This window comes from Muntiacus reevesi, chromosome 2, assembly GCF_963930625.1.
Source record: "Muntiacus reevesi chromosome 2, mMunRee1.1, whole genome shotgun sequence".
NCBI lineage: Eukaryota > Metazoa > Chordata > Mammalia > Artiodactyla > Cervidae > Muntiacus > Muntiacus reevesi.
Window position 1 is genome coordinate 47,063,293 of NC_089250.1, and position 144,179 is coordinate 47,207,471.

Here is a 144,179-nt window from a genome sequence, read left to right on the forward strand (position 1 = left end):
CACTTCATAGAATCACATCGTACCAGGAGTGACTGGGATATTAGGCTCACCCAAACCAAACTCGTTGTCTGTGTCCACTGATTATTATCTATGCCTTCTCTCCCTCCAGTATTCTTTTTATTTATTAATCAACTGGGTTTCCATCCCCCCAACCAGCAAAGTTAGCAACTGTAGGTCAAGCTTGCTTCTCTGCTCCACCACTCTACAAATGCACTTGTTTACTTACTGTTTACCACAATTAGTTGAGAATATATTCAGTTGAAAGTTGTAGAAAACCTACATGATAGGGACTTAAACACATTTGTTTATTTTTTCTCACAGAACAGAAAGCCCAGAATTAGGCAGCTGTTGGTGTACCTTCAGCTGTCTCATAATGGCATGCACTCCCTCTGTTTTTAGGCTCCACCATTTTTAGGGTATCCTTTCATCCTGAGACTTGTTTCCTTCAGGTTTCAAGAGGGCTGCTGTACCTCCAGGCATCATATCCACATTCAATACAGGAAGAATGGGAATGGTAAAGCCAGCTGCATATCCCTTTTATCAGGATAGAGAAAGCTTTCCTAGAAATCTCCACAGTATACTTTTCTTTAGGCTTCATTGGCCAGAACTGGTCACATGGCCATTCCTAACTGCAAAGGCTACTGGGAAGTGTGGAATAGGATAGTTAGATTGGTACAGACCAATAAAGATTCATTCTTGGGGCTGGACACATTCATTCAGCCAAATTCAAGTTCTGTCTCAAGAGAGAAAGGAAAATGGTGTTGGCAGGTAAATAATAGTGTTGGTCACAGTTGCAAAGTCTGCTGATTTTAGTTCTGAGATAACTCACACATCTATCTCTCTCCACTGGTTTAGCTCTAGTCCTGTGTCTTTTAACTCTGGCATCGGAAATGACTCTCCCAACTTCAGTGTGGCCCTCCTTATCCATCCCCATCAGCTGCCAGACTTATATTTCTAAAATGAAATCTGATTATGGCCTCTCATGTATAAGAACATTCACTGGCTCTCTCTGCTAGTGGCTGCTCTGTCAAGCTTGGCCTAATTTCCAACCTTCTCCTCACCTGGCAAACTCTTACTTATCCTTCAAAGCCAAGTGCAATGTCCCATGCTCTGGGAAATCCTTTGCTCCTCATCTATCAAAACTAATTTTTCTCTCATTTTTGTTATCACATGTCTTTTTTATATATCAAAAATAGTACCTGTTATACAGCATTACAAAACTGCTCAGAGTCCTGTCTATTGCTAGATTATAAACTCTGTTCAGGAGATTCCTCTTCATAGCTGACATAGTGTGTAGCTTGTAGCAGGTGTTTATGGCAGAAGGAGCTACTTTGTCTCCCAACAACTATTCTTACTGTTATTAAAAAAAACCCTATTTAAAAAAATATTTATTTCTTTATTTGGTTGCACCGGGTCTTAGTTATGGTACACATGGCCTTTTTAGTTGCACATGCGAACTCTTAGTTGTGGCAGGTGGAATCTAGTTTCCTGACCAGGGATCATACCCTGGCTTCCTGTATTGGGAATGCAAACTCTTAACCACTGGACCATTAGGGAAGTCCCAGAATGCTGATTATGAATTGAGTTCATGGTTACTTTGAATAAAGACCAAATATCTCAATCTCCCTTGTAGCTAATTGAAGCTGTGTGACATAATGCCTGAAGCTAAAGCAGCCACCAAAGAGATGACACCAAAGTCACACCATGAGATGGCAGAGTAAAAGGTTAAAAGGATGTAGGTCCCTGACATGGTACATACATAATGCCTTTTTGGTCTAGGCTTGCCTTGAGAGTTTTAGGTGGAAGAGGAAAAACTTCTTGCTTGTTTATGAGTCACTATTATTTTGGGTTTTCTGTCACTTATAGCTTAACAATTCTAACTGAAATATGTAAAAATTGTGTGTGTGTGTGTGTGTGTGTGTGTGTGTGTGTGTGATTTAACTACATTGGCTGAATTATGATTAACTGAACCCTAGCAAGGCTTGAAAACTCTCGGCCCAGTGGCTGCATCACATTCTCAGATACATGGGACACATATTCATGTATCTTAAAGATATGTGCATACTAGACAGGACAAGCTTCACGAAGCCCTATGGTTTCACATGACTGGCCGTGACCATGCGCACTGTCTGCCCCTGAATGCACTTGCATTTACAGCCCCTTATCCTAGAGTATGGTTTCCCATTGACTCAGTGGTAAAGAATCCGTCTGCCAATATAGGAGACACAGTTCGATCCTTGAATTAGGAAGATCCCCTGGAGAAGGAAATGACAACCCGCCCCAGTATTCTTGCCTGGGAAATCCCACAAACAGAGGAGCCTGGTGGGCTACAGTCCATGGGGTGGCAAAGTCAGACATGACCTAGTGACTAAACAACAACAACAACATCCTAGAGTGGACTCTGCTGGGTTATAAACAACTGATCAGTCAACAGCTTCTTGCAGAGTGTTTGACTGCCCATTTGTTCTCCTGATGTTTACTGGTTTCAAATAACCATCTATAAATGGAGGCAAAGGTTAGAATAAAAACATTTCACTCAGCCTCTGAAAATGCACTCAGTCCCTGAGGAAGGGTCACCTCTCCCTGGTGGAATTGGCATCAATCATTTACAAGCAATGGCAGGAGCTGGGCCAGCCCTGTGTGGGGGTGGGAGTGGGAGTGGGTAGGGTTGTCTCTGGTCACCGTTGGGTGTTTGCTCTATTGGGAAGAAGACAGAATTCTCTTCCCTTCCTAAACTCCGCCTCTGTCCCATTTGCAGTCAAATGTCATATTGAACAAGTAGGTCAGCAGTTAGGTCTAAGTTTTTTTAGAAGAAATTTTCATCATTTTGTTGTTGGATGTAATTGGGAGGAAAAAATGTCTACAGTATTTTGTAGGTCTGACCTAATATGTTCTGGAAAAAATCACCTCAGGGGTATATTATTACGTATAAAGACAGTCTAGGGTTCTCTGCTCACAAGGACTGGCCGTTCACATGGGAATATCAAGAGCTGTACTAAAGTCAGAGGTCTGGGTTCACATCCTCGCTTTCCACATTTTAGCTGGGTGACCTTGATTAGTTGCTTAAACTCTCCATACACAGTTATGGTGAGTGCTGGAGTCTGCTCAGCCCTGTCAGAGAGCCAGGTGTTTGAATCTCTTCCCAACTCTGATGTCATCTTGGGTCATGTTGGCTGTGGTAGGCATCTTTAAACCATGGAAACTGGCAAATTGGGGCTCCCTCCTGCCCATGGAGTTATTAAAAATTTACCAGGACTCCCTGTACTGTTCCAAATCTGTGTAATGGGGCTGATAATACCTATCACACCCAGAGGATGAATGGAATGACCTGTGGGAAGCACAAGTGATAGCCCCTAATGCCTGTTAGTTTCCTAATTCTTTTAGTCATGGATCATAGCAATGTTACTGTTGAGACTGCTCTTTGGGGAAGCAGAAGCTGACTTCACTGGCTCTAAGATGGCTGAGCCATTTAACCTCTCAGTGTGCCTTTGGCCCCTAGGGTATATTTGACTGCCTTGGCAGCTTGTCATCCTATCCTGAAATTTGAGTTATATAACAATAGGGCCTGGAGAAGGAAATGGCAACCCACTCCAGTACTCTTGCCTAGAAAATTCCATGGATGGAGGAGCCTGGTGGGCAACAGTCCATGGGGTTGCAAAGAGTCGGACAAGACTGAGTGACTTCACTTTCACTTTCAACAACAGGGCCTGACACAGATAATGAGGCTGTGTTGGCAGAGTGATGACAGAGTTTTGAGAGAAAGGCAAATGTATGGTAGAAAGGCTTGGAGTGTTACACTGGAGTGGGGGATGCACCTTGACCTGACTGAGGAGGTGGGGGAATGGAGAATAATCACTGAAACCTGGGATATAAGTGGCTACAAGAAACCACACAGTCCTATACCCTTGCCTTTCAACTGAGGAGACACATGCTCTTAGATTAAGACTTAATCTTCCTCTACTGTTGTTTTTCCAATTTCCTTTTTGACCAGGCTGATGCTTTTAGCTTTTGATTATGGTGAAAAAAATGACCAAATTCAGACTCTGTAGGCCAATTTTCTAAATGGGATCAGAAGAGCAAGTGGGAAAATATCTTAAAATAGAATATAAACTGGTGTTGCCACTGTGGAAAATAGTATGGAGGTTCCTAAAAAAATGATAAATAGTATAAATAGAATTACCAGATGATCAAGCAATTCCACTTCTGGGTATTTATCTGAAGGAAATGAAAGCCACCAACTTGAAGAGGTATCTGTACCTTCATGTTCACTGCAGCATCATTCACAATAGCTAAGACATGGAAACAATTCAAGTGTCCACTGACAGATGAATGGACAAAAATAATGTAGTATATCTACACAGTGGAATATTAGTCATAAAAGAAGGAAATGTTGCTACTTGTAACAACATGACTGGACCTGGATGGTTTAATGGCAAGTGAAGTAAGTCAGACAGAAAAAGATACTAATAAATGTAAAGTGTATAATCACACTTAAATGTGGAATCTAGAAAAACTAGACCCCTAGAAACAGAACAAATTGGTGGTTTCCAGAGGTGGGGAGTGAAGGATGGAAGAAATGGGTGAAGATGGTGGGAAAAAAAGGAAAAAAAAAATAAGAAAATGTCTTAAAAGAGGAAGCATTATGTTCCATTCTGTGGCCCAGGTGATTATCTGGGGGATCTGTTCTCACAGTGGATGACAGGAGTACAAAAGGGCAGTCAAACTGTACAAGCACATGAGGGCCTCTGCTCACATCAATCACTAACATCCGATTGACCAAAGGAAGTCATATGGCCAAGTCCACACAAGGGGGCAAGAGGTATGCACTACCAACACCTGGAGGGGGGCAAGTATCCAAATTATTACACAAACTTCTTTGAAAATAAATACATAAATATTTTATAACTGAAAGTATGTTCTCATTAAAAATAATAATGTTGGAACTTCCCTCAGGGTCCAGGGTTTAAGTCTCTGCATTCCCAATGCAGGGGCTGAGGGTTTGATCCCTGGTCAGGGAACTAAGATCCCATATGCCACACAGCATGACCAGAAAATAAAGATTTAAAAATATAAAAAAATAATGTTTTATCTTTGAATTGCATTTTATAGTTTTTTTCATTAATATTTATTTATTTGCCTGCACCAGGTCTTAGTTGTGGCATGTAGGATCTTTAGTTGATGCATGTGGGATCTAGTTCCCTGACCAGGGATTGAACCCTGGCCTTCTGAGTTGGGAATACAGAATCTTAGACACTGGACCACCAGGGAAATCTCTGTGTTTTATAGCTTTTGAAACATCTTTGCAGTCATTCTGTCATATATTCTTTCCAGTAACCCAGTGATACGGTGGGGAAAGCAGCACCCCCATTTTTAAAGATGTGAAAATTCTGGCTACATTATTTTCCTAGAACTGCCATAAGATTTTACCATAGGCCCGGTGGCTTCAAATAGAAATTTGTTCTTTTGCAGTTCTGGAATCTAAATGTCTAAAATTAAGATGTCAGCTGGACTGTGATCTCTCTGAAGGGTCTTGGGAATAATGTGTTCTTGCTTTTGTGGTTGCCAGCAGTCCTTGACTTGCAGTGGCATGTGTGCGTGCGTGATAAGTTGCTTCAGTCATGTCCAACTTTCTGTGACCCTACGGACTGCCAGGCTCCTCTATCCATGGGATTCTCCAGGGAAGAATATTGGAGTGGGTTGCCATTCCCAACCCAGGGATCAAACCTGCATCTCTTATGTCTCCTACATTGGCAAGTGGCTTCTTTACCACTAGCACCACCTGAGAAGTTCTGGCTTGCAGTTACACCTCTCTAATCTCTGCCTCAGTCATCACAGGGCCTTCTTTCTCCCCGTCTCTGCCTGGCTCTTCTCTTCTTATAAAGCGCCCAGTCATACTGGATTTAGGGGCCACCCTAATTTAGAACACCTCATCCTAACCTGATTACATCTTCAAAGACCTTATTTCCAATTAAGGTTACATTCACTGGTTCTGGGTAAACATGGAGTTTTGGGGGAAAACTAGTCAACCCATACCCTGGCAATCAGGTTTTATGGCATTTGTGTCCATAATTCCTCAGTGTTTGATGTCCTCCCCGCCAAATCCATGCCATGTGTCTTAGGCCAGAGCTTCTCAGACTTTGCTGTGTACACATATCACTTGAAGGTCTTGTTAAAATTGCGGAGGTCAGGGTGGGCCTCGGAGCTGGGACCAGGATGAGATAAGGAGGCCCTGGTGGTGAGTACCTCCTTAAATGTGCCCTGGGTGACTTGCTTGCTTCACCCTGTTCCCAGCCCTGTGGATTTGGTATCTCTAACCAATGCTGTGGATCCAACAACACACTTTCACCAGTACTCTTGCCTGGAGAATCCCCATGGACAGGGGAGTCTGGCAGGCTACAGTACATGGGGTTGCACAGTTGGACACAACTGAAGTGACTTAGCACTTATGAATGCAAGCTGCAGTGTCTGTGGGTTTAATGCTCGGTATCTGACCCTCAATAGCAAAGAGCGTGCTTTTCCATCTTGAAGCTGAGTGTGTGGGCTAAGTCCTAGAAAAGAAACACTGATTCTGCTGTGTTTTTAATGCTGGTTATGTGGACTGACCTGGCTGCTAATATTGATTTTTGGGGAACTCTGCAGGTATCTAGAGCCCCTTTGTAAGCCCCTCATCAGACCTCCATCCCTAAGCCTCACCTGTTCCTGGAGGATCTCACTATTTCAGCACTGGCTTCCCCACTCTCCACTATGTTGCCTGAGAGAGCGTCCTTGTTCTCTCCCAATAGTCACAGTGGGCACAAGTCAGGGCTTCCTTTATAAGGCAGATGCCCAAACCAGCCACTCCACCACCAACCTCTATGTGTGGGGCCCCTGCCCCCAGGCTCTGTTGCATTCCCCATCCCCTCTTTTCTCAAGGACATACAATTCTTTCCCCCTTCCGGAACCTCATTTGCCATCCTTGCTTCGCTGTTAAGGGCCCTATTTGGGGCCAACAAGGACACAGGCTTGGGGCTTTGGACCCTGCTCTCCCCTGAGGCCCTGGGTCCCCTCACAAAGGGCTCTCCCCCTCCCCTGGCACATTCCTGCCTCTGGGGATCTTAGAGAGCAGCCAGAGGCTTGCCTCCCAACTTTTCATGGGAGGAGAGAGAAACAACATTCTGCTGGGTCCTGGACAGCACTGTCATTTGAGGTCCCCTGTAAAGGAGGGACTGTGGGATTTTCCCTCTGTAACGACTGGAGAAACTGAGGCCGGCAAGGTCACACAGCGGTGAGTCAGAAGGGAGGAAATTCATTTAGTTGAAAATCTCTTTTGACAGTTGTTAGTGAGGAGCATGAGCAAATCTGAAGAGAAACATCACATTCCCATTCTGTTTACATGTGTTCAGAAGGGCTGCTCTGAGGGAACTGGGTCTTCATGCAACACGGATGTCTGGGCAAATATGGGGAGGCCCCTGGAGGCTCTCTCTAAATCTTCTGACCTAGTGACATGTGAAGTGGCTTCTGGGAGCTCTGGGCTCCAGGGTGGCTTATTGGAATCTGACCTTTCACTCAGAAAATTTCCGCTCTGAAGAAATCTGAGAATCCATCACCCCAAGGCCAGCAGGAGTTCAGGGCAGTGCAGGCATTTGTAAGGAGGGAGAACCCACAGGCTGGTTTTGCTTTCTTTGCTGGGGCTCAATATTTCCCCTTGGCTTCAGGGAGGAACCCGCTATTGAGAAAGGGGATGGGGAAACTTGAATACAAGGAGGGGCCACGTGCGGACTGTCAGCTTTTCTAGGATTTTCAGGGTCCAATGGCTCTTGGAGGAAAGGGGCATGAAGAGGCAAAAGGGGGTGAAAAAGAAGAGAAGGCAGCTCTCTCCCACCCCTACCATCTAGAGATTTTGGGGTGATAGGGATGAGGAGGAAGCAGGAAACCACATGCTGTGTGGTAAAATAATGAAAATCATATATATGTCATTATCTCACATGATCTATCTTCTGTGATTTAAAAACCATGTGTTTGTGTGGGAAAATAATGAAGAATGTATTTTATGTATATTTCATTATTTCACATGATTTTGCTGCCTCTTCTCTTCCTCCTGTTACCCTGGAATCTCTCAGGGAGGTTGGAGTGGTGGAAAGGAGCCTCCTTTTCTGTTTCACTCTTTGCTGAATGTACTGAAGTGAAAAAAAAAAAGTGAAAAAAAAAAAAAAGTGAAATAAAAAAAGTTGTTTAAAAATTTTAAGCAACTTCAGAATGTCTTGCTTCTAATGCCTGCAACTCAAAGATGAGTTTTCAAATGACAGACTCAGCTGCTTACTTTTTTGAACCTTGGGACTGAAAATGAAACTTTCTCAGAATCAAAATACATGTCAGGCAACTCACTTCTCTGACTCCCAGACTTTTCTGATACCCCTGCAACTCCCCAACTCCTCAGAGGCAACTGATCCTCTAGCTTCCCTGGCCCTCCCCCACCAGTGTGTGAAACAGGGACACTGAACTCAGGAGAGGCCTGCATTGGGGCTGGGGCTGGGGTAGGCATTTCAGTGCTGAGCAGGTTTTGGGGGGTTTGCTGGGCTAAGCTCAATGGTCTCTGCAGTTAAGACCTGTCTCTCAATCTTGTTCCATTGCTTACTCTTGGTGTGACCTTGGGCAAGTTACTTTATCTTCTGAGCCTGGTTTGTCCTTTGTGAAATGAGAAGGCAAGTCGTTCCTGCCCCTTATGGGTTGATGTGAGAATTGCACAAAGGGTGTACCTGAAAGCATACTCAATATCTTGTAATACCTATAATGGAGAAGAATCTGTACCTGAAACTGGTACAGTATTGTAAATCAACTGCAGTTAAGAAAAAAGAACTGCATGAAAGGATGTCTACAAACTCCACATCCCTAATCCTTATGGATCATCTAAATGAAAGATGTGCCCTTGACTACTGCTGCTAAGTCACTTCAGTCGTGTCCGACTCTGTGCGACCCCATAGACGGCAGCCCACCAGGCTCCCCCGTCCCTGGGATTCTCCAGGCAAGAATACTGGAGTGGGTTGCCATTTCCTTCTCCAATGCATGAAAGTGAAAAATGAAAGTGAAGTGGCTCAGTCGTGTCTGACTCTTAGCGACCCCATGAACTGCAGGCTCCTCCGTCCATGGGATTTTCCAGGAAAGAGTACTGGAGTGGGGTGCCATTGCCTTCTCCGGTGCCCTTGACATTTGATCATAAATCAGAGGCCTCTGATGCCTCTGGTTATTTTTGCTCTATGGTACTTTTTCCAAAAGGTAGACCTGGATAAAAAAAGCTCACTATATGTCAGAAAATCTGGTGATGATCAACTGGTTTCAAAAAAGAAGCTGAAAGCAATGATTAAGTAACATTTTTAAGTCAATCTCACTGCAGAGAATATGCTCACATCTTGGAATTGTGAGCAAAAGCATATGTTAAACCTGAAAGTTGCACTTCTCTTTCAAAGTGGAGAAAATATTCACCTTTTTATAGTCAATAGACTGGAGATGACACAACTAGACCATATTCAAATCTGTAGAAAACTTTTAAAAAAATGCAGATTTCCCCATATGCCACAGATAAGAAAGCAAACAAGGTTGAAAGCCACACATTAATTTCAAATTTCATCATAGGAAGTCAGATGACCTTTGCACCCAATGTAAAAAAATCCATAAGTTGCTCTTTAGAATAGCAGTGTTTATGATTTTCTTATCACACTTGCTTTTCCCTCTGGGATGTTGCTGTGTAGTCATGGAAGAAATGCTCCCTTAAAAGTCTGGTTAAAACCAGTCAACTCTTTTGAGTGTTTACGTGGAAATATCAGACAACTAGGAAAAGCTGAGGAAGAAAGTTGAACCAAAGGTCTAGGTTTGGTAAATTAGACAGAGCTGTATTTGACAGTAGACAGGTAAACTGTGACATCAAGGAGTACTGTTTTAATGTAGGGCCCAACTAGGTTCTAAAATAATGGGGGCCCAGGACTACAGAGAAATGACCACCAAGTTCAACACAGTTCACTTGGCACTGGTTTCTGTATAGAATGTTTCAAACTCAGTTCTTAATGACATGGACCAGATTAGTCAAGTGCTTGAGGCACAACTAATCTTTAAGATAGGCTTCAGAAGTTCAGGTATTGCCTGAAGATTCTTCAATAACATTCACTTCTAAGGTGAGGTTGAAAGAGGAACTTTCAGTGACAACTTCTGCCTCAGGGCCGAAGGGTCCCCAAATTCTCAAATAGCTCTGTTGGAAAATAAAGCAACAGTGGATGTCTTCGGGCATCTGAGGTCCAGCCAGGCCCCCTGAGGTTTGCATCCTAAAAGAACTTCAAAGTGGAAAGGAAGTCTCGCCCTTAACCTTGCAACCCATATCCTTTGTGTGACAGAAGAATATTTATAAAAACATAGTAAAATACATCTCATATTTCCTTCTATCCCCAGTACTGCTTTTTACTTTGTTAAAACTCACTCATCCCAACAGTGACAAACCAAAACAGAAAACGACAATTGAGGAAGCTGTTAATTGGCCCATGTTCATGTCTCATGGCAGAGATGACAAAGCAAAAAGCAGAGGAAAAAAAAAGTTTGTTATTAGCTTTTGATTTGCAAAAGTCAAAAGCCTTTAGGGGAAAGGCCATGAGTCATGTTGTTGTTCAGTTGCTAAGTCATATCTGACCCTTTGTGACCTCATGGACTGCAGCATGCTAGGCTCTTCTGTCCTCCAGTCTCCCAGAATTTGCTCAAATTCATGTTCATTGAGTTGGTGATGCTGTCTAGTCATCTCCTGGAGTAGGAAATGGCAACCTGCTCCAGTATTTTTCCTTGGAAAATTCCATGAATGGAGGAGCCTGGTGGGTCACAGTCCATGGGGTCACAAAGAGTCGGACACAACTGAGCAACTGAGCACACACGGTCATGTAAACAGACACAAATCTAGGAGAACACTGTTGAGTGATAACGGCAAGGCTTCCCTACCCCACCCACCCACCAGCCAAAGGCCCAGTAGACAGAAGTCTCTAGGGATGCCAAGAGCTCTTAAATTTGGTGGGCTTTGGGGATGGACCGTCCTCTTCTCTCCCTGACTTGTTGCAATGGAAACTTTGCTGGAAGCCTCGATGCATGAGGTGGTTTTATGAAGACAGAACTGGACCCATCTTTTTGAGCTCCAGAGTAGAAGCTTTGGAGACATGAAGCAGTTTTGAGGCGTTAGGATTCCCAGAATCCATGTGTTACCGTGTCTTTAGAAGAACTTAAAGGTGGCTGGAATGGAATGGGACTTGCGGGGGTGGGGGTGGGGTGGACTTGTGGGGTGGGGGCGGTAACCTGTGTCCAAGACAAGATGGGTCAATGATCACCTTGGCAGATGTCACTCTGGACTCATGACACCAAGGGCCACTACTCTGACACCTTGTCACCAATTGGTACCAGGTAACCCCACCTTCTCCCAGACCTATAGCCTAGACCTTGATTCCCAGTACATAAGTATATTCAGGGCTCCCTCTACCATTTTCACAAGATGGCAGTTAAAAGCACTTCTGTTAAGGAAAGACCTATTTCTTTTCATATGTGAGTTTGGGGAGTAAGATTTTTGCTTACTACATGTGCTACATGGCTTTCCTCTGACTTAACAGCAAAGCAGGTAAACACACGGGCAGCTTCCAACCCGTAGGCGAAGGCTCTTCAAGTCCCAGAACTGTAGCTACAGGCAGGGCCTTAGAGCAATGCCAAGCATGGTGCTCTCTCCCACCCCCCATTTTCAGTTAACTGAGGCTCCTTCCACCACAGGTGGCAGAGGGAAGAGTTGGGGAGGGATGAGTTAGGCAAGGTGTCTGAAATAAGGAGAGGGTCTGAGTGTCCATGGGAATATATGCTGTCAGCCTGGAGTGTACACATATTTCGGGCCATGGACCCAGTTCTGGGGAGGCTGCCCTGTGTAGGCCCAGCAGGCCTGCTTTGCTCACTCCTGGCCACCAGTCAACTTGTGGAACAGGTCCTCGTCGAGCGTTTCATTCTGGTCCTTGGAGCGGGTGGACAGGAAAATGTAGCCTCCGATGTACTCATGCACGATTTTGCAATCCGCACTTAGGCAGGTGAATGCAATGGAGACGTTCTGGTCAAACTCGATAGCCACCTGGAAGGGGAAGGCACAGGTACGCTTAAAACGGACAAGGATGGATCGAAAAGAAGCCGCTTGGCTGGAGATGGTCCAGAGCTGAGGACTGCTGAGGTGCTGACAGTTTTCCCTAAACCCCACAAAACCCCACTGCTTGCATCAAAGCGTACAGAAAATCATCTCTGCTCTCCGTGCGCCCTCTTGTGGTGTCAGCTTTGCCACACACCTGGCAAAACACTACGACCTAATGCAAAGATATTTCCTGTCTGTCTCTCTTCAGATGAAAGAACTGTCTAAACACTCTGTGTGTGGAGGGACAGGATGCTTTGCAGAGTTCTGAGCGGAGAAGAAAAGGCTCATGTGAATTTTTCTATGGCCACACCCCTCAGTCTTCCCAGCTGGAAGTCATAAACTCTACACTAGAAGAAATTGAAGCTTCATAGGTTCTCTACCTTGGCTGCTGAGGACCTTTAAGAATTGATGATCTACATAGAAACATTCTAATCCAGGATGCTTCATTTCTCCCAATTTCTTCTCTCCATCATCCATCCAACAGTGGGCAAGTACGGGCACATGTGTTACATAGATGTGACTTACAATTTCACTTCCAAAGGTCCCTTTCAGAAGATGGCCTTTCAATGAATTTTAACACAAAGTGTGCAAAATGTGTTAGCTTACTAACTGTACTTTTGTCATACATTGGCTACTCTTTAATATCTAGAGACTAGATATTATACAATTGGGACATATTGTCCAGTATTTACAAAGAATATACAGTAAAGCTAAAATGCATGTAACTTATACAACAATGGATATGTTGAAATGTTCTTGTACACAAAGCAAAACATCTTTGCGAAGTTCATTCTCTATTTGCAACATCTAAGCCTTTTAGATGTCTTGAGGTGACAACATATGATAAAAAGTAGAGTTAGTGAATTAATCAATTTGTAAATATTTTTGTTATAATTGATAAAAAAAGTAGCATCTTGGACATGGACTTATTAATCCATCTTTGAGAAATGTATGTCAGGACTTGTTCATTAGGTTGGCAGCAGAGGGGCAGGAGGAAGTATCAATGGAGGGATATATTTGGATGTGTTCATACTTATATTTTGCTTCATGTCTCATTTTTAATGGATTATTAAGGGAATGTAGTATTTTAATCATGACTCTGCCAACATATTTATCAAGAGGTCTGTTGCCATTTTTTACTTTTATGAAATTTTTGTCCCAAGAAAAGCAGGACTACATTTTTTCCTTCTAGATTGAGTTGGTGTAGTGTATTCTTGGTTATCAAATACTCATATAGCTTTGGGACTTTGAAATGGTAAATATTCATGTTGTGTGAAAAAGCATGATATGTAACTGTATGATCTTAATTATACAAAAATAGATGTTTAGATTTATAGATACACAAATGAAACCTAGAAGGACACATCAAATGGTAAACTGCTTGTGATTATGGATGACTTTGTATTTTGCCTCTTGTGTTTTTTGGTTTCCTATTACGCACATGATAACTTTTAAGAAATGTTATTCTAAAAACCTTAAAAAAAAGTCACTGACCTCGGCAATTCCCAGAGTTGGATTTTTTTCCCCAAATGGTGTTACTGAGGTATAACTGATATATAATAAGCAAACCTATTTAAGGTGTACAGTTGGGTTATTTTTTTTAATTGTAGTTGATTTACAATGCCATGCTAATTTCTGCTGTACACCAAAGTGATTCAGATATATATATATATATATACAGGGTTGGCCAAACTGTTCATTCATTCTGTAACATCTTCTGGAAAAACCCAAATGAATTTTTTGGCCAACCAAATATATATATGTATGTACACACACACACACACACACACACACACACACACACACACACACATATATATATATATATATATATTTACAATAGCCTTTGCTATTATGGTTTATCATGGGATAGTGAATATAGTTCTTTGTGCTATACAGCACACCTTGTTTATCCATTCTATATACAAAAGCTTACATCTGCTAAACCCAACCTCCCACTCCATCCCTCCCTCAACTGTCTCCCCTGTGGCAAACATCAGTCTGTTCTCTATGTCTGTGAGCCTGTTTCTGTTTTGTAAATAGGTTCATTTGTATCATATTTTAGATTCTGTATCATATGGTATAGCCATATAAGTGATATCATATGGTATTTATCTTCCTCTTTTTGATTTGTTTCTCTTGGTATGAGAATCTGTAGGTGCATCCATGTTGCTGCAAATGGCATTATTCTGTTTTTTCTCACAGCTGAGTAGTATCCCATTGTATCTATGTACCGCATCTTCTCTATCCATTCATCTGTTGTTGGACATTTAGGTTGTTTCCATATCTTGGCTATTGTGAATAGTGCTGTTTTAAACATAGAGGTCCACATATCTTTTTGAATTAGAGCTCTGTCTGGACATATGCCCAGGCGTGGGATTTCTGGATCATATGGTAATTTTGATTTCAGTTTTCTGAGGAACCTCCATACTGTTTTCCAGAGTGGCTGCACCAACTTACACCAACAGTGTAGGAAGTTTCCCTTTTCTCCACACCCTCTCCAGCATTTAGTGTTTGCTGATTTTTCTGACTGGTGTGAGGTGGTACCTCATTGTAGTTTTGATTTCCATTTCCCAGATGGGAATTTATGTGGCCTTGAGGATATAGCAAGGCTTTCAAGCCACTCCTTAGAGGCCATCTAATCTCAGACCTTCATTCTACAGAGTTAAGACTGTCAACAGCTGTAGTGAGAGGAATCCATGGTTCTTAAAAAAATGTGAGTTATTTAACCTCCCTCTACATTGACAGCTTTCTACTGGAAAAATGGGAATGCCAAAGGAATGAGGAAAAGATCCTCTATCATCATCAGAAGAATGTTTTAAATCATCAGGACACTCAGGTGTCTCTGATTCAGTCCAGCACAGCCTGCGATGTAGTTGTGGCCCGGTTCCTAGGGCAGAGATGATAGGGGCTGATGGCTCCTGAAGTCAGAGGCTGAATTTCCCCGTCACCCCTGTGTCCCATGCTGGCTTCTTTGGTACTTTTCCCCTTTGGGACTAGAATGATCTCCATGTGGGCAGTTAAGCCTGGGAGTCCTCAACCAGTTATACCTCTTGGTAGTCAGTCAGATGAGGCCTGTTTTGGATTTATTCTGTATGATACATACATCTCAGGTGGCTTCTGCTAAGTAATTATCAACCTAAATCTTATATAATCATACATGAGTTGAAGGAGATTAAACTACTCCACAATTTTAGAGTCTGTCTGTATGGAGACCAAGCCAACTTATGTTAATTCAAAAGCATTTGGCCTATACTTGTTAGGGATCTGCCTAGAACTGCATGTAATTATTTTAGCAGAGAATTACCACATACTTGTGGTTTCTAAATTCTAGGTATAAGAATACCTTCTGAAAATCAGAATAAGCTGCAGTTCTGAGGGAACACAGGTTTAATAGGTTCAACACTGAATATATCCAGACTTTCACTTTACCTGCCGGATTTCCCAGTTTACATTCCACTGTTTCATATTTGTAAATCTCCATGTTGTAATTGGGATCCCAGTGGTAGCATCGATTCTAATCAACCTATTATATGAAATTCCCAGAATGTCATCTTTTTTGCTTCCTTTAAATCTGAAAAAATTTAATTAAAAGATGTAACTGCTTCCTGTGACATGATGTTTATTCACACACACAACTTCTTAAAAATAATACCAACATTTCTAAATCATTTCTGAAGAGTAGACAATGAGGGATTAACTTTCTGCAAAGGGCATTATTATTGTGATAGAGAGAATACGAAGGCTGGAGAGAATTAGGATGTCCTGCTGACATTATTTAAACGAAATTGCCATCAGAGGAAAGCAAAATAAGAGGTAGTCAAGTCAATTAGTTCAAATTAGTACCAACTGTGTATGCCAGGCACCCTTCTAGGCACTGCTTAGGCACAGTGACCTAAGCAGACAGACAGAATATTCCTAACCTCATTGAGCTTATATTCTAGTTGGGGGAGAGGGTCATGAATAAGTGAAATACATATGTCAGATAAGATCATGAAGGAGAAAAAAGCACAGAAGTGAGACAGGGAATAATGGCAAGGAGGTTGTTACAATTTTAAATAGAGTGTCAGGGAGATCTTAGAGAGAAGGAAGATTTGATTGAAAGAACTGGTGTCTGTGAGGGTGTGAGTTATGTGGATACCTGGACAAAAAGTATCTTAGGCGGAGGGCACAGTGCAAAGGCCTGACCAGCCCCCTCAGGCTCAAATTCCTGCCAGGAGGCCAGGGCAGCATGAATGAGGGGAGAGGAAGTGAAATTCCAGAGTTAAGGTCCTGCAGGGCCGCTGTAAGGATCTGGCCTTTACCCTGAGTGTGACAGAATGCCTTTAGATGGCGTGAGAAGAGGCCTGACAGGATTTGACTTAAAAGGATCACACTGCTAAATTGAAAACTTAGGGGACAAACAGGAGAAGCAGAGAGATCAGGTAGGCACTCTGAACAGAGGTATGGAAGATTGTTCTGAACAGCCAAAAGTGATGGCCATTTGTGAACAGACAGTATTCTAAAATTAAAAAAAGAGAGAGAGAATTTTATATTCTAGACCAAATGAGAATAAACTGGATTCCAAGGAAGCCACTTAGAATTGAACAGAAAGTAAGAGGCAGGTGAGCATTATAATCACCTGACAAGGTAGTAGGTGAGGCCGAATTCAGGTAGAGACTGCCATGCCTGGATGAACCGCAGCTTGGCTTCGACCAGGGGCATCTGGGCCACGTTCTGGTGGGCTTCCAGAATGCAGGCTGCCAGCTAAGCAGAAGCGGGAGACGTCAAATTCCCTTTAGCAGACACTGACTCTCTACAGCAAGCATCCTGTTGGCTTCAGGTCTCCAGTGAGAAGAGCGAACGCAAGACACAACTGCAGCTTCACAAAGCCAATTCCTTTCCATTCATTCACTCATTCATTCACTCTCTCTCTTTTTCTATAATACATACAAATCACTGGGGAGAAGCAGGATGATCAGGTAATATGTAGGCTTGCTTTATTTCTGGGGTCTGTGGAGTCTCCATGGACAATGGTTCTACTCGAATCAGTTTACTATGTAACTTTCAACCCACTCTTATTTAATTTGTGGGGACTAAATCATTCCTTTAAAATTTTTATTCTGGGAATATTGCCATGTGCAGTTAGCAGTGCAGTCATTGTTATCGAAATTAACAATAATTTGGGACTTCCCTGTTGGCCCAGTGATTAAGAATCTACCCTCCAATGCAGGGAACATGGGTTCAATATCTGGTCAAGGAACTTAGATCTCACATGCCGCAGAGCAACTAAATCTGTATGCCACAGTGACTGAGCCTGCATGCGCTAGAACCTGTGTATTGCAATTAGAGAGAAGCCTACACGCCACAATGAAGACCCCTCATGCTGCAATTAAGACCCAATGCAGTCAAATAAGTAAATATTTAAAAAATTAACAATAATTTCTTAATATTATCTGACACCCAGTTCATAGTTAAATTTCCCCATTAGCTGATTTTTCATGATGATGATCTCAATCAATTTAATTCCCTATTCTATTTCAGAAAATACAGAATGTACTGCAAATAATCACCCCAGCCAGATTAGCAGTACCTGTTTAGACTTGTGCTTTTTTGCACACCGAGGTGACACAAAACATTCCGGGTTCAAGTCCATGTTTTCGAGACCAGAAGCCACCTGAGATGCTGAGTTCCGGTTTTTCATCTTCAGAAAAGAAAGGATGTTGAGGACCTCTGGCTGGTAGGAGCTGTCTGCCATGGTTTTGCCCTTTGATGCCAAGATGCAGGCAGCCATCCACTGGGCATACTGACTCTCCTGCAAGAAATACCAGAGGGCTGAGAAGCAAGTTCAAGTATAAAGCTGCCATGGTGGGAACAGAGCAGGATTTGGACTATCATTCTAGATGATGTGGGGTGGCATGCATTTGAACTGGTGTTAATCACCTAATTTAACATCATATGAGAGCTTTTGAGTCCTGTGTTGAGTTTCTAGATACCAAGGGGCTAAGGAACAGGAATGTTGACTTTGAGAAATTCTGTGTGGAGAACTTTGCATTTAAAGATGAACCAAGGACACAAAGGAGCTTCTCGGAGCACAGACAGGTGAAAACTCAAACTACTGGGGAGTGTCCTTGATGTATATTCTCATTTTCGTATCAAGTCTTATCTCTATGACAGAAGACAGGAAAAATCATTAACTGACTTCTCATATTATTTCTCCCCTGGCCTGTCCTTAGCAAAGCTTCTAATCCTATGATAGGAATCAGGTCCACTGGTGGATGTGAACCAGCTAGTTGTGGCTTCTACTGTTCTTTAATGTCTGTGCTCATTTGCTACCTCAGGGAGCAAAGGGGGAGTGGTCCCAGAAGCCAAGGGGATGTGGGTAAAGAGGGAAATTAACTCTTCAGGGCAACAGTAGGTGTGGTTCACTGAATCACTGGCCTCAGTCATCACCCTCCTTGCATCCACATCTCTAGCCGTGTAATTTTACAGTCCCTCCCATCAGAGCCAGAGTGTAATTTCCCATCTTTTGACTTTCGGCCTGGCCATGGATGTGCTTTAATCAACGGAGTGTGGGTGGAAATGACAGAGTACCTACCAACTGACTCCAAGCCTAAGCGTTAGGAGGTCTCACACATTCCCAGTTTCCTTCTGGCACTTCTGCCATCACTATGAGAAGAGCCTCCCCAGGCAGCCTGGGGCCCAAAGTAAAGCCCATGAGCTCAGTCAGTGGTAAAGAGCCAGCTGAGTCAGGTGGATGGCTTGGAGCAGATCTGTCCAGCTGCCCACAGCCTGAATCATCCTATCCCTAGTCATCTGGCAGAATGCTTATTGGTATGTGTCATTATGATTTTTGTGATTGTTATAAAGCAGGAGCTGACTGATGAGTGCTCTGATTTGAGAAAACAACTGAGATGGTTTGTCTTGAGGCTTAATAAAAGTGAAGTGATTTTACTTACATGGTCACATCTCAGATACACTTCATTCATACCATCAGCAACTGGGATTAGTAATTTGATTCCAAATTTTCTTCCTGCTACATTTACATCTGGCACAACTTCACAACCTGAATGATAGAAGGCAGGGAAAGAACTGAGTTCTGAGAAATCTCTTAGACAAATATCACATGTGCATCTAAAAACAAAGAATTTGAACATAAACTCCTCAGATTTGACTCTCTTCTGAAAAACTGAAGAGCAGGCTGATAACATTAATTAAAGCAGGAGTCCCCAACCTCTGGGATCTAATACCTGATGAGCTGAGGTGGAGAGATGATGTAACAATAATAGGAATAAAGTGCACAATAAATGTAGTGTGCTTGAATCATCCCAAAACCATCTCCCCCCACCCCCAATCTGTGGAAAAACTGTCTTCCATAAAACTAGTCCCTGGTGCCAAAAAGGTTAGGGATGGCTGAATTAAATGATTACTAGGTAAGTTATGAACTTAGCATGGATAAATAAAAATATTTTATTTTATGGATTTCTTAAATACATCATCGATTGACTTCCTTTTCAGGTTAATTTGGCTAACTTATATGATCAGTTATTGAACATAAACTTTGAAAGAATTAAAGGAGAGGGAATTCTCTGACTGTCACAATGATAAGGGAATTGAGTGCACTAGTTAATTAAATTTTTAGTTAATGAGTTACCAGTACACTCACAGCCACTTTCAGAAATAAAGCCCAAACGTGACATTGAATTAAACATAATTGTTTTGGAATTCAGAAAGCTTTACAGGATCCAACAATGTCTCATGTATTATATTTATGACAACAATTACATCACATCAGAGACTTGGACACACTGGGAAAGAAGGGATGGCATAATAAATGATTGTTTTTTCATTGATTTGCATTCCAGGTTCATACTTGACGGGGAGGAGGAGCTTCAGGCAGGTGGCCATTGACAGCCCATGACAGACAGAGGTTTCTCTGGAGTGAACATGCTTCACTGGGTGAACATGCTTTCACCCTTTTGATGGGCCATGTCAAGCCATACTGAGATACTGAACCCTCTTACCTCTAAGGTTTAATTTTTCAACTGGTTCTCCTTGTTCAAGCTCCTTATTCTTAAAGTAGGCTATAGATGTGTCTTTAAAGACAAACCAATATTGTTTGAAAGCTTTTAATATTAGCTTTTTGGGCCTGCAAATTAAAGTACAGTAAACATTTGAAAAACCATCCAGAAATGTAGGACACATTGCAAATTCAAGCTAATCAAGATGCTCTAGAGATCCTTTCAGACAACATTCTCTTTATTTTTTAATAATATTTAAATTGCTAACTCATTTCTAACAATGGAAAATGGGGGTTTTGATATGAGATGTAGAAGTTAACACAAAATCTCAGGAGCTAGACCACTCAGTGCTACACTTTAGCTCTGCTGTATACATGTGTGACCCTAGGAAAGACTGTGTCTCTTTGGGCCATGAGTACTACTTTTGTGCGATGGGAGAGTATCAGCCTTGAATTCACAGGGCTTTTGTGAGGGTAGAAAGAGGTAATTTCTGTAAAGTGCCTGGAAAACTGAAGTGCTCAACAAATTATTATTATTACTACTGTGATGATGTGAGAAACATCCATGAATATGGCGACATCTAAAATTTCAATTTATTTCTTGATTCTGAAAAAGCTGTCCATATGGACAACACAAGCTTCAAGTTACAGACATAAAAATCAGACATAAAAGTAAGCAACCTTTTCTGTATTTTCCTCTTGACCCTAAGAGAAACCAATCAGAAAATTCCCAGTAAGCCACGGAAATCACCAAAATCTATAGCCAATCCATGTAGACCCCACTGTTATCAAAAAATATTTTGAGGGACGATTTCTAACCATGGTATCTGTTTAGGCCAGAAAACTGTACTCTGGGCTAGATAAGGTTGGCAGTTCCAAAGGAAGACCTCAGCTGATTCGTTCAAACTAGGAAATGAGAGAGCAAGCTGGGGAGCAGGGAAGAGGGTACAGCTAGACAGAGGAAAGGTAGTAGGTTTTATATGTGGTTCAGTGGGACAATTCCAGCTTTGGGGGTGGATCAGGGTATCTTGTGTCAGAGAGGTGGGTTTCTGCATTCAAGCATGGGAGGAAGACAAGAAGCTTGGGGTTAGCTACACTCACATATGCTTCTAGGCAAGTCTTTTAACATGTTGGTACTAATATTTGGTCAGCTAAAAATGTACTATCCTTAACACAAGGATAAGGGAAATGTTAATTAAAAAAACCAGCATATTACAGGAGATTGTTACATAACAATTATATAATAAAACTGAAAAACATTATATGTAGTTAATATTTCCAGGATTTAAAAAACCACTACTTAAAAAATAGTTTTATCATGTTGAGAGTTGTAAGGTAATTTTAAGGGACATATTTAAAAGGTACCTGACTAAGAATCAGATTTTCCAAAGTTAACAATGTTTTCAAAATAAAATCTAAGGACACAGCCTACAAACAAAATATAGTGAAGTCTCGGTTTAGTCTCAGGTATCCAAATATTTCTAGTCAGAATTAAGAATGAAACTCTGTTTCTCCATTTTAATTGGACTTGAAGAGTATCAAAAGATTTTAAACTCTTTCTACTATCTTCCAGGTTGGTTCATCCTCAACTGCTTTCACACATCCCCAAACTCTTATTCCATGTTCCAGAGACTGAGGAAAGTCAGGGAAAGAAGAGTGGAGAAGGTATCAGAATGGGGAATGATGTAGGCAAGAATGAGACAGTCCCTTGTACACTGGAAACTATATGACACTGTTGAAAGAAACTGGAGAAGACACAGATAAATGGGAAGATACTCCAAGTTCACGGACTGGAAGAATTAACATAATTAAAATGTTCATATTACCTAAAGCAATTTGCAGATTCAATGCAATCCCTATCAAAATCCCAAGAATGTTTTTCACAGATATAGAGCAAAAATTTCTAAAGTCTATATGGAACCACAAAAGACTCTGAATAGCCAAAGTAATCCTGATGGGGGTGGGGGGACAAAGCTGGAGGTATCACACTCCCTGATTTTAAACTATATCACAAAGCCACAGTAGTCAAAACAGCATGGTATAGGCAGAAAAACCCATGCACATATGGACAATTAATTTGGATAAAGGAGCAAAAGCACATACAATGGGGAAAGGATAGTCTCTTCAATAAATGGTGTTGGAAAAACTGGACTGTTACAGGCAAAAAAATGAAACGAGATCACTATCTTATTGTTGTTGTTTAGTTACTAAGTCATGTCCGACTCTTTTGTGACCCCATGGACTGTAGCCTGTCAATCCACGGGATTTGTCTATGGATTTTCCTCTGTCCATGGGATTTTCCAGGCAAGAATACTGGAGGGGGTTATCATTTCCTTATCCAGAGGATCTTGCCAACCAGGGATTGAACCCACGTCTCTTGTGTTGGCAGGTGAATTCTTTACCACTGAGCCACTTGGGAAACTTATTATCTTATACCATACACAAAAAACAACTCAAAATGGATTAAAGACTTGAATGTAAAACTTGAAACCATAAAACTCCTAGAAGAAGAAAACGTAGGCATTACACCTATGTTTGCCAACATTGCTTAGACATTGGTCTTAGTAATATCTTTCTAGCTAAGTCTCCTCAAGCAAGGGAAATAAAAGCAAGTTTTAAAAATTGGATTATATAAATCTAGGAAGATTCTTGCAGCAAAGGAAACCATCAACAAAATGAACAGACAAACTACAGAATGGAGGAAGATATCTGCAAATGATATATCCAATAAAGCAAATATATATATCCAAAATATATAAAGAGCTCATATAATTCAACAATAACAAAAAACAAACAACCCAATTAAAGACTGAGCAGAGGAGATGAATAGCCACTTTTCCAAAGACATACAGGTGACCAATAGGTACATGGAAAGATGTTCAATATCACTAATTATTAGGGAAATGTAAATCAAAGCCACAAGGTTAAAATCACTTCATGCTTGTTAGACTGGCTAGTATAAAAAACACTAGAAATAACAAGTGTTGGTGAGATTATGGAGAAAAGAGAACTCTCACACACTGTTGGTGGTAATGTAAGTTGATATAGCCACCATGGAAAACAACATGGAGATTCCTCAAAAAATTAAGAATAGAACTACTACATAACTCAGCAATTTCATTTCTGTATTTATCCAAAGAATATGAAAACACTAATTTAAAAAGACATATGCACCCCTATGTTCAATGTGGCATTATTTACTATAGCCAAGATATGGAAACAACCAGACTGTCCATCAATAAATGAATAAAGAAGACATTATATGAACATTTATATGAATATATATGTATATTTTTAATATATATATTCACAATGAAATATTAGCCACAAAATAGAGTGAAATTTTGTCATTTGTCATGGACTTTGAGGGTACTACATTAAGTGCAATAAGTCATACAGAGGAAGACAAATACAGCATGATTTCATTCATGTGTGGAATACAAAAAACTAATTAAAAACAGACAAAACAAATGAATAAACCAAAACAAACACATAGATATAGAAATGAGAGGAGTAGTTACTAGAAGGGGAGGGTTGGGGAAAGGGGTCAAAATGGGTTAAAGGGATAAACTATATGGTGGTGGTGGGTTGTGGTTTAGTTGTTTAAATTGTGTCTGACCCTTGTGACCCCATAGACTGTGGCCCACCAGGCTCCTCTGGAATGGGATTCTCCAGGAAGTATACTGCAGTGGGTTGTCATTTCCTTCTCCAAGGGATCTTCTGGACCCAGGGACTGAACCTGCGTCTCCTGCAATGCAGGCAGATTCTTTACCACTGAGCCACCAGGGAAGCCCATGGTGATAGATGGAAACTAACTTTTGGCGATGAGCACACTGTAGGGTACACAGAAGTAGAAATATAATGATGTATATATCAAAATCACATAATGTTATAAATCAGTGTTACCTCAATAAAAATAAATGAAAAAGTAATCCATAAATTTTACCTGAAGAATGACAAAGAGAAATAAAAGAAAAAAGAATGAGATAGTCTCAAATCCTCATGGAGCTTCCCTTTTAAAGAGGGAAATGTGTAACTAAATAAATATAAAAAAATGTGGTAAGTCACACAACAAGGATATAGGAGTTGTAACAGAGGACACAATGTTTAAACTCAGAATGAAGGATCAATAAGCATTTGATGGGAGGAACAGAAAAGAAATTTCAAAAAGAAAAGTGCAGGCAACTGCATGTCCAGAATGCAGAGGTGAGTCAGAGTTGGGCACCTTGCTGGTAGAAGTTGGGTCAACACTTCCTGGACATCTCCCTTGTGCTGGGTGCTGGGTTGAGCCATGGAAATGGGCCGAGGGGCAGTCTCTGAAACTACGTCATTTCCATGTCAGGGCTGATGAAGACAAGAACAGCAAGCAGGCTGGGGCCACTGTGGGCCTCTAGATGTATGGCTAAGAAGTTGGACTTTATTTTCTAGAAAACTGGTTCTCAAACTCTGGTGTTCATAAGACATGGGAGGGAACTTATTGGAGATATATAAGCCTGGATCCATTCCCAGAGAGTCCTATTCAGCAGGTTCAGTTTAGGGCACAGGTGTCTGCAATTTAGGTAAGCTTTTCTAACATGGTTTCCTAGTTTGCCCCATAATCTTCAAAATAAATCTGGGCACAATCTATCTTTAAAATATTTTGAGTACCTACTTCCTAACATATTTACAGTTATTGAAAATTATATATGAAAAGTTCATTTTGTTTCAAGAAGGGAGGTTATACAAACCCCAGTGGAGGAACCACACTGTTGGCTGTTTACTAATTACAGTGTTCATATTTTAATGCCATCTATCTGTTTGTGAAGGTTTTTGTTGAAGCAAGGCTACTAATTTTCATATTCCTTGATGTCAATCACTCACTTATGCAAATTAATCAGGATATGTTGTAATTTAGTATTTTTAATAAGTGTGTTTCAAATACACTATCACTCAATTTGGATGCTGTTTAACACATAAAAATTCTGTTTCCAAGTTTTAAGGTGAGCAGATAATACTGTTTTAATAGGCAGGATTATTACCGGCAACACAGTGGCAATGGAAACATTTCCAAATAACTCTCAAAATGTTCTCTTCATAGCATTAATATCTTTCAAAATCTGGTTCCATACTCACTCATTTTACAATCACCTTTAAAAAATTACAGATTAAGTGTATTTATTATTTTTTAAGTATCTGGAGACTCACTATCAATGGCCACTTATCATCACAGAAAAGTCACAGATTTGGAACACTTTTTTTTTTTTAAAGTATAACACTTATAGGTAATTTTGCATGTGATAGCCAGTGAGCCTTAGAGCAGGACCAAAGATATTCATGGTCACCCTCCATCTCTTTAAAAGTACTGTAAAGAGTCTCATTTATAAGTTGAATCAAACTGTCAGCTTTCTATAGCACATTGTGTATGTCTGATTGGAACTTCTTTGCTATAGTAACTTGACTGTGACTAACTCCATGAATGAATTTTATGTATAACCTCTCAGCTATAACCTTGCTGTGGAGCCATTTATTCCAAAGCAGTTTCTCCAACAGTGGTTATACCTCACAGTTTGGGAATAAATTATTGTTTTTATTAAACATATAATTGACTATTAGGATTGTGTCTTGCCTGATTTATATTTAAGGGTTTGTAGCAAGTAAAATTTTGAAGAGATTGGGCATAAAGTTCTAGATTGACTTATCTTCTCGTGTGCTGTATGGTAAGTCGCTTCAGTCATGTCTGACTCTGCGACCCCATGGACCTGGGTCAGGAAGATCCCCTGGAGGAGGGCATGGCCGCCCATTCCAGTATTCTTGCCTGGAGAATCCCATGGACAGAGGAGCCATAGGGTTGCAAACAGTTGGACATGACTGAAGTGACTGAGCACGCACTCATGGATGATAGCCTGCCAGACTCCTCTGTCCAGGGGATTCTCCATGCAAGAATACTGGAATGGGTGACCATGTCCTCCTTCAGGGGATATTCCCGACCAAGGATCAAACCTGCATCTTTCATGTCTCCTGCATTGGCAGGCTGGTTCTTTACCACTAGTGCCACCTGGAAAGCCCTTGTCTTTCCTTAGTCCTTTCAAAATATCTTCCAGCCAACAAGATATCTGCTGCCCCTATTTTCCTTTTGTAGGAAATCTATCTTTTCTCTCTGACTTTAACAACTTTCTCTTACCAATGTTTGGTCATATCAAGATGTATATTTATATTGATTTATTTTGTTGGGATTTTAGATTTCTGAATTTAAGGATTTTGTCAACAATTACGAAAAACTCTCAAGCATTCTCTTTTTTTATAAGTGATTTTTGCCTTATTTATAGACTTTTTTGTTTGTTTGTTTGTAGCAGCTTTATTCATAATTGCCAAAACTTGGAAGCAACCAAGGTGGCCTTCAAGATATGAATGGATAAATTATGGTACATCCAGACAATGGAATATTCAGCATTAAGCCTAAAACTGCTAAAAAAAAATCTATTAACTAAAACAAAACCAAATTGCATTCTATCAATACACAGCTAGTAACAGTCACTTTCAGGTAAACCTCAAATACAGAATACAGACATTCCCATCTGCACTTAAGGCATCAGGCCACAGTGAGGATGGTGAGGACAGAGCATAGCAATCATTGAGATGTGAGTCACTTTAACTGTGGGCTCTCCACCATTTATCCTTTTCCCCCTGATCATTGGTAAGGAGAATGAAACAGTGATCAAAAGCTTCTCAACAAGCAAAACTCCAAGACCAGATGGCTCCAGTGGTGAATTCTAACATTTAAAAAAATTGAGGCAAAACCAGTATATAACATTTCGTTACAGATGTACAGGGCTTCCCAGATGGCACAGTGGTAAAGAATCCTCCTGCCAATGCAGGAAATGCAGGTTTGATCCCTGGGTCAGGAAGTTTCCCCTGGAGAAGGATATGGCAAGTCCTCCACCAGTATTCTTGCCTGGAAAATTCCATGGACAGCAAAGCCTGTCAGACTGCAGTCCGTGGGGTCCCAAAGAATCAAGCTCAACTGAACAACAGCGATTGAGCACACACACACACATAAACATGCACATACCACTACAGATATACAACACAGTAATTTGATATTTGATACTACAAAAATCTAGTTACTGTGATTATCTTAAAATTACCCCTAACACCCATTTCCCCACTTCCCACTCCTTCCCCTCTGGTAATCACTTATTCTGTTTTAAGACATGGCCCATTTAAAAGCAATGATGATGGTGTATCCAAACCAGGTTTCTTCCTCCTCCCCATTGCGATTAATCTTTTCATAATCTTCTCATTCCTCTTAACACATTCAGGGCATAACATGCTATCTTCCAGGTAGCATGGGGGTGCGAAAGTGCAGGCAGGTTACATGAAGAGAGAGGTCATCATCCTGGGGGTGTTGGGAACCCAGGTCTGACCTGCTTGGAACCGCAGGTGAACCCAACCTTCTGTGTCTGCCAAGAGTGGTGTGCCGTGGACCACAAAACACCGGATGCCTGAGGCTTGGGGCAGAAAGGACTGAGAGGTAAGAAGGGCACACGAATTCACAGCCTTCGGCTGAACAGCCCTTGCAGCAGTTCTTGACCATGCTGCCAGCCTGGCTACCCGAGCTGAAGTTACCACCTCAACCATGGTAGTCTTTTCCTTCCTCTCACTCATCTTTCTTTTCTGTGTACTTCCTCTCTTGGTCACCATGTTGTATTTCCTTGAACATGAGTGCATTTGGGCCTCCCGTGATGATTTAGGAATATATTGATCTTTTTCAGGATAAGCATGTTCTTGGAGTCTCCGATAAACTTCTATTTTCTGGTCATCGGTACTCAAGTTGTTGGTACCAGTACCACAGTGTCCCGACTCACGTCGTTAATTGGAGGCAATGTGGTCGGCAAGGGACAAACTGATCTTCTAAAGCTAGAGCTCAGACAAGCTTCCTCAAGCTCATTTGAAGAGGAACTTGATCCTTTGTATTCAATGCCTCCTCTTTGACTTCTGAAGTTGAGGAAACACCTGGTTCTACTTGATGGTCTTCAACGATTTCCTCATTAACTGGATACAATGTAAGAATCACATTTTCTTCACCTAATGGCCCTTCAAAGAAATTCTTCCTGTAATTTGTGTATGCCATTTCAAGGAATGCTCAGAGAAAGGCAGAGCCGCAATGTTCAATCTCTGCGGTTTAATCCTCTTAACCTGAGAGTTTCTCATTTGTTGACTGTTTATTTATTTATTTGGCTGTGCATGGGCTTCAGTAGTTGCGGCTCACGGGCTTAGTTGCTCTGCAGCATGTGGAATCTTCCCAGATCAGGGATCGAACCTGTGTCTCCTACAATGGCAGGCAGATTCTTATCTACTGTACCACCAGGCAAGTCCAGGAGTATTCTCTTTTGAATGCTTGCTTCTCCACCCTTTTTTCCTTCTTAAACTCCTAGTTGAACCCTCTAATTCTACCTATATCATATTTTCCACTTTTATCTTTCTAAGTCCTCTCCTTAACTTTTTTTTATTTTTGGTCATGCTGTGCGGCTTGTGAGATCTTAGTTCCCTGACTAGGGAATGGACCTGGGCCCTTGGCAGTGAAATCTGAGTCCTAAACACTGGACTGACAGGGGATTCTGTTAGCTGTGTTTTGAACCTGATGTTTAACACATGTATTCAATTTTCAATTTCTATATTTTTCTTTTCTAGAGTTTCTAGAATTTTATTTATTTCATTAAACCTTTCAGTATATTTAATGATTCTTAACATACTCATTTTATGGTTTCTTCAGATTGTTCTACTACCTAATCCTCTTATTTATTGGGCCTACTGACCTTTCTTTATGGCAGTTCATGAACTAACATGGTTACCAATTTGCATTGGGAAGGTTTTTATTTGTTTGTTTGTTTGAGGGGGTTTACTTTCTCTGTAGCTCTCTAGGTATTTTTGCAATTACATTTGCCAGGGTTTCATAGCTTTTGTGGTTTTGGACCAGTATGTTTTATTTTTCAGAATTCTTTTATCATATAAGACACTTAAATTTAGATCTACATCTGTGTGTGGCACAGACCATGGCTCTTATTTTTCAAAGGACATCGCATTTCCCCACACAGAACTCCATGCAAAGATGAACTTACTCTTCCTTGCACTGATGGGCAGTTTTTCTATTCCTGGTTAAGCAGAGAAGGCAGCTCTTACAAGGTTCTGCCTTTAGGCAGTGGCTTAAATCCTGCCTCACTTTCTCACAGGAGGCAGCCCCACCTTAAGTTTTGTGCAGGGATTACAATCCCAGCCCTGAGCCATGAGAATCCATGTCTATAATAGCCTAGTCTCCCTGTACAACTGAGGCTTCATCTGTATTGTGTGTGTGTGTGCTATGTTGCTTCGTTGTGTCTGACTCTTTGTGATGCTATGAACTGTAGTCCACCAGGCTCCTCTGTTCATGGGATTCTCCAGTCAAGAATAATGGAGTGGGTTGCCATGCCCTCCTCCAGGGGATCTTCCTGACCCAGGGATTGAACCATCTCCTGTGTCTCCTGCATTGGGAGGAGGGTTCTTTACCACTGAGTCACCTGGGAAGCCCTTCATCTGTATTAGGGAAAGGGAGGGAAAACCACTAGACCATTCAGGTATGGGGTGGTTTAGTTGCTAAGTCATGTCTGACTCTTGCAACCCCATGGATTGTAGCCCACCAGGCTCCTCTGTCCATGGGATTTTCCAGGCAAGAATTCTGGAGTGGATTGCCATTTCCTTCTCCAGCATCTGTATTAGGTTGATGCAAATGTAATTGCTGTTTGGATTGTGAATTTTAAATCATCTTAACTAGGCTCAAACACATCTTTATTAATCAAATGGAACCATTACAATCAACACATTTTTGATAGTGAGAAATAAGTTTGTTTTTTTCCTGTAGCGTAAAAAGTCTGTGCTTTGAAATTTGATGAACTCTTGGAAAGCATTTTCTGCCTCCTGCTGGTTGTGGAAGCATTTTCCCTGCAAAAGGTTGTTGAGATGCTTGAAGAAGTGGTAGTCCAAGGTTGGCAAGAGGTCAGGTGAATATGATGGATGAGGCAAAACTTTGTACGTAGCCCAATTTGTTCAACTTTTGAAGCGTTGGTTGTGTGACATGCAATGTGGTTAGGTGTGAAGGACTGGGCCCTTTCTGTTGACCAATGCCAGCTGCAGGTGTTGCAGTTTTTGGTGCATCTCATTGATTTGCTGAGCACACTTCTCAGATGTAATGATTTTGCTGGGATTCAGAAAGCTGTAGTGGATCAGGCTGGCAGCAGATCACCAAAGAGTGATCATGACATTTTTTTGGTCCAAGTTTGGCTTTGGGAAGTGCTTTGGGGCCTCTTCTTGGTTCAAGTACTGAGTTGGTTGTTACTGGTCATCATATAAAATCCACTTTTTTCTCGCATGTCACAATCCAATTGAGAAATGGTTGGTTGTTGTTGTATAGTATAAGAGAAGACGACATTTCGAAATGATGATTTTTTAAATTTTTGGTCAGTTCATGAGGCACCTACCTATCAAGCCTTTTCACCTTTCCAATTTGTTTCAAATGCTAAACGAATGTAGAATGGTTGATGCTGAATTCTTCGGCAAATTCTCCTGCAGTTGTAAGAGGATCAGCTTTGATGATTGCTCTCAATTGGTTGCTGTCAACTTTGGACGGCCAGCCACTACGCTCCTCATCTTCAAGTCTCTCATCTCCTTTGCAACACTTCTTGAACCGCCACTGTACGTTCATTAGCAGTTCCTGGGCCAAATGCACTATTACAGGTTTTATGCAACATCTCTGCTGCTTTATGACCCATTCTGAACTCGAATAAGAAAACTGCTTGAATTTGCTTTTTGTCTAATATCATTTCCATAGTCTAAAATGACTGTAAAATACATAGCAAGTAATGTCATTAGCAGAAAAAATAAAGCAAGAAATAGGCATTAAAGTAATATATAACACAACTACATTTATTTAAGGATGTATTCCAATATCAAATGGCAAAGTTCAACAATAAAAAACCACATTTACTTTTGCACCAACCTAATAGAACTAGTTCCCTCTTCATTCCCTACAAGCTGAGGAAGTCTCACTTGTGACTTCCCAGTCTCACTTCAAGACCAACTTTGTATAGGCAAGCAAGATTGAGATTTACATCAGATCACACACCACATTGCTAGGAAGAGAAGTCCATTATTTACATGTGGGTTCAATAGATGTGGTTTAGGAAAGAAAAAGGAGCTTCACTGTCAAAGAAAAAAATTTAAAACCAAAGGGCTAGTTCAATGCTCTTCTGTTGAGGACAAGAGGTCTAGAGAAAAGAATGGTCTATAACAGTCACACACCCACCAACAGCAGAGGTACACCCTCCAACCTCCTTCCTCCTTTCCCTTCTCCTTTTCTGTGTCATCAGCTCCACTCTCCCCGCTCCCTTCCTCCTATATTTTTTTTCTTCCAGAAACAGTATTATATATTACATTCAATGCATTGAGAACTTTGGTAGACAAAGTGTCCACTGGCCAAATATGAGGACAACTTTGTGTGTTTTAGCATAAAAGTCACTTTAAAGTGATACGGACGTGGGGCTTACTTCCAGAATATCATCTCCTTTTTAGGGTTTATCATTTATAGGAAGAATATTGTCATCATTTGGTCTGTGAAGAGCTCAGTTTGCTCTCTACAGAAGCTATGGCAACCAAATTTCTCTCAAGAACAATTAATAATTTATAAAGATAGATTTGTGAATTCAAATTGTTATTTTTTTCTGTAATTTTGACTGTAATGATAGGCATGGTTAAGACTATTTACACCACAGAAGACAAAGGATGACCCAATTGTTTGGACCATCTGCTAAGATCACATTAAAAAACCCTGTAGAAACCCAGTGACAAATACTGTTACCTTTGGACTCTTATTTCTCACATATCTGATTCATTGCTCATTCTTTCCAAGTTTTTCTTTGAATCCTGGTAACAAAAGCAACCGGTGTTTCTTTTCAAGCCAACTAAGTGAAGTGTCAGTTTGTTAAGAAAAGTCAACAAAGCATAAAGTAACTGATAGAACTTCAAACGAACCTTACTCCTTTCATCCTAACCCACCTTGGCACCATCACAAATGTGGCAGTCCTTCATGAAGAAAGTAAAAAACTTCTATTCCTTTTAACAGTTTCAGAGTCATCTGAGGTGACTGGGGGGTTTATCAGAAATACTGTAACAGGTGAAGGTAGATAAACTAAGGTGTGTATATGTGTGTGTTAGTCACTCAGTCATGTCTGACTCTGCGACCTCATGGATTGTAGCCCATCAGACTCCTCTGTCCATGGAATTTTCCAGGCAAGAATATTGGAGTGGGTAGCCACTCCCTTCTCCAGGGGATTTTCCTGACCCAGGGATCGAACCTACGTCTCTTGCATTGCAGGCAGATTCTTTACTCTCTGAGCCACCACGGAAGCCAACTCTATAAGTCTGGGATCAAAGCTCTAGAGACCACTTGCTTTTAAATCATAAAAGACCCTTCAAATGGTATGAGAACCCTGAGCAGTCTGGCATACGTGTTCACGATCACCAATACCGACCATATCTATACCAGCATTTAATGAGCCAGGAACCATGTTTAATGCTTCATATGCATCATTTAATTTAATATTCCCAACATGCCCAAGAGGAGGTATATCCCAACCTCATAGATCAGGAAACTGAGGCTCAGAGACATGACAACAATGCCTGAGATCATCCAGCTGTTGTGCGCTAAGGAGCTAGGACTCCACCCATTATCTGTCTGATGCCAAAGCTTGTGCTCTTACATTTGAACCATGAACCTGCCTAATGGATGTTCAATTTAAACTCCTACACTCTTTACCTGCAAGATTTTGCTATGAGTAACTTCTTTCCTCTTCAAGGGTGACTTACCTAAATAATCTGAGATTATCTGCAAGTTTAGGGATATCAGTAATGTCCTCCTGAGGAAAAGCAGATAACATTTGACAAGCAGTAATTAGACAGGTGGTGCTGGTACTCTATCCCACACTGGCACGTGGAACTATTTACATAAGAATTAATTAAAATGAAATAAAATGAAAAACTCACTTCCTCATTCATACTAGCTACATTTCCAGTAGTTACCTCAGGGGTAGGGTGGGAGAGGGCTGGGACTGAGATTAGGCACCTGTGGGGATCCTGTGGGTAACTAGTGAAGTTCTGTTTCTTGATTTGGGTGGTAACTTGGCTGATAATTTAATACTGATTTGTTAAGCTGTACATTTTTGTATTTTTTCACTTTCTGTGTCATATATTACTCAAATGAAAAAAGATTACAAAAAACTGACCATACAGTATCATTCAACTTAAAAATCTGAGTTAGAAACTACTACTTTTATGTACAAACAAAATATTTCATAATTTTTACATCAGAGTGTATAAGATTAGCTATATCTAGTTTACTGATATATAGAATCCTACTGATTCTCAGAAGGAATCTGGTTCAAAGTTCATTCTATGGTATAGGTTGGTGCCTATTTTCAAACTGAAAAGACTATTGTTTGGCATCACATAAAAATATTGAGGGCATTGAGAGGGAATTTTCCATTTGTTCTAAGAAGCATGGCTTTTCCATTGTAAGTATTTAGTGGAGGAAGTAAACAAAAGAGAAATCCAGTTTCGTGGGGCCCAGGTCTCATAAATGTGGTTCAGGGCCTGGATCTCTACAGAATCTGAGAATTTCTATGAGGTAGTTGCTTTTGCATTATACCAATTTCCTATTTAAGGAATTTAATCATAAGAGAACACACATTAAATACAATACAATGCTTCATTACATCTATTACTATTTATACACAATTACAATGAATCTGCCTCTCTGATTCAGTGTGATTAATGATAGAAGAAGTTAAACAAAAGGCTGACTCCCAACGAATGAATCAAACAAGGCAGGGCACTGCAATTATAAAGATGACAGTTCAGCCACATTTGCTGGATAAGAAGCAGGAGTGTTATTACTTTATGTTTTACTGGAGAGTTTTTCTTCATTTCCTAAAGTCAAAAGGGTTCAGGAACTTTTTACAGTGTACAGTCTTGCCCAGAGAAATGCATGACTAGGTCAACAGATCACATGGTTTTGTATCTGAGAAGCATTCTCTCTACTTTCACAGCTACTTCATTCTTCCAGACTTCAGTTAAAGGGCCAATTTCATGTTCCACTCTAGTGAAATGGAGACTGGACTGGCCTTTCCCTCATACCAAGCTTGCTTATCTTTAAGAAGAAATATAATACAAAAGAATTGTCATTGGGAGTGATAAAAATACTTTCCAGTCACTTACAGAGCTGATCCGAGAAAAGCTAGTCAGGTTTAAGTTTGTCCGAGGAAGAGAGTATTTTCTTTTCTTCAAAATCAGACAAAATATTCCCTTATTTATAATAAAAAAGTTCATTTATATTTCTCAATCAGAGCAAAGCCACAATTCTGACTTATCAGAAATATTCATACCAAAGTGTTGTCTGCTTTTCCACCTTCCAGGGTCACTTCCAAATTAGAAAGTGCTGCTTCTACTTCGTCAACCTCAGACTCATTTGTAAAATCCTGTATTTCAGTGGACAACGACAGTTTGCTAATGTGATACTACAACAGAAACAGAGTTTTTAGGACTATTAGAAACACAAACGAAGAAAGAAAATACTGAACATCCCCTGTAAGGAGATCTCCCGGTATGCAGGGAAAATGACATTTTAATGTAAATTATTTTATGGTTAGTCATGTTCCAACTCAGTTCTTCTCCATCACTGGTTAACCTTATAGTGTGGAAGCAATGAGGATAGCAAGACTGATGCCTTATAAGATTATACATGGGTTGGTTATGAGGAATATTTTTTTTTTAATGAGGAATATTTTAAACTTAAATTTACTACACTAAATTTCAAGTCCTTTTCAAAGAAAAAATCAGTAGAAAGAAAATGAAACTTTAAGGAGAACAAATTTTCTTTGTTTCCTTCCAGAGGAAGGCACCAACGTTCTCATACCTGTAGTGCTGCAAAGATCAACATTTCTTCCTCTGTGCAGTCAATTTCTTCTAAGAGAATGGCCCACCTGGCTTGTTCATAGAGTTGGTTTATTCGGACAGCATCATACTAGAGAGAAGAACAGGCAAGTGCATATGTGTGTGTGATGGGGCATATTTATATCCCATAATACAAAAGTTTTAGAATAACTGAGGTCAATTCTTGTTAACCAGATGCAATAAATTTTAGCTCAGGTAACTGAAAGAAACCCCTCTATCTTTCCACTACCCCAGTTCATTTTACTTATGAATTAAGAACTTTCTCAAAATATTTCCCAGAGCTTCTTTAAGAGGCCAAACTGACCCATCTTAGTTAGACTCCATTATTTTCCCTTTATTATCATACTTCTGTTGGTGGGAAACACAGCTAATGGAATGGTTTATGTGGTAAGTAAAATAAGGAGAAGGAATTCCCAGGCTGATCTGTAGACTCTGTGTAATTCTAAGCAGAATCTTAACTACCCACCCTCTGTATTTCAGTGGACAAGGACACAGGTTTTTAGTGGAACTTCATGCAAGCTGTTCAAGTTGGGCTGGAAAAGACAATGTTCAAATATCTCCAAGGACATTTTGAAAAACAGCAATTTTGGGAAGATACTTTTCCTCTCAGTTATTGAAACATATAATAAAGTGGCAGCAACTAAAATAGCATGTTATTGCTATGGCAATGGACAAAATGTCAATAAAGCAATATCTAGCAACAGACCTAATGAAGGTATGTAATTTAATATAAAATAAAATGGCATTTTATAAGCAAGAGAAGCTTTCTTTCAACACTATAATAGTGTTAAAAATGCCTAGCCATTTGGAAAACAAGATAGAAAATCACAAAGCCTTACACATCCAAAATATACAGATAGATTAAAGAATCCAAGCATGCAAAACCACAATGTGATACCACTTCACACCCCTAGGATCAATCTAACCTAAAAGACAGAAAATAACAAATGTTGCTAAGAATGTGGAGAAATTGGAACCCTTATGCATTGCTCATGGGAATGTAAAACGGTGCAGCCTCCATAAGAAACAGTTTGGCAGTTCATCAAAAAGTTGAACATAGAATAAGATCCAGCAATTTCACTCATAAGTATATACTGAAAAAGAATGAAAACAGGGACTTGAATGGATATTTGTACTGCAATGCTCACAGTAGCATTATTCACAATAGCCAAAAAGTAGAAACAACCAAAGGATCTATCAATTGATGAATGAATAACAAAAGGAAGTATATACATACAATGAATATTATTCAGCCTTAAAAAGGACAAGAATTCTGATACAGCTATAACACATATGCATCTTGAAGACATTAGTTCAGTGAAAACTCAGTGAAAACAGACACAGAAAGACAACTATTGTATGACTCCACTTATATGATGAAGTGCTGAGAAGAGACAAATTCATACAGACAGGAAGTAGAATAGAGTTTACTAGCTGCTGGAGGAAGGATAAAATGGGGAGTTTTGTTTAATGTGTATAGAATTTCTGTATAGGATGATGAAACAGTTCTGGAAATAGTGGTGATAGTTGCACAACACTGTGACTATACTTCTTGCCACTGAACTGTAGACCTAAAAATGATTAAAATGGCAAATGTTATATTTTGTATATTTTAGTACAATTTAAAAAAGTCAAAGGAAAAAACCCCCAGATGTGTAGATGAATGGTTACAGCAGCATTAGTCATAATAACCAAAAAACAGAAATAATTCAGATGTCCATGATAAAATGTGGCATATACATATAATGGAATATTATTTGGCAATAAAAAGAAATAAAATACTGATACATGCTATAATACAGATGGACCCTGAAAATATGCTAAAGGAAAGAAATTGTCCCAAAGTACCATGTATTTTGTATAATTCTATTTACATGAAATGTCCAGAACAGGCCAATCCACAGAGGTAGAAAGTAGACTGATGGTTGTTGAGGACTGGGAGAATTGGAGGGAAATGGGAAGAGACTTCTAATGCATGATAAGGTTTTTTGATGGGGTGATGAAGATGCTCTGAAATTACATAGTGGTGATGGTTGCACAACTCTGAATATACTAAAAACCACTGACTTGTACATTTTAAATGAGTGAAATGGTACGTGAAATGCACGGTATATGATTTTATATCTAAAGGCATATTATATTTAAAAATCTAGAGATAACAATCAAAACTATTAGAAGGAAACACAATAGAAAACTTTGTTATCTTTCAGAGAGGAAGCCCTTTCTAAGCAAGAGAGGAAGCCTTTAGGTTATGACACATAAGGCTGACTTTACAATCATTTTTAAATCATTTAAATCATGTTTAAATCATTTAAACATTTTTAATGGCAAAAAATACCCTAGAGAAGATTATATGTTAAGACAAGATATAGATTGAAAGAAAATATTTGCAATAAATAAGTGCTCCTATAAATCAATATGAAAAATATAAAGAATTCAATAAAAAATGGGGCAAATATATATAAACAGGCAATTCACAGATGAAACCAAAATGGCCACATAAACATTGGAAAATATGCTCAACCTCACTAATAATCAGAGAATTAAAACTAAAACCAGATGACATAATTTCTATTTTCCTATCAGATTTATCTAGATTGTAAGTACTGATAATGTGTGGTGTTGGTGAGTAGGTGGTATAAACTGGCACTTACACATATGTCAGTAGGAAGCACTTTGGCAGGATCTTTAAATGTCTTTTTGTACATTCATGAGCATGTTCATGGTTACTATTCTAAAGAAATACAAAGCATTCATCAAAAATACTTGAACAAGAATATTCAGTTTTTTAAAGAGCAAAAATTTCAAGCAACCCCCAGGTCCTGATAAACTATGGTTTAGCCTTTTCTTCGATTATTTAGTAGTAGTTAAAAAAAGTGAGTCAGACACATATATGCTGACATGAAAATATGGCTGATATATTATAAAGTAAAAAGAAGCAAGCTACAAAGCAAATATATGTTTATAAATGTATGTGAAAAAATCTGCAAGGATGCTTAATCATTAACCATGGCTACCTCTTGGGAGAAAGATCATGGTAAAGGATTACTTCCCGTTTTTACTGTAACTACTTCCTTTTTATGTTTGATTTTTAAAAATTCCTTTTAAAAATACATATGAAATTTACCATCTTAACCATTTTTAAGTGTACACAGTGGCATTAAGTACACTCGCATTGACCACCGTCTGACTCCAGAACTCATTTCATCTTGCAAAACTGGAATTCTGTTCCGATTAAATAGTAACTCCTATGTTTGATTTTTTTTTCTTCATATTGAGTTTATACTGTATCCTTTAAAAAAGATAAAAATGTTGAAGAAAACATGGCGGAGAAACAGAAAGACATTCAGAGTATGTAAACAGGTTTATCATGGGTTGGTTAGCATGAGTCCACTTTTCCTTTTGCATTAACTTTATGCACAGTAGGGAAAAAAGTGAGAAGGAAGGACAAAATCCACAGTAAGGCAAGCCTGGGAAGCAGCGCTGCTCTCAGGCCAGTGGGACTGTGACCTGCCCGCAGGCTTCCTCCTTCTCACTGCTTTTAAAACTGCTTGGAAAGGAGGGCAAATGCAGATCCAAGTGTGTGGTTTTCAGGAGGTTGGAATAATAACAATCTCAAGAAAGTCTGTCCTTGTTTTCTTAACTTTGCCAGGTGTCATGGAAACCCTCAGGAGGTTGCCCCAGAGTCCTCCAAAAACAAACTGAAACATGACCCACATGAAAACATTCATGGCAGCATTATCCATAACAGCTCCAAACCAGAAACACTCCAATGTCCCTCAAACTGAAGATGAATGAACAAAATGTATCCACATGTATCCATCCACATGATGGGACACCACTTGGGCAAAAACACAGATACATATCAAAGCCATCATGCGGAGTGAAAGAATCCAGACACAAGCTACACACTGTATGATTCCATATGCAAAATTTCTAGAAAAGGCAAAACTCAAGACAGAAAGCAGATCAGGTGTAGGCTGGGGCTGGGGACAGAGACTGACCACAAATGGGTATGATTGGAAACGTTCTTGCGTGATGCAAGTGTTTTAAAACTAGATTGTGGTGATGGCTACACGACTATGTAAACTGACTAAAAATTACACTGTACACTTACAATGGGTGAATTTTATGGCATGTCAATTATACTACCATCCAAAGACATGAAAACTAAAAAAACCACATATACACCCAGTGCACACCAAAAACCAGGCAACCAACTCCCAACCCTCTCCCCACAAAAGGCCCCTGCCCTTAATTCAAGCTGACACACACAGTTTAAACAGTATGTGCAGTTGCTGAAATCTGAATTGGGCTAATAAACTGTCATATACATATTTATATATATCTGTGTGCATGTATGTATCTATTGGTCTACCTATCACTCCTTCTCTGTCTGCTTAGTGAAAATAAATTAAACCACCCAAGAAGGCTTTTCTCTCAAATGCAGTCAGTACAGATTTAAAAAATTGAATAAGCACTTCCACACCTAAAACTACTTATCTGCTTTCCATTCCCAAGTCTGGTAAAACAATTCTTTGAAAGTATTGCTTAACAAGAGTTGCCTACTTTTCCAGACTGACATCAGGAGAACAGGCTGGGCCAGGCCTGGTTCTTGCTGAGGAACCCCAGATCGTCTGCTGCATCCAGAGAGCTCTGCACTTTCCTCTTTGGACTGTTCACATTCCCACTGAGCACAGGGTCCTGGGTCTATTGCAGGTTTGTTTGCTAACAGGGGCCCCAAAAGGATTTCCCTGAGAACTCTTTCAGGGGTTTCAGTGATTCAGAAACACGTTTTTCCCTGGTAGGGACTGGCTACTGCTGCCCTCTCCTTGGCTTTCGATTTCCTTTGTCTCCTGGTTAATTGAAAATAGAAATCACCAAAGCATGTGGCCTCTGCCACCTCCATTGCTCAAATCCCTGTTTTTCCCCATCTAGTCAGTTCAACAGACCTCTCTCTCCTTCCACCAATCAACAATATGAAAAAATAATAAAGCCTACCTCCCATAGTTTTCATGCTCTCAGGAGAGGATTACTATTTGATCTAATCATTCAAGATTCTGTTAGTGGGGTAGCAACTTTTAGTATCTTTTAAGCCTCTTGCTAAAACCTATGTGCCTTTTCTGGAGAAGGAAATGGCAACCCACTCCAGTATTTTTGCCTGGGAAATCCCATGGATAGAGGAGTCTGGTGGGCTACAGTCCATGGGGTTGCAAAAGAGTTAGACATGACTTAGTGACTAAAATACAACAAAAAACCCTGTAAGACACCATCCTGCAGGTTGTTGTTTTCTTTTTTGCTGTATAGCATGCATTTCTTTTTTTGTGGTTGCTGGCTGGATGCTGTAAGTAGATATGAGTACATGCTAAAAATATAGCCTCAATACATAGAGATTATCATGCAGTTAGTATAATTTGGCATATGTGCTAATGTAATGAAAATAAGATTACTTCAGTGAACTATTTTGCTTTTGCATTTTACTTAAAATGAAACTAATTCATGGGGGATGTGTAAGACCCAGCATAAGGATAAAAGCAACATATTTCTAGTTATGTGATGATCAAGATTTATCACGTCTGTGTTGCTATATGGCCTCTGTTCAGTAATCTTAAATCTAATTTTAGGCCTAATATTCCCATTTTACTCCAGAGTAAAAAACGATTATATTGAAGCATAGACCTTGATGATGTAACTTTAAAGAATTAATAGAACTCTGTAAACACTGTTATATTATTTTTGTAAAAAATAAATGTAAATATGTACATATATATGTGTATATATGTGCATCTATCTATCTATATAGGCTTCCCTTGTGGCCTAGACAGTAAAGAATCTACCTGCAATGCAGGAGACCTGGGTTTGATCCTGGTTGGGAAGATCCCCTGGAGAAGGAAATGGCAACCCACTCCAGTATTCATGCCTGGAGAATTCCACGGACAGAGGAGCCTGGTGGGCTACAGTCCATGGGGTTGCAAAGAGTCGGACATGATTGAGCAACTAACACACACACACACACACACACACACACACACACACACACACACACACACATGTATGAAGCATGGAAGGCCCTGGTTGATTACCTCCTGCCTTGACAGCACTTTTCTCTAAGATGTTAGACTTGACTGCTGCTTGTAAACCACATACTGTAGGCCTGAGGACTGAGTGCAGTACCAAGTAGAAAACACATCTTTCAAGGACAGAGTTTGTCTGCTTCCTAGCAAGGAAGTTAATAACAAAGAAACATTTTTCAAAGAGGTTGGACTTTAAAAAGTCCAGGTGAGCCTAATAAAAGGGAAAGTGCTGCTTTGAAGTCATACAAGCTTTTTTATTAATGCACACATTTTAAAATGCCCTTAAATGGGGCAAAAGAGTATATAATGCTGAAATTAATTTTGAATGAATTTAAAAGAGACAAAAGGTGTACAATAAAAAGTTTAAGAATTATTTGATGCTTACCCTGTAAGAGTACCAAAATAATGTTAGCCTATTGGACTTTCTAAAACTTCCTTTGTCATTAAAAATAAAAAAGTCAATCTCTCTTTCTTCCTTGTTCCGCACAAATGGTGGTTTCCCTACTGACTGTTTTGTATCTTGTTCCTTTTTACTCAATAATATTCCCTGAACATGTTTCCCATCAAAAGGAAGCTGACTCATTCTTCCTAATCACAACACTATATGAATGGATCATAATGTATCTAACCAGTTCCCTACTGATAGATGTTTAGGTGGTCTCCAATGTTTTCCTAAAACAAACAATGTAATAATAACTATTCTTGCATACAGACATATTGATTCACATATTTGAGTATAATTGTGGAAAAATACCAAAGGGTAGATTTGCTGGGTCAAAGCTATGCAGCATTGTAATTCTGACAGATACTGTCAAATAGGCTTCCACAGAGATTTAATTTGTACTTTGACCTACAAGCAGTGTATGTGTGAGAGAACCTGTTTCTCCACACTCTAGATAAATAAGATAGTGTACGGAACTTTTTGTTCTTTGTGGACATAAGACTAAGAGCTATTATAGTTCCTTTCCTATGAACTATGTGTTCACGTCCTTTGCTGTTGGGTTGCTGCTATTTTATTCCTGATTTGGAAGAACTCTTTATATATTAGAGAGTCTGGCCTTTTGTTTGTAGTAAGTAATACAATAACATTTTTCTACTTATTTGTAGTTTTTTGCCATGTATACAATTTTCATTTTTAATTAAAATGTATCAATCTTTCTTTTTATGGATTCTTTTTGCATTTCTAAAGTAATATTTGAAATGCTGTATTCTAGTACTCTCATGCATCTGAGATTTTAATCAGTTCCAGTAGCCTACACCCTGTAGCTTGTTTGTATCTCTCCTCTGAAAGCCAGAGTAGAGAGGCTCCCTGGTCCAATTAACTGATTTAGCTCCTAAATACAGAGTGCCTTGTATATCTGCGGTGGTTTCTTGGGTGCTATCTTTGCTCTTCTTAATTTGTTCGTAGATTCTTTGAAAACATGAACTCTATCTTAAGTTTCTGTATCCCTCTACCCAGTACACAGTAGAAGCCTTAAACTTGGTTTCATTTATAGCACTCTGTAGTTTAGGAGGGGAAGGGAAGCAGGGCTGCCACAACTAGGTGGTTGGGAATCATCTTGTGCCGCAGTCATATCCTGCCTGAATCTTCCTGTCATTTTTGGGTTGGCAGCTGCTATTTGGCTGTTAGATTCAAATACACTTTGCTCATAGGCTGTGGACAGAGAATTCCTTACCAATTAAGCAAGCAGAGACTGGAGGCAAAGAGCCTAGGACAACGGCCCTGGTGACCTTTGTCTTTGGTGTGCTTGCCCCCTTCTGGGATTATGATTCCTTTTAATCTTCCACTTTTTAAATTATTTTTACTTTTTTAAAAAAATTTGGCCACACTGAGAGGCATGTGGGATCTTAGTTCCCCAACCAGGAATCAAACCTACACCCGCTGTATTAGAAGCATAGAGTCTTAACAACTGGACCATCAGGGAAGTCTCATAATCTTCCACTTTTTAGACAACACATATTTAACACTGCTCTTCCATATTTGCTAACTTAGGCTGATGATCTGATATGTCTGAATTTTTTGACTGTGATGTCATTCACATGTTTCTGACAAATTTTTTAGAAGTAGATGACTGAGTTTATTTTCTGCAATGAGCTCAATTGCCAAAGCAAGGAATTTAATGTAGAATCTCTTGGCAAGGAAACTGATAGGAGGGCCTTCAAGACCTAGCTGATCCAATCACAGAGCAAGTGACCAAGGATCACTCTCCTAGCATCCTTGCAACATGTAGGGGTGGAGGGCAAAGGATATATCAGAAGTGTTCCCTATTTTCAAGGAGTCTGCAGTTTGTGGAGAAAATTAATGAATATGGTACAATTAGAGGTAGGAGTCCTGAAATTGCACTCAGTTGTGACTCAGAAAATGGAAGGGCCAGCATGACCAAGAATAGAGAAAAGCTCTTATTCTAGAAGGAATAAGACCTGAGTGTGATGCTGGGGCAGGGTTTCTGAATCTGGGAGTCTAAATCAGGTAGTCCATAAGCTTGGATGAGGAAAAACTACACCTCCATTTGCACCGACTCCTAATGGAAATTTAGCATTTCCATCCATGATGAATGTAGGCAACAAACTACAGTATTATGGAGCACTCATGACTACCAGAATCACAGATTTTTCATATTCCCCACAGTTGCTATTTTCCAATAATGCTCACATGCATCACCACCACTTCAATATTAAGCTAGTTATGAGAATGGCCACTATATATTATTGTTTATTCAATTAATGAAAGAGATTTACTTATATCCATTTTGAAAAAGATTTTGGTTGCAATAGTTCAATATAATTATTCCCTACTGTAATCTTATGTTTTATTTCATAAATTTGAAAATCTTATTCTAATGTCCAGCAGTTTTGGGTCCTCAGCTGCTATCTTAGTTCTTGGCACATGGGTTGTTGTTTGTTGTTTAGTTGCTAAGTCATGTCTGACTCTGTGCAGCCCCATGTACTGTAGCCTGTCAGGCTCCTCTGTCCAAGGGATTTTCTAGGTAAGAATACTGGAGTTGGGTTGCCATTTCCTTCTCCAGGGGATCTTCCTGACTCAGGGACCATTTCCTGCATTGGCAGGCAGATCCTTTACCACTGAGTCACCTGGGAAGCCCTTGGCACACAGTAGTTGTTTGACAAATAAATGAAAAAATAAACAACAGGGGTACAAGTCTGAAGAGACAAGATGGAGCCACATTCCTGACTTAGCAATTAGAAAATGCATAAATATGCTTTATTTAGGTGTTATCAGATTCAGAAAAAAAACTTATGGGTTAGAATAGATAGCATACAACAAGGTAGAATAAGCTACCTGGAAACTAGGCAAGGAAAGAGTAAGTTGAATCAGGAATGAGATTAAAAATTGAGGTCATAGAAAATGTAAAGATTTGGTTCTTTGGTTTCTTTCATCAGTATCTTATAGTTTTCTGTATATAGCTCTTTTGTCTCCTTAGGTAGGTTTATTCCTAGGTATTTTATTCTTTTAGTTGCAATGGTAAATGGGATTGATTCCTTAATTTTTCTTTCTGATATTTCATTGTTAGTATATAGGGATGCAAGTGATTTCTGTTTATTGATTTTGTGTCCTGTGACTTTACCAGATTCACTAATTAATTCTAGTAATTTTCTGATAGTGTCTTTGGGGTTTTCTATGTATAGTATCATGACGACATAAACAGATGGAGGGATGTTCCATGCTCCTGGGTTGGAAGAATCAATATTGTGAAAATGACTACACTACCAAAAACAATCTACAGATTCAATGCAGTCCCTATCAAATTACCAATGACATTTTTCACAGAACTAGAACAAAAAATTTCACAATTCTGTATGGAAATACAAAGGATTCCGAATAGCCAAAGCAATCTTAAGAAAGAAGAATGGAACTGGAGGAATCAACTTGCTTGATTTCAGACTATACTACAAAGCTACAGTCATCAAGACAGTAAGGTATTGGCTCAAAAACGGAAGTACAGACCAATGGAACAGGAAAAAAAGCCCAGAGATAAATCCACGCACATACGGGCATTTATCTTTGACAAAGGGGGCAAGAATATACAATGTGAAAAAGACAGTCTCTTCAACAAGTGGTGCTGGAAGAACTGGATAACTACTAAAGAATGAAATTAGAACATTTAGTAACACCATACACAAAGATAAACTTGAAATGGACTAAAGACATACATGTAACACTAGAAACTATAAAACTCTTAGAAGATAACAGGTGGAACACCATATGACATAAATCATAGCAAGATCCTTTATGACCCACCTCTTAGAATAATAGAAATAAAAACAAAGACAAATAAATGGGACTCAATTAAACTTAAAAGCTTCCGCACAGCAAAGGAAACCATAAACAAGGTGAAAAGACAACCCACAGAATGGGATAAAATAATACCAAACAAACAACTGACAAAGAATTAATTTCCAAAATATACAAGAGCTCGTACAACCTAATACCAGAAAAACAAACAACCCAATCAAAAAGTGGGCAAAAGACCTAAACACATTTCTCCAAAGAAAACATACACAGATGGCTAATAAACATGAGGAGATTTTCAAGATCACTCATTATTAGAGAAATGCAAATCAAAACTACAATGAGATATCACTTCATCTAAGACAGAATGGCAATAATAAAAAAAAATCCACAAGCAACAAGTGCTGGAGATGGTGTGGGGAAAAGGGAACCCTCCTACACTGCTGGTAGGAATGTAAATTGTTACAGCCACTATGGAAGATAGTATGGAGATTTCTTAGAAAACTAGGAATAAAACTACCAAATGACCCAGCAATATCACTTCTAGGCATATACCCTGAAGAAAACAGAACTGAAAAAGACACATGTACCCCAGTATTCATTGCAGCACTATTTACAATTGCCAAGACATGGAAGCAACCTAGATGTCCACCGACAGATGAATGAATAAAGAAGTAGTGGTACATATATACAATGGAATGTTACTCAGCCATGTAAAGGGATATATGTGAGTCAGTTCTAATGAGGTAGAGGAACCTAGACCCTATTACACAGAGTGAAGGAAGTCAGAAAGAGAAAAGCAAATATCATATATTAACACATATATATGGAATCTAGAAGGCCGGTACTGATGAATCTGTTCACAGAACAGCAATGGAGATGCAGACATAGAGAACAGACTTATGGACAAGGATGGGGGAGAAGAAGGAAAGCGTGAGATAAGTGGAGAGGGTAGCATGGATGCACATATACTAACATATGTAAATAGATAGCCAATGGGAATTTTCAGTATGACTCAGGGAACTCAAACTGGGCTCTGTAACAGCCTAGAGGGGTGAGAATGGGTGGGAGGTGAGAGGGAGATTCAAAAGGGAGGGGACATACGTACACCTATGGTTAATTCATGTTGATGTATAACAGAAATCAAACCAACATTGTAACCAATCATCAACAATTAAAATAAATAAATATTAATAAAACGATTTGGTTCTAATAGGCAACACAAAAAGAAAATCCTAATAGCTGTATAATTCACAATGCCCTTAGGAAAATTAAAACAATTGGTTAGGAAAAGCTGTAACAGTGATTTCTCCTCAAGATTTAATTAAAGAAGAAACAAAATTTGCTTTCTTACCACGGTTTGATGGAAGTGGTGCACTCCAGACACAAGTCAGGTCCAGGGACAGAAAGCTGGATCTCAACCAAAGACTGAGCAAGAGCTCCACAGAAGGACAAGAAATAGGGCTTACTTTAAAGAAGACACCAGTTAGAGAAGCAGTGAGCCCAGAAGGCCTCTGGAGACCAGATTTAAACTGAGGACTAAGGAGAAGACAGCGGCACAAGAGACAGAGACACGCCATGCATGAGGAAAGGATGGGCACAGAAGGTGACTTGGAGCAGGCTCCTCAAAGAGCAGCCCCTTGGTAATTCGACAAAAGCAGCCAGCACGGTACTGGGGTGGAAATAATACAATCCTTCTGTGCACTCAGGTGACCTAGCTTGTATGTTCTACTTTGGGCCATTTTAAGTGCTGGTTCACAGCTCTCCAAAAGGGAGAGCTGGGGCAAAGAAAGAGCAGACATGCAGAGGCCTTGTTTCACCACTCAGGTGTCCTGGGAAACTTCAGGGAGGGGATGAGCACTTAATATGGGAGTTGGCAAGCAGCTGGGTTCTTTACTGACCCAGGTGACCCCTCTGCCTCACCAGTCAAGACTCATTCAGCTGTGGTGGGGAGCCAAGTGTGTGCTATCATGGGGTCCTGGCTTCTTCGCCAGAACCCCTACACCTCTTAACCTGGCCCTGACAACTCTCTTCTTAAGCATGAAGGGCTCCGGCTTCATGCTATGAGCCACTCACTCTCTTCTTGTTCTGGGTCCCTGGTGGACAGAGGCAGCACACACCATGGATGAAGGTCCTTAGAGACTGCCCTAACTCAGGGGAAGCCCACCATTCCCACCAGAGACCAACAGGAAAATCCAGAGACCAGTATACACTTATTGGTCTAACCCTGCAGAGCTAAACAGAAAGTTACAAGAATTAATCCTAATTTTGGTAACTAAATGATTCAGTTTAACATTTCTATGCATTTACATTAAAAAAGGAGAGAGAGAATAGAGAAAAAGTATCTTACTTTGGGATTCAAGTCAAAGAAAGTGTAGTATTTAAATCGTAACAGCAGCTGCTCATCTTCCTGGATGCCTTGTTCCATAAGGGAACGTGAGGAGTCTAGCCAACTAGAAAACAAGAAGATATGTTTTAAAAGTCAATCAATTTTACACACACATTTTAGTATTATATAATATGATATATATACATATACATGTAAATGTATGCATGTATGTCTATATACACCCTTGAACAAAGTCTGGGTAAGTAACATAGTCTAAACCCAGTAAAGGAGATGACTTGATAATAGCTGTGCCTCCATTTTATCACACAGCTTTCTAAGTGCTTTTTTGTATTTATGTATTTTCTCACGGACACTTTAGAGTAAATCAGTGAAGAAGCCAGGGCAGTTATTGTTTTCCTAGTTTTAGCAATGAGGAAAATGAGCCTCAGTAACATTAAGAGACAAGTTCAGGGTCCTGTGCCTCCTGGTGGAGGCAGAATGAGAACCTGCAGTTGCTGACTGCTGCATGTCCTTGTGCTGTGTGTACTTGCTGACTGCTGCCCACTTCCACACCAGGTGATCTGAACCCAAAGTGGCTTTATCTTATTGTCTAGAACTTTCTGTAACTATGGAAATATTCTGTATTGCCCAGTCCAATTGAATAGCCACTAGCCACACGAGGCTACTGAAGATCTAGATGTGGCTAGTGCCATGTTTTAATTTTAATTATATTCAAACATAAATGTAAATGTCCACATGCTGCTGGTGACTCCTGTACTGGGTAGCACAGTTCTAGAGTCTGAAAGATAAATACTGGGTAATGGTGAGAAGAGAATAAAAGTTAATAACGAAATGAGGTGGGAATGAGGGGCCTCTAATACCACTGAAAATGGCTTGAACTTCTATATATGAATATATAGAAGTTCATTTTACATGTTTTATATATTTTATATATGTTTATATAAATTGCTTTTATTTATTTACATATAAAATATTCTATTATATAATCATATACTCCTCTGTGGGAGAATAAGAATATCCAAGATGCAGTCTCCATCCGAAAGGAACTGACAGTCAGTGGGGTGACCAAGCCTCATGTTAAGGAAACAAGGTGACTCTGGAGCAGTAGAACAGGACTTGAGGGAAGTGATCGGTCTTCTGAGAAGATTGTAAGTGGCTGGGCCTGGTAGGACAAACAGGAACAGGCCAGTAGAGCAGGAGGAAAGGAGAGGGTCCTGGAGCAGAGGAAAAGCTGGAGGCAAGGCAGTGACACAGGAATGAGCATGCACGCTGGGGGGACGGGGAGCATGAGAGCACAGCAGGACAGATAGATGGACATACGTGGGGTCCGATCTCACGGGATCAAAGGAGAGTATGAACTAGGATCCGGGGGAGTGGAATGCTAACAAATGTGACTTAACTTGGACAACGGTGAGTGAGATAAGTGGTGGTTTGAGAAATAGTTTGAGTGTATTTTCTGAGACCACTTCAAAGCTTAAGGACTCACTAATTGGAATGCAGAATGGAAAAGGGGTGCTCTACAAAGACGGTGGGGCCACTTGGGTCTCCCCTGCTGCCACAGAGGGGACCAGCCCACTTATAAACTGATCTACATCTCATAAAATTTGCACACATGTCTGAACAAAGAATTAGCATTCACATTGCCAGTAAACCACTGACTTAACCCAAATGTGTAAATGTTGTCACACTTTAAATGTATTGAAATGACAAATGGCTACATTTTGTCTTTTTTGTTGCTAAAATCAGTGCTGACCTTTGTGAATAGTATACAGTTCCTAGGTGCGCTGACTTGAGAACTGAACAACCCCTCCCTGCCTCATCTCCGCAGCATCTCTCTCACTACATTAACATCAGTTCACAGAGAAGTAAAACAAGTCACGTCCTTACCCTGCGTTAAGCTTGGCTTTGTCAGCCAGAGACCGAGCCTGGTACATATCAGCAAGTGCTTCTGGTGATTGTGGGGGCTGGCTGAATGCCAGGATGCTGCAGTTTTGCTCTGTCAGAGGACTGTCGCTGAACCAAGTCATTGTGGACGATGCTGGCGTTCCGTTTATGGGGTCATATGTGGGGGTCATGGTTTTACTGTATAAGCCAGGACTTACTGCAAAGCAAAGGAGAGTACGAACTAGGATATGAGATTTGGGATAAGAATCTTTAGAACAATAATTATCAACACTGCTTGTACTAAAATGGATTTTGAACTTAAATGTTTGTATCATTTAGAAAAATCAGATGAATGATGGCAGAAGTTAAACACAGGTAAAACTCCAGTCTGAATATTTAGTCCCTGGAAAGCTTGGAAACTCACAGGTTGTAAAAACTTCCAAAATCAACTCAGACAAATGTGGGACTATCTCCTTCTCAGTAATTCAAAATTCCCTTATATCAGTAGTGAGTTCTGGCACTATTAGAAAACTGGAGCTCTCACAGAATACATGCATATACTTTATTTTTTGGCAAATCTCTTAAATTGCAAGGCTTACCAGTTTAAAGAACTTAGCTAGTTGATGGTTTATAAATCATCTGACTCTAATTTGCATAAGGGAAGTATAAATAATCCCTTTCATTCTTTGTACTGGAATATACTAGGCAAGAAACTCTCCGTGCTGCAAGCAAGCTAGAGATTCATTCTTATATATAGGCATATCTCATTTCACCATGCTTCAAAGATTTGTTTTTTTGTTTTTTAACAAGTTGAAAGTTTGCAGCAACTGTGCATACAGTGAGTCTCCTGGCACCATTTTTCCAATGGCATTTGCTTACTTTGTGACTCTGTGTTACATTTTGGTAACTCCTCCAATATTTCAAACTTTTTCTCATTACTATTATATTTGTCACTGTGATCAGTTATCTTTCATTTTACTACTACGACTTGCTGAAGGCTCAGATGATGTTAGCACTTTTAGCAATAAAATATTTTAAATTAAGATATGTACATTTTAAAAAGACATACTGCTATTGTACTCTTAATGGTAGCAACATAGTGTAAACATAACTTTTATATGTGCTGGGAAACAAAAAAAAATTTTATGCAATTTTCTTTATTACAGCGGTCTGCAGTATCTCTGAGTATGTCTGTAAAAATAAAAGGATGACACTTTTCTTGAATTTTTACTGCCCCTCCTGTTACATACCCAATGCAAGATTTAAATTGAGTTCAGTAAAGAGTCATGTGAAGGTAGACTCAGGAAGAGAAGTATATTTGAGTCATCTAACAAATTTCCTTATCCCACAAATCCATGGTCAATTTTGCTAAAGTTTTTCATTCATCAGCAACATAATATATACAATTAAAATAATGAGCTATATAACATATCTTATTAAAAAATTTCTGTTCTAAAATTAGTTGGATATTCTTTCCTTATCACTGGAATCCTTAGTTTTAGTCCTTGTTTAGGGAGAGAGGCGGGAAGGCTAAGTAGAGGGGAAGGAGAGTTCTTGGGACTTAAGAATTTAAGAAATTCTTGGATTTAATAATAGATTAAAATAATGAAACACCTATCATGAATCTTACCAGATGGACCTGAAATTGTTGGAGAACCCTCCAGGTTTAAAATATCTTCAATTATGGGCTCCTTATTATTTTTTTCTTTTTTCTTCTTCTTTTTAAAATATTCACCTGAAGGCTTTAATAGGGACAGTTCTTCTGCTCTTCTAATATCTAAAAATAAATATAAAAAAGAAAAAAGAAAAGCAAGAAGTAAAAAGAAAATTCCTTCTAAGAATTTGAGTCATGTTGGGCATTTGAAACCATTTCTCAAAAAACTCCTGAGAAGTAAATGGAACTAAAATGACATTCCTTTTGAAGAAACTGAAGAACAGTGACCCCCAAAATGGGTGTGTGGGGATTAAACAGTAGAGGGAGATTCATTCTAGGAAAATTTCTAGTTTGTTTTTAAATCTATTGTGAAATTATTTCAAACATATTCAGTGCTAGTATGGTGGCCCCTTCCCATGCTCGCTGCCCCCTTAAACCATTCCTAGTGTTTCGCTGTTCTTGTGTCATTTACTTACTAGCAGTTTTCCCCTCCCTCCTTCCTTCTTTCCTTTCTCCCTTCCTTTTCCATTTTTATGTTTTTAGGCAACCAGCAAGGACTCCACTCCAGTGGTCCTCAGAGCCCTTATCTGCCCTGTGGCTTCTTCCATCCCTGTGGCAGACATCCTAGGCACCGTGTCCATCCATCTCCTGGCCCTCCCCATTTTGGTGCACTCTGACCTCCCTCCAATGGTAGCTAGGATGTATCTCTTTATCCAAGGGCCTGCTCTGGATACCAGGGTCCTCACTCCCCAGAGATGCAACAGGTCACATGAGTTCAGAGAGCTGACACTCCCCAAGAGCAGCCCTCAATGACTCAGTGACTGGTGGAACGGTATATTAACACCCCAGCTCCCTCACCCCTCGGTTGCCCAGCTCCAAGGCATGACCACACCGCTTCCCAGAGGGCCCGAGCTGTCCACAGTGTGAGCTGATTAGTGACACTAGCTTATTAGCAGCCTTCTCTTCCCAGTCTCAGAGAAGGCAATGGCACCCCACTCCAGTACTCTTGCCTGGAAAATCCCATGGGCGGAGGAGCCTGGTAGGCTGCAGTCCGTGGGGTCACTAAGAGTCGGACACGACTGAGCGACTTCACTTTCACTTTTCACTTTCATGCATTGGAGAAGGAACTGGCAACCCACTCCAGTGTTCTTGCCTGGAGAATCCCAGGGAAGGGGGAGCGTGGTGGGCTGCTGTCTGTGGGGTCGCACAGAGTCGGACACGACTGAGGCGACTTAGCGGCGGCAGCAGCAGCTTCCCAGTCTCACTTCGCCACTCCCAGCCAGTGTTTTCTGGCATAACCTTCCAAATAAATAATATTTGTACTTGAATTCTTATCGCAGGTCTGCTTCTGGAGAACTCAAGCTAAGAAGATAGTCCCCACTGTCCTCCATTACTCAAATATACTTCTAACTGCCATTTCCAATTAGAACTGATTGTACACTGGGCTATTATGATCCCAGGTAAAAATCGAGTAATGTGGATGTTAGAATCTCTGGGCAGCTTTCCTGGAGGTAAATGCACTAATTCCACAGGTATTCCCACCTCTTAGTTCAGCTGAGGTTGAATCTGGCAGTTGAGCTGCCAGTAAACAAAGTCAGGTTGCAACACACACCTGTAACCATTCCAAATGCATAATTTATACACAAAACCAGGAGATGAGTAAAAATTCCCAGTAGAAGCATTAGTAACAAAACAAAACAAAAACCCCACTGATATCTAAGCCCAAGGTTTGTGTCTTGTCTTTTCTTTGAGAGAAAAAAAAAATCATTCTACTGCTAGATTTGATTTAAGTTCAGTTGGTCAGATATTAAAAGTGATTATTAGGGAATTCCCTGGAGTTTCAGTGGTTAAGTCTTAGAACTTTCACTGCAGGGGGCATAGGTTCAAAGTTCAATCCCTCAATGAGGAACTATGATCCTACATGCTGTGCATCTTGGCCAAAAAAAATGTGATTATTAGAAATGTCAAGTTGAGTCGTTTAGAGTTACCATGAAGCTGTAATCTGGAAAGAAAAGAATGTATGAATGCTTCTGTTTATTTAAAAACTTCAAATTTTTGAACCCAGCTATAATGTGTGTTTCTAGTCCACTGTGGTGTCTGAAATGTACATTTTATTTACTCATTTACTGTTTTCAAGTTTTCATTAGAATATTATTGAAAGCCAGGTACCTTGTGCTTATATCATTTGCTCCCCATGCATCAAGGACAATTCTGGAACTTACCTTTTGTAATGGAATCATTTGTCTGGTCAGCAAACAGTTACTAAGCAGGTGACATGTGTCAGGCATTGTGCTAAGTGTTAGGAACAGACATGCTCAAGAAACGACTGTCTTCATCGTATATAATACATACCAGCCTGCACCACTCAACACTGGCACTCTCAATACTGTGTACATTATCAGACGTTTTCCCTTTTTTTCCTCCATTACCTACCCCCTTTTAACATCTTATTTTTTACATGATTTATTTTCTGTCTCTGTCTGCTACAATGGAAGTTCAGGGAGGGCAGAAGGTTTGGATTATTTTTATTGCTAACCAATCTCTAGCACTCACCATAGTGCCTGCCAAGTCAAAATATATATTTGCTGAAGGAATGAATAAGCAGTTTACAGTTTAATGGGGAAGACAGATCACCTACTCATATAGTGCGTATACTATGCTCAAATACTAAATATTAGCCTGGAACTCAAGAATATACCTACCCACTCAAAAAATATACTTCCTGACCCAGAGTTTGCTACTATTATGGAAGTCCCAGAAAGAAGAAATGATTTGGGCAGTGTTGTCCCTAAAGGCTGTTAAAATTTTTGATCCATAATTAACTGTACGTTTCTGCTTAAAATAAACTCCACAAATGATGTTTATGGACAGAGTTATTTACTGGAGCCAAGTGTTAGGGAAGCAATTAAGACATTGCATCACCATTATCTCAAAAACAACATAGACGTATCAGCTCTATGGTGATAATGATTTAATGGAACTCTTTTCGTTCGTCTTCAATATAACAATTTCAGTGTGACTTGGGGAAATGAGTTTTGGGATGGAAATCTTAATGGAGCTGTCTTTTCTGTTTACAAGTTTCTTTTGAAATAGCTTTAAGCTTTGGGCAAATGAACCTGATTTACTCTGATAATGTTCCATCTGGTTTAACTTCACTTAAATGGCTTAAGTCCCCAGAGCTGGGCTTGAAAACTGTGCTCCTAATAAGGGATGTAAAGGCAACCACTTGTGGGCAGAAGTGCATGTATTTTCCTGTCCTCTTTTGCTGAGAGTACAGAGGTTAGAGGTGCCTGCCTGCGGGGACTCACTCAAGGCTCTGCAGATGTCGCTGACAGCTCTGAAGACCACAGTCGAGAAGCTGACTCGCAGCCGCACTGTCTTCATGTTTGGCAGGCGGAGGCGAAGCATTTTATGCTGAGGGGTAAAGACAAGCTTTGCATCTGCCTGGACCCCACATTTGTCCAGAGTCCAGTGTGTTTTCAGAAGCCAGCAATGTTTCTGTTCCCACCAAAGGGCAAAGTCTGACCAGTCCTGGGCTATGTCTGCAAGAATAGAGAACAGAGCGCAGTAAAGTGAGAGCAAGCACTTGCACGCTGGAGTCAAGTCCTGCATGTGCAAAACCAAAGCCAATGCTGGTCTTCCACTCTCATCTCTTCCCACAACCCAAGGGTCCATCATTCTTGGCTGCTTGTCAAAGTCCCTAAGACAAGGCAGCTAGAAGACCGACTGAACCTTACCTTCTTTATATTTAAATACTATGGAAGGAACAGAAACATACAACTTTTATTCACAATGAAATGCTAAAGTTTTCTTCTCCCAAGTCCCTCAGTGCCATGGTCCTTTCTGGGAAGGCCAGAAGCAAGGCTTTGTTTAATCAAGATGATTTCTCTAGTAGAAATGAACCCTTCCAGGTCCCTGGTGGTCTGGTGGTTAAGAATCCCCCTTTCAATGCAGGGGACGTGGGTTTGATCCCCGGTCAGGGAACTAAGAACCCACGTGCTGTGGGGCAACTAAACCCATGTGCTACAACTAGAGAAGCCCATGCACCATCAATACCACCACAACAATGAGGAAAAATAGATGAATCCTTCAGACACTGGCTCACAAGAGAATGTCAAAAGCTTCCAGTCAAAGTGCACACAGAACTACTGAGAAGTTTACATTTCACTCTTCTCAGGACTGTCCACCTCTTATCAGTACCACTATATTACCAGTTTCCAAAACTGTTCACACTAAAATCAAAGCTGAATATTTTATCTCTCAATGGTAGCATCAACACTGAACCCTTCCACTTCTTCAATGCCCCTTGGCATCAAGATTGAATCTTTCCCCCTTGCCAATGTTAGAGTCATATTCAATCTTTTATTTTGCTAAATTAAGAGCCACCAGTACTTTTACTTTAAAAATGGTTTCTCCCTCTTTCTCTCTTTTTAAATTAGAAAACCTTTCTCTCAGTGCTATTAGTAGAAGTATAAATGCTGTAGGCTTCCCCCATGGCTCCGTGGTAAAGAATCTGCCTGCATGCAGGAGATGTGGGTTCAATCCCTGGGCTGGGAAGATTCCCTGGAGGAGGGCATGGCAACCCACTCCAGTATTCTTGCCTGGAGAATCCCATAGACAGAGGAGCCTGGCAGGCTACAGTCCATGGGGTCGCAAAGAGTCAAACATGACTGAAGTGACTGTGCACAGCGCAGTGCACGTAAATGCTGTAATGCTGTAACTATTTTGGAAAGTCCTATGATTCAGTGACTTTTCTCTGATCTATATACCCAACAGAAACACCTATACTTACCTAAAAAAGGTACTATACTACCTAAAAAAAGTACTATCTATAAAAGCCCCCATATGTAAAGAACCCAATATCCATAAACCATCAGGTAAATGGATAAATTGTGGAAAGAAAAATCATATAATGGAATATCATATAGCAATGAGAATCAAAGAACCCAAACTATATGCAATAAAATGGATAAATCTCACAGATATAATGTGGCATGAAAGAAAGCAGATGCTCTAGGGTATATTATCCTGTATAATTCCACATATATACAGTTTGCAAACAAGTAAAATTATTCCTTTGGAGTAACAATTCAGGGTAATAGCTACCCTTAGTGGGACAGTGGCTGGGAGGTGTCAGATGTGGGACTTGGGTGGGGGAACAGGTACTGCTTTGTATCTTGATCTGGGTGGTGGTTATATGACTTTGTGAAAATTCACTGAAATATACACTTATGATAATTGCACTTTTTGTATGTATATTATATTCCAATGAAGACTTAACTTAAAAATACTTTATATCACTAGTATAAGTGAAAAGCCAACATCGGTGTTCTTAAATAGAAGACAAAAAAATAAATGCAAAGAAAATAAAACATTATTAAATTCTAGGCCCATCATGTTGACTCCCAATGTGAACACTCTGACCCTGAAGACTTCTTTCCTTGTTTAAACAAGGGCCAGTAGCAAACTGTGGGTAAGGACACTGGCACCAGGCTGCTTGGTCACAGGGCAGTCAAACATTGACAAAAAAATCACATTAATAGTCTAAAGCCCCAGGTGTGGTCTAATGTTACCCTAGATGTCACCATGGCGGGTGACCTCATTCCAGTGCAAATAGGTTATTACATCTACTGGGGAGCTTCCGTTTGCTACCAAAGACTCAAGTTTTGACAGAAGGGGTCAGGGGGTTGTTTGGGCTCCTTCAGGGCTCCCCATTTCTCTTCTTTCTGCAAAAAGGAGCCATTGCAAGATGGATGATCAGAAAAACTTAGACAGCCTAGTTCAGTCATTCAGTGATGATGCGACATAGAGGGTTTCAAATGTAGAGAAACCACAAATAGGCAGCAACTTACTTATCTGTTCCACTAACTTGAGCATCACTCCCCCAATGTGCAGGTCTCCAGACACTCTCAGTGTGATGTCCTTCTGCTCCTCTTCATTTGGATGATCAACTCGGACCACAAGCTCCCAAGAAGCAGATGCAAAGTCACTGGATGAAAGCATTGTGGCAAATACAGGTGTCTACATGAAAAAAGGCAGACAGACCAGAAGGAAACTGAGGCTCGTTAGGTAGACTCCGCAGAGCAAAACTTTCTCTTCTCTCATTTTTAGTCCCCTCCTCAAAAATGCTGCAGAGTTCCTGATTTTAAATTCAGCATCTTAACTTTAAAGACAAAAAGTCTTATAAAAACGATCTCTTCTAAATCTCTTGTACTTTAAACTTTCCACCCTCCCAGGTCCACCTAGCTATTTATTTTCTGTGCCTGCCCGAGGCATCCATCCCTTTCTACCGACTTTTCTTGACCTTCTATAAACTACTTTAGCAATAGGCAACAAATCATGACCATCCTTGACACACACAAAAAAATCACATTTATTGAAGTATAATTTGCATACAATAAAAGGCATTGAATTTAAATGTATACTTTGATGCATTTTCTTGTATGCATATTATACCTAAATAGAGTTGATTTTTAAAAGAATATCATTGAAATCTATACATAGATATTACATTCCTCCCATAAAATAGTAAGGACATTTTCTGGTATGTCCTTTCTGGTATGTCCAGTTTCTAAAAAAGAAACTATTTTGTTCTGTTTTTTTTTTTTTAATTTTCTGGTATGAAAATTAAAAAAAAAACAGAACAAAATAGTTTCTTTTTTAGTCATATAACATGTAGTTTTATCTTAAGCACATAAGAGATCATTAATAATTTGTTTTTGTTGTTCAGTCACTAAATCATGCCCCTCTCCTTGTGACCCCATGGTCGTATGCTAGGCTTCCTTGTTCTTCACCATCTTCCAGAGCTTGCTCAAACTCATGTCCATCCACATGTCCATCTTGATTCCAGCTTGTGAGTCACCCAGCCCAGCATTTCGTATGATGCATATAAGTTAAAGAAGCAGGGTGACAATATACACTCTTGATGTACTCCTTTCCTAATTTGGAAATGGACTTTCCAGTTCATTGTTCCATGTCCAGTTCTAACTGTTGCTTCTTGACCTGCATATAGGTTTCACAGGAGGCAGGTAATGTGGTCTGGTACTCCCATCTCATTAAGAATATTCCACAGTTTGTTGTGAACCACACAGTCAAAGGATTTAGCATAGTCAATGAAGCAGATGTTTTATTTGAATTCCATTGTTTTCTTCATGGTCCAACAAATGTTGGCAATTTGATCTCTGGTTCCTCTACCTTTTATAATTCCAGTTTGTATATCTGGAAGTTCTCGGCTCACATACTGCTGAAGCCCACTGCACAGGATTTTGAGCATAATCTTGCTACCAATGAAATTAGTGCAATTGTACAGTAATTTGAACATTCTTTGGCATTGCCTTTCTTTGGTATTAGAATGAAAACTGACCCTTTCCAGTCCTATGGCCACTGCTGAGTCTTCCAAATTTGCTGGCATATTGAGTGCAGCACTATCACAGCATCATCTTTTAGGATTTGAAATAGCTCAGCTGGAATTCCATAACCTCCACTAGCTTTGTTTGTAGTGATGCTTCCTAAGGACCACTTGACTTTGAATTCCATGATGCCTGGCTCTAGGTGAGTGATCACACCATCTTCTGTGTATTCTTGCCACCTTTTCTTAATCTCTTCTGCTTTTGTAGGTCCTTACCATTTTTGTCCTTTATTGTGCCTACCTTTGCAATGAAATGTTCCCTTGCTATCTCCAGTTTTCTTAAAGAGATCTCTAGTCGTTCCAATTCTATTATTTTCCTCTATTTCTTTGCATTGTACACTTAAGAAGGCTTTCTTATCTCTCCTTACTATTCTCTGGAACTTTGCATTCAGTTGTGTATATCTTTCCCTTCCTCCTTGCCTTTCACTTCTCTTCTTTTCTCAGCTTCTGTAAGGCCTCCTTAGAGGTCTTTGCCATTCCCTTCTCCAGTGGACCGGATGTCCACAGGACAACACGGCAGCAGCAGCCTGAAGAGGCACTGGCGGCCTGGGAAGCAGCTTCAGAGAGATCACACTGGAGATGGAGATGGGAGCAGGGTAGTGACCAGCACCACCAGTTCCTAGCACAGAGCAGGAGGACAGGAGAGGCTGGGGCCAGAGCTCGGCAGTGGTGGGGGATCGGCTCCAGGGTGACCCACAGCAGCAGAGAGGCCGAGAGGGGCCCTCTGCTCCTGGGTGGTGGATTAGCCCCATGGTGGCCAGTGGCAGCACATATTCAACTTACTTGAGTTACCAATTTATATTGTATATATCATATAAGTTTTTGGACACATTTTTGGCAAAATATTTAAAACAGGAGTGACAGACATACAATCCCACTCATCAAAGTACAGATGGGGTGAGTGCTTCAAACCCACAGTGTCCCATCATTAGAGGAACTAGGATGAATGAAGCTAAGCAGTATCAAAACTGAGTGTTTTGGGTATAATAAGAAGACTGGAATCCCAAATTTGCAAAACTTAAAAATGTCAACTCTCTTTTAAGTAGGAAGCAAATGATAATACCTCTCCTGGCTATTTTAAGATTTGAAATAAAAATCAGTCATTTAAGTGATGACAAATCTGTTTCACTTTGCTAGGTAAAGACAGCTTATGACAAATCCCTGTTTTCATAAGCCCTGTTCTTGAAAACCATCAGTGTATGTAAAGGGCCCGGGAAAGGGTCTCTCTAGGGGAAAGTGCACAGGAACTCCGTGAATCTTATTTATATGCAGATTTTATTCAGCAGGATCTTATTAACATGCAGGTTCTAGTCAGCAGATCTGGGATGGATGTGGAAACCCTGCATTCCTAACCAACTCCAGCTGATGCTAGTCTTCATCTTATACTGTTAAAGTCACAACAGCCACTTAAAAAACTAGCTCCAGTACTCAGTTCCTCCCTTCAACCTAATTAGATCAGTATTAAGCTGCTACTGCTTTATATTATATATACTATATATATTATATATATTATATATACTACTGCTGCTAAGTCACTTCAGTCGTGTCCGACTGTGCGACCCCATAGACGGCAGCCCACCAGGCTCCCCCATCCCTGGGATTCTCCAGGCAAGAATACTGGAGTGGGTTGCCATTTCCTTCTCCAATGCATGAAAGTGAAAAATGAAAGTGAAGTTGCTCAGTCATGTCCAACTCTTAGCGACTCCATGGACTGCAGCCTACCAGGTTCCTCCATCCATGGGATTTTCCAGGCAAGAGTACTGGAGTGGGGTGCCATTGCCTTCTCCGAGTATTAAGCTAGGAACTCTAATACTTTGGTCACCTGATGCAAAGAGCTGATTCATTTGAAAAGACCCTGTTGCTGGGAAAGATCGAGGGCAGGAGGAGAAGGGGATAACAGAGGATGAGATGGTTGGATGGCATCACCGACTCGATGAGCATGGGTTTGGGTGGACTCCAGGAGTTGGTGATGGACAGGGAGGCTTGGCGTGCTGTGGTTCATGGGGTCGCAAAGAGTCGGACATGACTGAGCGACTGAACTGAACGAAGCTAGGACCATGGTGACCTCTGAGGAACATTATTTTTAATATTAAGCACTAAATCCTGTGGATAGAGGAGCCTGGCAGGCTCCAGTCCATTTGGTCACAAGAGTTGGACATGACTTAGTAACTAAACCACCAACCACTAATTTTAGTAAAAACTCTCAAGAAAGTGGGCATAGAGGAAACCTACCTCAACATAATAAAGGTCATAAATCAGAAACCCACAGCAAACACCATTCTCAGTGATGAAAAGGTGAAAGCATTTCCCTGTAAGATCAGGAACAGGGACTTCACTGGTGGTCCAGTGGTTAAGAATCCACCTTGTAATGAAGGGGACATAGGTTTAATCCCCTGTAGGGGAACAAGATCACACATACCTTGGAGCAACTACTGAGCCTGTGCACTCCAGAGCCTCTGTGCCAAAACGAGAGAGCCCACGTGCTGCAACTACTGAAGCCTGCATGCCACACCTAGAGTCCCTGTGAGGCAATGAAGGATCCCACGTGTTGCAACTAAGACCTGATGCATATAAATAAATAAATAAATAAATAAATAAAGATCAGGAACAAGACAAGGGTGCCCACTACAGCCACTTTTATACAACATAGTATTGGAAGACCTAGCCACACCAATAAGACAAGAAAAAGAAATAAAAGGAAGCCAAACTGGAGAGGAAGCAGTAAAACTGTCACTGTCGGCAGATGACAGGACACTATATATAGAAAACCCTAAAGATGCCACCAGAAAACTACTAGAGCTAATCAATGAATCTGGTAACATTGCAGGACATATGTTTTATATATATATATAAAACATATATATGTTATATATATAACATATATATATAGCTTTCTCTATATATAAACATATGTATGTTTATATATATATATATATATAGAGAGAGAGAGAGAGAGAGAGAGAGAGAAATCTGTTGCATTTCTGTACACTAACAATGAACTATCAGAGAAATTAAGGAAACAATCCTACTTACCACTACATCTAAAAGAATAAAATACTTAGTCATAAACCAACCTAAGGAGGTAAAAGATCTGTCCTTAGATCTATTTACAAGACACTGATGAAAGAAATGGAAGATAATACAAACAGATGGAAAGATATACCATGTTCATGGGCTGGAAGAATTAATATTGTTAAAATGACTATACTATGCAAGGAAATCTACAGATTTAGTGCAATCCCTATAAAAATACCAAAGGCATTTTTCACAGATCTAGAACAAATAATGTAAAAATTGGAATGGAAACACAAAAGGCCACCAATAGTGAAAACAAGCTTGAAAAAGAAGAACAGAGCTAGAGGAACCGTGCTTCCTGATTTCAGATTACACTACAAGGCTACAGTACTCAAAACAGCATGGGACTGGCACAAAAACAGACACTTAGATCAACGGAATAGAACAGAGAGCTCAAAACTAAACCCACATGCTTATGGTCAATTAATCTACAGCAAAGGAGACAAGAATATACAATGGAGAAAAGACAGTCTCTTCAATAAGTACTACTGGGAAAACTGGAGAGTTACATGTAAAAGAATGAAATTAGAACACTCTCTAACACTATATACAAAAATTCAAAATGGATTAAAGACCTAAATGTAACCAGAAACCGTAAAACTCCTGGAAGAAACCATAGGCAGAACACCCTTTGACATAAATGGTAGCAACATTTTTCTTTTTCTGTCTTCTAAAGCAAATGAGAGAAAAGCAAAAATAAACAAATGGGAGCTAATTAGACTTAAAAGCTTTTGTACAGCAAAGGAAGCTATAAACAAAACAAAAAGACAACATATAGAATGGGAGAAAATATTTTTAGAAGATGTGACAGACAAGGGATTGATTTCTAAAACATATAAACAGCTTATACAGCTCAATTAAAAAAACCCTACCCACTCAAAAAATGGGCAGAAGACTTAAATAAACATCTCTCCAAAGAAGACATATAGATGGCCAACAGGCACAAGAAAAGATGCTCAACATCGTTAATCACCAGAGAAATGCAAATTAAAACCACAGTGAGATACAGTCTCATACCTGTCAGAATGGTGATGATCAAAAAGACTAGAAATAACAAACGTTGGTGAGGCCATGGAGAAAAGGGAACCTTCAATACACTGTTGGTGAAAATGTAAATTGGTGTAGCCAGTGTGGAAAACAGTATGGAGATTTTTCAAAAAACTAAAAATAGAGCTGTCATATGAACGAGCAATTACATTCCTGATATATGTCAAAAAACAAAACAAAATAACAAACCAAATAATCCCCCAAAGCACCAATTTGAAAAGATACAAAATATACATATTGTAAAGATATTATTTACAATGGCCAAAATATGAAGCATCAACATATGAGTGGATAAATATATGGAATGGGATGTTATTCAACCATAAAAAAGAATGAGGTTTTGTCATTTCCAACAACATGGATGGCCTTAGAAGATATTATGCTAAGTGAAATAAGTCAGACAGACAAATACTGTATGATAACACTTATATGTGGAATCTAAAATAATAAACTACTGAATATAACAAAAAGGAAACAGATATATAGATAGAGAACACATATATAGAGAAAAACTAGTGGTTACCAGTGGGGAGAGGGAAGGCTGGAGGGGCAAAATAGGGGAAATTAAGAGCTACAAACTATTATGTATAAAATAAATAACCTTTATAGCTTATAGGATATATTGTACAACACAGGGAATATAGCCAATATTTTAGAAGCATAAATGGGGTATAGCCTTTAAAATTGTGAATCACTGTTGTACATCTGTAACTTATAATGCTGCACATCAACTATATTTCACTAAAAAGTAAAAAAAAAAAAATTATAAAAAGCAATAATTAAACCACCAGTGTCACTGTTCACATTTGTAAGCAAAAGAGAATCACAAGATAAATGCTGCAAATCTGAACAGGCTTAGAACAGATTTCATTTGCTCCACTCAACTTCAAGAGTTCAGAGGTGACTAGAAGGATCCTAATGTTTGCACCTCCCAATGCACAGAGGAGCATACAAGACTTCTTGCATGGGCAGTGTCATGCAATGATTATATTGGGCCTAACCACCTCACTGTCATCATCAGCCTCAGGTGTTATTTGTTTACATCATTCAGAGTGATGTACTGGGGGATAACCACTATCCTTGTATTATCTCCATCCTCCCAGCAATCCCATTTAGAAATGAGGAAACACAGACTCAGAAAAGCTAGGTAATTTTCAAAAGTCACACAGCAAGTTAGATCAGGGAGTGCAAACAGAAATTCAGGATCTAACTCCAAACTCTCAACCAGCACACTGGGACACATTCTCGATAATATTACAAAGTTAATATGAAATACAACACTTAAAACTAGGAACTAAATTCTCAGTACCTTCACCAAACATTTTAACTAACATAAATCTTTCCCAGTGAGGAGACAATAAGCATACCTCTTTCACTGTCAAATTCTTAACATGGTATTGAAGTATTTGACTTTAAGGTCCTTACAGCTTTTTAAATGCTATGCTTTGAGGCTTTGTTATTTAAAATGTTTTGTACACAAAGAAAATAACCTTACTTTTAAAATGACTCCTCACTGCCTGTTTTGGGAGCAATCAGACAGGATTTTTCTTACCTAACCTGGGCAATCAAAGTATTTCTCATTTAAAAAACAGGCAATAGGTGGTGATTCCCTTACAACGAAATTCAGGCTAAAATGAGACAATCTGGTTTCCCCACATTCCGCTCCTATCTTTTCTGCGCCTTTCCTTTCGAGAGTGAGCTTCTGCAGCAAGCTGTTGCTTGTTGAGGAAAGCCTCAGACTTCGGCTGGGAAAGCAGACCCAGTGTGTTAAGGATCAGAAGAAGAAGCAAAGCGCCCCAGCACACCTGCCTTCCCTGGGGAAGCCCAGGGACCCACTTACGGCGGTCCATTATAGAAAACTCAGGCAAGACAGACAGACACAGGCAGACAGGGAAATAGACCGAACGCTTCCTCTGGAAGAACAGAGAGCGAGTGGGTCCGAAGGCCACTGGCCTGTCTTTTGCCAGGTATGCAGGGTCCTGGGGCCCTGGGCAATGTGGTGGGTGGGTAGAAACCCCTCCCCACCCGTAAGGTCAGCACCGCGGCTGGACTGAGAGTTTATTTTGCGCAGCCAGATGCTCAAGGTCGGAGAAGGTGGTCACAAGCTGATCACGCGATTTTTAATTCAACAGCTATTTATGTGCAGGAAGCCGCAGAAAGGCAGGAGCGGGGGTCTGGGGAACCAGCGGTGCCCATCGCAGCCTCCCTTCCCCGCCGGGGCCCAGCTCCTGGGCACTCACTTCCTTTCTCAAGCCTGCGGCGTGCGGTCTCGCGGCCGGGCACGTGTGCCGCTGCCCTCCTGGAGACGCGGGCAGAGGCCACCCAGGCCGAGCCGGGGGCGCGCGGTGGCTGCGGCTGCTCCGCGAGGTTCTGCGGGCGAGTGCTGCGCGCGGACCCGCCGCCTAGACTGGCGCCCGCCCCCGCCGACTGGTCTCCGCCCCGCGCGGCCCTCGGGGCACGGCCGGCCAGGGCGGCGGGCAGGCGGCAGCACGACCAGCCCCAGCCTGCCAGGTCCCGCTGCGCGGGGAGGGGGCGCTCTGCAGACTACGGACAATCGGTGGTCCCTGGGCTGCCGCGCGGCAGGACAGCGGGGAGAACCGGGGCGTATGCTCCGATCCACGCCCCTCTTGTGACCTCTCATCCTGCCTACCCTCCTGTAGACCGCCTCTCCTTTCCCGGTTCCCCGAGGCCCGCCCGGGACTAGCCTGGTGATTAAGGTCCTGCTACTTTCCCCGCCCTCCGGGTGTACTCGTCACTCACATCCCGGGTGCGTCCACTTCCTCCGAGCCCTGGCTCCAGGCGAGAACAACCGCCTCCGCTCCAGAGAGCCCGGAGGACCTGTGGTTGCCAGCTGGAAGAAACAAACGTGGTTCATCTCTGAGTAAGAGGGTGTGTAAACCTCTGAGAAGGGCGAGGCGCCCCAAACGCGCACGTTGGAAGATCCCCAGGCAACCTAAGGCCGCTCCCCTCGCTGAAGTCTGGGTGGCTCACCTCAGATTCACCACCACCCAGCCTCGCCGCTCACCTTCCTGTCGGATTCACTTCCGAAGGAAGCAGGAAGGGTGGGTGACCTTGGGCAATTGGCACACCTCTCCAAACCTTTCGTTGAGTGTTTACTACGCACCAGGCCTGAGTCTGAGTTTTGAGGATACAGGGTCATAAAACAGGAAATTATAGTTTTCTCACTTGTGAAATGGGTAAAGGGGTGGGATTCCCACCATCAGAATTTCAGTCCATGGAGGAGTTTCATGCAGTAATACAGTCTTTAGCGGTTTTCATCAAGCACATGAAGCTTCCGGTAACTTATATTTAATTTAAAATGTTGCAAAATCTGGAAGTGGAACCCTTGTTTTTGCTTGGTATTACCATATTCAGCCGTTAATATGGTTCTGAAAGTACTTTACATTTAATTTAAAAAGGCCAGTTGAACAAACATCAGCAAATATGGGGTTTTAGAATTAAAATGATTAAAAATTTGAAACTGAATTTCTTAATTTGGCAGTTTGTGAACTATAGGAATGTGGTCAATTGTCATCTGGTTCCACTTTCTTGCATACCTAATAAGGCTTGAGCAAATAGGCACTTATTTGGGGCAGAGAGTGTCTAAGACTTGCTTTCTGGACACTGTGCGTGACTGATTAGACTATAGACTGTCTTCAGAATCTTGGACACAATAAAAAAAGTGGTGATGGCTTTCTCTACACCAAATTGGTTTTCCATTTTAGTTGAAAATATCTGGATTGCACTAAAGAATTTAACTGGTGTGCTGTCTTCGGCAGCACATATACTAAAAATTGGAACGATACAGAGAAGATTGGCATGGCCCCTGCGCAAGGATGACAGGCAAATTCAGGAAGCGCCCCATATTTTTAGCAACAAAGGATTAATCTCAAAAATATACAAGGAACTCCTGCAGCTCAATTTCAGAAAAATAAATGACCCAATCAAAAAATGGGCCAAAGAACTAAACAGACATTTCTCCAAAGAAGACATACAGATGGCTAACAAACACATGAAAAGATGCTCAACATCACTCATTATCGGAGAAATGCAAATCAAAACCACAACGAGGTACCATTACATACCAGTCAGGATGGCTGCTATCCAAAAGTCTACAAGCAATAAATGCTGGAGAGGGTGTGGAGAAAAGGGAACCCTCTTACACTGTTGGTGGGAATGCAAACTAGTACAGCCACTATGGAGAACAGTGTGGAGATTCCTTAAAAAACTGGAAATAGAACTGCCAAATGACCCAGCAATCCCACTCCTGGGCATATACACCGAGGAAACTAGATCTGAAAGAGACACGTGCACCCCAATGTTCATCGCAGCACTGTTTATAATTGCCAGGACATGGAAGCAACCTAGATGCCCATCAGCAGATGAATGGATAAGGAAGCTGTGATACATATACACCATGGAATATTACTCAGTCGTTAAAAAGAATTCATTTGAATCAGTTCTAATGAGATGGATGAAACTGGAGCCCATTATACAGAGTGAAGTAAGCCAGAAAGATAAACACCAATACAGTATACTAACGCATATGTATGGAATTTAAAAAGATGGTAACGGTAACCCTGTATGCAAAACAGAAAAAGAGACACAGATGTACAGAACAGACTTTGGGACTCTGGGAGAAGGTGAGAGTGGGATGTTCTAAGAGAATAGCATTGAAACAAGTATACTATCAAGGGTGGAACAGATCACCAGCCCAGGTTGGATGCATGAGACAAGTGCTCAGGGCTGGTGCACTGGGAAGACCCAGAGGGATCGGATGGGGAGAGAGATGGGAGTGGGGATCAGGATGGGGAACACATGTAAATCCATGGCTGATTCATGTCAATGTATGGCAAAAACCACTACAATATTGTAAAGTAATTAGCCTCCAACTAATAAAAATAAATGAAAAAAAAAAAAAAAAAGAATTTAACTGGTTTTAAACTTTCTGCTTGGCCTAAATTCCTTTTTAAGCTTTTAATTGAAATATACTTTTATATGCAAGAACACAAATCTAGAATATACAGCTGATGAATTTACACATGCTGAACATCTGTGAAATGGACATTCAGATGAAGAAACAAGACATTGCCAGTCCTCAGAAGCCCCTTAATCTCACCTTTTAGTTTTTAATACTACCACCACTCACCAAGAGTAGCCGTTATCCTGACTTCAAATCCTTAAATGGGTTTTTGCTGATATTTGTACCGTATATAAATGGAATTGGATGATATATACCGTTTTGTGTCTAGTTTCTTTTGTTTAGCATTGTTTTTGAGTTTCATCCATATTGAATGTCTTAGGTTTTTTTTGTTTTTAGTACTTCCTTATTATTGTGATAGAAGTTCAACTCATCCTCTAAGGTTCTGATTTACAAGTGTATTAAAAAGTATATTTTGGACTTCAAAATTTCATAATATATTAACAAGCAATGTTTGCTTGAATTCCTCTTAAAAACAAGCAGAATCAACAGTTTGAGTCAGTTATTTAATCCACACATGTTCATCAAACAATGAATAAGATTATTTATTCATTCATCCATGGTATTACTGTGAGCTAGACACTGAAACAAGTGTTGAAAATACTCAGATTAGGCGCAGACTTTATCTTCAGATCCTAAGGAATATGGAGGAGTGGTATGTACCTCTCCCAGGAGTGTGACATGGTGGGGAGCTTTAGAAAAGTCTTCAGAGATGGGTTTTGAGATGGAATTGGAAGCTTGATAGTTGCCTATAACAACCTGTAGTTTCTAGAAAACAGTTTTAAGGTATATTTTTTAAATAGTAGATAGTTATTGTGCTTCAGGAAACATATTTCCTCATCTCAAAAATTTCCAGGTTCACAATGCAAATATTGAAACAATAACTATTATCGGATATTTACCATACTGCAGAGTTGGACTAAGAATCATTACCCTCAATAGGAAATTAGTCAAGTCTGCATTATCATGTGGAATATAAGTGTATAACAGAAAAGAACAAATCTGAAATATACAGGATAGCCCATTTTCAAGGCTCTTCCTCCCTTTAAAGATATAACATTTTTCACTCATGTAGAGACAAAAAGTTGTGAAACAGAGGTTTACAGGAACCTTGTTGGATATTTACAGAAACATGGTGACCTGACTCACTTGGACAGCTGCAAGCACAAAGAATTCTGGTACCAAGAAGTTTGAAACAACCAGACACATGCCTCCTCTTTTAGGATAAAAGAAGCCTGAATTCTAATGCTGGGAAGATGGTTCTTTGGATTGCTAGTCCATCATCTTCTTAACATGCTGACTTTCCAAATAAAGTTGCTATTCTTTGTCCCAAAAGCTCATCTCTTGATTTATTGGCCTGGTGCATGGCCAGTGGTATGAGCTCAGACTTGGTAACAAATACACTGGAATGGATGATTGATGTGGCCATGTTCTTATTCACTGAACAGAAAAGGGAAATAAACCAGTAGAGGGCCTTTGACCATCCTAGCTACTTTAACTTGTTAGACACAGATGACCTTTTTCTGCTATTACCTTTTCACTTCTACCAAATGAGCCCTCAAAGGCTCACATGCTTGACTTAAGGAAAATGAGAAAACTGCTAGAAAGAGAAAAGGGAATGTTTTCCTGATTGATGGCTTTATTTGACAAAACAAATAAGCCATTACCCAATGTAAATTTCTGTATTGCGCATTAAGCTCATAAATGTGTCACAGGTCTGACAACTAAGAAATGGCAACAGTCACTGAAAATGTATTTTTGTTTTCACTGAGTCCTTGAGACTCAGTAGCTGTGTTCATGTTTGTGTTCTATTTAATGCAAAAAAAAAAAAAAAATCACAATGTGCCTATTGCAGCTACACCCTCCTTTCCAGTTGGCTGGGTAATAAGTGCTTTCTACGCTCAGGCAAGTTCTAAAATGTTCTCCCTGAGTGGGCAAAGAGGTATGTCATGGTCTGTGGACAGGTACCAGGTAAAGATAGTGAGGAAGGGCAAAGGAGATCTTGTTGGAGGCCACTGTTGAGTGAGAGGAGCAAGAAAGATTGTGCTTTCCTCCTTCTCTTTCCCTCCTTCTTTCTTTCTTCTTCCTTCCTTTGTTGTTACTGTTGTTCAGTTGCCAAGTTATGTCCGACTCTCTGCGACCCCATGAACTGCAGCACGCCAGACCTCCTTCCTTTGCATCCATTTAATTCAAAGGGTGCAAAAGAATACACTCTGATAACTGTCTTCATCTTCTCTTGATAATATTAAGTTCCCTTCTCCCGAGAAAACTGTTACTAGTTTCATCTTGAACCTTCCAGAGATAGTCTGAGTGAGTAGACTATTTAGATTTTATACAAGAGGTAATATTCTATACATATATTTTTTTTTCTGTGTTTTGTTTTTTCACTTTAAAATATCTTAATAGTGGACCTCATTCTTAGTCATCATTGCCTACTACCCTTGGAAAGTCTTCTTTACATTTGTAGAAATTCGTTCAGTCTAGAAATCAGAACTCGAATTTCCAACTTCTTTTGCAGCTGGGGCACAGGCCTGCGATCTAGACCCTTTTGCTCAGGTACACACACGCACAGCTTTAATTTGGAAGTGAGTAAGATGCAAAGACAAGATGTATTTGAAGTTTCCACACCTAGTAATCATAGGAAAGAAAGGATTATAAAATAAGTGAGTAAAAGTTTGATGAGAAACAGGATATTTGTAGTTTCAAAGTATCTCCCTATGAGATACATAATAATTTTAGAGTGGAAAAAACTGGTAGTTATCACCTTAATCAAGTGATCAAAATAAGCATCATCTTTAATAATGCATACTGACCTTGCATACCTGAGAAGACACAGCATCACTTCCATGGTATTCTTGCCCCAAATATATAACTTCAATTTGATCATGTAAAAATATCAGACAAACCCAAATTGAAGGATAGTTTACAAAATAAGGGGCTTCCCTGGTGGCTCAGAGGGTAAAGCGTCTGCCTGCAATGCGGGAGACCCAGGTTCGATCCCTGGGTCGGGAAGATCCCCTGGAGAAGGAAATGGCAACCCCCTCCGGTACTCTTGCCTGGAAAATCCCATGGATGGAGAAACCTGTAGGCTACAGTCTATGGTAGGCTACAGTCTATGGTAGGCTACAGTCTATGGTAGGCTACAGTCTATGGCAGGCTATAGTCTACGGGGTTGCAAAGAGTCAGACATGACTGAGCAACTTCACTTTCACATTTTTTACAAAATAAATCATTAATATTTTTCAAAAGTGACAATGAGAGACAGAAAAACTGAGACTGTGTCAGGTTGGAGGAAAACAAAGAGACAATTAAATACTGTGTGAGATTTAATCCTGGAACAGAGAGCAGATATCAGTAGGGAAAGTCTGTGAAATGTGAATAGGGCAGTGGATTAGTTAACAGTATTATTAGAATGCTTAATTTCCTGATTTCCATTATTTTATTGTGACTATGTACAAGGGTATACAAGTTCTCTGTGTACTTTTCATAACTTTCCTATAAGACTAAGATTATTCAAAATGAGGAGAAGGAGGAAGATAGCAACAGGAGCACGCTTTGACCCTGAAGCAACTCACTGAGAAGAGAATTGAGGCTCTGGATCCAGCCATGACCTTCCAGTGAGCAGGGAGAGAAAATGTCCTGAGCAGGTGGTTGGTTGTTGTAACTCAAGTTTTTTAAAAAATTAATTTATTTTTTAATTGAAGGATAAGTGCTTTAAAGAATTTTGCTGTTTTTTTGTCAAACATCAACACGAATCAGCTGTAGGTGTACATATGCCCCCTTCCTCTAGGACCTCCCTCCCACCTCCCTCCCCATCCCACCACTCTAGGTTGATACAGAGCCCTGATTGAGTTCCCTGAGACATATAGCAAATTCCCCTTGGCTATCTATTTTACAAATGGTAATGTAAGTTTTCATATTACTCTCTCCATACATCTCACCCTCTCCTCCCCTCTCCCCGTGCCCATAAGTCTGTTTATGATGTCTGTTTCTCTGTTGCTGCCTTGCCAATAAATTCATCAGTAGTATCTTTTTAGATTCCGTATATATGTGTTAGAATATGATATTTATCTTTCTCTTTCTGACTTATTTCACTCTGTATAATAGGCTTTAAGTTCATCCACCTCATTAGAACCTACTCAAATATATTCTTTTTAATGACTGAGTAATATTCCATTGTGTATATCTAACACAACTTTATCCATTCATCTGTCGATGGATATCAAGGTTGCCTCCATGTTCTATTGTAAAAGTGCTACAGTGAATATTGGGGTACATGTGTCTTTTTCAATTTTGGTTTCCTCAGAGCATATGCCTCGGAGTGGGATTGCTGGGTCATATGGTCGTTTTATTCCTTGTTTTTAAAGGATTCTCCATACCATCTTCCATAGTGACTGTATCAATTTACCTTCCCACCAGCAGTGCAAGAGTGTCCCCTTTTCTCCACACCATTTCCAGCATTTATTGTTTGCAGACTTTTTGATGATGTTCATTCTGACTGATGTGAGGTGATATGTCATTATAGTTTTGGTTTGCATTTATATAATAATAATTTTTCTTGTGTTTGTTAGCCATCTGTATGTCTTTTTTGGAGAAATGTCTGTTTAGGTCCTTTTCCCACTTTTTGATTGGATTGTTTGTTTTTCTGGTATTGTAACTCAGAGTTTTTAAACTAGATTGGGATTTGGAGACCATATCTAATATTCTTATCTTAGCAATGACTTTACAGCATGGTGGTTCAGAATTTGAAAACTGACAAATCTGTGTTCACCTGCTGGTACTGCTGACATTACACATGAGAAGGGTTGGGCAAATTTTAGTCTGGATCTCTGAGCTTCAGTTTCTGGTTCTATAAAACAGGACTAGTAATACCCCTCTCATAAGGTGCTATGAAATGAGAGGATATTCCCCAAACATAGAGCCTGAAACTTTACTACAGTAATAAGTAAATAAGAAAGACTGGGCTGTTCTCCAATAATGAGGAGGAATTGGAGACTCTGAAGATGCTGCATCTCATCCCAGTGCGGTAATACTGTGCTTACCTCTCCTGCATTTTTGCTCACAGTTAAGGGATGAAAGAAGGGGAGGAATTGTCACTTAAGTGAATCTGTAGGAATTTATAAATTTTCCCAGGCTGTACTACAGGGAAAATGTGATAGTTTATACCAGGCTAGTAGGAAAAGGGTCACGGCAAGTTCTTTCCAAATCTCAACGCATGTGTAAGGTGATCTAGAAATATTAGAGTGATTTCTGTCCTACTTTCTAGTAATATATATTCAATAAACACTAGCTATTATTATAGTAGCAGGTATGATTTTGAAAAATTCAGAATGCTGAGTGTGACAATAGTCATAATCCTTTATTTTTCTAAATCTAAACTTACATTTTGATTTTTGGTTAAAGATAGTTGATTGGCCACTCATCTTTTCTTCCTATTGACTCCCTGCTAAAATTTCAGTATAGGAATAAAAGGTATAAACATACAACAACAAAGGTTAACAGGAGAAAGGCCAACAACCAATAAGAGATTTCAAGATTTACTAGAAGAAAGAAAATTGAAGAAGGAGTGGTTAGTAATGAAGCAGAGCAGTGAAATCCATAGTCTAGGAGTATGTGAAAATGGGAATGTAACCGTGGCTTTCTAGAATATTCTCAGAGAAGTTCAAGTCCTGGAAAATGACAGCTACAACAAATAGGTATGAAATATCAAATGTGGATATGAGGTGTGTTATCAAAAACAAGGGAATGAATAGAAAATCTCTATAAAGAACAGTTAGTTGCCTCACTATCACATTCAGGGAGAGTGTATGGCTGCAAGATCTCCACCCTGCTGGCCTGAATTCAGATGGCTCTGCTCTTTAGAAGTTAAATGTCTCCTTTGAAATGGTCACCTGCTCTAAAGACCAATTTCTCACTCAGTTACCTGAAAGCAAAGCCTATCAGTGAAACCCCCCCCCCCCAAAAAAAAACACAAAAAAGCTATATCCTCATTTTCAAATGCTATCAAACATTTAAGGAAACCATGCAACATGAGAGAGAAACAAACTTTTAAAAATTCTTATTTTATTTATTTCCCCCAGTTTTATTGAAATAATTGACATGAAAAAGTTTCACACAAAAATTGAGTAAAAATCAGGACTTCTCTGGTGGTCCAGTGGCTAAGACACTGCACTCCCAAAGCAGGGGGCCAGGGTTCAATCCCTGCTCAGGGAACTAGACCTCACACGCCACAACTAAGAGAAGATCTAGCATTTTGCAACAAAGATAGACGATACCTGGTGCTGTGACTAAGACTTGGCGTGGTCAAATAAATAAATAATAAAAATAGGTTAAAAAGATAAGAAACCTAGATGGGCAATACGGTTCAGCTCAGTCACTCAGTCATGTCCGACTCTTTGCGACCCCATGGACTGCAGCATGCCAGGCCTCTCTGTCCATCACCAACTTCTGGAGTTTACTCAAACTCATGTCCATTGAGTCGGTGATGCCATCCAACCATCTCATCCTCTGTCATCCCCTTTTCCTCCCAACTTCAATCTTTCCCAGCAGCAGGATCTTTTCAAATGAGTCAGTTCTTCGCATCAGGTGGCCAAAGTATTGGAGTTTGAGCTTCAGCATCAGTCCTCCCAATGAATATTCAGGACTGATTTCCTTTAGGATGGACTGGTTGGATCTCTTTGCTGTCCAAGGGACTCTCAAGAGTCTTTTCCAACACCACAGTTCAGAAGCATCAAGGTCAGTACAAGAGAAAAGCAAAATCACAGTGGGATAAATTATCACAGAAATAGTGTGTGAAGCTGTCTAGGGTGAGGAAAAAGAGTCACTAGTTTAAAGAGTTTACTGGATATCTATCAAATAAATAAGAAATAGCTTTATCAAGGTACAGCATTAAGAAATGTAATATCACTGTGGAAATATACAAACTCAAAGGCGTTTAGTAAGAAAAACCAGCTTATCTTTCTATAATAAGTCAGAACTTATTATACCAAATGAACTTTCTATACCAAGTCAGACCATCAATCAAATATGTTTCAGAAATTCTGGGACTCAGAAAATTTAATTCTCACAAAATCTGTCTTAGCAACATTCTCAAAATGAGTTCAAGAAAGCAAGGAAGTGAGTCAAGAGAGAGGGACAATTAGGATACAGGAAACAGTAGAGTCAATCCAGAAAAGCAAAGACCTCCTTTCCGGAGAGGAGGTCTCTAGGGCAAAAGAAGATGTCAAGAATATTTGATGTTATGAGAGGTTTGGAAAAAGATTTGGGATTGGTAAAGGAAAAGAGTGCAAGAAAAAATAAAGTCGATTAGAAAATTCAGGAAAGAAAATAGATGTAGTAAAAAAGGATACACACCTTTTTCAATTTCAAAAATTAATCCATAAATAAAGCAGATAAGACTGAATTATAGTTATGAAACAGGATGTAAACATTGTCAGTGTGATATAGTAAGAGAGATATTTGGTCTTCATCCGGTTCCTGACACACAGTTCCTAAAAATTTCCTGAGTGATAAGGGTGACAGGAGTGTCTTTTGTTGTAACTAGTGACTCTTGACAGGGCCCTAGATAGCCTCAGGCTGGGGCTGGTGGCCAGAAAGACCAGACTTTGATTAAAAACTTTCAGCACCATCCTCTAATCTCCAGGAGCTGGAGTTTGACTTTATCACCACCTGCCACAATCATGCCTATAAAACCCCTTTAGCAATGGTTTTTGGAGAGGCTCTGAGTTGGTGAACCCATCCACATGCCAGGAGGTCCTGCACCCAACTTCACCGAGACAGAGGCCCCTGAACTTGCCACCCTTCTGCACCTCACTCTCAGTATCTTCATCTGCCTGTTCCTTTGTATCCTTTCTAATTAACTGGAGTAGTAAGTACAGCATTTTTCCTGAGTGCTGTGAATCTTTCCAGTAAATTATTTTGCACTGAGGGAAGGGGATTGTGGGAACCTCTGACTTTGTAATCAAATTAGACAGAGTACAGATATCTTGGGATGCAATTCTTGCAACTGGCATCTGAAGTGAGGAGAGTCTTGTGGGACTGAGTTCTTATACCTGTGGGGTCTGCTGCTACTCCAGGTGGCCAGTGACAGAATTGCATTCGCTTGAAGGACACCATTTTGCGTCAGAGAATGAGAATTGGTTGGGGGAAAAAACTTTCCAGTCAACCTCAACAATGCAAAGATAAAGGCACAGGTGACAGAGTTTTGGGGTGGAAGAAAGAGAGAATGTTGTTCAGTCACTAAGTCATGACTGACTCTTTGCAACCTCATGGACTGTAGCACACCAGGGTTCTCTGCCCTCCATTACCTTCCAGAGTTTGCTCAAATTCATGTCCGTTGAGTCAGTGATGCTTTCTAACATTCTCATCCCCTGTCACCTTCTTCCCCTCTTGCCTTCAATCTTTCCCAGCATCAGGGTCTTTTCCAGTGAGTCAGCTCTTGAATCAGGTGGCCAAAGTATTGCACCTTCAGTCCTTCCAATGAATATACAGAGTTGATTTCCCTTAGGATTGATTGGTTTGATCTCCTTGCAGTTCAAGGGACTCTCAAGAGTCTTCTCCAACACCACAATTCAAAAGCATCAATTATTCAGTGCTCACTCTTCCTTACGGTCCAACTCTCACATTCATACATGAGTACATGAGTCCTGGAAAAACCATAACTTTGACTATATGGACATTTGTTGACAAAGTGATGTCCCTGCTTTATAATATACTCTCAAGATTTGTCATAGCTTTCTTTCCAAGGAGCAAGCGCCTTTTAATTTCATGGCTGCAGTCAATGTTCACAGTGATTTTGAAGCCCAAGAAAATGATATCTGTCACTGTTTCCACTTTCCCCCTTCTATTTGCTGTGAAATGATAGGACCGGATGCCATGATCTTCATTTTTTGAATGTTGAGTTTCAAGCCAACTTTATCACCCTCCTCTTTCATCTTCCTCAAGAAGCCCTTTAGCTCCTCTTCACTTTCTGCTATTAGAGAGGTATCATCTGCATATCTGGGGTTGTTGGTATTTCTCCTGGAAATCTTGATTCCAGTTTGTGATTTATCCAACATTACATTTTGCATGATGTACTCTGCATATAAGTTTAATAAACAGGGGGACAATAAGCAGCCTTGACATATTCCTTTCCCAAAATTTTGACCCAGTCCATTGTTTCATGTCTGGTTCTAACTGTTGCTTCTTGACCCGTATACAAGTTTCTCAGGAGACAGGTAAGGTGATCTGGTACTCCTATCATTTTAAGAATTTTCAACAGTTTGTTGTGATTCACACAGTCAAAAAACCTTAGTGTAGTCAGTGAAGCAGAAGTAGATGTTTTTCTGGAAAGTGAAATTCGCTCAGTCACATCTGAGTCTTTGTGACCCCATGGACTGTACAGTCCATGGAATTCTCCAGGCCAGAATATTGGAAAGGGTAGCTCTTCCCTTTTCCAGGGCCTCTTCCCAATCCAGGGGTCAAACCCAGGTCTCAAATTAATCTGAGAGGCTCTCTCCCACACTATAGTCCTCAATTTGGGCCAAATGAAACTTTTATAGTCCTGTTATAGATTTTTTAATTGATGATTTCCAATGACATTGCTTGGCATAACCCATAGGATATCATAAAGATTCACCTGAGGTTACCTGGAGTCTACTTTGGATCCCAACCCTACCACCTTCACAGCACCTTTCAGGTGCTTCAGTGAGTTTTTCCTGATATCTGGATCTCTTTGCATTAAGTGATGGTCAATGAATTTTATTTGAGCTGCTTGTTATCTTAAGACTTGGAGTCTTAAAGGGATACCAGTGTATTTCCTAATGAAAGGCACACAGGGGAAAGTTACTAGGTAGAGAACCTAGAGAGAATTGCTAGGCAGGAAAAGCCTAGAAGGAACTTTGAAGTGAAGCGAGTTGGCTGACTTTTTTAAAAAAAATGTGGCTTAAAATTGGAGATATTTGTCCTTTATAGTAAAATAAAATTGGAAAAAAAAAGAGGAGGAGGAAATTGTGCTTTTAAAGACTACCAGCTCCTGGACAGACTGATTACCCATTGGAACTCCAGTTAGCTTCATGTACCATTGGTACAGAGCCAATACTTGCAAGCACTTATCTAGCCCTAAAATGGCAAGAATGGGACACTTTTAACATTCCAAATCTGCTTTTTGTGTGCACAGTTAGAGTAAGCTGGTCTAGTAAGACATCTTTTCAAAATTGTAATCCTGATAGTACAAAAGCAGTCCTAGGAGAATATTTGAAATTTTAACTCTTATCATGTCCCTGAAATGTAAACACAGCCCATATTGCCTCAGACTACAATTCTAGTAGATCCTAAAACTTAAAAGAAGAAAAAAAATGGGAGACGAGGTCATTTAAAACTCAAGCAAGAAAACTATGAGATCTCTGTTTGTGTCTAGCTAGACATATTATGTATGTGTACACATTATAACTATGATGTTTCTACCTCTAGATAATATAAAAATTAATTTTTAAAAGAGCTCTATTAATTGACTTAAGAAAAAAGCACCTATAAATAAAAAAAATTTTTTTTGCTGTTCCAAGTGACATGTGGGATCTTATGTACTCTACAGTGAAAGCATGATGTCCTAACCTCTAGCCCTCCAGGGAATTCCCAAATCAAATGTTTATAAACATAACAAAAAACTAAGCCCAAATTGTAAAAGAGCATATGATCTAGGATTAATCTTTAATGAATGAAAACAAGTTTAAGATGCTGGTTTGACTAATGCAGACATGTCTTTAGAGTCACCAACATTAAATATAACACTTATATTTTACCTCGGTTTACTAAAAGTCAGTAAGCTCATGTTACCTCTGTTACAAAATTTGTCAACAAGAAAATTAACTTGGCAATATGAAATTTTCCTCAGTAATGAATAGAAATAAATGGGATAAAAGTTTTTAGGTGAACTCTTTAAGAATGATTGTCTTGCGGTTGTTGTTCATTGTTCAGTCGCCTAGTCGTGTCCAACTCTTCACAACCCCATGGGCTGCAATGTGGTAGGCTTTGTAGTGTGTCTACCTAAAAATAGTTTCTCCAGGCTTTTAGTAACTTGAAACTTTAAAGTTTTTTCTAGATTAAGTTAAATGATGGGAATTCATTGAATATTCAGATCACTTCCAATTAAGGTAAAATACTAAAACATTAATTGCTAAGCAAGTCTAAATTTACCTACTTTTCTCTCCTTATTAGAGAAAAATTAAAGATGTTAGAGTTTATTGGGAACATGTCTTATATGACATTGAGGGAAGAAATTTTGGTATAAGTAAATGCATGTTTTTAAAGATTAGAGTATGTTCATAAGTTTGCCAACCAGGAACGCTGATATGACAAATAGTTCACAACTGCTTGCTTTTGTTTTTTGCTAGAGATTCAGGTCTTTTTTGTTTTTTGTCCCCCCCCACCCCCACTTTTTTCCTGCACATCTTGTGGGATGTGAAATCTTAGTTCTGGGACCAGGGATTGAACCCATGCCCCCTTGGAAGCACAAGTCTTAATCACTGGACTGTCAGGGAAGTTCCAGGTTTTTAAAAATATTAAAAATGATAATATATAGGTAATTAAAGTTATTTGAAATAAGGAAATATTTCGGTATACAATGAAAATAAGATGTGTGTTTTCAGTAAAAGAAGGTATGAAAAATGGAAATGCATTTTGTTAAGACAAAGAAAAAATGATTTTGGGTACTTACCTGGTGGTCCAGTCGTTAAGACTTTGCGTTTCCAATGCAGGGGTCACAGGTTCAATTCCTGGTCAAGGAACCGAGATTCCACATGCTGTGTGGTGAAGCCAGGATAAATTAATAAAAATTCAAAAATACAGAAATAAAAATAAAATGGGTCTTCCCTGGTGGTCTAGTGGTTAAGAATCCACCTGCCAGTAGGGGACATAGGTTTGATCTTAAACTCTTGCTCCACAACTACTGAGCCAGCACTCTAGAGCTCATGAGTCACAACTACTGAAGCCTGCACACGTGGAACCCATGATCTGCAACAAGAGAAGCCATTGCAATGAGAAGCCCATGCACTGCAATGAAGAGTAGTCCCCACCTGTGGCAACTAGAGAAAACCCTGCATGCAGCAACGAAGACCCAGCACAACCAAAAATAGATAAATAAAAAAAGTTATGATTTAAAAAGAGAGAGAAAAAGAAGTGATTTTTGTCCTGAAGCATCTTAAAGAGAGACATTAAACTAATTAGACTTATTCAGTATGTTAAATTATATGGGAAGCACTGTAAAAATAAAAGGTAGCATTAAATCATCTCCACACATGTTATATGGATATCAGTGTATATTATGTGGGCTTCCCTGGTGGCTCAGATGTTAAAGAGTCTGCCTGAAATTCAGGAGAGCCAGGTTCAATCCCTGGTTTGGGAAGACTCCCTGGAGAAGGGAATGGCAACCCACTCCAGTATTCTTGCCTGGAGAAGTTCATGGACAGTGAATTTCCTGAAATTATGTGAATTTCTGGAAGTCCTATGTCCTGACATAAAATGTTATCTTGTCATTAAAATGGAAGCTTATGTCAAAGGAACTGAACTCAAATATTAGGAGAATGCCCTAGTTGACTTTCATGCAAAGGTAACAACAGAATCTGTAAGATTATGGCACTTATAGATAAAGTCCATTCTGCCTCTGCAAGATTGACCCCTTATCGTCAGGCTTTTGCCATCCTGATATCCTTGTAAGATGGTCAGTCTGTTCCTAAATCAGAAAAATTAAGGTGGGTAAGTGACAACTGTGAGTGGGAAATTCAAGATGGTTGCTGGGTTCTCCCCAGCTCTCTGACAAATCATTTGATGGGTTTTCATTTGATGGGTTAAAACCTTCTCTTTCTGCAAGGCTGATGATTTCACAATGATAAACTGTTAGAAAATGTGTGTTCCAGTTAGAGAATACCTTCTACAATCTCCAGTGATTAAAGCACCACTACTCCAGGCAAATCAGGTGAGTATTAACAAAAACCTTTGCAAATTTCTTGAAATTATCACTGACACTGTCATCCTCAATCATCAGGCAAGGTCAATAAAACTAATGGGAAAACTGGACTTGAGTAGAACAAAAATTAATTACATGAGACTGAATGAACTAAATACAATTTTAATGACTTTTTTGGTCTGAAATAGTACAAATTTTTAATTTTTTTCCCCTGAAACAAAGGAAACTTTCCATCCTAAGCTAATTCTAACTCACAACAATTTTGTAAATTGTATCTTTGTAAGCAGATCGAAGCATTTATCTTTCCTCTCTACTTGAACCCTCTAGAATTTAGAAACTCTTGGGTTCCCAGCAGCCTATCCAAGAGAGTAAGGAAGGCTACTTCCTGGAAGATGCAGGAAACTCAAGATATTTTAGACCCTGAGAAAAGAGACATACCCCTAAATCTTTAGATATAGCAGGCAGAATCTCATGGCAAGTCCTTGGCATGACTCTCTTGGTCTTCAGAGGACTTTTTAAAAAATTTATTTTCAATTGTAATTGACTTAAAATGTTCTGTTGGTTTCTGCCACACATAAATATGAATCAGTCATAGGTATACACATGTCTCCTCCCTCTTGAACCTCCCTCCCGCCTCCCACTCCATTCTATCTCTCTAGGTTGTCACAGAGCACAAAGCTGAGCTCCCTGCATAATACCGCCATGTCCCGTTAGCTCTCTATTTTACATGTGGTAAAGAACCTGATGCTGGGAAAGATTGAGGGCAGAAAGAGAAGGGGACGACAGAGGATGAGGTGGTTGGATGGCATCACCGACTCGATGGACATGGGTTTGGGTGGATTCCGGGAGTTGGTGATGGACAGGGAGGCATGGCTTGCTGCAGTTCATGGGGTTGCAAAGAGTCGGACACGACTGAGTGGCTGAACTGAACTGAACTGAATGTGTATTTTTCAATGCTACTCTTTGAGAGGACTTTTGATTCCTCTTGAAAAGTTCCAGCAAAGCCATATTTAAAAAAGCCTATATGATCAATTTCACTTTTGTAATCAGGCCAAGTTTACTGGAACCAGATTTATTTTGTAAACAAAGTAGTCTTAATTTGACTATTATATTTGGTAAAAATGAAGATAATTTAGAGAGAAAAGTTATGTTTCCATAATATATCTTTATGGATATTGAGGTTTTGTTTATACTGAAGTTTTGGATTTACTACCTATACCTGAGGTGCTTATTTGTTGCTATGTTACTTTATTGTAAATTTTATTGAATTATTGAAAAAATATTCTAAGCTTTTTCTGAAGTTGATTATAGTAATCTATCTTTGGATGAAGATTAGATGCCACATGATGTGCATCCAGGAGACCATGCTTACTGAAAGAGACATGATTTAAAGGACTTTCCAATATAGATGAAAGGTATTCTTGATGGCAGAACAAGATGGCAGAGGAGTAGGTGAATGTGGAGTACATCTCTCTCCACAGATACATCAGGAATACACCTTCAGACACAGCAGTGCATGCATAACACCAGCTGAGAGTGGACAGGAGTACTTGACCAGTGGAAAAGAATATATAGAACCATGCAAAACTCAGTAGGACAAAGGAACTAGGAGGAAAAACAGGAGTGTTAGTAGGACTGGACCTGCCCTCGGCCGGTGGGGGAACTGAAGCAGGGGTCTAATCCCCACAACGGGGCAATTGTCCGAGTCAGAGGAGAAACATTTAAGGCTGAGAGTGAAATAGCTGACCTGTGTCAGCCTAAATGGAATGAGAATCAGATGGTCCTTGCCACAGCAATACATATGCCAGGCAGGAATGGGGGTCTCCTGGAAGGGACTGCGGCTGGGAGATGGAGCTTAGGGATTGTGGAGCAATCCCAGGGCAAGGGCTGTTGTTGATTGCAGACAGGTGGATTGAGGGGATGTGAGGGGGAGATCATGGTGGAAAATGCCTGTGGAGGAAAGCCAGGCAGCCATGGAAGAAAGGCGATATTGCTGAGTCGCATGTAGGGGGTGGAGCCATCACCATAGCCTCTCTCTCCCCACATGCCAGCATTGGCAGCTGAACAACAGAGAGGCTGGCCCATCAAAGACCTGATGCACTGAACTACAGAGTAGGACCCCACCCAGGGTGCTCCTTTAAGTGCCTGTTGCGCCAGTTTACAGAGTAGGACCCCTGTCAGCCCCCCCCCCCCCCCGCCATGTGCATGACACGTGGAACAACAGAGAAGGACCCAAGGCAAGGATCCCTCTAAGTGCCTGAATTGGTGGAGCTAGGGATAAAGACTGGCCAAAGAGGCCTTCTGATCACCAGCTACATGAGGCTCGAAGAAAAGACTCTGATAGGGCCATAACTCCTGCAGCAGAGGCAGTCTGTGTCCTTGCGCACTTGGTGCCGCCAGAGTCCCCACAAGCCAAGCAGCTGCACCACCTTCATGCTCAACTCTCACTGGGGCAGAGCTGCCAGAGGCAAAAACAAACAAACAAACAAAAACACAAAATAAACAAGCCTTGTGTTTATGCGCGCAGGGTCGCTTTGGTCCTGTCTGACCCTGTGACCCTATAGACTGTGGCCTGCCAGGCTTCTCTGTCAGAGAAGGTGGTCTCCAGGCAAGAATACTAGAGTGCATCAGCCAGTACTGGTTGCCAGATCCTTCTAGAGCACTGGATTTCCTACTAGCCTAGCTGCAACCCCCCCCTGAGTACCTGGTGCTGCCAGAACCCCTGCGACCCAAGCAGCTGCACCACCCCCACAGCTGGCCCTCACAGGGGCAAATCCGAGCCCTTCAGGGCAGCTTCAGGAGCTAAACCCCAGTGGACGGCCCACATGCAGAGGTGGAGATAAAATCACAATTGAAACCCAGGGGCAGTGTGGCTAAGGAAGACCTCAAATCTTCTCACCAGCTGTACAAACTGCAGATTAAATTCACATGATCAACTAGGCAGACTCTGTGTCTATGGAATATATAAAAGGCCATTGAGAGCTCCCACAAAAGAAAGCGCACTATCTCTGGTAGCTGAGGACATTGGAGGCGAGAACACACAGGGGTAGGACCATATTAGAATCTGAGCTGCCCCCACAGCAGGTCCAGAGGTCAGCACAGTATTGGAGGGCATCCTAGGGAGGTAAGGTGGACTGTGATTCCCAGAGCGGGAAAGGACTCTTGACAGCTGTGACTCAAGAAAAAGATTTATTATTCTTATTTTTTGACTTGTTCTGTAGATTCTTTTGGATCCCCACTCCCCTTGTTGTAGTTGTCAATTTTATTGGCACTAAGAAATCCAATTAAGCTTTTGAGCTTTTTTTCCTCTCAGTCACATTTTTTATTGTTGTCATAAACCTCTACATTTGGCTTTTGCAGTTCTGTGGAGTTTTCCTCTTTTTTTAATTTTAATTTTTTAAACCTGTTATTTTTTTCTACATTTATTCCTTTGTTTGTGTTTCCTACTACTCTTTTCCCCTTGCAGTTAATCTTTAATGTATACATATCTTCTTCATCTACCTCTGTTTAACTTTGCATATCTATTCTTTGTTTCCTTTGCTCTCAACACGTTTGTTACTTTTGTTTTCATTGTTTTATTCCCCACTTGGCACCTTGCTTTAGTTTTGTTTTCCAGTTTGTGCACAAGTTAGTTTCATTCTTAACTGGTAAAAATAATTTTTGATTTCCTTTGTTCACCAGATCACTACTGTACTTTATTTTTGTTGGACTGTTTTCACTTTACTCATGAGTGTATATATACATGTGTATATTCCATTATTTTAATTATTATTTGCCTGATTTTGTAACTGCCATTGGTCTGGGGTTCATCTTTGGTTTCTCATTTTTGAATATTTGTGTACTCTCCCTTCATGCCCGAACAAACCACTTGTGGAATCTTCGTTCTGGACCAGAGATCAAACCCTGAACCTTTTGAGTGGGAGCATTGACTCCAAGACCCTAGACTACCGGAGAACTCGCCCTAGGGAATATCAAATAGTGAGAACTCACGCAAAGGAAACCACCTGAAGACCTGGCATCACCCAACCACCAGTAGCACGAAGTGCAGGATGCTTCATCTAAACAACAAACAGAACAAAAATCCAAGCTCACTCATCAGCAGACAGGAGGACCACCTCACTCAGCCTTGCCCATCAGAGGAAAAACAAACAAGAACTGAGCACAAATTTCACCTTATACGAAGCTCACACAAACCACTGAATGAACCTTAGGACGGCAGAAACTGAAAGGAAGAAAGAATTCAATCTTCTTCAAGGAAAGAATTCAACTTTCCTTGAAGCATGGGAAAAAGAGACCTTAAATAAAATAACTTTAAAAAAAAGAAAAGAAAAAGCAGAGAAATACTGCACAAATGAAGGAACAAACTAGAACAGAAGTTCAAATAAATGAAGAGGAAATAGGAAAATTACCTGAAAAAGAATTCAGAATAATGATAGCAAAATGATCAAAAACCTTGAAAACAAAATGGAGAAAATGCAAGAATCAATTAACAAAGACCTAGAAGAGTTAAAGAATAAGCATACAGAGACAAACAACATGATTACTGAAATTAAAAATACTCTAGAAGGAATCAATAGCAGAATATCTGAAGCAGAAGAATGAATCAGATAAAATGGTGGAAATAACTTCTGAAGAGCAGAATAAAGTAGAAAGAATGAAAAGAGCTGAGGACAGTCTCAGAGACCTCTGGGATCATATCAAATGCACCAACATTTGAATTATAGGGGGTCTCAGAAGAAGAGAAAAAGAAAGGGTATGAAAAAATTTTTGAAGAAATTATAGTTGAAAATTTCCCCAAAATGGAAAAGGAAATAACCAATCAAGTCCAAGAGGCACAAAGAGTCCCATACAGAATAAACCCAAGGAGAAACACTCCAAGACACATACTAATCAAACTAACAAAGACTAAACACAAAGAAAGAATATTAAAAGCAGCAAGGGAGAAGCAACAAGTAATATACAAGGGAAACCTGATACACTTAACTGCTGATCTTTCAGCAAAACTCTGCAGGCCAAAGGGAATGGCAGGATATGTTTAAAGTACTCAAAGGGAAAAACCTACAACCAAGATTACTATACCCAGCAAGGATCTCACTCAAAATTGATAGAGAAATAAATAGCTTTTCCAACAAGGAAAAGTTAAGAGAATTCAGTACCACCAAACTAGCTTTACAACAAATGTTAAACAGACTTCTGTAGTCAAGAAATACAACAGAAGAAAAAAAATCTACAAAATCAACCCCAAACAATTAGAAAAAGGCAATAGGAACCTATATATCAATAATTACTTTAAATGTAAATGGATTAAATGCTCCAACCAAAAAACATAGACTCCAACCAAAAAACATAAAATGGATATGAAAACAAGACCCGTATATACATACTGTCTACAAGAAGCCCATTTCAGACCTAAAGACACATATAGATGGAAAGTGAGAGGATGGAAAAAATATTCCATGAAAATGGGAAGCAAAAGAAAGCCGGAGTAGCAATCAGAAAAATAGACCTTAAAATAAAGAAGATTACAAGATCCCTGGCTGATTCATTTCAATGTATGACAAAAACCACTACAATATTTTAAATTAATTAGCCTTCAACTAATAAAAATAAATTAAAAAAAAAGAAGATTACAAGAGATAAGGAAGGACACTGCATAATGATCAAGGGAAGACAATGATTTTCCAATCCAAGAAGATTGGAATGATCAATCCAAAAGGAAGACACAACAATTGTAAATATCTATGCACCCAACACAGGAGCACCTCAATACAAAAGACAAACTGTAACAGACATAAAAGGAGAAATTGACAGTAACACAATAATAGTAGGAGATTTTAACACCTCACTCACACCAATGGACAAATCATTGAAACAGAAAATGAATAAGGACACACAAGTCTTAAATGATACATTAGGTGAGATGGATCTCATTGATATCTTCAGGACATTCCATCCAAATGCAGAAGAATACACCTTCTTTCCAAGTGCACAGGGAACATTCACCAGAATAGGCCACATCTTGGGTCACAAATCAAACCTCAGTAAATTTAAGAAAATTGAAATCATATCAAGCATCTTCTCCGGCCACAATGCTATGAGACTAGATATCAATTACAAGAAAAACAAAACAAAACAAAACTGTAAGAAACACAAACACATGGAGATTAAACAACACATTTCTAAACAACCAACAGTTTACTGAAGAAATCAAAAGGGAAATCAAAAAATTTCTAGAAACAAATGGCAAAGAGAACAAAACAACTCAAAACTTGTAGGATGCAGCAAAAGTAGTTCTAAGAGGGAAGTTTATAGCAATACAATCCTACCTCAAGAAACAAGAAAAATATCGAATAGACAACCTAATTTTACACCTAAAGCATCTGGAAAAAGAAGAAGGAAAAAACCTCAAAATTAGTGGAAGGAAAGAAATCATAAAGATCTGAGCATAAATAAATGAAAGAAACAATAGTAAAGATTAATAAAACTAAAAACTGGTTCTTTGAGAAGATAAACAAAATTGACAAGCCCTTAGCCAGACTCATCAAGAAAAAAAGAGAGAAGAATCAAATCAACAAAATTAGAAATGAAAAATGCAGAAATACAATGGATTATAAGAGACTATTGTGAACAACTATATGGTAATAAAATAGATAATCTGGAGGAAATGGACAGATTCTTAGAAAAGTTCAATCTTCTAAGACTGAACCAGGAAGAAATAGAAATTGTGAACAAACCAATTACAAGCACTGAAATTAAAGCTGTGATAAAAAATCTCCCCCAAAACAAAAGCCCAGGACCAGATAGCTTCACAGGAGAATTCTATCAAATATTTAGAGAAGAGCTAATGCCAATCCTTCTAAAAATCTTTCAAAAAATTTCAGAGGAAGGGGCACTTCAAAATTCATTCTATGAGGCCACCATCAACCTGATACCAAAATCAAAGACAACACACAAAAAGAAAACCAGAGGCCAACATCATTGATGAACATAGATGCAAAAATTCTCAACAAAATTTTAGCAAACAATTCAGCAACACGTCAAAAAACTCATACACCATGATCAAGTTGGGTTTATTCCAGGTCCAAGGATTCTTCAATATATGCAAATCAATCAATGCGATACACCATATTAACAAATTGAAAGATAAAAACCATATGATCATCTCAATAGATGCAGAAAATGTCTTTGACAAAATTCAGCACCTATTTATGATTAAAAGTCTTCAAAAAATAGGCATAGAAGGAACCTACCTCAATATAGTAAAGGCCATATATGATAAGCCTACAGCAAACATTATTCTCAATGGTGACAAACTGAAAGCATTCCCCCTAAGATCAGAAACAAGACAAGGGTGTTCACTTTTGCCACTATTATTCAACATAGCTCTGGAAGTCCTAGCTACAGCAATCAGAGAAGAAGAAGAAATAAAGGGACTCCAGATCAGAAAAGAAGAAGTAAAGTGCTCACTGTTTGCAGATGACATGACACTGTACATAGAAAACCCTAAAGATAGTATCAGAAAATTACTAGAGCTAATTAGTGAATTTAGCAAAGTTGTAGGATACAAAATCAATACACAAAAATGACTTGCATTTCTATATACCAACAATGAAAAATCAGAAAGAGCAATTAAGGAATCAATCCCATTCACCATTGCAACAAAACAATTAAATATCTAGAAATAAACTTACTTAAGGAGATGAAAGAACTGTACACAGAAAATTATAAGACAGTGATGAAAGAAATCAAACATGACATAAACAGATGGGGAGATATTCCATGTTTCTGGGTAGGAAGAATCAATCTTGTGAAAATGACTCTACTACCAAATGCAATCTACAGATTCAATGCAATCTCTATCAAATTACCAATGACATTTTTCACAGAACTAGAACAAAAAATTTCACAGTTCATACGGAAACACAAAAGACCCCGAACAGCCAAAGCAGTTTTGAGAAACAAGATTGGAGCTGGAGGAATCAAGCTTCCTGACTTCAGGTTATACTATAAAGCTACAGTCATCAAGACAGTATTGTACTGGCACAAAAACAGAAATATAGACCAATGAAACAAGATAGAAAGCCCAGAAATAAACCCATACACCTATGGGTACCTTATTTTTGACAAAGGAGGTAAGAATATACAGTGGGCAAAGACAGCTCCTTCAATAGATGGTGCTGGGAAAACTGGACAGCTACATGTAAAAGAATGAAATCAGAACACTTCCTAATATCATACACAAAGATAAACTCAAAATGAATTAAAGACGTAAATGTAAGACCAGAAACTATAAAACTCTTAGAGGAAAACATAGGCAGAACACTTGATGACATAAATCAAAGCAAGATCCTCTATGACCAACCTTCTAGAGTAACAGAAATAAAAACAAAAGTAAATGAATGGGACCTGATTAAACTTAAAAAATTTAGCACAGCAAAGGAAACTATAAGCAAGGTGAAAAGACAACCCTCAGAATGGGAGAAAATCATGGCAAATGGAACAACTGACAAAGGATTAATTTCCAAAATATATAAGCAGCTCATACAACTCAATACCAAAAAAAAAAAAAAAAAAAACAAAACCAAACAACCCAATCAAAAGGTGGGAAAAAGACCTAAACAGACATTTCTCCAAAGAAGACATACAGATGGCTAACATATGAAAAGATGTTCAATGTTGCTCATTATTCAGATCAGTTCAGTAGCTCAGTCATGTCCCACTCTTTGAGACCCCATGAACTGCAGCACGTCAGGCCTCCCTGTCCATCACCAACACCTGGAGTTCACCCAAACCCATGTCCATCGAGTCGGTGATGCCATCTAAGCATCTCATCCTCTGTCGTCCCCGTCTCCTCCTGCCCTCAGTCTTTCCCAGCATCAGGGTCTTTTCCAATAAGTCAGCTCTTCGAATCAGGTGGCCAAAGTATTGAAGCTTCAGCTTCAACATCAGTCCTTCCAGTGAACACCCAGGACTGATCTCCTTTAAGATGGACTGGTTGGATCTCCTTGCAGTCCAAGGGACTCTCAGAAGTCTTTTCCAACACCACAGTTCAAAAGCATCAATTCTTCGGCACTCAGCTTTCTTTATAGTCCAACTCTCACATCCATACATGACCACTGGAAAAACCATAGCCTTGACTAGATGGACCTTTGTTGGCAAAGTAATGTCTCTGTTTTTTAATATGCTGTCTAGGTTGGTCATAACTTTCCTTCCAAGGAGTAAGCGTCTTTTAATTTCATGGCTGCAATCACCATCTGCAGTGATTTTGATGCCCAGAAAAATAAATTCAGCCACTGTTTCCTTTGTTTCCCTGTCTATTTCCCATGAGGTGATGGGACCAGATGCCATGATCTTAGTTTTCTGAATGTTGAGTTTTAAGCCAACTTTTTCACTCTCCTCCTTCACTTTCATCAAGAGGCTCTTTAGTTCTTCTTCACTTTCTGCCATAAGGGTGGTGTCATCTGCATATCTGAGGTTATTGATCTTTCTCCCAGCAATCTTGATTCCAGCTTGTGCTTCCTCCAGCCCAGCGTTTCTCATGATGTACTCTGCAAATAAGTTAAATAAGCAGGGTGACAATTTACAGCCTTGATGTACTCCTTTTCCTATTTGGAACCAGTCTGTTGTTCCATGTCCGCTTCTAACTGTTGCTTCCTGACCTGCAAACAGTCTTCTCAAGAGGCAGGTCAGGTGGCCTGGTATTCCCATCTCTTTCAGAATTTTCCACAGTTTATTGTGATCCACACGGTCAAAAGCTTTGGCATAGTCAATAAAGCAGAAATAGATGTTTTTCTGGAACTCTCTTGCTTTTTCGATGATCCAGTGGATGTTGGCAATTTGATCTCTGGTTCCTCTGCCTTTTCTAAAACCAGCTTGAACTTGTTCATTATTAGAGAAATGCAAATCAAAACTACAATGAGATATCACCTCACACTGGTCAGAATGGCTCTCATCAAAAAGTCTAGAAACAATTTGTACTGGAAAAGGTGTGGAGAAAAGGGAATACTCTTGCACTGTTGGTGGGGATGTAAATTGATACAGGCACTATGGAAGACAGTATGGAGATTCCTTAAAAAACTAGGAATAAAACCACCATATGACCCAGAAATCCCACTCTTAGGCATACACCCTGAGGAAACCAAAGTTAAAAGAGACACATGCATCCCATTGTTCATTGCAGCACTATTTACAATAGCTAGAACATGAAAGCAACCTAGATGCTCATCAACAGATGAATGAATAAAGAAGTTGTGGTATGTATACACAATGGATCTTTCAGTTCAGTTCAGTTCAGTTGCTCAGTTGTGTCTGACTGTTTGCAACCCCATGAATCGCAGCACACCAGGCCTCCCTGTCCATCACCAACTCCCGGAGTTTACTCAGACTCATGCTCATTGAGTCAGTGATGCCAACCAACCATCTCATCCTCTGTTGTCCCCTTCTCCTCCTGCCCCCAATGATGCTGGGAGGCCAGCATCAGGGTCTTTTCCAAAGACTCAACTCTTTGCATGAGGTGGCCAAAGTATTGGAGTTTCAGCTTCAGCATCAGTCCTTCCAATGAACACCCAGGACTGATCTCCTTTAGGATGGACTGGTTGGATCTCCTTGCAGTCCAAGGGACTCTCAAGAGTCTTCTCCAACACCACATTTCAAAAGCATCAATTCTTTGGCGCTCAGCTTTCTTCACCGTCCAACTCTCATATCCATACATGACCACTGGAAAAACCATAGCCTTGACTAGACGGACCTTTGTTGGCAAAGTAATGTCTCTGCTTTTTAATATGCTATCTAGGTTGGTCTTAACTTTCCTTCCAAGGAGTAAGCATCTTTTAATTTCAGGGCTGCAATGACCATATGCAGTGATGGAATGAAACAGGGTAATGGACCTTTACTCAGGCATAAAAAGGAACACATTTGAATCTGTTCTAACGAGGTGGATGAACCTAGAACATATTATACAGAGTGAAGTGAGTCAGAAAGAGAAAGATAAATATCATATTCTAACACATATATACGGAGTCTAGAAAAATGGTTCTGAAGAATTTATTTACAGGGTGGGAATGGAGAAACAGACATAGAGAATAGACTTATGGATGTGGGGAAAAGTGGAGGAGAGGTTGCGATGTATGGAAAGAGTAACATGGAAAGTTACATTACCATGTGTAAAATAGACGGCCAACAGGAATTTGCTGTATGGCTCAGGAAACTCAAACAGGGCCTCTCTATCAACCTAGAGGGGTGGTACGGGGAGGGAGATGGGAGGGAGTTTCAAAAGGGAGGGGATATATGTATACCTATGGCTGATTCATGTTGAGGTTTGATCGAAAACAACAACATTCTGTAAAGCAATTATCCTTCAATAAAAAATAAATTAATTTAAAAAAAGTATTCTTAAGTAGCTCATGTATAGTGAAACTGATGGGAATTGACTCTTAAGGTTGTATTTCCTAGTTAAGAAGGGCCTCTGCATTGGACTGTTGTATAGAAAGAACTTCTGACCTCAAATGACACCCACGCTAAGACAAAAGGATGACAGCAATGGCATACAGCTGACGCAGGAATCCACACTGGGCTTGTAAGACCCACACTACTAATTCAGTTGTTGTGTGCACTAAATACTTGTCCTCCTATTCAAAATGGAAAATTATTGTTTTGCTTCTAGCTATACTTTTGTCCTAATGCTGAGAATGAAAAATTCTTTAGTAAAATTGTTGCAGAGTATAACTAAAGAGCCTCTTGATGAAGGCGAAAGAGGAGAGTGAAAGAGCTAGCTTTAAAATTCAACATTCAAAAAACTAAGATTATGGCATCTGCTGCCATCACTTGATGGCAAATAGATGGGGAAAAAGTGGAAAGAGTGACAAATTTAATTTTCTTGGTCTCCAAAATCACCATGGACAGTGACTTCAGCCATGAAATTAAGACATTTGCTCTTTGAAAAACTATGACAAAACTAGACATTAATATATACATATTAAAAAGCAGAGACATCACTTTGCTAAGAAAAGTCTGTATAGTCAAAGCTTTGGTTTTTCCAGTAGTCATGCACGGATGTGAGAGCGGAACCATTAAGAAAGCTGAGCACCAAAGAATTGATGCTTTTGAATTGTGGTGCTGGAGAAGACTTGAGAGTCCCTTGGACAGCAAGGAGATCAAATCAGTCAGTTCTAAAGGAAACCAACTCTGAATATTCATTGGAAGGACTGATGCTGAAGCTGAAACTCCAACACTTGGGCCACCTGATGTGAGGAACCAACTCATTGGAAAAGACCCTGATGCTGGGAAAGATTAAGGGCAGGAGGAGAAGGGGGTGACAGAGGAAGAACTTGTTGGATGGCATCATCAACTCAATGGATATGAATTTGAGCAAACTCTGGGAGATACTAAAGGATAGGGAAGCCTGGTGCACTGCAATTCATGGGATCTCAAAGAGTTGGACATGACTTAACGACTGAACAACAACAACAATATCTTCTGAGGCAGTTCAATTGATTCTTGGATTTGCCATCAAATTCCTCTGTTCGTACAAGACCAATTTGCCATAGTACAAGACCATCATACCTATATCGCTGACTTTTCAAATGTTTCTAACATTTCCATCCACCTATACTGACTTCCCTCTGGCCTAACCTTTCAGGTACAAATTCTTCTATATATCAATGTGTCTCTCCTTTGATACTATCCTTGATCCTTAGAGACTTGACATAACTTACTTTAGGACACCTCATTCTGTTTCTTATTTAATTAACAAATGTCTTAATGGAAAAAAAAAACACAAGTAAATTATGTCAGTGACTCCCTTATGTCAAATACTATAGAGATGGCTTTTGGAAAGCCTGCAAGAGAAATGACCCATGGCTTAATTTCATGCTAACAAAACTTCCAGCTAATGAGGCTACCAATGAAAGCACTGTGGGAGAGATCACTTATTCTCACCCAGGTTTTGTCTTTGTATGTGATATTGGAGCTGATCCACCTTCCTAAAGATGGGCACATAGTCTTAACTAGCTGGCAAATAGAAGGTTTATGTTTACTAGGATAATATATTACTACATTGTCTATACATAAGTAAAGAGATGAATCCATTTTCTCTATTACAGAGTAAGAAATCCATGTTAGCAAGATAATAAGATAGCTCATGTCAAAATATTTTGGCAATCTTGGTTCCTAATGCAGGAGTACGTATGAACAGAGATATGATTAGAAATCCATCAGCCACCATTGGTCAAATAGTTGAGGAAACTGCAAAAAGCACTGCAGCCTAGCAGACATCCCTAAATTCCTTAGTCCACATAATATTGGATAATAGAACTGCCTCATAGTTTTGTTGGTTAAACAAGGAAGCAATAATTCTATTGCTCACACTACTTGTTGCACTTGTATCAACAACCCTGGAAAAGCAGACACACACACACACACACACCATTTCCCAAAATGATGAAATGGTTACAAAATTGTCTGATCTTATTTTTCCTGCTTTGCTTTACAAATGATCATCTTTGTCAGAGTAGGTATTATTTTTCTTTTGCTGGCTATGAAGTTATTCAGGACATGCTTTAAGGCTACTGCTAAAAGCAAGTGTAGCAATGTTTATGTGACAATTCAGCATAATTGATAAAATTTATAGCCTATAAAGTCTTCTCTGGTGGCTCAGACTGTAGAGCATCTACCTGCAATTCAGGAGACCTGGGTTCGATCCATGGGTCAGTAAGATCCCCTGGAGAAGGGAATGACTATCCATTCCAGTATACCTGCCTGGAGAATTCCATGGACAGAGGAGTCTGGTGGTCTCTAGTCCATGGGGTCACAAAGAGTCAAATATGACTGAATGATTAACATCTTCACTTTCATAACCTGTAAGGTCTTTCCAGGTGGTGCTAGTGGTAAAGATCCCACATGCCAACACAGGAGGTACAAGAGATGCAGGTTCAATCCTTGGGTTGGGAAGATCCCCTGGAGGAGGTCATGGCTACCCACTCCAGTATTCTTGCCTGGAGAATCCCATGAACAGAGGAACCTGGCGGGCTACAATCCATAGGGTTGCAAAGAGTTGGACATGACTGAAGGAACTTAGCACACACATGCATGCATGCATCACCTATAAAATATTCCCCAATTAGCATGCCTGTGCATGCCCAGTTAGCTATGTCTGACTTGTATCCCCTACTCTGCCTTCCCCTAATTGAATAATAGGACAAATCTCTTTCTGTTTTTTCTCATAAAAGAAAAATTAAATTTTGGTCACAGCTCTAAGGTAGACGTTACATTTTTCACAAGGATGAAAACCTAACGATGGGCATTAAGGAGGCAGGTTTCTGCATCACTCATAGCACTGTGGCCTGGACAATGATCTCTGGGTTCTTGACACTCTTTTCGCTCTGGGCCATTTTCAGCTTCAGCTAGGCCAGGCTAGGCTTTGGTCTGTCCCCAACCTTGGCTTTTGTGCACTTGATCGTCCACTGCAGAACATGGTGCCTGGCAACATGGTGTTCTCACAGACCACCCAGAGATCCTTAGGGTGCCTGTGGGTCCACACCAAGAGCATGGCTGTGAAGAGGCCCTCAGTGCTCACGAAGACTGTGTCCACCTTGCGCATCTCCACATGAATGTGCTGTGTCACCACAGAGCCATCGGTGGTCAGCATCCTCAGGCTCCCCAGCTCGATTGGGTAGTTGCTGCCTCTTGGGTGACAGCAGATCTGAGGTGTTCATGACCACCATGTTGGGGCCCATCAAATGCAGCATGTGCATCATTGCTAAGGCTTGTTTCTGGCTGTGGATCTTCCTTCTGCTCAGTACCTAAGTCTTGAACTGGTCGTTTGTGTGTGTTAAGCCGCTTCAGCCATGTCTGACTCTTTGCTACCCTATGCACTGTAGTCTGCCGGGCTCCTCTGTCCATGGGATTCTCCAGGCAAGGATACCAGAGTGTGTTGCCATGTCCTCCTCCAGGGAATCTTCCTGGCCCAGGGATCAAACCTGCACCTCTTAGTTCTCCTGCATTGGCAGGTGGGTTCTTTACCATTGGAAGCCCCAGAATTGGTTGGGGGTTATGATATCTGCAACTAGCATGACCTTCTCTCTGTAAACCTGAAGGAAGTCCTCAAGGGAAGTACATGGAGTCTTTTCCACTCCACTTGTCTCCAATCATGGGATTGCTCACATAAGCCTGGATTTTTGCTGTTTCATCTTCCATAGGATGTCCACCACCATGGCCAGGAATGATTTGTCTCACATGTAACCTGTGAGCACGTTGTCATATTCCTTCATGTCATTCAGCTTCAGCCATCTGACAGCTTGGGGAGTTTATCTGAGTTCAACACTTGGCCCTTCCAGTGAGACTAGCCTGTGCGGCTTGAAAACTGGACAAAGTTCACTGTGTCCACCTCAAATCCCAAAACCTGCAGTAGGAACGTGGCCACCCAGTTGCCCTCTAGCTGTGGATGACATGGCTCTGAATGGAGAGCACCCGGCGCTCCTTCATGCCAGGCCTGCCTTGGCAGTGTGGACCAGGCAGCGTTAGCATCTTCTCTGTGTGCTGGGGCTATGCTCTGCTTGGCTCCCGCCATGCCCAGGCTTCGTTCCACTGTGGCTCCTCTTGGCACAGGTCCCCCATTTGGACAGCAGGCTTTCTACTTCTTAGGCAGATCTCTATACATATGTAAACAACAAGAAAGGAAGCCTAGCACTGAGGGACATGATGGACCCAGGGCAGGCAGCAACCACCCTGGCATTGAGGGAACAAATATTTGACCATCAGTGCTTTCTATAGAAAGATTTACAATCAAAAGGGAAAAATAATGGATGGAAAATTTCACCTATTGAGGTATAGGAATGCCTGGTTTCTGGGTTAATCATGATTTTAATTGAATTTTATGTTAACTGAAACAGCTTATTTGTAGTCTCTTGAACATACACTTTACATCTGCTTTAATCACTAAAGAAAATATTGCATTGACTAGAAGTAAAGAATGTCCACATTGAAAATAAAGTTGAAGTGCTTGTCTTCAAGTGATGCCAAAGCTGGTATTCCTTCAGTGATAAGACTTCCTTCTAGGAGCCAAGGACATACTAACTTGCTGTATATGTGCTGATTTGTTTATTTTTGAAAACTTGAAATGATGTATCTCTGACTTGTTTGATGTTCTTTGTTATGACAAGACATGAAACTGTGCGGAAAACCATGCTTCTCCAGAGTAGTTCCTCAGATTAATCTGAGTTGCTATCTCTCTGACCATAGTCCTCAATTTGTGTCAAATAAAACTCTTTTATACTACTATTGTAGATTTTTAACTGATAATTATTTTTAAAATTTTATTTGTTCGTTTATTAATTTTTGACTGTGTTGGGTCTTTGTTGCTGCATGCTGGCTTTCTCTAGTTTTGGAGAGCAGAGGCTAATCTCTAGTTGTAGTGCACAGGCTTTTCACTGTGTTGGCTTCTCTAGAGCCCTGCCCAGGACAGGCTCTAGAGTGAGCAGGGTTCAGTAGTTGCGGTACGTGTATTTAGCTGCTTAATGACGTGTGGAATCTTCCTAGACCAGGGATTGAACCAGTGGCCCCGGCATTGGCAGGCAGATTCTTAACTGCTGGACCATCAGGGAAGTTCTTTATTGATTATTTTTGAAGACATCTGTGTGAGACATGAAACAAAAAAGCCATTTACTGTCTTGCTCCACCTCAATTGGATACTAGCATGTTAGAGATGACTCAAATTTTTTGTTGTCTGCTGCAAAAGCACCCTGAAAATTAATTTTGGAGTTACAAATAAATTTTAGCTAGTAGTGTGTGTTCATTGTTCATTCATGTCTGACTCTTTGTGACGCCATCGACTGTAGCCTGCCAAGTTCCTCTGTCAACGGAATTCTCCAGGCAAGAATACTGGAGCGGGTAGCCATTCCCTTCTCCAGAGGATTTTCTTGACCCAGGGATTGAACCTGGGTCTCCTGCATTGCAGGCAGATTCTTTACTGTCTGAGGCACCAGGGAAGCCTGGACAAATTCTCAAACATGGAACTGAGTAATGATGTTCCACTGTATAGAGATATAGATTTAAAATCCAGGAGAAAGCGCTAAAAGAATTAGAAATATTTGCCTCTGGGAACAGGAGGACACTGTATGACAAGGAATGGGGTATGAATCTGTTGCTTTTAATCAAGTATAGATTTTAACCTGTTAAAAAATTTAAAATGAATAATTTTTCAAAAATATTTTAAATCACTCCTTCTTCCTTGCCTTTTCCCTTTTGCTATGCTGGTGGGAAATGTTATCTGTTGTTATTGGATTTCACTTCCCTGACCTCCATCCAGCATCTTAAGAGGATCCCGAGGTTATAGAGCTTTCTGGAAGGGCTCTCTGGGCTCCAGTTCCACTAGTCTCTAAAAACCTGTCTTCTCTAAGTACTTAAAGGAAATGTCTTTCCTTCCCTCAGCCCAGTTTGAGCCTGAGTCTTGCCCTAAGGCTTCCAGTGCTACAATGAATATCTTTCCTGCATTTTTCTGGGGAGAGAATGGTTCTTGGGAAGGGAACAGGAGATGGCAACCTCAACTTCTTAGTAGGAATTGCAAATGACAGTTGCTTCCAATCCTTGACCACTATGGAGGGTAAGCTCCAGTTTGCACTGAGTCATGGAGGCAGGCTTTAGCCTTTTGGGGAGTACTTTCTGTGTCCCAGGCACAGTATTTAGTTCTTTGCATGCATTATGTCACTTAATCCTCACAACCTAAGGGGACATTTTATAGATGAGGAAACTGAAGCTTAAGGAGCTTAAGCAATTTGCTCAAGGTCACTCAGCTTTAACTGCAAACTCGGAATTTGAACTTGGACCTGTTTAAATCTCAAACCAATGTTTTCAATAGCTCACAATACTATTGGCACAAACATGCAGTATTCCTTTTGCAAATTCCAATTCTATCTAGTTTTGAATTTCTGGCAGCTTCTGAGAGTTTATTGTCATTTAAGAGGGCTCTATTTCAGCAGGATGGTTTTCTTGGAGTCCACCAAGAAAGGTGTGCCTTTGTTGCTTCTCATCTTTGTTTACACAGTTCTTTCTGTCTGTACTGCCCTCTTCAGACCCTTTCTTTGTGTAAATTCCTACCCCTTCTTTAAGAACTAGTACTGCAGGTGGTGAAGATGTGGGAAGCACAGGTGGAGGAAGGAGAACATTTACCTTTGAATGAAGGTTGATATTTAAATTTTTAGATGAAACTAGACTCTCCCTTACCAAACTTTTTTTTTTTTAAAGGACCAGCCAGTGTCAGGAGCACTTTTCATGATCTAAGAGGGCCCAGACATCTTATAAAAGCTGCCCTGATTTTCACCCAAGGAGGGGAAGATAAATATCTCTTCTTCTTGTGTCTACAGGCAGAATGGGAAACAAGTGAAATAATTTTAAAAGATTATGATGTATGAGTCTTACTTAGCCATTGTACTAATAATACATATGTTCATATATACTGAACATGATACAAGCTTTCTACTGTTTGGGTAAGCATAATTTATTTTAATCCATTATCTACTGTTCTGAATTGTTTCTGTTGCCCTCCAACTTAAGGCTCTGCTGGAAATCTTGCTAAATTTTTGTGCAAGTATGTAAAAATTTAAAGGGTTTTGGGAAACTTCCCTGGTGGTTCAGGGCTAAGACTCCATGCTCCCCATGCAAGGAGCCTGAGTTTGATCTCTGATCAGGGAACTAGATCCCACATGCCACAACTAAAAGATTCTGCATGCCACAACTAAGATTCAGAGCATTCAGATGTTTAAATAAACAAAAATGAGTAAAAAATAAAGAGTTTTGGTATGATTGTAAAGTTTTTTTCACCAGAAAGATTGTATCCATGAATATTCTGTCCAGCAGTATATCAGAACTCCTCTAAGATTATTATTCATTGTTATCACTTTTGTATTAAATATTATGCTCTATTAGGCCCTTAGGATACCTATCTTGACACACAAGTGAACAAGTGAGGGATATATGGAAACAATATAATAATGTGATAATGTCAGTGTGTATGTTTTATAGTTTCATTTACCTTAATAAATGAACAGCTTCATGCACCTTTCACATTCAAGGCTTCTCAAATTATACCTTGCAGATGAATCATCTGTGTATCTTGTTAAAATGCAAATTCTGACTCAGTGGGTCTGTGTGGGGCCTGAGAACCTGCATTCCAGCAAGCTCCCAGATGATGCCAATGCCGCTGGTCTCCAGGCTACATTGTGCATTACTAGTCTTAAGAAAGAAAAGTGAAAGAGAAGTCACTCAGTTGTGTCTGACTCTTTGCAACCCCATGGACTGTAGCCTACCAGGCTCCTCTGTCCATGGGATTTTCCAGGCAAGAATACTGGAGTGGGTAGCCATTTCCTTCTCCAGGGGATCTTCCGGACCCAGGGATCAAACCCAGGTCTCCTGTGTTGCAGGCAGATGCTTTATTGTCTGAGCCACCAGGGAAGCCTATTACTAGTCTTAAGTAAGTAAGTAAAGTTGCTCAGTCGTGTCCGACTCTTTGCAGCCCCATGGACTGTAGCCTACCAGGCTCCTCTGTCCATAGGATTTTCCAGGCAAGAATACTGGAGTGGGTAGCCATTTCCTTCTCCAGGGGATCTTCCCAACTCAGGGATCCAACCCGGGTCTCCAGCATTGCAGACAGATGCTTTACCATCTGAGCCATTACGGAAGCCCAGTTCATCTCAATTCTTATAATAAATTGACAAACAGCAAACACTCAGGTTAAGCAATTTGTCTTCAGCGCTGATAATGCAGCTTCTTTCAGTCATTCATTCAGGCACTATGGAGACTTTAGCTAGGGAAATCAAGTCCCCACTTAGGGGAACTTGTCTTCTAGTGTAAAGTCCGATTATAGGCAAGTAAATAAATAAATACAAATAAAATGCAATTTCAGGTAATAAAAATGTTTACAAAGGAAAATACAGAAGGATAAGAGATTGACCCTTAACAGGAGTCTTCTGAATCTACAGTTTACTTTCAGTCCTCATCAACTAAAGATTTGGCCTTCACCGTTTTATAACACTTTGTTGGTCATATTTTGTTTTCAAACCTCTTTCCCCTAGTTAGTTTTCACAATACCCTTATGATAAGTTTAGACACGGATTCAACACAATCCAGCTGATGAACTGTTCAGGATTCTTAAACTAAAATACAGAGGGAGAGGAAAACCGAAACTGTTAGTCGCTCAGTTGTGTCTGACTCTTTGCGACCCCACTAACAGTAGCCTGCCAGGCCCCTCCATCCATGGGATTTCCCAGGCAAGAATACTAGAGTGGGTGGCCATTTCCTTCTCCAGGGGTCTTTCCAAACTAGGATCAAACTTGGGTCTCCTGCATTGCAGTCAGATTCCTTACAGTCTGAGCCACCAAGGTTAAGAAAAATGTACAGGAAAAGACCTTTTGTTTTCATTTGAGTTGACAAAGGAACCCCTTGGCCTCTTCTTGACAAGTTCCCTCATCAAGGTAGAAGGAGAGATGACTCTGTGTGTGTGTGTGTTTGTGGTGTGTTTGTGTGTGCACCACACCCAATCCCTTTGTCCTGCAGGACTGGGTCTAGCTGTTAGGATATTTTGGTTGTAGACAACATAAACCAATTCTGTCTTAAAAGAGTAAACAAACGAAATTGAAATATAGAGTTAAGTAGCTACAGTTCACAGATTCAGGGAAAAGTTCCCCATTAGACTTTGGAAAGCACGGGAACCAAGACATATAGGGATCAAATCACTTTAGGCTTCTTTTTTCGCACAAATGGTTTCAGGTTTTGTGTCTGTTAGGCATTGAATTGTATTGGCCAAAAGATATGTGGAGGTCCTCCCTTCAATATCTGCAGATGTGATCTCATTGGGAAGTAGGCTATTTGAGTTAAGACAAGGTCATATTGGGATAGGGTGACAAATCCAACATGACTAGGACCCTTATTAGAGGAGAAGAGACAGAGACATGGGGAGAAGATGGTGATTGACCATGGAGGCAGAGATTGGGGTGACACAACTTAACCCCAAGGGAGGCCAAGGATTTCCAGCAAACACCAGAAGCTAGGAGAGGCAAGAATGGATTCTCCACTACAGATTTCAGAGGGAGCAATGCCCTGTCAACAACTTGATTTCAAAATTCTAGGTTCCAGAATTATGACATAAAAAATCTCTACTGTTTTAAGCCACTCAGTTTGTGATACTTTGTTAGGCAGCCCTAGGAAGCAAATACAGTGTTTTTCTGCTTCAGGTTCAAAATATCTGAGTAGTCCAGTTTATGTTATTGTGCACTCATGAGATCATATTTGGAGGGGTGGGTGGTTCTTCAAAGGGTAGATAGATGCTGTTGCCAGGAGTAGGGAGAATGGATGAGGGCAGCAAAATATAACTGGTTTGAACCCATGTGTGCTGCTGGAGCCTCATGACCTGGGTGTGGGGTGTGATTTAGGAATATTCAGGCCATGGGCTGCTCCAAACCATGGTGGTGCTTCTGTGATTTCTTCCTGACTAGAGAAAATTCCTGACTTGAGAAACCTGTATGCAGGTCAGGAAGCAACAGTTAGAACTGGACATGGAAAAACAGACTGGTTCCAAATAGGAAAAGGAGTACGTCAAGGCTGTATATTGTCACCCTGCTTATTTAACTTATATGCAGAGTACATCATGAGAAACGCTGGGCTGGAGGAAGCACAAGCTGGAATCAAGATTGCCAGGAGAAATGTCAATAACCTCAGATATGCAGATGACATCAGCCTTATGGCAGAAAGTGAAGAAGAACTAAAGAGCCTCTTGATGAAAGTGAAGGAGGAGAGTGAAAAAGTTGGCTTAAAGCTCAACATTCAGAAAACTAAGATCATGGCATCTGGTCCCATCACTTCGTGGCAAATGGATGGGGAAACAGTGGCTGACTTTATTTTTCTGGGCTCCAAAATCACTGTGGATGGTGATTGCAGCCCTGAAATTAAAAGACGCTTACTCCTTGGAAGGAGAGTTATGACCAAACTAGACAGCATATTAAAAAGCAGAGACATTACTTTGCCAACAAAGGTACATTTAGTCAAGGCTATGGTTTTTCCAGTAGTCATGTATGTTTGTGAGAGTTGGATGGTGAAGAAAGCTGAGCGCTGAAGAATTGATGCTTTTGAACTGTGGTGTTGGAGAAGACTCTTGAGAGTCCCTTGGATGGCAAGGAGATCCAACCAGTCCATCCTAAAGGAAATCAATACTGAGTGTTCATTGGAAGGACTGATGTTGAAGCTGAAGCTTCAATATTTTGGCCACCTGATGTGAAGAGCTGACTTGTTTGAAAAGACCCTGATGCTGGGATAGATTGAAGGCAGGAGGAGAAGGGGATGACAGAGGATAAGATGGTTGGATGGCATCACTGACTCAATGGACATGGGTTTGGGTGGACTCCGAGAGCTGGTAATGGACAAAGAGGCCTGGCGTGCTGCGATTCACGGGGTCGCAAAAAGTTGGATACAACTGAGCGACTAAACCGAACTGAAGAGAAAATTCAAACTGCTTTACAAATTGAACATTATCACAAGAATCTTGGTAACGTACTGCAACTTTCCATTTTTAAAATCAACCACCCACATATGCATCAACCCAACCATGTATCTGCTTACCCCACCGCCTGACCCATCCATCCACTCCTTGACCTTCCCACCCTTTTACCTATTCATCCCCACTGTTAGCTAATTTATATGCTTATCCACTCATCTACTCAGGCCACCTATTCATCTAACTATCCAAAAAAGAGCACCTACATCTGTTAGACAATGTTCTTTCTTTTTTTTTGCCCACACCACACAGTTTGTGGACTCTTAGTTCCCCGACCAGGGATTGAACCCACGCCCATGACAGTGAAGGTGCCAAGTCTTAACCACTGGACAGCCAGCGAATTCCCTGTCAGGCAATGTTCCTAAGTCCATTCATTCATTCAACAAATCAATTGGTATTTGTCGAGTGCCCCCTCTGTTCCAGTCAATGTTCTAAGTGCTGGAGATAAAGCAATGAATGAAAAGATATAGTCTTTGCCCTCATGGAGTTTGCAATACACTTGTAAAGGTAGATGTTAAGCCAATAACTAGGAAGACCATATGTGAGGCAACCTCTCCTTTTCCCCTAATTCCTTTCCTTCTTGTATTTCTGTTTAGTGTGTATGCAAAGCTTTGATTCTGGAAAATTTACAGAGAATAGAGCATAGGCTTCCCTGGTGGCTCCCTAATAAAAAATGTGCCTGTCAAGGCCGGAGATGTGGGTTCAGTCCCTGGGTCATGGAGATCCTCTGGAGAAGGAAATGGCTACCCATTCCAGTAATCTTGACTGGCAAATCTCACGGACAGAGGAGCCTAGTAGGCTACAGTCCCTGGGGTTGCAAAGCATTAGACACGACTTAGTGACTAAACAGTAGCAACAACAATAATAACATAGACAGATGACAGCTGGAGAGAAGGGACATCACTTCTAGAGGTGAGACTGAAGGCTACTAGACTCTAAGCTCCTGGAAGATAAGAAAAGTGTGCATTTTAATTCATCATTTTTTTCCAGGGCTTGTTAAATAGAAGGTGCCAAACAAATATTTGCTAAATGATAAAGAGGAACCAGTCTTACTCTAGACTTAAATTGAAGAAAGTAGGGAAAACCACTAGACCATTCAGGTATGACCTAAATCAAATTCCTTATGATTATACAGTGGAAGTGAGAAGCAGATTTAAGGGACTAGATCTGATAGACAGAGTGCCTGATGAACTCTGGGTGGAAGTTCATGACATTGTACAGGAAACAGGGATCAAGACCATCCCCAAGAAAAAGAAATGCAAATAAGCAAAATGGCTGTCTGAGGAGGCCTTACAAATAGCTGTGAAAAGAAGAGAAGCCAAAAGCAAAGGAGAAAAGGAAAGATATACCCATTTGAATGTAGAGTTCCAAAGAATAGCAAGGAGAGATAAGAAAGCTTTCCTCAATGATCAGTGCAACGAAATAGAGGAAAACAATAGAATGGGAAAGACTAGAGATTCCTTCAAGAAAAGTAGAGATATCAAGGGAACATTTCATACAAGGATGGGCTCAATAAAGGACAGAAGTGGTATGGATCTACAGAAGCAGAAGATGTTAGCAAGAGGTGGTAAGAATACACAGCAGAACTATACAAAAAAGATCTTCATGACCCAGATAATCACGATGGTGTGATCACTCACCTAGAGCCAGTCATCCTGGAATGTGAAGTCAAGTGGGCCTTAGGGAGCATCACTACGAACAAAACTAGTGGAGGCAATGGAACTCCAGTTGAGCCATTTCAAATCCTAAATGATGATGCTGTGAAAGTGCTGCACTCAATATGCCAGCAAATTTAGGAAACTCAGCAGTGGCCACAACTGGAAAAGGTCAGTTTTTATTCCAGTCCCTAAGAAAGGCAATGCCAAAGGATGTTCAAACTACTGCACAATTGAACTCATCTCACACGCTAGTAAAGTGATGCTCAAAATTCTCCAAGCCAAGCCTCAACAATACATGAACCGTGAACTTCCAGATGTTCAAACCAGTTTTGGAAAAGGCAGAGGAACCAGAGATCAAATTGCCAACATCCACTGGATCATCGAAAAAGCAAGAGAGTTCCAGAAAAACATCTATTTCTGCTTTGTTGACTATGTCAAGGCCTTTGACTATGTGGATCACAATAAACTGTGGAAAATTCTGAAAGAGATGGGAATACCAGACCACATGACCTGCCTCTTGAGAAACCTGTATGCAGGTCAGGAAGCAACAGTTAGAACTGGACATGGAACAATAGACTGGTTCCAAATAGGAAAAGGAGTACATCAAGGCTGTATATTGTCACCCTGCTTATTTAACTTATATGCAGAGTACATCATGAGAAACGCTGGGCTGGAGGAAGCACAAGCTGGAATCAAGATTGCTGGGAGAAAGATCAAAAACCTCAGATATGCAGACGATACCACCCTTATGGCAGAAAATGAAGAAGAACTAAAGAGCCACTTGATGAAAGTGAAAGAGGAGAGTGAAAAAGTTGGCCTAAAGCTCAACATTCAGAAAACTAAGATCATGGTATCTGGTCCCATCACTTCGTGGCAAATAGATGGGGAAACAATGGAAACAGTGGCTGACTTTAATTTTGGGGCTCCAAAATCAGTGCAGATGTTGACTGCTGTCATGAAATTAAAAGACTTTTACTCCTTGGATGAAAAGTTATGGCCAACCTAGATAGTATATTAAAAAGCAGAGACATTACTTTGCCAACAAAGGTCCATTTAGTCAAGGCTATGGTTTTTCCAGTGGTCATCTATGGATGTGAGAGTTAGACTATAAAGAAAGCTGAGTGCCAAAGAATTGATACTTTTGAACTGTGGTGTTGGAGAAAACTCTTGAGAATCCCTTGGACTGCAAGAAGATCCAACCAGTCCATCCTAAAAGAAATCATTCCTGAGTGTTCATTGGAAGGACTGATGTTGAAGCTGAAACTCCAATACCTTGGCCACCTGATGCAAAGAGCTGGCTCATTTGAAAAGACCCCGATGCTGGGAAAGATTGAAGGCAGGTGGAGAAGGGGATGACAGAGGGTGAGATGGTGGGATGGCATCACCAACTCAATGGACATGAGTTTGAGTAAACTCCAGGAGTTGGTGATGGACAGGGAGGCCTGGCATGCTGCAGTCCATGGGGTCACAAAGAGTTGGACATGATTGAGTGACTGAACTGAACTGAAATGAACTGAACTGAGCACCTATTATAGACCAATATTCCTTAGGCCCAGGCCAATAGCCCATTCATGTGTTTTTCCCTCCCCTGGCTCCATCCCACACCATAATGACCTTCTGTGTACACATCTAAGCCAAATACAAGGTAGGTAAAGAAAATGACCCTGGCTACTCTTCCCTTTCATAGACTGGCTAATTGAAGATTTAGTGCCAGAAAAGGTCATGCAGATATGAGATGACCAAATCCAGGCAAAGGATATTTGCCACGAAGACAAAGACAAACATGTGCCCTGAAGTAGGTTATAATATTGGAGACCTGGGATGGAATCATTCAATTCCCCACAAACTACTTCTATGTTCTCTCTCCCTTTGCCCTTTCCTTCCTCCAAAAAAACCCAGAGTGCCTGAGAGGTAGTGCAAAGGCCAGGAGTGAAGAAGATAGACAGCATTTGCAGCAAAGTGAGTTCCCTGGGACACTGCTCAGACCTATAGGAGTACACTCTGCGGTGGATCCACCCTACGGACAAGGGCAGCCTAAGGCACTGCTCAGGGCAGGTTGGAGAGGCACTGAGACCTGGGTGGTCAGAATGCAAAGGCTGAGAATAGTCCAGGCAGAAACATGCTTGGGGCCCACTATCAGGGGAGTTCCAAAGTCTCAGGTACCCAGTGTAAGCTGTTTAAGGGTCTAAAGGTGGTCTCCAGGTGGAATTACTCTAAGCCAGGTGGGCTTCTCAGCCACTGGGACAGACATGCCAGAAAGAGCTGCAGGAGGGGAAAGGGTTCTTGCCAAGAGTTAAGGGTAGCATTGCCCTTACCTGTCCTCCCTTCTGCATCTCCTGGCTATGATGTTTTCATGACTGTGGCAACTCTAGACATTCACATAGTCTGTATGGAAGAGGGTTGAGAGAGATCAACCACATCTCTCTCACAGTGCTCTGTGGTACAGCCCAAAAGTGGGCACCTGCTCCTGCCAGACTGGTGGGAAGACTTCCCAGGACATTGTCAGAACTTTTCTGCATTTCCAACTGTACAGTCATAATGGGCATGGCAAAGTTCATCATTTTCACCTAGTTGAGTCAGCCTGAGAATAATACTGTTGCAGAAGAAAACAGAGCCAAGACATGGAGAGAAAGAGGCAGGGCTATGATGAAATCCTGAGTCCCGCCACAGCTCTCACATCTCAGTTATGACAAATACACTCTTTTTGTCCCTGAGCTATTTTCAGATGATCTCTTCTCTTCCTGGTTTCAATCTTGCAAGATACAGACAGCAGCTGATTTGAAAACGGAGACATTATTGCTTCCATTTCAAAGGGACACATCTTCCAGAAGCCTTCCCCCAGCCCCTCTAATCAGCAAGAAGCCTCCTGCATTGAAATCTACAGTTCTGGGCAGTTACCTGGTGACCTCGTTGTTATGATTCCTAGTTGTTATGATTCCTGCCTTGTCCCAGGTTCAGGGAACTGAGACCCCACAAGACACTCAGTGTGGTCAAAAAAGAAAAAAAAAACTACAGTTCCAACAGCCCTGGGCCTCTCATTTGGAATTTTTTATTTATAACCCCATTTATAAAGCATTTTCCAACTGCAAATCCTCTTTCAGATACATAGTCCAGACAAGAAGTAAACTGCCTGGGTTCAAAGCCCACTTTGCCTCTTCTTAACTATATGATTTTGGGCCAGTTACTTAGCTTCTTTGTGATTCCATTTCTTCTACTTAAGGCTGCTATGATGTTTGATTGGTTGTTGTTTAGCCACTAAGTCATCTGACTCTTTGCAACCCCATGAACTGCAGCACACCAAGCTTCCCTGTCCTTCATTATCTCCCTGAGTTTGCTCAAACTCATGTTGATTGAGTCAGTGATGCCATCCAACCACCTCATCCGCTGTTGTTCCCTCCTCCTCTTGCCCCCAATCTTTCTCAGCATCAGGGTCTTTTCCAGTAAGTCGGCTCTTAGAACAGTGCTCAGCACTTGGTAAGATCCATATACATGCCTTCCATTACTTACTATAGCTACTGATGTTATTTTTATCCCCAAACAAACTTTCAATGTACATATTACTGTTTTTATCCTTATTCCCATTTTACAGGTTAGTGAAACAGAGCAGGACCCTATAGCCCTTGTTCCCCCACCCCCCCACCCCATATCCTCTACCTTCTTTTGTCTGTGGAAAACTTTAATCAAAGAATAAGTTTAATAGAGAAATGAAAAATGCAGAAACAAAGGAAAACAGTCAAAGGAGACCAAATAATAATAATGTACTCATTAAACATAGTCAAAGTCCTTTAATTCTTTCTCAAGGTCTATAAATATTCTGAGCCACAGCCCATGAGCTGTCTTATAGAAACTGAAACCCCAGGTGGTGAAGCTAACTACCTGATGACCAGACTGTACAGATGACATGAGTTGTGACAATTCTGAGGACTGGGCTCAAAGAAATGGAAACAAGCCGACCTGGAACTGAAGGTTAATTGTATCTGAAACAATTGAGATGACGTGGCTCAGACCACTGATGACCAGTATGAAGATGACTGTTTTATTTCTGCATGTAACCCCGCTCCTTCTGTCTATAAAACCTCTTGCCTCCCCTAGTTGCTGGCATCAAAAAAAAGCAAACTTTTCTTTCCCCAAACCTGGCCTGTTTATTGGCTTTTGAGCAGCTAAGCAGCTGTACCTCTCACCTCTTGGCAACATAGAAAGTGAAAGTCACTCAGTTGTGTCCAACTCTTTTCTGTATAGTCCATGGACTATATAGTCCATAGAATTCTCCAGGCTGGAATACTGGAGTGGATAGCCTTTCCCTTCTCCAGGGGATCTTCCCAACCCAGGGATTGAACCATGGTCTCCCTCATTGCAGGCAGATTCTTCACCAGCTGAGCCACAAGGGAAGCCCAAGAATACTGGAGTGGGTAGCCTATTCCTTCTCTAGCGGATCTTCCTGAGGGGTCTCCTGCATTGCAGGCGGATTCTTTACCAACTGAGCTATTATCAGGGAAGTCTCGGGAACATTAGGAGACTGAAAATATTGTGTGGCAAATTCATTTAGTGAACAACACTGCTGAGATAATTTCAAGTCTTCTGATTCTATATACCCATCAACAGTCTTCCCAAACTGTAATGTGTGGACTCTCCTAATATTGTCAAATTATTTAGCTATTTTATTTGTATGCCTATTTTAGGTCTTCTCATTAACTAAACTGTAATCTCCTTGATGCCAGAAACTCTCATTAATACATCTTTAAAACCTCTGAGCAAGTAGCACAGTAGCGCCAGGTAGGAAACAAGCATTGCTGTTGTTTATTCCCTAGGTTGTGTCTGACTCTTTGCGACCCCATGGACTATAGCCACCAGGCTCCTCTGTCCATGGGATTTCCCAGGTGAGAATATTGGAGTGGGTTGACATTTCTTCCTCCAGAGGATCTTCCTGACCCAGGGATTGAACTTGTGTCTCCTGTTCTGCAGGTGGATTCATTACTCTTTGAACCATCAGGGAAGCCCCCAGTAAACAAATACCCAGTGACTAATAATATTTAATGGGATAGAAATACATTAATACATAATGTGTTATACATTCTTTAGATGGTAGAGGCAGTTTGTAAAGCAGGATGTATATGAATCCTATTACTGTAAAAAATATTTTTTCTATGTTTTTTTCTGTATAGAGACAGAAAAAAAATGACTAAAGGAACTTATATCCAAATATTAACAAGTTTGTCACTTCTGGGTAGTGGCTTATGGATAACATTTTGTGTGTTTCTGGGATTTTAATTAATAGATTTCCAAAATTATATACACCACAGTGTCCATAGCAGAATTATTTATAACAAAAAGATATGGGAGCAACCTAAATGCCCATTAACAGATGAATGGATAAAAAAAGATGTTGTATGTACACACAGTGGAATATTACTCAGCCACAGTTTATAAAAAGAAATAAAATTCTACCATTTGCAACAACTTGGATGGACCTGGAGGGTATTATGTTAAGTGAAAAAAGACAGAGCAAGATAAATACTGTGTGTTATCACTTACACGTGGAATCTAAAAAAAAAGTTTATGGATAAATATAACAAAACAGAAACAGACTCACAGACATAGAGAACAAACTAGTATTTACCAGTGGGGAGAGGGACAAGATTGGAGTGGGATATTAAGAGGTACAAGCTACTGTGTATAAAACAAATAAGCTACAAGGATGTATTATACTTCACAAAGAATATAGTTAGTATTTTATAATAATATAAATGGAATACAACCTCTAAAAACTGTGAATCACTGTGTTGTGCAACTGATACTAATACAATAAATCAGCTATACCTTAATAAAAATAAATCAATGAAAATTTAGAGAGACTTCCTAAGACTCAGCAGCTGGCAGCTGTGACGTGCTCTGCTCTCTCACTTCAATCCTCCCCACTGCGACCTGAGGGCTGTCGGGGTTCCTGTAATCACCTCAATTGGAAATGGACCAAAGGAACCTTATCAAGTCCAGAATCTATATTTGTTAATATCCTTGGTGTGACCACCTGTCTCAAGCTCTCGCAGTTGGGTCCCAACAGCTTGAATGAATGCACCACTTTTCAGGGGTGCCTAAAACTCCCTCTTCATTCTGCTTGATGTCTCCTCAGTAAAGGATTCTCAGAGGAGCATAGAAATTGCCTGGTCTTCGTTCAAGAACTCTCCCAAATAAGGGTTGGAAGATCCCAGGTGATCCTCTCAGCAGAAGAGAGTGAAGTTCCCCATAGGAGCTCTCCATTCTACATCTTCTACCACCAACATGCATCTTATAATAGAGAAAAGCACATTGTTAAAAGCATTATAATACATATTGAAAATATACTGAAAAGAGTTATTTGTCCTAGTCTTGTCAAGTTTTCATGCTTTTCCTAGTATTTATTTTTGCTCTTTGGGAGTCAAAACATAATCATCTTTATGAATTTGGCCATAAGGAGTTCATGATCTGAGCCACAGTCAGCTCCCCAGTCTTGTTTTTGCTGACTTTATAGAGCTTCTCTGTCTTCAGCTTCTGAGAATATAATCAATCTGATTTCAGTGTTGACCATCTGGTGATGTCCATGTGTAGCATCTTCTCTTGTGTTGTTGGAAGAGGGTGTTTGCTATGACCAGTGTGTTCTCTTGGCAAAACTCTATTAGCCTTTGCCCTGCATCATTCTGTACTCCAAGGCCAAATTTTCCTATTACTCCAGGTAATTCTTGACTTCCTACTTTTGCATTCCAGTCCCCTATAATGAAAAGGATATCTTTTTTTGCTGTTAGTTCTAGAAGGTCTTGTAGGTCTTCATAGAACTGTTCAACTTCAGCTTCTTCAGCATTACTGGTCAGGCTATAGACTTGGATTACCGTGATATTGAATGGTTTGCCCTGGAGACAGAGATCATTCTGTCATTTTTGAGACTGCATCCAAATACTGCATTTCGGACTCTTCTGTTGACTATGATGTCCATTTCTTCTAAGGGATTCTTGCCCACAGTAGTAGATACAATGGTCATCTGAGTCAAATTCCCCCATTCCAATCCATTTTAGTTCGATGATTCCTAGAATGTCGACGTTCACTCTTGCCATCTCCTGTTTGACCACTTCCAATTTACCTTGAGTCATGGACCTAAGATTCCAGGTTCCCATGCAATATTGCTCTTTACAGAATCGGACCTTGCTTTCAGCACAGTCACATCCACAGCTGGGTGTCGTTTTTGCTTTGGCTCCGTCTCTTCATTCTTTTGGAGTTATTTCTCCACTGATCTCCAGTAGCATGTTGGGCACCTACCGACCTGGGGAGTTCATCTTTCAGTGTCCTATCTTTTTGCCTTTTCATACTGTTCATGGGGTTCTCAAGGCAAGAATACTGAAGGGGTTTGCCATTCCCTTCTCCAGTGGACCATGTTTTGTCAGAACTCTCCACCATGACCCGCCTGTCTTGGGTGGCCCTCCATGCCACGGCTCATAGTTTCATTGAGTTAGACAAGGCTGTGGTCCATGTGATTAGATTGGCTGGTTTTTTGTGATTCTGGTTTTCAATCTGTCTGCCCTCTGAGGGAAAAGGATAAGAGGTTTATGGAGGCTTCCTGATGGGAGAGATTGAATGAGGGGGAAACTGAGTCTTATTCTGATGGGCAGGGCCATGCTCAGTGAATGTTTAATCCAGTTTTCTATTGATGGGTGGAGCTGTGTTCCCTCCCTGCTGTCTACCTGGGGCCAAACTACAGTGGAGGTAATGAAGATAATGGTGACCTCCTTCAAAACATCCCATGCATGCACTTCTACACTCAGTGCCCGCAACCCTGCAGCAGACCACCACCAACCCACACCTCCTCTGGAGACTCCTGGACACTCACAGGCAAGTCTGCGTCAGTCTCTTGTGGGGTGACTGCTCCTTTCTCCTGGGTCCTGGTGCACAAGGTTCTGTTTGTGCCCTCCAGGGGTCTATTTCCCAGTCCTGAGTAAGCTCTGGCAGCTCTATGGTGGGATACATGGCGACCTCCTCCAAGAGGGCTTGTGCCATCCCCAAGTCTGCTGCGCCCGGAGCCCCTGTCCCTGCGGCAGTCCTCTGCTGACCCGTACCTCCACAGGAGATGCTCAAACAGTTCTGTCTCAGTCTCTGTCCTTGTGCACAAGGTTCGTTTGAGCCCTCTTAAAGTCTCTGATCGGAATGGGGTTTGATTCTAAAAGTGAATTCGCCGCTCCTACCATCTTGCTGGCGCTTCTCCTTTGCCCTGGGACGTGGGGTATCTCCTCACAGCCCGCTCCAGCGCCTGCTGTCTTACTGGGCTTTCTCTGACCTTGGACGTGGGGTATCTCTTCAGGGTTGCTCCAGCAAAGCACAGCTGCCGCTCCTGACCTTGGATGGGGGGTGTCTCCTCTCGGCGCTCAACACGTGTTTAATGACTATGTCTTTCTGTGCTTATTTCTGTCTTCTGGGTTTCTTGGTAGTAGTCAAGGTGCTTTACCACATAGCTCCCACTAGGTGTCACTGTTGTCATGCTTGCAAATCCTCTATACCTCTTTTCTCCTGCCCCTCCCCCATCTGGGTTTGGTTACATTAGATTTAGAACACAAATATGTTTATTTTTAAGTTAGAGGTCAGATTTTCCTCTAATAATTATCAGAATCCTTGCTTTACTTGCATGTTGTCATTGACTTCCTATTACTGTTGTTTTATTTGCTCATGTTGTGCACATGAAAATCTCTATAGGTACTTAATAAAACTTGAATTGGAAAGAGAGGGTTTCTAGGGATTTGAGGAGAGTGGTCTCCTACTTTAACTTAGTACAGTATTATCTATTTTTAAAAGATTAAGTAAATGCCTTGATTTTACCAGGGTTTTAAACCAGATCTTAATCCAAATCCAGTGTGAATTAGAAAAGGGAAAAAAAATTACACAAAAGTAGCATTTCCTTTGACTATAAATACAAGCAGTGATAGTTCTTGGAACTATGCCACCAGCAAAATCGCAGTGTTTTATATCACAGTTGCTGCCTTAGGGCTTTGCATTTGATGTTCTTCTGCCTGGAATGCTTTGGGTCCCGATGTGTAGGTCTCAAATGTCATTTTGTCAAATGTCTCCAAATATCTTGTATAACATTGTCCCTCCCTCTCATCATTACTTCCATCTATTTTAGTCATAGGACTTAACTGACATATTATGTCATCTGATACATTAGACATTCTCTTGTTTATTGTTGGTCTCTATCCATTAGAATGTAAGCGCCAAGGGGCTGTGGACTTTGTGTCTTTTTTAAAAAACAGCATCCCTAGAGCCAAGAACAGCGTCCAGTACAGAGAAGCTCTCAATAAATATTTATTGAATTAATGAATGAGTAAATGAGAACCAGCTTTACATGTGTATCTGTTTCCGGTTGCTGCTGTAACAAATTACTGATAGAAATTTATTATCTGACAGTTCTAGAGGCTGGAAGTCTGAAGCAGGTCTCATGGGACTAAAATTAAGGTGTCCTCAGGATTGTGTTCCTTCTGGAGGCCCTAGGGAGAATCCATTTCCTCATTTTTTCCACTTTGTAGGGATTGCCCACCTTCCTTGACCTGTGACCCCTTATTTCTTCCATCATTATATTATCCAATATCTTTGGGGGCCATTGTTCTGCCTACCACATCATCTGTGTTATTTTTTTAAAATGACCTGATTTGGATGATTTCTTCTTTAGAACATCTAATTGGTGGTGTTATAACTAAGGGGGACATCAGTTCTGTTTAGTTTAGTTCAGTCACTCAGTCATGTCCGATTCTTTGGACCCCATGGACTGCAGCACGCCAGGCCTCCCTGTCCATCACCAACTCTCGGAGTTTACTCAAACTCATGTCCATTGAGTCAGTGATGCCATCCAACCATCTCATTCTCTGTTGTCCCCTTCTCCTCCCACCTTCAATCTTTCCCAGCATCAGGGTCTTTTCAAATGAGTCAGCTCTTCGCATCAGGTGGCCAAAGTGTTGGAGTTTCAGCTTTAGCATCAGTCCTTCCAATGAATATTCAGAACTGATCTCCTTTAGGATGGACTGGTTGGATCTCCTTGCTATCCAAGGGACTCTCAAGAGTCTTCTCCAACACCACAGTGCAAAAGCATCAATTCTTTGGCGTCTCACAACCAAACATGACTATTGGAAAAACCATAGCTTTGACTAGATGGACCTTTGTTGGCAAAATAATGTCTCTGCTTTTTAATATGCTGCCTAGGTTGGTCATAACCTTTCCTTCCAAGGAGCAAGCATCTTTTAATTTCATGGCTGCAGTCACCATCTGCAGTGATTTTGGAGCTCCCCCCCCCCCCCCAAAATAAAGTCTCTCACTGTTTCCTTTGTTTCCCCATCTATTTCCCATGAAGTGATGGGACCAGATGCCATGATCTTAGTTTTCTGAATGTTGAGTTTTAAGCCAACTTTTTCACTCTCCTCTTTTACTTTCATCAAGAGACTCTTTAGTTCTTCTTCACTTTCTGCCATAAGGGTTTCTGCATATGCATAAAGGTTTCTGCATATCTGAAGTTATTGATATTTCTACCGGCAATCTTGATTCCAGCTTGTGCTTCCTCCAGCCTAGCGTTTCTCATGATGTACTCTGCATATAAGTTAAATAAGTAGGGTGACAATACACACCCTTGATATACTCCTTTTCATATTTGGAACCAGTCTGTTGTTCCATGTCCAGTTCTAACTGTTGCCTCCTGACCTGCATACAGATTTTTTCAAGATGCAGGTCAGGTGGTCTGGTATTCCCATCTCTTTAAGAATTTTCCACAATCCGTTGTGATCCACGTAGTCAAAGGCCTTGGCATAGTCAATAAAGCAGAAGTAGATGGTTTTCTGGAACTCTCTTGCTTTTTCAATGATCCAGTGGGTTTTGCCAATTTGATCTCTGGTTCCTCTGCCTTTTCTAAATCCAGCTTGAACATCTGGAAGTTCACAGGGGCCATGGGACTGGATTATGAAGCAAACCCTATATGTGTTGATTCCTTTTTTGTGTGAGAGCTTGACACAAAAAGAAATCCCATGCTATACCCTTCTCTACTTCGTCTCAAACCTCCCTGTTAAGGATATACCTGAGCCCAGTCCCAGTACCACCTTTGACCTTATCATTTCTCCTCTTCTCCTAAACTGACCTGAGGAAAGTCAACAGAGAAGGTGGCTCTGGTGAGGGAGGGAACAATAGGAGGGATCTAATAAAAACTGGAAATGTGCCACTGTAGAAAGCAAGAAAGATTCTGTCTTCATTTCTCTTCCCTTGAATCTGGATCCCATCCATAATCGACTTATATGCCGACAATTTTATATACTACCCACACTGTCCTCACCTGTCCAGCCTTAACTGGCTGCTGAGAAGTCAAATACCCCAGTCACCTACTTGAGCATATCTCTTGCTACCCTCCCTCAAGTCTGCTCTGAGCTAGGCAACCTGGCTTCTTTGCTTTTCTTTGAACACGTCAGACCTGCCCTTAATTCTGCGCCTTGTCATGGCTGTTCCCTCTGCCTGGAATGCTCATCCCTAGTTTCAGTCTGACTGCCCCTATGGATGTTTTTGTCTCCATTTGTAAAAGACCTGCCAGATCTCAAAAGACTTTTCCAGGTCCTAGGATTTTGTAACTTCTCTAGCTGGTCATGGAACTTTGGCACAAATGATAGAAGAAGGAAATTCTCTTGTTGTTATGATTATATTCCACAAATTTGATTACTAAGAAATAAACTGGTAAGTAGCTTTTTATATGCTTTTTCAGCTCTTGAGTATTATAGTCAGGATTTCTTAGCTAAATGGTTTCCTTTACCATTTGTTTGGAAAATGTGGGTTCTAATTTAAGCACTTGGAGTTTTATTGAACATGCTTATCTCAACTCCATCAACTACATACTACTTGATCTAAGAAAATTAATTTAAGCTTCTGGAAAAGTTAAGACATTATTTAGAGTTTTTCTGTTTTTTAACTTGGACCTGAATGGAGCATTATGGGGGAATATCATAAGAGCTAAAATTGCAAATTATAGTTAATATATTATACATCTTATATAAATATATTTTTCTGGGAGAACATTCATAGCTTTCATTGATTTCTTTAAGCAATCCACGACCTCCCCAAAGCTACAAGTCACTAGGTTAGATGATTTTCAAGGACATTTCTCATTTTAGATAATTTTTATTGCCTTTTATCTGCTAGATACTGTAGAATGGTGACTGAAGGAAAACAGTAAAGTTCAGGCCCTTATAGAAGTCCATGTCCGGAAAGGGAAGCATATAAAACAGAGTAAAAAAATTACAATGGACTGACAGGCTGAAGAAGATATTCTGAAGATATCCCTTTGAAGATATTTGCTAGGATACCAGGGGAGATCATTTAGGACACGATCACAAGCCTTCGAACAAGTGATAGTGGAGGCTTAGCCCTCCAAGGTGGCGGTGGAGTTAAAGATGGAGATGAAGTAAATGAATGTAAGGTGTCTTTTGGAGATAGCTTTGGCTAGACACAATTATGTACTGGATGTACGCGTAAGAGAAACAGACTGGAGGAATCAGCTGAAGGAATCTCCAGCATTCTGGCTCGAAGAATCAATGGTCCTGTTTTCTGAGATGGGGGAGTGCTGATGGCGTTTCAGAGAGGCATTTCTAATTTGTAGAACAAAATTCTTAAAGAACTAGTGCCAGTCTACAATGGCTTTTCTGATGGGTTTTCACTGGAAATCTCCATTAACTGGCCTGATTTTAGATGTTCCCTTCAGTGACCATTCACTCAATAGTCAATGTTCAGCGATCCCCTCTTGTGTGCCTCCCATGTACTAGGTGTTGGAGGAAGTCTTGGAGAGGATATAACCACTGTTGACCCACAATCTGGACCTGGGCAACTGGAGACTCCTCACCCCTCCCCTGTCCTCAGAACGTACATTCTACCCACTGTTCCCACAGTGGGAGCTGGTTTCAAAGACATGGTCTTGAGAGAGGATGTGTTTTGGGATCAACTGAAACCAGTTAAGGCTTCTATATAAACTTTAATACTCTGATGGGTGGGTGTGGGGATCTGCTCGTCTAGAGGTCACCCAAGACAAGGCTTTCATGTAAGTGCCTTTGCTTTTTAAATCGGGCATGTACTGGTTTGGAGTGCTCTGGCTTTTTCTTTGGTCTTTCCTTGCCTTTCATGTACAGGGGCCTCCCTGGTGATGCAGATGGTAAAGAATCTGTCTGCAATGTGGGAGACCCAGGTTCGATCCCTGAGTCAGGAAGATCCTCTGGAGAAGGAACTGGAAACCCACTCCAGTATTCTTGCCTGGAGAATCTCATGGGCAGAGGAGCCTGGAGGAGCTACAGTCCATAGAGTTGCAAAAATTGGACACGACAAGTGACTTAAGACTCACTCAATGCCCTCCGTGTACATAGATCAGTTTCAGATTTCACCCAAGGAAATCCTGAGGTTGCAAGCTAACAGTTGATGAGACACCCAAGAAATAGACCTCAGGAAAGGGGTACCAGGGGAAATCCTGACCTCTGTGTGGGGAGGGGTCACTTGTATATCAGATGCTGGGGGATCACCATGTGACTACAGGGATGTCCCTAAACACCTGCTGGGCTGATGTATTTGTCTGAGGAACTGTTCAGAATGCACTGCAGCAAAGAAGACCAATACATGGCTGTCTCTGCTGTGGGTATGTTGGTGGCCTCCAATGTCCAACAAGAGACTCAGGCTTGAGTTAGAAAGCAGAAGAGCTGAGGTTATGGAATGATGTGCCTGGTCTACCACTCTGCTAGCTTCAGGACTGGCCGACAAGGTGGGAGAGCAGGATGATGAATGGAAGAACTTGGCATGTCATTTTGCAAAGCTAGTGAGATCGGAAAGGGACAGGGTAAAACCTTTAAAAGAAGGACATAGCCATTGAGGACATGGCATAAACTGGTTAGAACCAACCAGGCCCAAGATGGTGGAAGATTCAACTTCTGGTAGGTCTTGAACCTTATTATGCACTCATTGTAATACATTAGCATCTAAATGACACCCACAGGCACGTAACAGTCTGAGGCAGGCCATAAAAGGCTGAAAAGTGGCAATGACCCAATTTCTGGTTATCTCCACCCTTTCCCCAAAACAGTTGGAATAATCCTTCCACTCATTAGCTTATGAAATTACCCAGTTCATAATAACTAACCACCGCATATTTTGGGGGCTTTAACATTTTGAGATGGCCCATATTCTGTCTGTGGAGTGTTTCTCCCAGGGCCACTCTCACTGTCTGAGGCAAACTGCATTCTCTCTATGCAATGGAAGCCTGCTTTCACTTTAACTGCTTTCTCAGTAAACATGCTTTCACTTTACTATGGCTTGCTCTTGAATTCTTTTCCTGCACAAAGCCAAGGATCCACACTTGGTGGCCCATCCCAGGGACTCACTCAAGTCCTGGGACATGACCCTCCTCTTGTGTCCTACTTTTTCCTGCAACACTTGGAGGGCACAAGCTGCCTGAGATTAAAGTCCAAATGCTTTGACAAAACCTGAGTGGGACTCTAAGAGGCGGAATCCCTGGAAAAGTGAGGAAGTGAAGAGGAGGATGAATTACTGATTGACAGTGAAATCGCCCCATGCTGCCAATCCCCAATACAAAGGTAAATAAAAGCAAAGTAGCAACAGCCTAGTCAGCAGGGCAGCACTCAGTTTAGGAAACATCCATGATGAGAGCCTTTGGGCTTATTGATATATAGCAGCCAAGTTCCAGCAAAAGGTCGGGAAAAGTATCCAGGCACGGTTAGTGAAGTTATGGGATATGAGAGGTGATGGCATTTCTCTGACCAGTGGAAAGCATAGGACATGAGCAGCATCACCACACATCATGCCCTCATGCAACAACTGCATGGTGCTTGGATAAATCTAGCCCACAGGGAGGCCTGGCCCAATGAAGCACATGGAATCCTGGAAATCTATAGAGGAGATGCAACAAATTCTTTGCGTGTTGGGAAAGAGATGAATCATCAATGCCTCTGTCTTTGAAGGCCTTGACCAGGCCACTTTCTTCATAGGAATGAGGGCCAAGATAGTCCAGCCTGCCTCCAGCACCTGGTATTGGACGCCAGTACCATGCTGAACCCAGTGGTGGGTTAATACATTTATGATGTTAGGCAATACACTGCTGATCTGGGGGAAACTGACAAATCCTGCATGGGCTGTAGCTGTGGGAAAAACCCAAGACAGATAGGGAGCTCTAAAAGTCCAACTGGCTCGAAAGTGTCCTGTAAAAGTAACTTGGAGGCAAATATGCTTTGATCCCCTCGCTGCCAGGACACTGCCTGAAAAGATAGATTTGGCAACCCAACACTGGGTTGGTTGGCCTGTGAAAAATCTTAAAACCTGAATGACAGTTCAGACCTGTCCAAATTGCCCGTGTCATCCCTAATGCCCTGCCTGCTTCAGCAGAAGCTTCATGGATACAGTTCTATTTGGAATGGGTGCCTCCCTTGCCCCAGGTTTAGGATGCAGGCCAAGATCACCTCCAGGTAAGAGCCACTGGAGGCAATCAGAGGCCTCATGTGGAGCTCACTATTTACTGGACTCCCAGATATAATAAATAAAAGGTGATGGCTCTGGTTGGTATTGGAGCCTATTGTGCTCTGACACACGGTCACCTGTAGAGGTTTCCTTGTCTTCACACCCATGATTTCAGAGGGCAAATGGTTATGGTTAAGAAGTCCCCTTCAACACTGCAAATTTGGTGTTCTCCCCACAAGAACGTGAGGTTTTATGTCTCCAATACCAGAGAATGTATTGGGCGTTGATACCTTACAAGGTCAAACTCTCAAGCCTTCCTGTGTGAGCTCTGCCTCTGGGTTAGAAGAATCAAACCGGTGCTGAGGGGCAGCAACTGGGAGCCAGTAGCCCGCTGCTTCTGTGAAGAAGGCTGCTATGAAACAATGTCAGTTTCCTGGCGGGGTGGGAGGGGGAGGGGCATAAGGAGATAGGAGAAACTGTGCTCAGTGGGTATTGTATGCCCTGCCCAGAGTCCTTTTAGCTGGCATGGTTGGTTAAAAAATTCAGATGGTTCATGGCAACTGACCATGGACTGCCAAGAACTAGAGCAAGGTAGGACACCCAGTCTGTGCAGCTTTGTGACCAACACCGCCCCCATCTTAGAGACCTTGGCCATAGTTCTAGGAAGGTACAATGCTGTGTTGCCTTTTCTAGTATACCTCGGGCCACCAAGTCACAAGATCAGTTTGTCTTCATGTGGGAAGAACAAAAATACTTCCAAGTGCTTCCCCAAGGCCGCCTACACAGCCTCACCACCTGTCATGGGATGGGACCCCAAGACCTGTCCCTGCTCTCCTTCCCCACGTCAGGAAAAGCAGCCCTGGACTACATGTATGATAACATGTTAACCTGTGAAGACTTGCCTCTGCTGAAGGACACTCTGAAAACTTAGCTGGAACACCTGAGAGGAAAGGACCAGTGGTGAACTCACAGAAAATTCAAGGCCCAGTCACTGTCATAAAGCTTTCAGAAATCATGTGGTTGGGGAAGATTCTCATTGATCCAGAAGCTGTGATTGGTAAAATACAAGCCTGTCCAACCCCTAAGAACTTGAAAGAGAAGCAAACCTCTGTAAGGATTTGGGGTTTGGAGGACTTTCATTCCCCACCTGGCAGAGTGCCCCATCCCTCAAGCCTCCTTGTAAAGAAAAGGTATGTGTGGGACTGGGGATCAGAGCAGCAAGCCAGCTTTGAGAAGGAAGAGTACTAATGAAGCAGAAGAAAGCTCTGGGCATCTCCCAAGCAGGGCTGCCTTTTGAGTTCAGTATATCTGTGACTCTGCAAGATACGGGCAGGTCACTGTGGCAGAGACAGCAGAAGAGGGTACCCGTAGGAGTTTGGTCCCAGCTCTGGGAAGGGGCAGAAACCCCCTGGATCCCATAAAGCAACAGCTCCTGGCAGTGTACACAGCGCTCCTCCAGGCAGAGCCTCTCATGGAGATAAGAATTTCCCTTTCTATCAAGGGATGGGTTGAAAACTTTCCATCAACCCACCTCTGCCATGGCTCAAACTCCCAGGCTATATAGCAGCTTTTTCACAGCAGAGGAGCACCCTTCTGCCAGCTTAATCTCTAGATATGTGGGTGCTAGAGCATGCAGACCCTCCTGATGCCCCTCCCCTATTTCTGTGGCAGCCCCCGTGGCCTGTAGAAGTTAATGGGACAAATTCCAGCTTTGCCTGGTGTTCTGATCAGTCTAGTCAGGGCAAGCAGTCCAGGTGGATTGCAGCCCAACACTGACACCATCTGGATCAAAACAGGAATGCACCCTGGTAGCCAGTGGGCTGAACTCAAAGCAGTTTGGCTTGTGATCACTCAGGAGCCCCAGCCCTTAGCTCTTTGCATTGACAGCTGGTATATTCTAAAGCGATCAATCCTGTGGCTTGAACAATAGGAAGCTGAGGAGTGAAAGATCATGAATAAGCCCTATGGGGTCAGGACATCTGGAAAGACATCTGGGTTCATCTGCAAGAGCCTGAGGCTCACTGTCTTCTAAAGTCCCACCTGGTAAGGCACTGACACCCCTGGAAATTAGGAAACTTGGGTGCAAACTGTAGAAACCTAATCCTGTAGCTAAAGCAGACTGTGTGTATAGAAAGAGCAGCCACTTTAGTCCCTGGGTGACATATTGCCAAGAATGTGGGATTATCCTTGAAATACAATGACTTGTTTAATGCAGTAACAGCATGTTCTGTGTATTCTAAATAACACCCAAGACAGCAAAAAGCCAAAGGAGCCTGGAGCCATTCACTGGAGTTCTCAACCAGTGGGGGGGGGGGGGGGGTGTTGCAAATTGGTTATATTAGGCCCTGACTTCAAGTTGCTGTTGTTCAGTCGTTCAGTTGTGTCTGACTTTTTGTGACCCCCATGGACTGCAACACATCAGGCTTCCCTGGAAGCCTTCTCCTGGAGTTTGCGCAAACTCATGTCCGTTGAGTTGATGATGCCATCCTGTTGCCTGCTTCTCCTTCTGCCCTCAGTCTTTTCCAGCATCAGGGTCTTTTCCGATGAGTCGGTTCTTCACATTGGGTGGCCAAAGTATTGGAGCTTCAGCTTCAGCAGCAGTCCTTCCAATGAATTTTCAGGGTTGATTTTTTTTAGGATTGACTGGTTTGATCTCTTTGCTGTCCAAGGGACTCTCAAGAGGCTTCTCCAGCACCACAGTTCGAAAGCATTCATTCTTCGGTGCTCAGCCTTCTTTATGGTCCAACTCTCACATCTGTGCATGACTACCGAAAAAGCCATAGCTTTGACTATAAGGATGTTTGTTGGCAAAGTGATGTCTCTGCTTTTTAACATGCTGTCTAGGTTTGTCATAGCTTTTCTTCCAAGGAGCAAGCGTCTTTTAATTTGATGGCTGCACTCACCATCCGCAGTGATTTTGGAGCCCAAGAAAATAAATTCTGTTACTCTTTCCATTTTTTTCCCCATTTTTTTTTTTTTTTTGGGCCATGAAGTCATGGGACTGAATGCCATGATCCTAGTTTTTTGAATGTTGAGTTTTACACCAGCTTTTTCAAGTGAGGGTTCTAAATATGCCTTTGTTTGTGTGGTCACTGTATCTGGCCTAATCCAAGTTTCCCCTGTTATCATTTAAACCAGGCTGTCACCCTTAGGGGATTAGAGAAGCTGAGGACCATGATCAGGCAGCTTCATTGACCAGACAGTGATTTGCCATCACATTTCAAAGGTCATGATGTGCAAGGCTAGGCAAAAAAGCATGGCACCAAGTGGAAGCTCCATCTCCCCTAGACCCCACAGCAGCAGTATTGGTAAAAATGATGATTGAAATATTAAAGCAGCAGATTAAATTACTAACAAGGGAAACACCTTGGCCAGGTAAAATGAAGGACTGCCCTAGGTTTTGCTACATTTGAAGGATCAGCCAGTAGGGCCTATTGCCCCATATGACAGACTGGGACCCCCGCTGAGACCAACATCTTGAAGGTACAGAAGTTTCCAGAAACTCTCACCGTTTATCATGTGCTGTGCTGCCAAGGAGACCACGCCCCATCATGCGTGGGGAAGGCATTACCTACTGGAGCAGGCACTCACACCCCTGGTGGGGGAACTACTCGGGCTCCTCTGGGATCCTGTTGTCCTGCTGTGAGTTGTATAGTGAAACACACTCTGGGAATATGTACCACTGAAAGAAGGGAGAGGATGGGGATCCTGTTCTGCCTTATCCTGCTCCCAGTCTGTCTCCTCACACTGGACAACGGTGCTTCCCCCAGTCAACATGTATGGTTTGCACAACCACATCAGATTCCTAAAGCTGCAGCCACATTAACATACCAGGATCAGTCCATAAGTGTAGTTCTTGCAGAAGAGGAAGATCTTCCCATAAAGGTTTCTACTAAATATTTGTCTTTTTGACTTTAGACTTTTGTCTATAGTGTCTGGTCATAGGTTAGGCATCTGATGGAAATACCTTTCCACAGTGGACCCCTTATATATCTATCTGGCAAAGGAATCAATTCAGCTGTTAGGCAGGTAGGAGACTGCCCCTCTTGAGCTCATCAGAATTGCCATGTTAGGTACCACCACCACAGGGAGGGGACTGGAAGGCCCTAAAGCAGTACATTAAGGAAGAACAAGCCAGGACAAGTACTCTCAATTCATTTGGTAACACCCATACTGATCTAGAACCCTGGCCTGTGGCACCCACGATCAATAACACTGAGCATGGATACTCTTTTTGTGTCAATCAAATTACATACAGTGAGTTCATCAAACTTCCTGATTGGAAGGGTCCTAAAAATACTACCATCAGAACTAGGGTGGCTACTTTCAGAATTGGGATGGATTCATATAGTTCAACCCAGGCTATGGAAATTTGAGCCCTGGGTGCCCCTACGTTGGGAAAAGAAAAATCACTCCAAACAGAACCAGCCCCACTGTACACGGAATATGGAATGAATGTCACTAGAAGTGTGTAGTCATTCTGTTATGACTGGATTGGCATTGACTGGCCATGCTGTCCAGGTCTATCATAATAATTTATTATTAGCCCCAAATGGGGCTGAATGGTTGTATGACACAGCTATTTGGCTGTGACTTTCACTTGGGTGGTTGGGCCATTTCACTCTGGCTTTTCCCTGGGCACAGGGGAGAATGTGCCTCATCATACCAAACTTGCAAACTTCCCTCCCCTTAAGGCCAGATGGACACATTCTGTTTTCTACTGCTACAGTCACTTGGCTGCTGTCTTTGCCTCCTCTTCTGGCTTGGAGAATATTATTAAATCCACCCAATAAACCTTAAATGATAGCTGACAAAGCCCATCTTTACTGTAACTTAGCGGCCTCTAATGAGAAAACCTGTCCTCCAAAGTAGAGTGTGAAAGTGAAAGTTGCTCAGTCATGTCTGACTCTTTGTGACCCCATGGACTGTAACTTGCTAGACTCTCTGTCCATGGAATTCTCCAGCCCAGAATACTGGAGTGGGTTGCCATTCCATTTTACAGGGGATCTTCCCAACCCAGATCTCCCGAATTGCAGGCGGATTCTTTAACATCTGAGCCACCAGGGAAACCACAAAATAGAATGTACTTAGACATTATTGCTGCCTCGCAAGGAGGCACCTATGCCATTAACCAGACAGAATGCTATGTGTTCATATCTGCTGAGTCTGCTAATATGTCAGCTTTACTAAATCACCTGAGGGCACAAGTGAATGACCAGAGTGATCCGACTTTTGGCCTAGGGGATTTATAAATCAGTGGTATGGATCATGGGGCTCTTAGTGGGAAAATTATTACCTATTTGGGAATCATCTTAATCTTTTTTCTCTTGCATGTGTTTCTATTGTTGCTGTGGTATCTGCCTCCAGTGCAGCCGGACAGCTGCCAAACAAGCCACCTCCATGTTAGTGAAACTATTTCTTACATCTCAGGGTATGTCAAGGAAGGGGTCATGTAAGATGATTAGGGCCAGTCAGGAGGGTTGGAATGTTGGAGGAAGTCACCAAGAGGATGTGACCACTGACCTGGACTCAGGCAATTGGAGACTCCTCACCCCTCCCTTATCCTTGGAATGTATATTCTGCTCACTGTTCCCACAGTGGGAGGTGGACAGGACGGACATAGCCTTGAGAGACCACATCCAACAGGGAACATCTGGATGGACTATGTGACTGAACCCATTAGGGCCTATGTATAAACTTTACACAATTCTGGTGGGTGGGTGTGGAGATCTATTCCTCTTGAGACCTCCCAAGGCAAGTCTCATTTGCAAGTTCTCTTGCTGGTTAAACCTTCCACTTACTAATCTGAGGTGACCTGCCTCTTTTTCTGATCTCTCCCTGCCCTCCTTGTCTGGGGGCCAGTTTCAGATTTCACTTGTGAGACTCCTGAGGTGCAAACTAATACTAGGTATGGATGGGATTCAGATCTTGACTGCAGTCATCTCAAATACATCTTAAATTATTAAAAGCAGATTATGATATATTTAAATAGCAAGGCTAAGACTATAATACTAGAGACATCTAATTTGCTTTCTGAAAACTTCTAAGTGTGCTGGGTTTGCTTTCCTCAATATCCCATTTCTTTACCTGTAAAGGTAATAATCTATTTATTACACAGTAGAATTTTGCTTAACCTAGATAATTTAGACATGGCCATGACATTATTTTTTCTACTTCTGCTTCACTGAGTGTGCTAAAACCTTTGACCGTGTGTATCACAACAACCTGTGGAAAATTCTTAAAGAGATGGGGATACCAGACCATCTTACCTGGTCTCCTGAGAAACCTATATGCGGGTCAAGAAGCAACAGTTAGAACTAGACATGGAACAATGGACTGGTTCACAATTGGAAAGGAGTATGTGAAGGCTGTATATTGTCACCCTGTTTATTTAACTTATATGCAGAGTACATCTGCAAAATACTGGCTGACTGACTCACAAGCTGGAATTGAGATTGCCAGGAGAAATATCAACAACCTCAGATAATAAAGGCAGAAAGCGAGAGGAACTAAAAAGCCTCTTGATGAGGATGAAAGAGGAGAGTGAAAAAGCTGCCTTGAAACTCAACATTCAAAAAATTAAATCATGGCATCTGGTCCCATCACTTCATGGCAAATAGATGGGGAAACAATGGAAACAGTGACAGACTGTTTATTTTCTTGGGCTCCAAAATCACTGCAGATGATGACTGCATCTGTGAAATTAAAAGACGCTTGCTCCCTGAAAGAAAAGCTATGACCAACATATTGGTCACAGACAGCATATTAAAAAGCAGAGACATTACTTTGCTGGCAAAGGTCCATATAGGCAAAGCTGTGGTTTTTCCAGTAGTCATGCATGGATGTGAGAGTTGATCCATAAAGAACACTGAGCACCAAAGAATTGATGCTTTTAATTTATGGTGTTGGAGAAGACTCTTGAGAGTCCCTTGGACTGCAAGGAGATCAAGTTGGTCAATCCTAAAGGAAATCAACTCTGAATATGCATTGGAAGGACTGATGCTAAAGCTTCAACACTTTGACCATCTGATACGAAGAACCAACTCATTAGAAAAGACCCCAATGCTGGGAAAGATTGAAGGCAGGAAGAGAAGGGGACCATCCAACCATCTCAACCTCTGTCGTCCCCTTCTTCTCCTGCCCTCAATCTTTTCCAGCATCAGGGCCTGTTCCAATGAGTTGGCTTTTCCCATTAGGTGGCCAAAGTATTGGAGCTTCAGCTTCAGCATCAGTTTTTCCCATGAATATTCAGGTTTGATTTCCTTTATTTTGACTGATTTGATCTCCTTGTAGTCCAAGGGACACTCAAGAGTCTTCTCCAGCACCACAGTTTGAAAGCATAAATTCTTCAGTGCTCAGCCTTCTTTATGGTCCAACTCTCATAGTCAAAAATGACTACTGGAAAAACCATAGCTTTGACTATATGTCAAAGAGACTATATGTCAGAGACAAAGTGATGTCTCTGCTTTTTAATACGCTGTCTGGGTTTGTCATAGCTTTTCTTCCAAGGAGTAAGTGTCTTTTAATTTCATGGCTGAAGTCACTATCCTCAGTGTTTCTGGAGCCCAAGAAAATAAATTCTGCCACTGTTTTCATTTTTTCCCACTTAAATTTGCCATGATATGATAGGACTAGATGCCATGATCTGTTTTATGACTGTTGAATTTTAAGCCAGCTTTTTCACTCTCCTCTTTCACCTTCATCAAGCGGCTCTTTACTTAATAGTATTTTAAAAATTTCTCTTAAGTGACTCATTTGACTTATGATTTATTTAAAAGTATGCTGTTTAATTTCTGGTTATCCTTCTACATCGATTTCTAGTTTAATTTCATTGTAGTATGAGAAAATATTTTGAAAGAATTCTATTTTTTTCAGCTTGTTAATGGCTCAGAATGTTGCATGTGAGCTTGAGAAGAGTGTATTTTGTTGTTGTTATATGAAATATTCTAATAATGTCAATTAGTTCAAGTTGATTGATGGTTCTATTACAGTTTCACTGATTTTTAGCCTGCTTGTAATATCAATTGTTAACAAAAGTGTGTTGAAGAATTCAGCTATAATATTGGATATAATTCTCCTTGAAGCATTAGTTTTCGCCTCGTATATTTTAATGCTCCACTGTTAGGTGCATACACATTTAGGATTGTTATGTCTTCTTGGAGAATCAATGTCTTTATCATTGTGTAGTGTCTCGTTTTATCATTGACAATTTTCCTCGTCCCAAAGCCTGCACTATCTAAAATTAATAAAGTGACTCCAGCTTTCTTTTGATTAGTGATAGTATAGCATATCTTTCTCCACCCCTTACTTTTAAGCCATCTGACTTTATATTTAAAGTAGATTTCTTATAGAAAACATAGGTTGTGTTTTTGTATCTGTTCTGACCATTCATTTAATGTGATAATTGATATAGTTGGATTAATATCTATAATTTTTGTAATTGTTTATTAATAATACTTGTTTTACCCCCATATTTCTGCCTTCTCTGGTTTTAATTGAGCATTTTATATGGTCCCATTTTACCTTCTTTCTCAGTAAATCATTTATACTTATATTAAAAAAAATTTTTTAGTAGTCACCCTAGAGTGTATACCGTACAGTTTTAAATAATTTAAGTATGTTTTCAAATAACACTATACTGCTTCACATATTTTGCAGTTACCTTATAATGGACTATTCCTAGTTCTTTTCTCTTATCCCTTGTAATGGTCCTACCTTTCATTTTATTTATCCATATACTATAATCACCAAGGACATTGTTATTATTAGTGTTTTTAAATAAACAGCTATATTTTAGATAAATTAAGAATGAGGAAAATAAAATATTTTTAAAAATTTCATTTATATCCTGTCATACTTTTCCTTTCTATGCACATATACATTTCTGAGTTATGCAATTTTTCCTTTGCCTGAAGAATTTCTTTTAATATTTCTTATAGGGAAGTTCTGCTAACAATAAATTCTTTTTACTTATGCCTTTTTTGTCTGAGAAAGTCTTTATTTCTCCTTACTTTGGAAGGAGAATTTCACTGGATATAGAATTTTAGATTGGTGATCTCCCCTGGCCTCCTGCCCCATATTTAAAGACTTCACTCCTATTATATGGTTTCTGGTGACAAATCCATTGTAATTCTTATTCATATTCTTCTATAGGCTAGGTTTTCTTTTTCCTCCTCTGACTTATCTTTGTTTTTTTGGGGGGAGCAGTTTGAATATAATATAATATGATGTGACATATAATATAGTATAGTTTTTTTTGGTATTTATTCTATATAGAGTTCTATGAACTTCATAAATCTTCATTTTGGTGTCTATTATTAGTTTTGAAAAATTCTTGGCCATTATTACTTAAAGTATTTTTTCTGCTTCATTCTTTTTATTCTCCTTTTGATATTCTAATAACATGTATTTTACCTTTTGAAATTGTCCCAAAGTCCTTGGGTGCTTTGCTATTTTTTTCTCTTGACATTTCAGTTTGAGAAATCTCTATTGACCTATCTTTAAGTTCACTAATTTTTTCCTTGGTCCTATTGAGTCTACTGATGATACTGTTTAAGACATTCTTCGTCTCTGTTACTGTGTTTTTGATTTTTAGCGTCTCTTTTTGACTTTTTTGTTTTTAATTTCCATCTCTCTGCTTATGTTACCCATCTAGCATGTTGTTTGCATTTTCCATTAGAGCTCTTAACATGTTAATTATAGTTATTTAAAATCCTCTGTCTGGGGGTCTTCCTTGGCAGTCCAGTGGTTAGGACTCCAATGCTTCCAGTAAAGGGAGCACGGGTTTGATCTCTAGTCAGGGAATGAAGATCCTACATGCTGTGCAACATGGCCAAAAAAAAAAAAAAAAACAAAAAACCCCAAACTTTGATAATTCTAACATCTGTGTTTTATCTGTATCTGGGTATTATGATTGCTTTGTCTCTTCAGCCTGTATTATTTCTTATCTTTTTCATGCATTGTAATTTTTTATTGAAAGCTGGACATGTATTAAATAACAACAACTGAAATAGATAGGCCTTTAGCATGAGGTTTTATGTTAATCAGGGTGAGATTTAGTGTTTTTAATGTTTGTTGTGGATGCTATATATACGAGAGGTTTCAAATTCTTCTGGTGCCTTTGTCTTTCCTACTGGCTTTGGAGCCTCTCTATGTTCATTCAGAAAGAGTCTGTGCCTTTCAGCTATAATCCATTGTTTTTATACAGGAGCCTCACAGTGGGTTTTTGTGTTGAGAGGGATTTTCCATAATCTTGTGATGAAGTCTCGATCTTTAACTGGGCCTGTGTTTTGGAATTGCGACCTTCACACGTGTCTCTGTCCTTCCTCCAAATTACAACTCCCACACGTATTCTACCCCATGCTCTCTTCCATGGCTGCAGCAGTTTCAATCTGTTTCCTTGAAGCCCTGTCCCTTGTTGACTATGCTTTTTTTAGATGAGACAGGAGCTGCAAGGACTGGGGTAGGAGGTTGTTCTTCCCTCAGCTGGGATAAGGCTCTGGCAAAGACTTTCCCCTTGAAGAGTCAGATCTTGTTATAGAGAAGGCTCTGAGTACATTTCTCTATCATTACCCTCCTCTTCCCCTGCCAGAGCCATGAGGAGATCCTTCTCAGATCCTCAACATGAGAACTTGGTGAAGTTCCTGGAGGGAAACTTCATGAGAGTGTGCAGGCCTCCCATGACTACAGCCCTAGGAGTTTCTTAACTCTCGTTAGTCCACAGTCAGTCTCCAGTAATTTGTCAAAATTGCTACTTAAATATTCTTACCAGTTTCTGCCTCCAGTGGCTTCTGCTTCAGGAAAGCAGATCTCAGTTGCAGTATCCCTCTGGATGTGCCTGTATCTTCATATTTCAAGGTGACGGTTTGCCTGTGACTTCAGTATTGTGAGTCCAAGGATAGTGTTGACTTTTCAATTTGTCCAGTGTCATCTTATAAGAACAGTAGTGATGGTATCCATCACCACACTAAGGTCTGAGAAATCCATCAGGTTAGACACTTAGATCCTAGGATGAGGGTGGGCCAGTCGATCACATTGACACAATGTCAGAAGATTTGAGTCTACTTCAGGGACATCATTTCCTTATTTGTTACATGGAGCAATTCCACTTGTCCCAGAATATTGTGAGGGAACAAATGTGACAGATGAAAAGGTCTTTCTGTCATGTTAAGATGGACACACTCTTCTTCCCTGGAGCCAGTGACTCTAGCATGGCAGAAGGAAGACTTCAGATTTCTATGGCATTTGTTTTCTCTGATGTCTTCCTACATCTTTCCTGACTCGCCCTCCTGTCAAAAGTAATCAGTACCACATTTATAAGACATCAAGCCTGAGGTTTCTCTCAGGCTACACACACACACACAAACACACATACACCCTGCGCCAGCATTGGCTGGCCTCCAGCCTTCTGAAACATGCATTCTGTCAGTTTAAAGGGAAGTTGACAGGAGTCATCTGGGCTCTGTGATCATGGAATCTGCTCCTGCTGGACATTCCCTGGACCCGAAGGGATGCCGGCCTCAGGCAATGCCATGGGCCTCCCCCTTTTCACCTGACCTTTCCTCACCCCATGTCTGTGGGCCTTGGAGAGCAGCTGCAGAAGACTGGTTGACCTCCCAAGGCAGCTCCCGAGAACTGGCTGCCAGTGATTTTTCTCAACTGGGGCCTTCCAAGAGATGGACACATTTCCTGGTCCTAAAGTGAAGAAATTAGAAACAGAAAGAGACATGGAAAGATGTTGTGCTGAAAATAAGCCCCTTCTCTCTCCCTGAGCAGTTGAATAAAAGTTCTTTTTCATTTGAATATATTTTATTTTTAAAGTTCTATTTAATAGTTTTTTTTACAAAGTGGAATAGGTCAGAAGTTTGTTTAAAAAACCCACTAGAATTTTCTCTTTCTCTATAAGCTTTTCCTGGTGAGGTTGCTTCTTGAAGTGCTTACAGAAGTTCTCATAACTGTTTGAATACTTTCCCAAAGGCAATGACATTTTAGACCTCCAGGTGACCTGCTTCAATCTCTGGACATGCATCACTTCCTCACTTCAGCTACTTAAAGGCAGAGAAAGGGCCATAGAATCCCCTCAGCTCATGCCATGCAGGTGAGCAGCATATACCCTCTGGGTCCCAGTGAGAACATAAGATGGCTTCTCCATGTGCTTCTGGAAAAGATGTGGTCTTTTCAAGATATTCCACTTTTGGCAGACTCTTGACCAACTTCCCGAAAGGAGTTGGGATAAGAATGTATCCTGTGACTGTTGTTAGTATCCATCCACAATTATGAGTCTTAATTATGGGTTTCCCAGAGAAAGCACATGGAAGGAGATACTAATTCCTTGACCCTCTGCCTTATGCATATATTCTGAAAATTCTCACTGGCATCTTTCTTGTTTTAACTGTTTTCCTGTCATGGAGACGAGTTGTCTTTATATATTTCTTTGTGTGATTATTTGTTTAGAGTTTCTCTTTCTCTTGTTCTGGGCTACAGTGAGGGCTTTGATCATTCATTATCACTGAATTCTTAGAGCCCTTCACTGTGCCTGGTACAGAGTAAACTCTCAAATATTTGGTGGCTTTATTTTTATTTAAACCTTGCAAAAGCCATATGGATAAGCCATGTTATTGTATCCATTTTACAGATGAAGACACTGGGACTGTAAACTACTCACTCACACCCCCCAACTGGAAATCCAGATCTGAATTATTAAATTTTAAGCCCTTGCTTTATTTATTTATGTATTTTTGACTGTGTTGGGTCTTTGTCGCTGCGCAGGTTTTTCTCTAGTTGAGGGTTCTAGAGTGAAAACTGGAGGGCGGGTACTGTCTAACTGTGGTGTACAGGCTTCTCATTGTGGTGGTTTCTCTGTTGTGGAGCATAGGTTCTAGGATGTGCAGACTTCAGTAGCTGTGGTTTGTGAGCTCAAGAGCAAAGGCTCAGTAGTTGTGGCACATAGGCTTTGTTGCTCTGTGGCACGTAAGACCTTCCCAGACCAGGGATCAAACCTATGTCTCCTGTGTTGACAGGCAGATTCTTTACCACTGAGCCACCAAAGGGAAGCCCTAAGCTCTTGCGTTTGATCAATACACTATAAATGCTCCTGGTAGGGGAGGGAGTAGAAAGAAAATGAATACACTGTACAATCTTATGAGAAATTAGCAAGGAGTAAAAAGGAGGGCTTAACAATATGTTTTAGGCAAGAACTCTCTGGAAGGCAATTTCTAATGGCAAGCAGTGGCTCTGGAGTGCATTTGGTCTGACCAGTTACATTAATATTTGTTTTGGCAAATCAGGGTTAGAAACTTTTAACTTTCTTTTTTGGCAGTCATTGGATTTAAAAAAAATCTGTAAATGGATTAAATATTTAATTGTGTATTTCAATTAAATAACTTTTTTTGGTTTTAAAATGTGAGTTAACAGTCTATTTCAAATTTATTTTGTGTTTCAATTGTTGAACTCGTAATTCACCAGCTATAATTTAATATTTTACCTGGAGGAAAGGTGGGCAGTATCATTTGTTGAGTAAAGCATTATACACTAGGTCCTTCACATGAATATAAGATGGCCTCCAGCTGATAAAAATAAATGGAAAAAAATAAAAAATAAAAAACACAAATTGGGATGAAAGAAAAGATCATGTTCCAAGATGGCATCTTTTAAGACAGTCTGTCTTTTACCTGGTATTACTATCTCCCACAGTGCTGAATAAAAGGTTGGGGTTTCCAGGCTTCTGCTCTGGGTTCTGCCTTTATGAATCTCAGGCAAATTTTGAGATCTTCCAAGGGCACCATTTGAATTGAGTGAAGGGGGAAGACTTAGGTGGCAATAAAGGATTTTTCTGGGTTAAAAGTTCAATGAGTCCCTAACTCCAAATGGGTGTTCTGGTCTCTTTTTTATAGCCCTCTCTCTTTAGGAATAGTGGAAGGGCAAGGCAGGCAAAGCCACTGTTCAGCCAACACCTGCACAGCCTGTCTGACAGGTGTGCCCTGAGAATAAACAGTTTCTATGTACGTTGGCCAAGCGCTGAGCCTGCAGACTGCAGCTGGCCTCCTGGGCTTCTGCCGACCCCTCGGCTGCCACGTCAGGCTTTGGAATGTCCAAGTCTCTGGCAACTGTTCAATCATTTGCTTTTTCTCTTCCTAAGAGACAGTCAAGGGCGTTGGGGGGCTTGTTACTTTGGGAAGTCTGCCACATTTACAAATGTCTTGTAATCCCTAATGAGTGACAGATTTATTTGACAATTTTTGATAAGTGGGTTGTTTGTGACTCGCTGACGGAAGGAATTATTTGTAATTCCAACTTGAAAGGCTGACCATCTGAGGGTGATGACTAAGTGAGTGTGCGTAGTAAAAGGTCATTCGTCGTTGCCTAACATCCTGTCATATATCATCTTCTGATCTTTCTGTTTTTATTGTTTTGATCTAAAAAAAAAAATCTTTTAAAATGTGAGAGCTGGAAATTGGGAAATGACAGAACTATTTATGGCTCCCAAAAACAGCCGACTTGTTTCAGAGACACACGTTATAAACATGTTGTGTTAAAATCGCAATCCTTTGCTTTTGATTTTAATTACTTGGAATTCGTTGAACTTGAGGGACCCTGGGTTCTGTTTCCTGCTGAGATTTGGTAATGGTGACATTCTGACTTGGCCGAGAGAGCGTCACTCTGCTGAGTCATGGTTCTCTCAACTGCGTCCAGGTCCCCACAAACTGAAGAACTAGAATTTGGTCACTTTGCAGGTGTCTGAAACTGTTCCCAGTGCCTATTGCTAAATACAGAGAATAGCTATAAACTTTCTGCTTTACAGACCTGCAAAGTGTTTTCTTCTTTCCTGCCAGGGCCCCACCTCTGCCAGCTCAGTTGTTTAATATACAGGAGTATCTATTAAGGATTGGTTCCACATCTAGTTCATCAGTTGGGTAATCAGTCATGCTCTATGCACTTTATGTGAACTTTTCTCATTTAACCCTTACAACACTCTTAGACGGAGAAGGCAATGGCACCCCACTCCAGTACTCTTGCCTGGAAAATCCCATGGATGGAGGAGCCTGGTAGGCTGCAGTCCATTGGGTCGCTGAGAGTCGGACATGACTGAGCGACTTCACTTCCACTTTTCACTTTCATGCATTGGAGAAGGAAATGGCAACCCACTCCAGTGTTCTTGCCTGGAGAATCCCAGGCTCTTAGAGGTAACTGCTGTTACTATTTTCAGGTAAGGACTGATTAGCTAACTTGGCTGAAGTCATTTAGCAAATAAGTGACAGAGCCAAGATGTGAACCTAGGGAGGTCTGATGCCAGGGCTGTGCTGTTCTTATCTGTGATTCACTGTAAGTTAAGTGACTCTAGTTCTTGGCCACTTACCCCAGCATGCATTCTGGGGGATGTGTAAAACTGGTCCTGGTAGGAGAGGAGGGGAAGGAGCGGCAGGGACCAATCAGATGCAAGAAGGGAGCTACCCTGAGCAAATTCTTCCAAGTTATTGGGAAAGAAACTTACCAACTTAAAATACCAGGGTGAGGAACTCATCAATTCATATCATAAGTTTTTGCAAACAAAACATAATACTTTGAGGTTCAAAGATTCCCAAATAATATGAATATTTTATTCCTCGAGAAAGATGAACTAAGGGAAAGGATGAGATTTCAAAGGTGGAAGCCAGGATGTGGACAAGCTGGCTTGTCCAGCTCATTGCTAATCAATGGCTGATTCTTTTCTTGAGAGATATGTCTCTATTGAAATACATTCTCAAAGGCTTAAGGCAAACAGGGATTGAGAAAGAAACAATGGAAAGATAATGCTGAAAAGTAAATTAACACAACAATTCATGGATTTACCAATGGCAGCTAAAGGGATATGTTTTGTATATATTTGCTTAAATGTGCAATATTTAAAGTTTATCAGAATTCTTATATGTGTAGTGATAAGGAATACTGCTTTCATAATTAAAGCAGAGTCTTGTGGTCACAGAAGGAAGAAAAAGAGTTCTGCAGTTTATTGTTTTTATTTATTCTGTGATATGTCTTGAACATCTATTCTTTTTTTTCCTGTGATTAGAACATCTGTTTAATTAATGGCAAGTGATATGCATGTGACTGTATTTTTTTTATTGAAGTATCATTGATTTACAAGGTTATGTTAATTTCTGCTGTACAGCAAAGTGATTCAATTGTGAGCATCTATTCTTGTCAGTACATAAAAATCTGCCTGTTTGTTTTTAACTTACTTCATATTCTGCAGTGTGGATATTTAGTTATTGGTTACCTCTCTAGCAGTGGACCACTGAGGCCATTTACATTTTTTGCAGGTACAAACAGTGTCTCAAAGGACATTCTGTGTGTGGCCTCCTGTGTGGCTGTCCCTCCTCTGGAGAGTGATGGCTGGGAGCAGAGCTGATTGACCCTTCCAGTTGCCTCACCCCTGCATCCATCACTGCCCAACCACACTGCCCCCGGGCTGTTGCCCACTGAGGACTGAGCGTGGCAGGGTTGCTGTGCCTGCCTGAGGACACACAGGATTCCAGGACAACTGTGGCTGACCTCTCCCCACTGAACCGACTTATGTTTTCTCCAAACTGCATTGTGGCCTGAGGATCGTCCTCCCCAGTGTTCTTCTCTTTTCTCCTCTCAGAGATGTCAGATCTTGGTCATAGTCTGAAGGGTCTCTCTGCTTTTTCCTGGCCCTTTCCCCCTATTTCTTACAGATGTTTTCTCCAATAGATCTCTTGCACATCCACTCTGGTTTTGGCATCTGTGTCTCAGGGGACCCAAGCTGACTTGTTCCTTGAACACAGCTGTAAGCATTTCTCTAGGAAAAACTCAGGGATATAAAAGTTGAGGGCCATGAGGTATGTATGTATGTGTATATTTGTCTATGTATTTATTTAACTTTTTATTGGTATAAATGAGAAAGGAATGCACATATCATAACTATGTAGCTCAAGAAATTTCACAAACAGGGCACATCTATAAAGCCAGATTAGGAAACAGAACATTATCAGCTCCTCAGCATCCCTCTCCTGCTCCTTTCAGTCATCTCTCATCTCCCACAGGCTGACCACTCTCTGCCATCTAACACCATAGCTTTGTTTAGATTGTTCTTCAGTTTTATCTAAATGAAATCATACAATATGTTCTTTAGTGTCTGGCTTTTTCTCTCAACATTATGTCTGTGAGATTAATCCATGTCCATTTGTTGTCACTGCTGTGTAATATTCCACTGTGTGACTAAACCACAATTTATTTCATCATTTTATTATTATCATACTTTACAGTTTGGGGCTAATAAAAGCAGTGCTAAAATTAACGGTCTTGTACAAGTCTTTTGATGGACATGTGTCTGCATTCTGTCAGGTGTAGATCTAGAAGTGGAAGTGCTGGGACACAGAGTAAGTGTATGTTCTACTTTAGTAAGTGGTTGTGTAAATTTATACTCCCTCCAGCAAAGTAAGGGAGTTGCTCCTCTTACTTTCCAGCACTTCAGTGTTATTGACTTTTTCTGTTTTGGCCATTCTAGTGAGTATGTCTCTGTATTGCATTATGGTTTTGGTGTACTTTGATCTGATGACCAATGAAGTTGAGCAGCTATTAATACATTTACTTGTAATTTGAATATCCTTTTCTGTAAAGTGCTTGTTCTGATCTTTTGCCTATTTTCCTAAAGGAGTGTCTGACTGTTTTGCATTGATTTTTAGGAATTATTTATATTTACCAGAAATTAGGGTATGTGTATTTTAATTTTAATAGACAAGACTAAAATACCTTTCGGCATGAATGAAACAATTGAAATGCCAAAGGGATGCTTTCCATTGTTCTGGAAGAAGAACATGTACCAGGTTATATTAAATTAATGTAGCTTGTAAAGGAAATCCTTACTTGCATGGTAAGCCTTACCGTAGGTTCTTTCTTCCCCCAGTGAAGCCAGTCCCCTTTCTTCTATATTGTGAACGTAGGATAAGCTCACAAAAGAATTTTTGTTAAATTGTTATCTCTGGGGATCAGAAACCAACAATCTAAGCAGCCTACCCCTACATATCCTGACAGCATTTGAATAGGTTCTAGTTCTCACCTAGAACAATGCAATGGTGATTTATACTTTCAGTTATCTTGCTCAGTGACCTAAACATCAGGAACTTAGGAGTCTTCCTTTTCCTAGTGTTTGTGCAAGTATATTTCAATACTACTTTTAAGGCACCAAATGTGTGTTATAAATAATAATCTAGAAGTACTGGAGTGAAATGAATTGAGCTTGCAGTTATGATGTTATTCTTCCTCATGTAAGAGGTTTCTGGAGTAGAGAGTGGCCTGAGCTGGCAGGCTTAGAAGTGCACCAGGGCAGGATTGCTTCTTACAGAGACATGCTGTAAGATGGAGACTTTCTTGTCCAGTCTTTAGTGTTGAATATCTAAAAACAAAACAAAACAATTTGTACCAGTCAGGGTCCAACCAGGAGAGAGAAAGCACACAGTATTCGAACATGGAAAGTTTAATATGGAGAATTATTAACTATACCAGGGGACTGAAGTAATGAGAGATAGGCAAGTAATAAGTAGGGTTGTAAATAATGCAAAAATAGCAGGTGTGTGAGGAGTACCACAAGGGTGGAGACAGTGGACCCAAGAAGGAGGGTCCTTCCTCCTTGTTGGGAGGACAAGGCTGTGGCTCCCTTGATGGTGGGTAAGTTGGCTGAGGGGCTGTGCCAGAAGAACTTGCTGGAAATCTACTCTCTAGGGTGCTGGGGAAGTTGCCCACAGAAAAACGCCTAGGCTGTGTTGGGGGAGCTGATGGTTGCTGCCTGCTGGAGAAGTCATCCACACTGGAAAGTAGACAATGGAGCTCCCATAGGCTGTAGGAGCTGGGAGAGTGAAGCACATCAGACCCTGGAAGAGAAAAGTCTCTTCCTTTTGCAGTGGCCCCCTGGTGCCCTTTATTGACAAAGCTTAACATCATGTCAGCTGGCAAAGGAGAAATATTTACAGGGTCCAGCTCCATTTTTGTAAAGCAGGCAAACAATGATGAATTTTGAGTTGAGAGTCCCCAAACTGGTAACTGGCATGCTATTAACTGTGATTAATAGACATACAATAGAAATATTTTTTCTCATTTCTGTGGAACCAAATATTGTCCATTGTCAATAAAGACATTGCAGTATGTTATAAGAAATAGCCTCTTAATCTTCTGAAAGTATCGACAATTGTATATGGTCCTAGTACAGGATTTGGGATATTGGAAAGACAGATACCACTACTTATTATCTAACCCTCTTTGCTTGTTTACTTAGTAAACTTTGAATTTGTTGGCAAATTGCACTGTAAAATCATCTATGTAATGGGCCTGAGTCTTACTCCACACACTCAGGTGTTCAAGACACATTCATTTTATTTTTCAAGCTCTCTATCTGAGCTCCATCCCTCTGAACTTCTGGGAAATTAAATTTCAGTCATCATTGAAGATTTCCCCATATCCATTCCTGAATCAGGTATAGGTTTTGGAGAATTTATATAGAACAGAGCAACTTCAGAGACTCTCATGGTAACCATTAACAAGCTCATAGTTCAAATCTACACTATCCTTTAAGAGCTGACATCCTTTTTGAGGGAATGAGAATCTTCGTGAAGCTCCAGTATTCACAATACAGTCATCCTGAGGGTGAAGGCACCAAGAAGCCTTTCCTCTGAGCCTCAGGCATAGAAAGGTAACCCATTTACTTTCTCATTACTTGGCTTAAATAATCTCATTCCTTCTGTTCTTTCTGACTCTGCCTGAGGTACTTTGTCATGGCAGCCCTAGCAGACTAATCTACCAAGCTATATAGTATATACTGTTATTATGTTCCCTTTATTTGTGCTCCAAGCTGAGCTGGATGCTTTCTAGAACTGTCACTCAGCTGGGGTCTCCCTTTTAATCATCCTGAGGATTTCCTTTTCCTCTCTCTTTCATTAGTCTTCTTGTTTTCCTGATTTCATGTCTTTGTTTACTTGTTTCTAAGAAAAAAAATGGAGCAGGGAGGCAAATTCTTTGAAGCCTTGAATATTTGAAGTTGTCTTTTGTTTTACCTTAACATTGAATTGATAGTTTGTTTTTTGCATTCATTATCTATTGGTTCATAACAAATTGCCTCCAATCTTACTGGATTAAAAGAACAAAGATTTATCGCTTCACAATTTCTGTGGATCAGGGATCTGGCTGTGTTCTCTGACTCAGGGTATCTCATCACATTGCAACCAGAGTGTCAGTCAAAGCTGCAGTCATCTCATCTTTTACTCAACTCCCCTGTTTTCAATATGGCCCCTTACCTTCAGCTGTGCCTGGGCTCTCCCTGTTTCATCTTCTCTAGACAGCAAACTGCTAATTATCTGTTGTAGTTTCTCCTCTATTTCTTTGTTCTTGGGGGCTTATGCCTTTAAAAATTCTATTACTACTGCATTAGTAAAATTCTGATCATTTGCTTCAACAACATCTTCACTTTCCTTCTTGGAGGTGCCTTGATCTCAAGTAATCAAGTCTTCTGGGGATCCACCCTGGTTTCTCCAGAATGAGGTGGGATTTCCATTTCTGTTTCCTGTAGAGAAAACTTTTATGTGGAAGTCTAGTTGAATTGTACTACATCCTCTCTGCTCCTTGCCAGATTAACGCCAAAACCAGGACAAAAGTGGTTTGGGCATCTTTGACTAAGGTGACACTTGGGGCAAGTGAAACTCACCACAACCAACTATCCATTTGCTTAAACAAATAGATGACAAAAGCTCTTAAATGGTGTGGTCTTCAGTTCAAAAACTGCTCAGAAGCAACTAGGAATCTCAGGACACAAAGTGTTTCCTAAATTTGTGTCTTAAGTTTATTTTCTTGTAAGTATGAGAACTCACTTTGTGAATAGATGTGTCTATTTTGCTATTAAGATCTTAAGATCTGTATAGCCCTGAGGACCCTCTTTCAACACCCAAATACTAGAGTCTGTAGAACCCAGTCATGAGATTGCAAGGAAACAGATACTAAGCATATAACCACCCCCCCAAAATATACAATCACAAATCTGATGGAAGCATATAGGTTGTATGAGAAAGCAGAGATGGACTTTATTTTGGTTAGAGGTTCAGAAGCAGCTTCTCTGACGAAGTGACATTTAATTTGAAATGGAAGGGTTAGTGATGATTAGCTTGGAGGTGGGTAAGTTTAGGAGCATTCCAGGCTGAAGGAACAACAAGCAGTGCAGTGATCTCAAGGGGGAGAGACATAAAGTATTTAAGGATCTGAAGGAAACCCAGTGTGGCTCATGCACAGTATTGTGAGCGGACAGTGGGTGGGGCCAGACCTTTCAAGGAACAGACCTGGCCCGCATGGCTTCCGGGTACCTAGTGAACAACTGGGTGAATGGAGCTGTCATTACAGAGATGGAGTGTGTTGGCTGGGAGAGATCAATAATTCAGTTTCGGACAGGTTTAGTTTGATATTTAAGTGGAGGTGTCAAATGGGTGGTGAGACATTGGATTGCGAGTTCATGGAAAGGTCTGGAAGTGTGATGTGTGAGTACTCAGTACATCGAAGATCTTTAAGGTTATGGGAAGGGATAAGAGCATCTAAGGTGATAATATGGAGAAATTACCGAGAGAATAGAGTCAAAGAAAGAGCCCCAAGGGACCTGAACACTTAAGGTTCAGTTAGAGGAGGAGGATGCAAGAGACTGAGAAGCAATTGCCAGAGAAGTAGGGGGAAGACTGGGTGTCACAGAAGCCAAGAGAAGAGTGTTGCCAGAAGGACAGAGTATAACCGTGTCAAATGATGCTAGGGATCAAGTGAGATGAAGGTTAAGAATTGGCCATCTGGTAGAGCAACATGGAGGCCTGGGGACTTAGTAATTGAGTTGTAGAAGCAGTGCTGAGAGAGTTTAATTAAAATGGGCTAAAGAATGAGAGATGAGGGATTTGTGACAGTGAGTATAGATAATGCTTGATAATTTAGTCTGGAGGTTTGGGGGGAAGAGAGAGAGAGGGAGCAAGAGAAAGAGAGAGGGTGGAGGGGAGAGAGAGTCCTGAGGGGGCGCACGATAGGAGGGAGTCAGGAGTTTGCTTTGAAGATGGTATATTGCAGGGCATTTTACAGGGGCATGTTTTACTGTGGAAGAGAAGGCCTTAGGGGAGAAAGATTGAAGCTGCAAGAAAGAGGGGGTAACTGGGGAAGTAAGGACCCCAGAAGGCAGGAGGGCTATGGAACTCACATGGAGTGATGCCTAGTCTTTCCTGCCCTGTGAGGAGAGGGTAAGAGAGAGCTGGCCTGTGCAGAGATGATGAAAGCCCCACCCGGTTTCTATTTTTCCCACAAAGCTTGACACTGAGCATCTTTCTCTCAGATGATCCAAGAAATGAGGAAAAGTTCAGAATGCAGTAACTTGGCAGAGCATAATAAAATTACTTAGTTTTTTATTCTTTCAAAAAGTTTTCCATTTTCTTAAGAAGTGAGGACACCTCTCTGTTGTTTTATTTTAGCTAGTTTCATTCATTTGTGCTTTAATCTAGTGAGGAATGTACATGGATTGACATGTACATTGGACGTGTACATTGACATGTACATGATAGTTAAGAGGATGAGCAGATTTTCAGGCAAGCCTGGGACTGTACCCACTTCTCTGTCCTTTCTCCCCTACTGTGACTATACTGCTGGTTTCTTTAACTGTTTTCAGGCTCACTCCAGCTGAGCAAAAGGAGTAACAGCTAAGTACCAACCATTGTTGTGAACAGCTGGTTGTCATCGCTAAAGAAATTTTAAATAAAGAAATTCATATTTCCCTCTGAGAGTCCAAGTCTAAAACTGGAGTAGGGATGTGCAAAGGCATTGGAGAGAAATGGGGGAACTTCCAGGAGGCAAGACTGGGTACCTGGAATGTATTCATGATAAGTTAATAACTAAAGGGGCATCAGTCAGCTATGGAGAGTAGAAAAAGGTGAATAAAAGAAACAAATGTTGCCAGTGCTCATCCAAGAACTGTCCTATGAGTGGAAGAGCAATAGATTTTGAATGTTTTCCATCTCACCGCTAAAGCCATTAGTAAAGTGGGGTTGGATGAAAATAGCATTAGCCCAGTGGTTCTTAAACTGCTTACATTAGGATCACCTGGGGAATTTGGTAAATTTTCAAGGGCCATTCTTCTACTTCAATAAGCCTGGACCTCTGTGCTGGGTTAGCTCTCCAGGTGATTCTGAAGCACATGAAATTGTGAGAACTGCTGCTCGGGTCAATTGATTGAAAGCATTCTGGTTGTTTGTAAGACTCTTCCTCCAGTGATGTGGACACAGCAGGTTCTGAGTACTGTGGACTCTAACTCCCCTTGTTCTGATTCCACTCTCACTAAACAACCTTCTGATTATGAGTTAACTCCCTGCACATATCTGCTGATGGGTAGAGAGTGCAATGATCCCATTCCTTGATCTTCAGCCTTGGTGTCCACTAGCATCAATACCGCAGAAGCTTCTAAAAATCCTAACAGTAGGCCACAACCTAGATCAATGAAATCAGAATCTCTGGTGGTGGTGTTGCAGCAAGAGGGACCCCTTCCAGGGTCTGAAAGTGGGCTCTTGTCTAACATTTGGAAATGAATTGTCCAAGGAGACACATATGCTGACAAAGCAAGAGACTTTATTGAGTAGGGGGACCAGGGTGGAGAGCAGTAAGATAAGGGAAACCA

At 40.7% G+C, this 144,179-nt stretch overlaps 1 protein-coding gene, 1 non-coding gene and 1 pseudogene across 3 annotated transcripts; 1 reads left to right on the forward strand and 2 right to left on the reverse strand.

Annotated features, from left to right (window-relative positions):
* Window positions 1-8,192: 8,192 nt before the first annotated feature.
* FERMT1 (FERM domain containing kindlin 1) lies at window positions 8,193-65,753 on the reverse strand. Of its 2 annotated transcripts, none has more exons than XM_065921478.1 (15): window positions 65,676-65,753; window positions 57,238-57,406; window positions 54,694-54,927; window positions 51,362-51,508; window positions 49,735-49,948; window positions 47,848-47,950; window positions 35,137-35,244; window positions 34,607-34,738; window positions 33,033-33,082; window positions 20,164-20,288; window positions 19,099-19,205; window positions 17,733-17,954; window positions 16,782-16,906; window positions 15,593-15,734; window positions 8,193-12,106 (listed from the first exon to the last, which is right to left on the reverse strand). In XM_065921478.1, exons 2-15 carry the CDS (start codon window positions 57,386-57,388, stop codon window positions 11,933-11,935), a joined length of 2,034 nt encoding a protein of 677 aa, XP_065777550.1. In that variant the 5' UTR covers window positions 57,389-57,406; window positions 65,676-65,753; the 3' UTR covers window positions 8,193-11,932. The 2 variants fall into 2 exon arrangements, with proteins under 2 accessions (XP_065777550.1, XP_065777549.1); XM_065921477.1 differs by lacking the exon at window positions 65,676-65,753 and adding an exon at window positions 65,156-65,620.
* A 925-nt stretch (window positions 65,754-66,678) lies between these two features.
* On the forward strand, window positions 66,679-66,786 carry LOC136162072 (U6 spliceosomal RNA). Its single transcript, XR_010661923.1, has one exon. It is a non-coding gene; the product is annotated as a U6 spliceosomal RNA (small nuclear RNA).
* A 28,374-nt stretch (window positions 66,787-95,160) lies between these two features.
* Window positions 95,161-96,316, reverse strand: LOC136157148 (pyridoxal kinase-like; annotated as a pseudogene).
* Window positions 96,317-144,179: the final 47,863 nt, after the last annotated feature.

Excerpts from the sequence above, each read along its gene's own strand:
- FERMT1 (XM_065921478.1), bottom strand. The coding sequence starts at position 57,388 with ATGCTTTCATCCAGTGACTTTGCATCTGCTTCTTGGGAGCTTGTGGTC. Across the intron at positions 51,509-54,693 it reads CGACATCTGCAGAGCCTTGA|ATATTAGAAGAGCAGAAGAA; the intron begins GTGAGTCCCCGC and ends ATTTATTTTTAG. Across the intron at positions 12,107-15,592 it reads TAAACTGGGAAATCCGGCAG|GTGGCTATCGAGTTTGACCA; the intron begins GTAAAGTGAAAG and ends TTCCCCTTCCAG.